A 122,678-nucleotide genomic window follows, 5' to 3' on the forward strand; every position below is an offset into this window, starting at 1 on the left:
TGGCTGGGTCTTTCAGCATGACAATGATCCCAAACACACAGCCAGGGCAACAAAGGAGTGGCTTCGTAAGAAGCATTTCAAGGTCCTGGAGTGGCCTAGCCAGTCTCCAGATGTCAACCCCAGAGAAAATCTGTGGAGGGAGTTGAAAGTCCGTGTTGCCCAACGACTGCCCCAAAACATCACTGCTCTAGAGGAGATCTGCATGGAGGAATGGGCCAAAATACCAGCAACAGTGTGTGAAAAGCTTGTGAAGAACTACAGAAAACGTTTGGCCTCAGTTATGTCCAACAAAGGGTACATAACAAAGTATTGAGATGAAATTTTGGTATTGACCAAATACTTATTTCCCACCACAAATTGCAAATAAATTCGTTAAAAATCAAACAATGTGATTTTCTGTTTTTTTTCCCCCACATTCTGTCTCTCATGATAAAACCTCAAGGTTTACCCATTTTGACAATTACAGGCCTCTCTAATATTTTCAAGTGGGAGAACTTGCACAATTAGTGATACTTATTTGCCCCACTGTATTTAAACAAAAGAATTTAAGTGTTCCAAAATGTTTTTGTGAATTAATAAGAGTCATTAAAATTTGCTTTGCTAATTTAGGGGGGGATTATTAGATTAGTCGACTAATCGTAAAAATAGTTGGCTGACTAATCGGGAGAAGATTTGTCATTTGGGACAGCCCTAGTTGTACAGTGTACTGGAACATATTTTCCTCCACACCCCTCACCTTTTTAACCCCTGACCCATTTTCATGCCTGGGGTTTAGTCTCTTTTATTTATTTCAATTTTATTTAAATATTTCAATTATTTATTTATTTCATTTATTTATTCTAACTTCAATTCATGTTGATGTTCCAATTTGCAAGTATGTTGTGAAAAATGAAAAAATCTTGTTCAATGAAAAAATTTTCTTTTAACCCATACATCTTAAAATAACACATTTTAGAGCTATAATTGGAATAGCGTCAAACAGCTGCATTTTTGCTTTAGGTTATCGTACAGTCAAGATCTCATACCTGCACGCGCCGAAGCCCCACTCTAATAAATTTGCAACTTTAAACGTTAATGCTGCTCAGGACAAATACTAGCTTGACACCCCTGCTTAAGCATAATAAAACTGCTACTGAACAGCATGAGAAAAGAAATGACGAGTCGGTCATCTTATTTTCCATGCTTACTGGTCATTTTATTACAAACTTAAAAAAGAAATCTGATACAATAAGAAACTGCAGTAGTAATGCCCCATCCCAAGAAAACAGGTCATTACGTTTCATTCGTGAAAGACTCCTTCAACATCTACAAGGTGTACATCGGATACAAAATCGGAAAAAAAATAAAAATCACAGTCAGAAAAAGGAAATAGCTATTTGTACATCTTTTCAATTATACATTTGAATGTCACATAGAAAATAAACTTTTATAACCATGAAATATTCCAAAGTGCAAACTAAAACAATTTAAGCAAAGATCAGAATAGAAAAAGTCTTCTCTTCAACCCTGATTGTAGGATGGCCTGCACTTTCAGAGTTTGGGGTGCATTTCAAACGGGTTATTTAGAGCACACGATGCAGTCGTTCGAAATGGTATACGCGTACCTTATTTGGAGTCCTTCTAAGCGCAATAAAATATTCAGGTATCCCAGTTGGGCTTGTGCAGGCCATCTCAACCCGGGCTGACTAAGAGTACAACATTCATTTCCTTCATCCTTCCTATTAGAAGAGACCAAAATACCGTGATGCTATTCCGGGAGATGAGAGGTAGAAACCCATTGCAGGGTCTTTTCCATCATGGCCTTACATTGCACTTGACAAGGGTGAGGATCAGCATAAATAAGGAGTTTGGGATATGGCTATATCATGAGGGGAGAAGAGGTCAATCGATAGAAATAATTTTAGAAGTAGCTCCATCCCAACTCACTTGCTGCCGTGGACTGTGAGAGACGTCCAAGATGTTTGAACTGCGATGTCAATGGCAGCCAGCGGGTTAAAAACAGCACAGATGTGGAGATTTTTTTTTGTTCAGATTAGAGCTAGCGGGAATCATCCTTTGTAAACATTTAGCTCTTTAAACCTCAGCCTTAACCACCTCATTTGACTGTTGCTGTACAAGGTACAATGCACATTCAAATATGGACGCTGTACATCATTGAAATACGTGTATTTATTTTTATCTCAGTTTGCATATATTCAGGTTAATTTTTGCAAAAATAACTTCAGCATGTAAGAAACTAAACAAATAATCTGAACGTAACTATATTTACATCTTCATAGTTAGCAAAAACAAAAATATAGATAAGGTCTTTTTAAATACAGAACAAAAAAAAATTATATTTTCCTCCACATTCTCTAGGAGGGTGAAAGGACGCGAAAAAAAAAAAAAAACAGTTAAGGGTCCTCGGGTACAAAACACATGATTACATATCTCGGTCTAGAAAAACATTAAGTGGACACAAGTGACTCCATTTCCACGTTTTTGACTTTAAATGACAGTTAAATACAACCAAAAAATAATAGTGTATATCAAACTCTGTCAGAAATGAGAACTGGAGCTCCGCTTGATAAAGTGCTCAAATTGACCATTTTGTCATAACAAACACATTAGACTGGAGGGGGTGCGCTGATCTTAAAATAGCAACCAAATCCTGCCATCAATAAAGAACATTCATGGATGTCCACTTGACAACCGGGAGACAAGAACCAGCTTCACCTTTTTTCCGCTCTCCCTCTGCACTGAAGCAGAATAGCGTTGGCCTTTCACTTCAATACCATTTAAGCTCAGCAGCAACGTGGTCTGGGTTTTAAAAATGTCGCTCTCAAAGTCAATACGCACAGAACGCCGCCGAGGCAAAGTGTGCGCGCCCTCTCGCTGCCTTCTATTCTTTTTCCACGCACTACATCCTCAAAGTCACACCGAACCATTTCTCACAATCCCCTACCATCCCCCCCAACGGTGTATCGTTGCCCGTTCACCTTCACACGCCGATGAACGGGAACATGTACATGTGCGTTTTAGCTGTGTCCCGATTATATAAAGTCTACATGTATGACTGCGGGCGTCGGCACGTGAGCGCCGACTTGTTAAGATGCAAAGCTTCCTTTGCCTGGCAGAGGTTTCCTCGACCTTCTCTGCCGCCATTTCCCCTGACGGATGAATTACATTCTTCTATTTGCTCGCTTCGTCTCCAAAAACGGGTCGCGGGTGCGTTCTGGCCTACGATAAACAAAGGCTCTGACGCTCGGCCACGAAAAGCGAAGTGCAATAATACTTGGCTAGGTCCAAACGTGTCCACTAGATTTACTTGTCATTCACTGAATAACAACGACAACGTTGAATTCAAAGCAAAACTAGACGGCAAAAAAAACTTGCCGCTAGATTAACTCATTCGAACGATAGCTGTCAGCCCATCCCAGTCCCAAAAGGATTGGACATCGATCGCCGTCAATGGCAGTAAAACCATTTAAAGTATCAACTATATGTCTAATATATGCGCTGTATGTATTTGACGGTTTAAATTTTGTGTAAAATAGAAACATAGAACAAAAGAAATGAATCTCCATTGCTGTCAAAAGCTGTGAATTTGAGTTTTAACTCTGGCAATTTTGTGTTTTATACTAAAAGAAAATAGTTTTGACTGATGTCAAAGTTAAAGCTTTAACTGACAGTACTAATGATTGTTTATGTCTCTTTCAAACTAAATTTAAATTTGGCAAAAATCATTACTACTGTAGTCAAAGTTAAAAACATTCACTTTAATTTCAAATTTCAAGCTTTAAATGACAATTTTGCATCAGTTTTACACAAAACTTAAATTTTAATCGTTTCAACTGATGTCAAAGTTAAAACTTTACTTTCAATCTGAAAGTTAAAGCTTTCACTTTTATAGTACTAATGATTTTATTGTAAGAAAAGTAATCCTTTCTATTGATGTTAACGTTAATCCCAGAGTTAAAGACTAAACTCAGAGTTTTGTTCTGTTTTACACAAAAAAAATCTAAAGAAAATTAATCATCATTACTACTGATGTCAAAGCTAAAACTAACTTAGGCTTTACTAATGATTCTTGTTGTTGTCGGTTTTACACAAAATTTAAAGTTAAAGAAAAGTAATCGTTTCTACTTATGTCAAAGTTAATCCCAGATGTAATGCCTAAACTCCGAGTTTTGTTCGGTGTTTCACAAAATCTGAAGAAAATGAATCATCATTACTACAGCTGTCAAAGCTAAAACTAACTGAGGCTTGACTAATGATTTTTGTTGTCGGTTTTACGCAAAATTTAAAGTTGAAGAAAAGTAATTGTTTCTACTAATGTCAAAGTTAGTCCCAGATTTAATGCCTAAACTCCGAGTTTTGTTCAGTGTTTCACAAAATCTGAAGAAAATGAATCATGATTACTACGGATGTCAAAGCTAAAACTTTTGTTGTTGTTGGTTTTACGCAAAATTTAAAGTTGAAGAAAAGTAATCGTTTCTACTTATGTCAAAGTTAATCCCAGATGTAATGCCTAAACTCCGAGTTTTGTTCGGTGTTTCACAAAATCTCAAGAAAATGAATCATCATTACTACAGATGTCAAAGCTAAAACTAACTTAGGCTTGACTAATGATTTTTGTTGTCGGTTTTACGCAAAATTTAAAGTTGAAGAAAAGTAATCGTTTCTACTTATGTCAAAGTTAATCCCAGATGTAATGCCTAAACTCCGAGTTTTGTTCGGTGTTTCACAAAATCTGAAGAAAATGAATCATCATTACTACAGCTGTCAAAGCTAAAACTAACTGAGGCTTGACTAATGATTTTTGTTGTCGGTTTTACGCAAAATTTAAAGTTGAAGAAAAGTAATCGTTTCTATTTATGTCAAAGTTAATCCCAGATGTAATGCCTAAACTCCGAGTTTTGTTCGGTGTTTCACAAAATCTGAAGAAAATGAATCATCATTACTACAGCTGTCAAAGCTAAAACTAACTGAGGCTTGACTAATGATTTTTGTTGTCGGTTTTACGCAAAATTTAAAGTTGAAGAAAAGTAATTGTTTCTACTAATGTCAAAGTTAGTCCCAGATTTAATGCCTAAACTCCGAGTTTTGTTCAGTGTTTCACAAAATCTGAAGAAAATGAATCATGATTACTACGGATGTCAAAGCTAAAACTTTTGTTGTTGTTGGTTTTACGCAAAATTTAAAGTTGAAGAAAAGTAATCGTTTCTACTTATGTCAAAGTTAATCCCAGATGTAATGCCTAAACTCCGAGTTTTGTTCGGTGTTTCACAAAATCTCAAGAAAATGAATCATCATTACTACAGATGTCAAAGCTAAAACTAACTTAGGCTTGACTAATGATTTTTGTTGTCGGTTTTACGCAAAATTTAAAGTTGAAGAAAAGTAATCGTTTCTACTTATGTCAAAGTTAATCCCAGATGTAATGCCTAAACTCCGAGTTTTGTTCGGTGTTTCACAAAATCTGAAGAAAATGAATCATGATTACTACGGATGTCAAAGCTAAAACTTTTGTTGTTGTTGGTTTTACGCAAAATTTAAAGTTGAAGAAAAGTAATCGTTTCTACTGATGTCAAAGTTAATCCCAGATTTAATGCCTAAACTCTGAGTTTTGTTCGGTGTTTCACAAAATCTCAAGAAAATGAATCATCATTACTACAGCTGTCAAAGCTAAAACTAACTGAGGCTTGACTAATGATTTTTGTTGTCGGTTTTACGCAAAATTTAAAGTTGAAGAAAAGTAATTGTTTCTACTGATGTCAAAGTTAGTCCCAGATTTAATGCCTAAACTCCGAGTTTTGTTCGGTGTTTCACAAAATCTCAAGAAAATGAATCATCATTACTACAGATGTCAAAGCTAAAACTTCAACTTTAATCACAGTCAAAGTTTTAACTCTGATAGAACTGAGACTATTTCATTGTATTATGCTCTAATTAAAATTTTACACAAAATTCAAATTTAATGCAACGATCACTGCCAACCAATCCTAATGCAAAAGGATGGACGTCTATTGCCGTCAATGGCACTGAATGAGTTAATAGGACTGCATCTTTACATTTCTGTAGTCAAGCTACATGTTTGAATCTCTGTAGGAAAACTAAGTGTTAGCTTGCATTATTCTTAGGACATTTTTCTTAGAAATAAATGATTATGTTCGGAGCTCCCGGAGCCAGTTCTTGACAAATAAAGGCTTAGTTGGCCAACACGACAGGCTGGAAGGACTGGCTCGGATATTGCAGGTTGTAGCTCCCTAAACCCTCGACGAATTGAGGTTTTTCCATGTAGGAGATCTCGCCGTTGGTGCCCACGATGCCCACACTTTGGGAAGGCGGAGGGCTGGTGAAAGGGTCAAAGGACGGCTGGAATCGTCCGGCGTGAGCTTGCAAGGGCTGAGGGTCGGCGTCGAAGTAATGGGGGCTCTGCGATCCTGGGTAGACAAACTCTTTGGCGTTGGGGGAGAGCTGGCTGGGGATGGGACCCACAAGCGAGTGCATGGAGAGAGAGAGCGACTTGTGCTTCAGCATCTCCGGAGCCAAGATGGCGGTAGGGGAGTGGGAGAGCATCCTCTGGACGGGAGGGACACCTACAGCCACGCTAGATGCGCCCGTCGACCCCGCCGCGCTGCACTTTTTCATTTTGGTGGAGCCGAACTTGGTGGCGGCGAAAGCGGCGGTGGTGAAGGTGATGGGTTGAGGGCGGGCAGCGGGGAGAGAGGAAGAGGGCGGCTGAGCGCTGGGGTAAGGTGGAGAAGGGCTGGACGTGTTGGAGGAGTGAGACGTGGGTTCGGCGGGTGAGCTGGAGGTGGGGTAGTTGAAAAGAGAGGGGACGGGATGGACTGATGTCGGCGTGGGGGAAGGAGATAGCTGGCTTCCGATGGGAACGAACACCTGAGCGTCCGGATTGAAGCACAGACTCTTGGCTTCCTCCAACTCGGCGTCTCCTTTAACATCTCTCATCACCCCCTCGAGTCGCTCCCCATCGCAACTCAGGCCCGGCGGGTCCTCCAGGTAAAGCACCTTCACCGCCCCCTTTTCTCCAATCTGATAAGACACCTCATAAGGGTCGATCCACACGCTGAGTTCCGCTGGGACATTTGACCGAACCTCCTCCGTATCTAACCCGCTTCTTTTGGCGGCCAGCTCCACAACGGGGTCTCTCGGGGCTCCCAAGTGCAGGCAGCGGAACGCAGAGCCTCGAAGGGGGGCTTCGGGATACCAGTGACCCTCGAACCGCGACACCAGGATCCGCTCCAGCTCCTCTCCGAAGAGGTCGGCCCGACGCCGAGGTAGCTTATTGTACAAATAGGACACGATGAAGTTAAGGGCAACCTTGACCTCCAGATGCATGACTGCACCAGGTTGCAGCAGCGGTCCAAGAGTGCGAGATGGGGTTTGCTTCAAAGTGAGCTGATGCAGAGCGTAATGTCCGTGACTATCCTCTGGTTTACTGTACACTGTGCGATTTTAGAGGCGGCATATTGAAAGGCACCTTGGAGGAAGGGACAGCAGGTTGTTTGTCGACGTCTCAAGTGAAGCAAACTCTGACTCCAGCTCTGTGAAGAAAAAAAAGGTCGAATACAGCCATTAAAAACAATTAGTGCCGCAACGATTAATAGATTAACTTGAGTATTCGATTAGAAAAAAGGATTCGAATTCAATTTTGCTGCTTCGAGCATTGGCTTAATTAGTGTGGCGTTGTGATGGTTTATTTTGAAAGTGTTTGCATAGTTTTATTGATTTGGGTGGATACACAGCCCTCTATTCTGCTTCATTTCACACGGCTGAATCCAGCTGCTCCCTGTTAAGACCAACATGAGCATAGTTTTTTTTAGGGTAATCGTAATTTAGTTTATAGGTATATTTAGCCGTTTTTTTTTTTTTTTTTTGTGGGGATATGTGTCTGAACCATTTGTTAAGAACATTGTTAAAAAAAAAAAAAAAAAAAAAAGTTAGCGTTTTATAGCATTAAAGCTAGCAGACATTTGCTATGTAAGTTAACCAATTGTTCTTTTGTTGTAAATAGATCCTTATTTTTATTTTTTTTTTGTAGCCCGTTTGATGCTTAGCGCAGGTATTTTAATTTTTCATGTTCCTTATCAGATTACTCGATTATTCGAACTTACTAGTTCATCAATTAATCAACTACTAAAATAATCGATAGCTGCAGCCTTAAAAACAATACACGTCAAATTCATTTCAAATGGGAGGATTGAGTGAATTCGCATGTTTCAGTGCCATTAATGGTGGTAGATGTCCAATCCTTTTTGACTGAGGGCAAATGAACATTAGTTTGGAAATCTGGCAACCAGTGTGCTCATTCATACGTTTCCTACGTTTGTTTTCATTTGCATAATTTGCATTTCTCTAAATCAGTACTTGGATGGCGCATCTGACCTCAGGGAAAGTACTTTTTTGCTTTACTAGAATAAAATGTAATCGCACATCAACTCAGTGGGTGGCATGGACGCGCTCATTTGCAGAGTGTGCACAGTATTTTTGAACCAAACAAGAGCACACAACAAGGAGCACTGAAGCATAGACTTCATAATGTATTGACTAGGGGTGTGACAAAATATCGAAATGGTGATATATCGTGATACTTGATAGAGCTGAAAATAGAGTAACTCGAGTTTAAAAACTGATCAGAGTAATTTTATTCACCTCGAGGAATTGTTTAATTTTGCCAGCTCTAAGCATCATGTTTTGCCCGGACTACTTTTAATACAGGACAACAACTTACTGCAGCCGACAGCCGCTACAAACTATGCCGACGTTGCCAAAAACTACGCCCGCATGATGCTAGTGTGGTAGCAGGTAATGTCCGAGGAGGCTCATAGATATAGCATGCATTTAGAACTAGATGCGAAATGACCGACTCGGCCACGTCTGGGCAGCGTTAGTAAACAGCCGCCATCTTTAAGCAGTAGACTTCTCAGCACTAATAAATATAACGTTACTGTCACTCGCTCACGTAACGTTAGCCCTTCAGAGGGCTAGGTTTCTATTGATTATGACTACTGTCGATGTGTGGCTAACGTGTCTTACATACAGGCTTTATTTAATCTGTAAAAACACTGCGCTGTCGAGTGATGAGGGTGTAAAATTAAAACATAATAAAGCTAACTGTCAGTTTTAGCTCAGTAGTCATTGCTAAATAAAACACCAAGTAGCACTGGTCCCTAATGTGCTCCAATACAGCAGGTATCATACATTTATTTTGAACACTGCAAAAACTCAAAATCTTATCAGTACTTAAAGTTTAGACTAACTTAAAAGAAGACTAGAACTTAAAAATGGCTCGACACAAATGGAAATTCAATTGAAACACGTGGGGAAAAACACGTAGCTTTCAAGTGATGTGTGTTATCAAGCATAATTACATTTTTAGGTAAGATTTTTTTTAATTTTTTTTATAAGATCTAGAAGTTTTTTGAGTGAAAGCTGTGAATTTTTTCTTCTAGTCACATCTGAGATGCAATTGTTGGCTGTTTTCAACAATCTACATCGAAAATAAAGACTGACTGAAAATGGTTCAATATTGGATTAAATGTTTTTTTTTCTCATGTATATTTATAATTGCTCTTTACCTTAAAAAAAAAAGTTTTATCCGATTACTCGATTAATCGATAGAATTTTCAGTCGATTACTCGATTACTAAAATATTCGATAGCTGGGTTATCGATATGCTCCTGCCAAGAATCGAGATATCGTTTTAAAAAGGTGTCAATGTGTTCATTTTAGGTTATTTCCTGTTGAGTTTGAGTCATTCCCTATTCATTTGGGTGATTCCCAGGTTACGTCCTGTTGTGTAACTCAAAATAAACAGGAAGTGACCCATAAAATACCCCAAAATGTACAGGAAGTAACTGAAAATCAACAGATAAATGACCTTAAAAGACCCAAAATGACCTAATTGCCTGGCATTGGCTGCCACTGACGGCCATAGACGTTCAATCCGTTTGAAGTGGGAGGGATGGCAGCCCTCCCAGTTCAAATGGATTGGACCTCTACTAGTGATAAACTCATTCCAATTCACAGCAATAGCGTGTTTTTCTGTTTATTGGTCGTTTGTAGAATATCATAGAATGATTTCCTGACCAAAGTATCGATAGTCGTCGTATCGCCATATCGTCAGATCATCGTTATCGTGAGCTTTGTATCGCAAATCGAATCGTATCATGGGGTACCAAGAGGTCCCCACTCCTAGTATTGACATGACACATTCCCCATTCACTGAGCCACCGGAGGGGGCCGTCCAACACTCCGCTTAATTTATTAGCAGTCTGTCACATACAACGATCTAACGCCGGACTTAGGTTGAAAAAGTACGAAAGCTGTACTGCATACAAAGGTCGTCTCAGGAGTGATTTGTTCGAGGATTCAAGGTAATTATATTTGGTAGAAATTAGCTGCTACAGCATTGGCATTATACTTTGCAATATTTACGTAAAACCTTTTTTTTGCTTTTAACCAAGAATTGAGACTGTTTTATGTCCATATCTATAAAGAATTCAGGGATTTACGCATTTATTCAACATAATTTTCAAAGGAAAAGGCTCTGTTTACATATGGCGGCTGCTAATTTCCTTACTATATAAGCTCATACTTCGCAATATTTACGTAAAATTTGCTACCTGCACGTTTTTTTTGCGTTTAACCAAGAATAGAGACTGTTTTACGCCCATATCTATAAAGAATTCAGGGATTTAAGCATTTGTTCACAAGAATTTTCATCAGAAAAAGCTTTTTCTTTACATATGGCGGCCGTTAATTTCCTTACAGACTAGCTTTATAGTTCAAAATATATACGTCAAATAAATGTTCCCTGCACCTTTTTTTTGCTTTAAACCAAGAATCGAGATTGTTTTATGTCCATATCTATAAAGAATTAAGGAATTTAAGCATTTATTCATAAGAATTTTCATCGGAAAAAGCTCTGTGTTTCCACTTGGTCAGCTTTGACGGAGATAGGCCCCCTATGAATCGGCCTCATGCACCGTCAATACATTATGAAGTCTATGAATGGAGATATGAAGAGCTAAGATGAGGAAATAAGACTAAGTTCACTGTGTGTAGCGTTTGGCTTTGACTTAATACAGTGGGAAACGAGGAAAGACCAGTCTGCTTACTGCATCTAGAAATGTTTTCAGCGGACAGCAGGAAGGAATATTGCCAACAATCATTCCACTTTGTCAATGTTAAGTAAACCAACGAGCACTGTTAGCATCATATAAGGTGGCATACCAAGTTGCTCAGTGCAAAATAACCCCACACAATAGCAAAGGAGCTGATACTGCCTGCAGCAAAAATAAAAACTGTCCCTCGGTCCAATGAAACTGTCATTTTTCTTCTATTAAGTTGTATTTTTTTCTGTCAAATTGTTTGGCAAATTGTCCTCATAAGTTAATGTTGTTAATCAACTTATTATTATTTAATGACTTTATGCATTTTTTTAGTATCAAATGGTAAAAAAAAATATAACCTGAGTGCATTTTTACAGTTTGGATGTGGCTTTTTTTTTTTTTTTTTTTAATTCAGGCAAACTGATGCGCTTCAAGTTTTTTCAGTTACAAACAAAACAATGTTAATAAAGTTATACTTTATTATAAGTTGATCTATATTACGGTTTTAATATTAAAAAGGACACAATGTTATGCAGAGGTGTACTTATACTAATAATTTTATGGACAAATGATACTATTTACAGTGGCGGCAGAGAGTTGGAGGAGGCGCAAAATGTTTACGTCTTCCTCAGAGTAACAGAAAATAATTGAGAAGCACTGCCCTAAATTCTTTGCCATTTATTTATTTACAAGGGGGTCAAACTTGAGGCCCGGGTGCCAGATTCAGCCCGCCACATCATTTTACGTGGTCGACAAAAGAAAATAGTGTGCATCAACTTCATGTTTCAAGCTCAGACGACAAAGTTTCCAAAGGTTTCATCAAGTGAAAATTCAGACTTAAGACCACTTGGAACATAATTTAATGTCAACTTTGTGGCAAATTTCACAGACAAAGGATAATGCCATTCCAGTCAAAATGGATTGGACATGAATCGCAGTGGGTGGCAGTCCATTTTAACAAGGTGACTGAAGTTAAGACTTTTTAAGACCCCATTTGAACTCTGAAAACTACAGTCCCTTTTAAAAACGGCAAATATATTTCTTAAATCAGTTTTACTTTCAATGGCAAGTTCATTCAATTTGTGTGGCCATCATACATTGATTTGAGGTCATAACTACAATGTGGACAGTGACAAAAATGAGCTTCACAGTACACTCATATACAGTCCCTGACAAAAGTCTTGTCGTTTATCCATTTTGTAGAAACAATTGCTAAAAACCTGACCTAATTATACAATTAGTTTCAGAAATGGCTCATATGAAAGCTAAGACCCTTCCAAATGATGTTGAATGTACAAAAATGTATTTGTTTCACTGAAAAAAGATTTATCATTTAATGAAGACATAAAGGTCAAATTTTGGCAAGACAAAAGCTTTGTCGCCTACAGAAAATAGTGTGAAAATTGAACAAAAAATGTACTTCAAATACAAAAATATGTTACAGAACATAAGCAAATTAAGTAGTGGTGCTGTGAGATCCAAATCTAATATTTTGTATGCCTTCCATGGGCTTCGGAAAGGATTCATACAATTTATTGATGAAGTGAAGTCATCAGGAACATCAAAGAAAGCAATCTTGCATGCCTCCCAGAGTTCATCAACATTCTTGGGTTTCGTCTTCCATGCTTCCTCTTTCATCCTACCCCAGACATGCTCAATGATGTTCATGTCTGGTGACTGGGCTGGCCAGTCCTGGAGGATCTTGATCTTCTTTGCCTTGAGGAACTTTGAGGTAGAGATTAAGTATGCTATGAAGCACCATCCTACTGCAGAATTTGTCCCTTTTTACGGTTAGGAATGTAAGAGGCAGCTAAGATTTTTTGATATTTCAGATTTGTGCTGCCTTCCAACCTGCAGATCTCTCAGGGTGCCGACAATTAAAAAGGCCCACAGCCTGTCAAAAGGATGGATGCTGGAAAAGTGGCAAAAGGTGGATTTTCCAGATGAATCTTCCAATGAATTACACCACCGTCGCCGCAAATATTGCAGGAGACCTACTGGAGCCCGCATGGATCATAGATTCACTCAGAAAACAGTGAAGTTTGGTGGTGGCAAAATCATGGTCTGGGGTTACATCCAGTATGGGGATGTGCGAGAGATCTGCATGGTGGAAGGCAACATAAATAGTCTGAAATATCAACAAATCTTAGCTGTGTCTAACGTTCCTAACCACAAAAATGGACAAATTCTGCAGCAGGATGGTGCTCCATCGCATATTTCAATCTCTACCTCAAAGTTCCTCAAGGCAAAGATCAAGATCCTCCAGGACTGGCCAGCCAAGTCGCCAGACATGGGTAGGATGAAAGAGGAAGCATGGAAGACGAAACCCAAGAATGTTGATTAACTCTGGGAGGCATGCAAGGCTGCTTTCTTTGATGTTCCTAATGACTTCATCAATAAATTGTATGAATCCTTTCCGAACCGCATGGATGCAGTCCTTCAAGCCCATGGAAGTCATACAAAATATTAAATTTGGATCTCACAGCACCACTACTCAATTCGCTTATGTTATGTAAAATATTATTATATTTGAAGTACATTTTTTGTTCAACTGTCTGTAGGTGACAAAACTTTTGTTTTGCCAAAATTTGACCTTTATGTCTTCGTTAAATGATCAATCTTTTTCAGTGAAACAAATATATTTTTGTACATTCAACATCATTTGGGAGGGTCTTAGCTTTCATATGAGCCATTTCTGAAACCAATTGAATAATTCAAAGTCAGGTTATTAGCAATCGTTTCTACAAAATGGATAAGCGACAAGACTTATCAGGGACTGTAGTACAGTATACTCAAATGGTATATTCCTAGTCAATCGATTCTAAATGCACAATGCTAATGCCTTAACAACACTGATAAATGCTTATTTTGAGATGCAAGGTTTCTGTGATATTTTATGTCGTGTCTTTTCAGCTTGCGTGGTTGTGTCACAGCGCAATACCCTTCTTTACCATAACGAAATTCGACTCCGAACCAAAAAACATTTTCAGAGAATTGCGACGAATCAAATTCAACATACACAAATAGGAATTCACCATTTCATATTTTGGTTTCATAAGAGCACAGGATGTACTGATGGATGTGACAGATGTGATGCGGGCCTCATAAATCCTTCATAATCTGAATCTGATCCCATGAAGCTCCTCCTGCTTAATGCTTCAGTCCATTCAGCCCAGCGCTAAATCAACGTCAGATTAAAAATGAAAAACCAGCATCGCAAGACGCGCGTCCAAGAACGATCTGTAAAATGGCAGATTGCTCATCACTGAACACCAATTCCCAGCAAGCAGTGCACACAATCCTCCCCGCTCCCATGCACAAAAACAATCCCCTCCCATTAACTTCCCTGGCCAGATGGGAATTCTTCATCTTTCAACGATGAATCTGATTAAGAGAAAACTCTGCTTTGGCAACGGATAAAGCCGCACATTTTCTGCATTTGAATAGGTGAATGCCTGGTCTACATTTTTAGTTCCACGTGCAAATAAGGTGACATTGAGAGGATAAGATGGGGATTTGTTGGAATGGGTTTGGAATAGGGACAGCTTCTGGACTATGGATTGCTTTAAGTGACTTTAGCATTACCTGAAATAAAATGTACATGAAAAAGTGCAGGAATAGCAATGGCTAAAATTCAAAGAATAGATAGAAGGTAAGATTGATGCACTGAATACTTAATTGATCATTTATCAGTGCTTCATTTCACCCCAAAAAAGGCTTCATAAATTCCCCTCTTACTGGGTATTTTTAATTTATTCTTCTCCAGTGACACTGCTTTAAGGATTTTATTTATTTATTTATTTTTACAGCCTGATTGCTGCAGGCCAAGCAGCAAATCAGGATGCACAGTATCATTGTTTACATGGAGCTTCAAAGGTTTTCCATTGAGCTGTAAAATCTCACTTTACATGACTACTCATTGTACATAATCCAATGTGTTTTCAAGCATGACAACCATGCCAGTCCAATCGGATCAATGAAATAATTTTCTTTCACAAAGACAATAATGCCGAGCTCGGATTGACATCTTTTAACTCATTGGTTTGCCATTGACGGCGCTAGACGTCCAATAAAATTTGACTGGGGCGATCGAACGATCCAGTCAAATTGGATTGGACGGCTAGCGGCGTCAATGGGACTGAAACTCAAGTCATCCCAGTTTAAGGGAACTGGACGAAAATCATGTTTGTTGTTGTGAGTGTACTGTAGTTTGCAGTGGATTGGAACTGCACTGCATCATAAGGAGGGCCGTGTTTCATATTTTTAACTCATATGACAAAACCAAAACAGAATCACCGCTCAGCATAATGCAGTGCAGCTCCTCACAACCACACACTACAAGCACGATTTGAACTCAATTTCATTCTGTATCAACATACTATATCAAACATTACAATGGTTATATTTGCTGTTGAAAGCCAAACGCGCATATAGAGAGACATATGGCATGTGAATACTGAAATAGTATGACAAAACATTCGGATGGAGCATCAAAATGAACGAGCACATACAGGAGACTAATAAACTAAAACGAATTTCGGGTGGTACGACTCACCTTCCCCTACTTGGTGTCGACCTTTAATGTGATTCCGGGGAAATTGCTTCGGATTTTAAAGCTTTTAGTGCATGAAGAGAGAGTGAGACGTCGAAATGTATTTTACCTTGGCATTGTAATTCTTTTAAATCGCTTGTCCGGTCTCCAGCTGACAGTTGAATGGTGCGTTCAGAGGAAAACTTTACGGTAGGACAACCCGACGTATTTATACACAGTGACTCGCCCACACCCACGTGACGCCTGGAACTATTTTCTCTCGGTTTAATGGACTCTTTCTGGTTATCTTAAAGAAAAAACAAAATTGTAAAATGTAATCTTTACGAAACTGTCTACGTCAATACCAAATAGAATTCCTAAATAGCATACAATAGGGGTAAGTTACAGATAAAGTAAAACGAACAACTTCACGTTTTCAAAACGCTGAACGATCTTGATTTAATAAAAATCTCAGAGATGAATAAATATGAATATTTTCTTTTTAAACAACAGTTTTAAAAAGTAAACCTTAGAATATATCGCGGAGGGATATTTGTAGTTTCTAACGGCGTTGACAGCCTGCTAAAAATATAAGCTGTGATGGCAACAGAGTGTCTATTGGCTGAGAAGGAGGCGGGCCCACCAATTATTGGGCTTTGTTATCCAATCACAACAGCGAAGGAGACATGCCTTTTAAACAAAGGCTTGTGGGAAATGACGTTCTTAGAAGTTGATAATGATGTGGTCGTTGGAAGTTGTTTTGACATTTCGCAGTACTTTGAACATTTATTTCGACATGGATACATTATATGCTATCTGTTTTGTAGGATTTCTTTTTTATCGAAAGGAAACAATATTCCTCACGCACAAAAGCGTTTCGTTTGATTGTTTTTGAACTGTTTTGTTTGAATATGTTTAGTGTAACTCGTAAAAATCGCTACTTGTTCAAGAAACCAATTTTTTTACAGATCATGCTTCCCGAAGATATTTCATCCTATCCGACATGAAGACGAAAAAATATACGGCCCTTAAAGACATTAAAAGTTGTAAATTCAATTTATGTACATAACGGGGCCGACATTGCGTGACGTCATATTGCGCGACACTCCCTATTGTGAAACAAAATGGCGTCCTACTGTTTCACCGTCACTCGTTTGCGGGTAAGAAAACCTCATATTGTCTTTCCAGATATTTTAACTTTCTGTGTAAATTCAAAATATATGAAAGATTTGTGCTCCTAGAGTATGGTCCACTAATAATTGTAAAATGCAGATAAGAGTGTAGTGCATCGTCGCTAGGCAGGTCACAGCGTCCCAGTATGACTCAAGTCTGTGACGCATGTGACCGTGTATTTGCGTCCAGTCTCACGTAAACAAATACAAGTATAAGTACGTTGTCAAATCAGATAAACAGCAATTGTAAATTCACCTGTAATCAGGCGTCAGCGTTGCAAGGTGACACCGAGGTTAAACTGGCAAGTAAAGATGATACTTAAGTTAAGCAGGTTTTCGGTAAGTGTGACACATTAGTAATATGAAGCGTGAATTGCGTCCTTGCATCACTTTTTTGTCCAGACAATAAAAACAGGGCCATGTTTAACATATAGCTCATTTTATCATGTAAACTAAGACAACTGTATAAGTGAATAAGTTGAAAAAAGTAGAAGGGATTCTCAATAACTGCCTTAAACATAACACTCCAAAAACCTTTACAAGTTTAAAAAAAAAAAAAAAAGTTCAGGATTCCTATCATGTGTGTTACATGCCAAACAGCCATCCATGGTGCCAAATACCGTCCTCTATACATAAGGCTCCTAGGGGCCAGCCACTGGACCCTAAAAAAATCCCCGCCATCCTTATTATTGGTCAACAACAGAATATGACATATATTAATATGACATATTCCTATTGTTTCTATGCGTACTTTTTATTCTACATATTTTTAAAGATGGATTATATCTTTTATTGTTATTTCTTACTAGCCAAATTTCTGCTCATTCATTTTTCTCTTTGACCTGGAAAAGAAAAATGCTTGAATTTAAATAAATATTAATGGATATTATTTCTGTTAATTTGTCACTTTAAATAACATGTTTGTGTGCGATTAATTTAGGTATTCCTTTTTTGGTTTTAACGCAGACACGTTTTTGCACGTCAGTGTAACAAGTGTAGCTGCGTTTCCGCTGGTTCACGTTGGCTTTTTGCCATACAGGCCTAAAGAACAAAAGACCCTTTCACATACCCCTAAACACTGTTAAAATCCCGGGATTTAAACGGACAGGCCTTGTATGTAAAAGCAATATCCCGGGTCGACTGACACGGAGAGCAGACGGACATGTAATGGGTCGCGTCTTAGTATAATGTCCGGGACTTTCCCGGGACAAGGCTTATGTGAAAGCAAGCTTTAAATTCCCAGGTCACAGCACGGTGGCTGATGATGTAAATATTATAGCGGGCCGATCGTCACTTCCTCTTTCTTCGCAATAAGACGAAATGGAAAACAAACATTGCAACAACAACAACATAGCAAGTTGGAAATAGCTAAATTAAACTGAAAACATAACAAAATTAATTTGCTACTGGATCGTAGAGTCGAGGAAGAGATTCCATCGTCCATCTTTGGAAATGTGTGGCCGCAAATGCGGGAACAAGGTTGTACCTCAAATCAGAAAACAACGGAGGGATGCGTTCAAGTGGTTATTAAATACAAACAATAATACACGCGAGCACAGTAAAGGGGGAATAAGACAATGGGTTCGTGACAGTAGGTTGATGGGGATCAATAATACCAACCTAAGCGGTAAGGAGAGAGCCAATAAGACAACAAAACAAATACACTGAAATACCAGCACAACGTAGAGGATTTCAAAACAAGGACGGCAGACGAACAAGCTAGCAAATGCATGAACGTCAAAAGTCCAAGGTGTCGAATGGTGTCCAGCAAGTTAATTTTTCGGCACCCTTCTCTTGGATCTCCTGGGCTTAAATACAGTCTTGACGAGCTTGAATTGGCTGCAGTTACAACGTCGGGAACGCTCCCACAACCGGCTCTGTAACAAAACACGATCTGACCAACAGAATATGACAGCCGTTGCTGACCAAAAATGACGTAATGTCTGGGTTATAAAATGGTGCCAGCAGCCCTTCCGCACAGAGCGCACCAGTGGGCAACACAGGACAAGTCTGTGAAAGTGTCTAACCCGTGTCATTCCCGGGATATCGCTACATGCGTTAAAGCAATAACGCGAGTAAATCCTGCGTCACCTTACACGGGAATTTACCAGGAAATGTTTGTGAAAGTGGGTAAAGGAGGGGTGGGTAAACTATGCCACAAAGGGCCGCAGTGGGTGCGGGTTTCCGTTCCAACCCATTAAGAGGAAATGTTTTCACCAATCTGGTGTCTTGCAAGCACAATCAGTTGATCACAGTCAGGTGCTTCTTGTTACAGCAGAAACCTCATTGGTTAAACTGTTTGTGCTGGATCAGTTGGAACAAAGACCAGGACCCACTACGGCCCTTGAGGACCGGTTTGCCCACCCCAGGGCGAAAGGGTAATATTGGCAAAAAATAATATAAATCATATGGGGGGAAATATTAAAAAATAAAAAGTTAAACGTGAACTTCTTTTCAATTATTGCACAAGGAACCAAGTTAAAGAGAAATACAAGGAATGAGGATAAACAGTAATAAGATTACTTCCTATTCAAGAAAACTACCACTTTCTCAGGCTATACTAACGATGCTGTTTTCAAACAACAGAAATAAGTAAAGCATTTTATTGTCAAATATAAATGTGTAATCAGTTTTAATAGTGTCATCAGGTTATGTGGCTAAAATGTGGAACTCTAAACTTGTTTATAGGCCATATTTTCACACAGCAACCCTTGATTTGATTTTAACCTGTGCTGTTTTCTTCTTCTTGCATTGATGATCAATTTGCTCCCTTTCACTGAGTTATTATATAATTCAAAACTTGGTGTTGACCGTAGAATAAAAGTCACATTATATCTTGGAATTTAACTTTGTTTTTGCTCTGTTGTAGCAGGCCCTTGGAACTGGCATAAGGCGAGTTCATGTCTCAGCTGCTCTCAGTGCCAAGGCCAAAGTGGCAATGAGCCGCTTTGAGCCTGGTTCCAGCGTTGACTATGGGCAGATGCACCAGAAAATTAACATCGTGCGTAAAAGGTCAGTTCTGTAATGGGCAAATACATTATACAACAACATCTTAATATTTTCATTCTCTCTATCAGACTCAACAGACCTCTCACTCTGTCTGAGAAGATTGTGTACGGTCATCTGGATGATCCGGCAGGCCAGGAGATCGAGCGCGGTCGCACATACTTGCGCTTGCGCCCGGACCGCGTGGCTATGCAGGATGCTACAGCTCAAATGGCCATGCTTCAGTTCATCAGCAGTGGTCTACCCAAGGTGGCGGTACCATCCACAATTCACTGTGATCATCTGATTGAGGCTCAGATCGGAGGGGCTCAGGACCTGCAGAGGGCTAAGGTGAGAAATGTACAAAAGAAAATTGCAGTCAGCTCTTTCTTTTCTAGTTTTGTGTCTTAATAGTTTTTCTTTGCATGGTTATGGTGTATTTATCTTTTTAACCCTTTAATGCCGTAATTTAAAAACAAATTTTTAAAATGTCATACAGGCACTCATTTAACTCATTGGCTGCCATTGACGGTGCCATATTAAAACATCTAAACAATGTATATTGATTAATATTAATATTTTTTTATATACATCTTTTTATTTGAATTTTTTAATGCAGTACATCTCAGCCAGAACAAAAATAACAGATCTATTAATCTTAGCATGGTCATCTGGTATACGAACAAAGAGTGAACGTTTAGACTGACACAATTCCAGAGTTGTGATTGGCTGTTTTGTGAGCAGGTTCTTCATCTATTTTACACAGACCATGCATACATCACTAACAAAACAAAATACAGCAAGACCCACATACACACGACAACAACAAAAAAAAAAAAAAAAAAAAAAAAAAAACCTTAATAGTTCAACGTTACCATAGATGACATTGATATTATAATGAGCAAGAAGTAAGATGACGTATTAACTAACTAAACTACATAATTTTAACAAAATAAAAGAGGAAGGTGGGGGTGGGGGGGCAAGGCTTTTAGTTGCTTTCTTGAGAAATCGTGAGTCCATCTAAGTGGTCTTTAAAGGGCTGCCAGGTTTTTTGGAAGGTACTTCCCCTTCCAGATAGTGAGAATCTTATCTTCTCTAACTTCAGATGAGTCAAAACCTCTTTGAGCCAACTATTGTATGATGGGGGATGTGCATGTTTCCACTTGAGTAAAATAAGCCGTCTTGCTAGTAAAGTCGTGAAGGCAATTACATGGCGTATTGGTGCTGATAAAACGGGTACTGGAGGAGGGCAACCAAAAAGTGCTATGCATGGGTCCTCCCCCAGATCTGTGCCAGATACGGTTTCCAGTGTGTTGAAGATCTGCCGCCAAAAATTAGTGAGGTTAGGACAAGACCAAAACATATGTGTGTGATCGGCGGGTGATTGTTTACATCTATTGCAGCCATCAATGATAGTGGGGTAAATTTTTGCAAGTCGAGCATTGGTGTAATGTACTCTAAAAACGATTTTGCATTGCAATAGACCATGTCTGGCACAAATGGAGGAGGAGTGGACCAGCTTACAAATCTGCTTCCAGCGACTGTCCGATATTTCAGTCCCAATCTCGTTCTCCCACTTGTGTTTTAAGGAGTGAGAATATAAGGGGCTCTGACAAGCTGAGAAATTATAGATAGATGAAATGGTTTGTTTATGGGCATGGTCTAGGTTGAGCACGGAATCAATCAAGGAGGTTGGTGGCCGATTGGGAAAATTTGGATAAGTAGATTGAATGAAGTGCCTAATTTGTAAAAACCGGTAGAAATGGGATTGAGGTAGACTGAATTTCTTCGATAGCTCTTCGAAATTCATTAGGCGCCCATCAAGGTATAGGTCCTGAATATTTTTCAGGCCTCTATTGTGCCAGGTCACGAAGGTGGAGTCGAAGTTAGATGGAGGAAATAAATGATTTTTTGCTATTGGTGCAAGAATTGAAGGACCCGCTAAGCCATAGTTTTTACGAAACTGAATCCAAATTTTTAATGAATTTATGGCAACAAGGTTTTGGGAGAGATGGGCAATCTTTAGAGGAAGCTTTGCAGTAAGAAGAGACTTCAGTGACAACCTGGAGGATCTTAACTCAAGCCTAGCCCATGAAGGGCAGAGGTCTGTGTCTCCCAGTAGCCAATTATTTATAATATTAATATTACTTACAAAGTAAATATTTAATTGCACAAAAAGGCCTTTGTGAGGGTTGAGGTGCCGGCGCAGAATTGGACAAATCTGCGTCGATTGTGCACATTTGGAGGCTAAATCAAGTATATGATTCGTTGGTGTGATGTCATAATTGCTATTATTGGCCGATAATTATCGGTAAGCGATTTTATCATGTGTCTGTAATAAAAATGATGTCAATCGTTTGTGCTGTAAAAAGCTTTGTTTTTGCTGTTGTCGTTTTTGAGATATTTACAATTCTTTTATAGGGGTATCCCGCGGCTGACGCAGTATACTGACTTTCTCAATAACAATGGGCTATCCCAACAACTAGCACAAACGAGTGGACCCACTCCAGCTCAATTTTGCAGCAAATGGGGGGCTTGAGTGCCATTCGTTTGTGCTACATTCGCACTAGTTGTTGGGACATACCACTGTTATTGAGAGCGTTGGTGCGCTCCGTCAGCCGCTGGAGTTCAGATACGGAAGGGCTGCGAGTGACGTGTCAGTTGAAATTAATATCTCAATATCTATATAACGATAGCAGCGCAAATGAAAATTTTGACAGCATAAACGAATGGCACCATTGCAGTTCCGTTCTGCTGTAGATGGGGGCTGTGTGACATCATCAGTACAGATTAAAGGCACAATATCTGCAAAACCATTACAGCACAAACAAATTTTAAAGCACAAACGATTGACACAATTTTTAGCCATTTTTAATCAAAATGGGGGCTGGTTGACTTCAGATTGACCTATAAAAGAAGATACTGGTCCTTTTAAAAAAATAGGATATTGTGATAAAGTTCATTATTTTCTGTAATGTACTGATAAACATTAGTCTTTCATACATTTTAAGATTCATTACACAAGTAGTTCAAGCCTTGTATATTTTTAATAGTGATGATTTTGGCAAAAAAGCCAAAAAAACAAAAACAAAAATCCCTTTCTCAAAAAATTAGCATATCATGAAAAGGTACTCTAAAGAAGCTACTAACCTAATCATCTGAATCAACAAATTAACTCAAAACCCCTGCGAAAGATACCTGAGGCTTTGAAAAACTCCCAGCCTGGCTCATTACTCAAAACTGCAATCATGGGCAAGACTGCCGAATCTGAATCTGACCTGACTGCTGTCCAGAAGGCCATCACTGACACCCTCAAGCAAGAGGCGAAGACACAGAAAGAAATTTCTGAGCGAATAGGACGTTCCCAGAGTGCTGTATCAAGGCACCGCAATAGGAAGTCTGTGGGAAGCAAAAAGTGTGGCAGGAAACGCTGCAAAACCAGAAAAGGTGACTGCACCCTGAGAAAGATTGTGGAGAGGGGCCGATTCCAGACCTTGGGGGACCTGCAGAAACGGTGGACTGAGTCTGGAGTAGAAACATCCAGAGCCACCGTGCACAGGCGTGTGCTGGATATGGGCTACAGGTGCCGCATTCCCCAGGTCAAGCCACTTTTGAACCTGAAACTGCGGCAGAGGCGCCTGACCTGGGCTGCAGAGAATCAGCACTGGACTGTTGCTCAGTGGTTCAAAGTACTTTTTTCAGATGAAAGCAAATTTTGCATGTCATTCAGAAATCAAGGTACCAGAGTTTGGAGGAAGACTGGGGAGAAGGAAATGCCAAAATGCCTGAAGTCCAATGTCAAGTACCCACGGTCAGTGATGGTCTGGGGTGCCATGTCAGCTGCTGGTGTTGGTCTACTGTGTTTTATCTATGGCAGGGTCAAAGGAGATTTTGGAGCACTTCATGCTTCCATCTGTTGAAAACCTTTATGGAGATGAAGATTTCATTTTTCAGCATGACCTGGCACCTGCTCACAGTGCCAAAACCACTGGTAAATGGTTTACTGACATTGGCATTAGTGTGCTCAATTGGCCTGCCAACTCTCCTGACCTCAACCCCATAGAGAATCTGTGGGATATTGAGAAGAGGAAGTTAAGAGACACCAGACCCAACACTGTGGATGAGCTTAAGGCCGCTATCGAAGCATCCTCGGCCTCCATAACACCTCAGCAGTGCCACAGGCTGATTACCTCCATGCCACGCCACATTGAAGCAGTCATTTCTGCAAAAGGATTCCCAACCAAGTATTGAGTGCATAGCTGATATGATTAATTGCAGGTTGACTTTTTTTTTGTATTAAAAAAACACTTTTTTGTATTGGTCGGATGAAAAATGCAAATTTTTTGAGATAGGGATTTTTTGTTTTTCTTGACTTTTTTTGCCAAAATCATCAATATTAAAACAATAAAAGGCTTGAACTACTTCAGTTGTGTGTAATGAATCTAAAATATATGGAAGTCAATGTTTATCAGTACATTACAGAAAATAATGAACTTTATCACAATATGCTAATTTTTTGAGAAGGACTAGTATATGTACATATGTACGTACATAAATGATAGCAGCACAAACAAAACTTTTTACAGCTTAAAATTAGAACAAACGATTGACATCATTTTTATATAAATTAGCATTGTCTGGGGGTCAACTTCACAGAGGTTCCTCCCAATTTAAAGGAATTGTACCTCTCAATGGCATGCAATGAGTTAAATACTATTAAAAATAAAAGCCCACTTTAGAGTGTTACTTGGGGCCGTAACCAGTACGCATTTGTTTTTATTCATTTTAATTATTTAAAGAAAAAAAAAATCATAATTTGAATTACAGTGATCTGTTTTTCGCGGTTAATGGGGACTAGAACCCGCCGCGATAAGTGAAAAAATGCGAAGTAGGGTTTTTTTTGTGTGTACAACATATTTATTCAGATTTATCATTGGAAAGGGATACATATAAGACATGTTTTTTCACTTTTTGTCCCAAAGTATCAATAAAAAAACTTTTTTAATGAATGGTTTTCAAGCACTTCAAATGTAATAATTATAAGTTTTAAACATGTTACTGTCCCACCGAGTTATTTTTAAAGAAGAAAAAAAGTAGACCCCCAATCCATTTTAAAAAAGTAGAAAAATGCTTGTTTTTATTAAATGCTTCATTGAGTGAGTCCACTCAAATCCGCTCAAGCTGTTCACTTGCACACAATGTGTTTTTCACAGTAACTGTTTAACAAGTGAAACGATGTTGAAGCATGCTGTGCATTGAAGTCTCTGCTTACAAGCGTCACTGGCAAGATCAAACCTTAACTGTCTGTCAGTCATCGTTAACTTTAATTAGCAACTCCAGTGCACTGCCTGACCAAGATAAGCGATGGGAGCGAGAGTGAGAGACTCTGTGATCGGATTGGGACAGCTCTATAAAATTCTGCATTTACCGTAATTTTCGAATTATAAGGCGCACCTGGCTATAAGCCGTAACCCACCAGATTTGACACGAAAACGGTATGTTTTAATAGATAAGCCGCACCGTACTATAAGCCGCAGCTGTATATACCGTAATTTCCGGATTACAAGCCGCTACTTTTTTTCCCTCATTTTGAATCCTGCGGCGTATCCAATGATGCGGCCAATTTATCAATTTTTCTAACGACCGCCAGGAGCGCTAGAGCATAAAATGTAAGCGTAAGACACGTGCAATATATGTGTCGAGGAAGACGCTAGTTTGCACTCTTACCCGTATTTTAATTTTGTGCTTTGTGCACGAATAAATGTAGCAGACCCTCATCGTTGTGTATTAGTAAAATTAGCATACCCGCATCATGGAAAATGCTAGAAGGAATGGATATGACGTGCCGAGTTGAATTGAAGGCTTGGATGGCCAGCGGCGTCAGATCGTTTACAAAAGTGGCCGTATGCGAAGAGCAACTTTTGCAATAGTCTGACAGCGTGGAGCAGCATGAAAAAAATCCACCATCACCAACGGGTTTCCAAAAGCCGGTCTGTTGCGTGACGAAGAGGACGACACGCGTAGGAGTGAGCTTGAGGAGTCAGCTAAGTGCCGTGTTGCTGGCGCTGTTTGGAAAGAAAATTTAAGGTATTGTAACGATGACAAAGAGTAACCCACTAAGTTAGGTTGCAATTCTTTATTTTGGAAACTCGTCGAACAACACACGACTGCTGCCTCTAGCAGCCGACACAGACACACCCGCAACAACAGCACGTCTCTTGCTCTTCTGCACCTCCCTTACCTGTAAGTCACGCGCTATATCATAACCCGATTCGTTAAAGTATGGTATTAAAACTTAGAAAACTGTGTATTCCTTTATAAATATTTCAGTTTACTATGTGGGCACACGCGGCTTATAGGCAGGAGAGGCTTATGTGTGTACAAAATGCTTTTTTCTTTAAAAATGTACTGGGTGAGGCTTGTAATCAGGGGCGCTCAATAGTCCGGAATTTACGGTATTAATCAGTAACACTTTATTTAACAGCGGGATCATAAGACTGTCATAAGAACAAATGAACCACCATGAAGCTTTCCACCAATTGGATGTAAAGCTTCATTGCTTCAAAAAGCTTAATGTGGCCATCACTGCTTCCTTGGTGGAGACAGTCAACCTCTGTTGTCAACACTGTTGTCGTCTAACATGCTTCCAAGAATGCATTGCAGCGCTACAGATGTACATAACAATCAAAATACATGTTCTGTGCTAATTATTTCTTCAGTTACTGTTCCAGTTGTTTCATTAATTGATAGTTATGTTATTCGGTAACACTTTATTTGAAAGTGATGTCATAAGACTGCTATATAAAACCATCGTACTTATGACATGACACTTCCATGAGCAATAATGAATGCTTATGACAGATGTCAATTTGTGCCATCCAGCAAATTATCTCACTTTTGAATGGATGTAAAAGATCCGAGCTGGACATAAATGGAGTTAATGACATTATTTTCCGGACGACACCTAATGACATCTGTCATAAGCATTCATTAATGACAATGACACTGTCATGTCATAATTAGGATGGTGTTATGGCAGTCTTACGACAACGCTGTCAAAGTGTTACCTATTAACACAAATCTATCAACAAATAGGCCGCGCTGTACTATGAACTGCAGGATTCAAAATGAGGGAAAAAAGTAGCAGTTTATAGTCCGAAAATTACGGTATTTATTTTTTGATTGGAAAAAAAATCCGCGATGGACTAACGACGCGAAGTTTGAAGCGCGAAGTAGCGATGAATCACTGTATATGTATGATAATGGTTTCTAGTATTTATTTATTTTAATGCGCAAAATAGCTCATCACCATATAAAGGGTCAACATTTGAATATATTTCCACACGAGTTACCAATGTCCCTGAAAGCATTACAATGCATGGAAAATTCCTAAAAATTAAATTCTGACACAGGAAGTGAACCAGGAAGTGTATAATTTCCTTGCAAGTGCTGGTGCCAAATATGGAGTTGGCTTCTGGAAACCTGGATCAGGGATTATCCATCAGGTACGAGACACAGAAGATGACATTTCCTATTGATGTCAATGGTTGTACCAGAACTTTTAATGGCTCAGATGTAATGGTGAATTCAGGAATATCCCGTGTCTTGTACAGATCATTTTGGAGAACTACGCGTATCCTGGGGTGATGCTGATTGGTACAGACTCACATACTCCCAATGGCGGTGGTTTAGGTAGCATCTGTATTGGAGTTGGTGGAGCTGATGCTGTTGATGTCATGGCCGGAATCCCTTGGGAGCTAAAATGTCCGAAAGTGAGTTTTTTTTCCCATCATTTTAGTACCTACTTGATTCTCTTGATGAGTTTTGAGTATATATGTCTCTACTTATGGATTCCTAAACAGTATTTTGTGTTGCTTTCAGGTGATTGGAGTAAAGCTAACAGGCTCCCTATCTGGCTGGACATCTCCAAAGGATGTCATTTTGAAGGTGGCTGGAATATTAACTGTAAAAGGTGGCACAGGTGCCATTGTAGAGTATCATGGGCCTGGAGTTGACTCAATCTCTTGTACAGGTATGTAGGATGTATGAGATTAACTTGTGCTTTTTTTTTTCTTCTAAAATTCATGTGGTCTTTTTACTTACTCAGGAATGGCCACCATCTGTAACATGGGTGCCGAGATTGGAGCTACTACATCCCTTTTCCCCTACAACCATCGCATGAAGACTTATCTTGAGAAAACGGGTCGAGCAGGTAACTCGTGTGAAAGTCTTTCTTGTGATATTTAATTAGTATTTATTTACACATAATCACAATATATGAACTGTTCTTGTCCTTTTCCACACCTTCCGTAGATATTGCTTCACTAGCTGATGAATTTAAAGGTGACTTGGTTCCTGATAATGGTTGTGAATACGACCAGACCATTGAGATTAACCTAAGCGAGGTGCAGTATATTGTTTAATAATGTTGACTTTTGATATTGAACAATTCCTGATGTGAAACACGTGTTTTGAAAGCAGTGTTGTTTCAGAGAAACCACTTTGATCATTTTCAATTCCTCCAATTTCATAATATTCTATTGTTGGTTGTTAAATTGAGGTGATTTTCCACTAGCCTTTCAGTTTGATTCTGTCACATGTTCCCCCTCTCTGTCTATTATGTATTGTTAGACTCAAATTCTGCGCCTTTGTTTAGTTGCAAACATACCCACGTTATAATTGTCAGTCTTTATTCATTGTTTCACTCTTCTAACAGTTGAAGCCACACATCAACGGGCCTTTCACCCCCGACTTAGCCCACCCCGTGTCCGACATTGGTGCCATTGCTCAGAAGAGTGGCTGGCCCCTGGAGGTTAAAGTTGGTAAGTCAAAGTCAGTAAGTTTAAAAAAAAAAAAGAAAAAAATATTGTGTTGCTTTGTCTAGCGAAATAGGATATTTCTTTCTTTTTTGCCACCAACTGTGTTATTGACCTGCTATTACATTACTGCTGAATCAGGACGTTAAGGTTTCTCCTCTTTCAGCTCTCACTGCAGTCAGTGCAGTTAAATTGTTTACTCAAATTATTAGTGACACATAACAGTATCTGCACCGCTCTGTTTAACTGGAATGATCAACATACAGTATTCTAAACCAGAAAATGAAATTTCTGGAGAAATTGCTTGGGGATGCTTTGCTCTCCCATCGGTCACATTCTGTAGATTTCAATCTCTTCCTTGTTAACTCATTGGTTATTCATTCGCCCTTCCAGTCCTAACGAATTGGACGTCTAGCGCCGTCAATGACGCTGAAAGATAAGCATTAACAGCCAATCCTCACAGTTTAAATGAATTTGACATCTATTTAATGTTCATTTTCGGTCACCTCTTGTTGATTTTAGCGCATCTAAATTTCATCGCTATTTATCGCTGTAACGATTAATCGATTAACTCAAGTAATTCGATTAGGAAAGAAGCTTTGAATCAAATTTTGCTGCCTCGAGGATTTGTTTAGAGTGGTGTTGTAATGGTTTGTTTTGAAAGTGGTGTAATGATTTGGGTGGGTACACTACCCTTTAGTGGCCATAGTGAATATGACATAACTCTTAACAAGGCGAAAGCCAGCTGCTCCCTATTAAGACCAACATCAGATAAGTTTTCGTTTGAGGTAATATTATGTATTTATTTTTTTATTCATATGCATGCGTAATTTAGTTTATAGTAGGGCTGTCAAAATTATTGCGTTAACGGGCATTAATTAATTTTTTAAATTAATCACGTTAAAATATTTGACACAATTAACGTACTCCCCCCGCTCAGACAGATTTAAATGATGGTACAGTTAACTGCTTGTTAATTGTGTTGTATGGAGTTTTGCCGCCCTCTGCTGGCGCTTGGGTGCGACTGATTTTATAGGCTTCAGCACCCATGAGCATTGTGTAAGTAATTATTGACATCAACAAAGGCGGGCTACTAGTTTATTTTTTGATTGAAAATTTTACAAATTTTATTAAAACGAAAACATTAAGAGGGGTTTTAATATAAAATTTCTATAACTTGTACTAACATTTTCTTTTAAGAACTACAAGTCTTTCTATCCATTGATTGCTTTAACAGAATGTTAATAATGTTAATGCCATCTTGTTGATTTATTGTTATAATAAACAAATAGTCCTTATGTACTGTATTTTGAATGTATATATCCATCTTGTGTCTTATCTTTCCATTCCAACAATAATTTACAGAAAAATATGGCATATTTTATAGATGGTTTGAATCGCGATTAATTGCAATTAATTACGATTAATTAATTTTGAAGCTGTAATTAACTCGATTAAAAGTTTTAATCGTTTGACAGCCCTAGTTTATAGGTATATTTAGCAGGTTTTTTTGTGGGTACATGTGTTTGAACGATTTAAGAGCATCGTAAAAAAAAAAATTAGCATTTAATAGCATTTAAGCTAGCCGACTTTTGCTATGCAAGTTAGCCAATTGTTCTTTTGTTGTGCTTAGATCCTCATTCATTTATTTATTTTTTATACCATTTAAGGCTAAGCTCAGGTATTTTAATGTATTTTTTAAATGAAAGTGCAATTCTGCAGTTTGAAGAAACACTCCGGAATTTTATTTTGTATTTGCATTTAATGCTCTTTTAAAAATGCAATCATTGCAATCTTAGCAAGCCTATGTTTTAAATCTCCTAAAATGTATTCTGCAAAGCATTAAGTGTTTCTTAACCGATTACTCGATTATTCGAACTAACTAGTTGACAGATTAATCGATTACTAAAATAATCGATAGCTACAGCTTTAATCTCCAGGTCACTTCATGTTGGGTTTTGGGCATTTTTCTAGGTCACTTCCTGTTTATTTTCTGTCATTTCCTATACATTTTGGGGCATTCACAGGCCACTTCCTGTTGATTTTGGACCAATTTGAGGATTTTTTTGGAGGGGGGGGATACTGGTCTGATTTGAAAAATCAATAGGAGTGAATAGAAACGCTTTTGTGGTAATCTAATATGCCACTAGAAATGAATGGGGCGTATTGAAAATCCGTGGTGAATTTTAATTTAATTTTTTTTTAATTTTAATTTTTTTTTGTCAAATTTTGGCGGCATTGTACATTTTTTGCCAAAAACTGGCCTTGATTCTGTCATTTTTTTAATGTGTTAGTTACATGAATCAGACAAAAAACTATAAGACAAGTAGCATTGAGAAATTTACCTACCTAACGTGGGATCAGAGTGTGTTGATGTATTGTGCCTTATTTTCTTTTAAGTTGAAACCTGATCTTTCTGCAGGTCTGATTGGTAGCTGCACAAACTCCAGCTATGAGGACATGGGCAGAGCTGCTTCTCTTGCCAAGCAGGCCTTGGATAGAGGCATGAAGTGCAAGGCCCAGTTCACTGTCACCCCCGGTTCAGAACAGATTCGTGCCACGATTGAGAGGGACGGATATGTGAGTCAACTCAGAACCACGTAAAACGTACAGTACAGTATATTTCATTTCTCAATTGGCGTACTTAAGAGGATTGACACATAGGTTTTTTGTGCATTAACGAAATCAGAAAGAATCCCCTCAAGTTAATATTGCAATGTCTCATCCAGGCAAAGATCCTGAGTGATGTTGGTGGGATTGTATTAGCCAATGCATGTGGACCATGTATTGGTCAATGGGACAGGTATTACACAGTTAAAGAAGTTCTGAATGTCAAATACAAAGTCCCGCATGCTAACATGCTTGTATATACACTATCAACAGGAAGGATGTGAAAAAAGGAGAGAAGAACACCATTGTCACGTCCTTCAACAGGAATTTCACCGCTCGCAATGATGCTAATCCAGCTACTCATGCTTTTGTCACCTCTCCCGAGGTAAGGATTGTTGTTGCTTGAATGCCAAAACCAAACATGTATGGTTTCATTGTTCATAGTGAGAGAAACCGCTTACTGTGATTTAGTCTTATTTAAATGCTTCTTATGGAACTCATCATAGATTGTCACTGCCCTGGCTCTCGCTGGTACTCTCAACTTCAACCCCGAGACGGATTACTTGACTGCTCCGAATGGTGATAAATTTAAACTAGAACCCCCCACTGGTGATGAGCTCCCCTCCAGAGATTTTGACCCTGGCCAAGACACCTACCAGCATCCCCCTGCTGATGGCAGCTCTGTTGAGGTCAGCTCAGTCGATTTTCCTTTTATCAAGTACAGAAAAAGAATGAAGCGTAAAGTATCATTGAAATACAGTTAATCATAATCTTTCAATGTACAAATGTTACTTCTCAATAGCATCGATCCATTTTGTAGCAATCTGTGAATAATCTTAGTGATAAGCCTCTCCATGCAGTCACAATAAGATAATTAACTCATTGGTTGCCTTTGATGGAGAGAGACATCCAATTTCATGACTGAAAATTAAACTCATTTAAAGAATTTTAATTTCATTATTAATAGAAGTCAAATCCATTTCAAAGGGATTGGACATCTTACGCCGTCAATGGCAGCCAATGAGTAAAACAGGAAAATGCAAAAATATCCTCCATTGCGATCAACAATAGTCAAAATCAAATTCACCTCATAATGATACATATCTGGTGATCTGTGGTAGTGCAAAATCTGAGTACAGTGGTACCTTTACTTACGAAATTAATTGGTTCGGGAAATAGTCTCGTTACCTGAAAATTCCGTAAATAGAGACGCATTTTACATGTAAATGTCCTAATCTGTTCCAAGCACTACTGACACGCCACATTCAATTTCATAATTGGGATAAAACCAGAAAAAATACAACAGCTAAACACATTTGTATCATTCCATATACCTAACCTAACATGAACTAACCTAACTGTTAATACCTTTAAATAAGTAGATAATACAACAAAATGCAAAGAAAAAAAGTGTATATACAGTGGGGAGAACAAGTATTTGATACACTGCCAATGGGAAAACCCATTGGCAGTGTATCAAATACTTGTTCTCCCCACTGTATATTTTACCTTTCAAGTGAGGCAAGTCCTCTTTCATGAGATCGATGGTACCTATTAAGAGTGTGACAATATCTAGATACAGCGATATATCGCGATATTTTGCAACCCGATCGGTTATCGATATGCTCCTGCCAAGTATCGATACTTTTATTTGACATATTGGCCATTGGATGCTGTCAACAGCTCAGTGTTTGTTGAACAATTCCTTGGCGGTCCACTAGGGGCGCTCAAGAGTGGCGGTGAAGGTAAAGTGCACACAAGCCGTCTAGAGAAGAAGAGAGGAAGCTCCAAGTGGGTTGAAAAAAATAAAGCTTCGTGGGAACGGCGGAGGAAAAAGTGACAAAAATATTGCTACAAATCACACATGTGGACACACTTTAGATTTTACACCAACAAGAAAGGAAGTAAGGTGAACAAGGACTTTGGTGTATGCAAGAATTGTCTAAGAAAAATAAGGTTCACTGCCAGCTGGTGACGAAGAGGACACGGATTTCTTCACTGCTTCACTTTCATCACTTGAGGTAAGAAAGTTTTGCAATGTAATTGATTTTTTTATTTTACATGTATTATTTTGATGACATTTGGTGTTGTGTGATATAAAATAAACCAGGACCCTAAACTGAATGAAAATGAATATCAAACAAGCCTACATGAAATTACTGATTTATTTGATATTATTTGAGAACCACTTTCCATCTAGTTTACTACACAAACTGTTGTTACTGCCATTTTGATTCAAAAAGCTATTAAAATGGTTTGACTAGCTTCCAAGATATATAAGGTGATGTGCATGATACGTAATTAATGTAGCCTACATATTAAAAATAGGTAATTATTGCATTTTTAATTTCTATACATTCAATTCATTTTTTTTAAATTCGCGCAATACTTCCAACACAAAAAAATCAGGATTTCAACTCAAAAGCTATTAAGTAACTAATATTTTTTGTTTTATTTTGTTGTTTTTAAGGTGAGGAAAATTGTGACTGAGTCCGACATCTTAAATGCTGAAGCAGATGGTGGAAGTGCTTAAACCAATGCTTTTGGCAACAAAGGTCATATACGAAGACCCACCAATTTTATCATTGCCCCACTTCAAGCTCAACTGCTGACTGACGCCTACAGCACTGTTAAATTTTTTTTTGAAAGATTTAAAACTTTAAAGAAATTAAGGGTGCCATTCATTATGATCTCTCCAAGAGATATCAGTGGTTGCGGTTTGTTTCCTCTATATGTGCAGGTACACAATTTGCAGTAGATTCATATTTTATAGCAATGTTGCACAGAAAAGGTGTCACTGTTTAATAAATATCTTAAACAGTACTTTTTCTATTTTGAAATATCTTTTTTATGTTTTTTTTTTCTCGTTTCATCAGTTATATCGTAGAATATCATGTATCAAATTTCTGACCAATATATCGATAATTGCTATATTGTGATATCGTGAGATAATCGTTATCGTGAGCCTTGTATCGCGAATCGTATCGTATCGTGAGGTGCCCTGAGGCTCGGACGTCGACCCGCTAAAGCAGTACTTCTCAAATTGTGGGACGGGCGCAGAGCCATGCCGGGGGTGGCGCATGTGACCTCGGGGAAACATTTTTTACCGTACGAGAATAAAGTGTACTTGCATACCCACTCAGTAGGTGGCAGTGGCGCTCTCATTATCAGTATTTTTGAACAGAATAAGAGCACACAGAAAAGAATATAGTAGGAGACGAGGAAGACCAGTCTGCTTACTGTGTCTAAAAATGTTTGCAGCGGGAAGCCAAATCAATTAAGATGTTACCTAAAGACATTAGACCCCGATAACATTGATAAGCCACTTGACTGTTTTCCAGTGAAAACGTGCCGAATATTGCCAGGAATCGTCCTTCTTTGTCAATGTTACAGCTGTAAACCAGCATGCCCTGTTAGCATGCTCAGTACATAATAACCTCACACCATAGCAAAGGAGCTGATACTGCCTGCAGCAAAAATAAAAACTGTCCCTCTGTCTAATGACACTGTCGTTTAATTTGAATTTATTATTATCTATTGATATTAAGTTTTATTTTTCAGTATCAAATGGTCAAAAAATGTACCATAAGTGTATTTCTACAGTTTGGTTGTGACTTTTTTTATTAAGGCAAATTGATGCGCCTTAACTCTTTTCTGTTACAGACTAAAACAAATGTTAATAAAGTTATACTTTATTCTAAGTTGATTTGTATTACTATAACACCGGCCTGTGCACGCCATCATACTGCGACACCCAAATTGAAACGTCATCAACAATAGGCCAATAGGAGAGCAGTATCCCATTACGGAGGCATGATGGGAAAGATGACCAATGAGACAGCAAGATCTTATGGGGTGACATTTAAAAGCATAAAGTAGGAAGGACATACGTATATTTTACAGTATTGTATTGCAGTATTTTCCCTTTTAAACGTATTGTAACCTGAAAATTACATTTGTAGAGACGTTTCTAAGTAGAGGTACCACTGTATATATATTTTTGCAATCAAGTATCCTATCTGGTACATTTTAGTATCGATATTCGATACTATGAAAGTTTTTGATACTTTTGACAGCCGTATTAAATATTGATTGATAACACCCAGACTGATTAAACCCAGTCAAAGCTCTCTTTAAGGTCTCATATTTAATGTTTTTTAGGTGGATGTAAACCCCTCCAGCAACCGTCTGCAGCTACTGGAGCCCTTCGACAAGTGGCTTGGAAGCGACCTGGAAGAAATGAAGGTCCTCATAAAGGTAGGATGAAACAACCTCAGTATGTTGTCTTAAACTATTTATATTTCGGTCCACATAAAGTAGACACAAAAAATTACTTACAAGCAGAGCGGAGCACTTCAGCAGGCTTCAAAGTGGCCTAAGATACTGCAAGTATAATAATTCCTTAATACAGTCTTCTCACTTAAATCTTTTAGGTGAAGGGAAAGTGCACCACTGATCACATCAGCGCTGCCGGGCCCTGGCTGAAATTCCGGGGTCACCTTGACAACATCTCCAACAACATGCTGATCGGTGCTGTTAACACAGAGAACGATGCCGTCAACAAAGTCAAGAACCATATTACCGGAGAGTATGATGGCGTGCCGGATGTGGCTCGTCACTATAAGGTGAACTTGAAGTTCTGGCATTTGATAATTTTAATTGAAATACAGTGAAATCAATTTCTCCCAATATATGATCATGACGGCTGATATTTATTATTAGATAATTGTTTTTTGCTATCATTTTAACACCCGTCCGTGATCCAAACCCCATGGAGATTACGATTAAGCTTCAAGGTTCCATGTTAGGTGCACACCACAGTTTGGAGAAGAGCGAATATGGTTCAGTGTTTCTTTTAATCAACCTAAATTTGACAAGTGTGAAAAGGCCTTTTAATCTGCAACCTAGGCGAATGGAATCAACTGGGTGGTAGTTGGAGACGAAAACTACGGCGAAGGATCCAGCAGAGAGCATGCTGCACTCGAGCCTCGGCACTTGGGAGGACGCGCCATCATTGTCAAAAGCTTTGCCCGAATCCACGGTAAGTTTTCAAGGGGAACGAGGAGCGCATCTTAAAGGTATCCACAGATAGAAAGACTTGCAGTTCTTAAAAGATAAACGTTATTATGAGTTAAAATAATTTGATATTGAAACCCCTCTTGTTGTTTTCGTTTTTATTAGGGCTGTCAAATGATTCAAATTTTTAATGGAGTTAATCACAGCTTAAAAATTAATTAATCGTAATTAATTGTAATTAATCGCAATTCAAACCATCTCTAAAATACCGTATGCCATTTTTCTGTAAATTATTGTTGGAATGGAAAGATAAGACACAAGACGGATATATACATACAACATACTGTACATAAGTACAGTATTTGTTTATTATAACAATAAATCCACAAATGGCATTATTAACATTCTTTCTGTTAAAGTGATCCACGGATAGAAAGACTTGTAGTTCTTAAAAGATAAATGTTATAGTTACAAGTTATAATAATTTTATATTAAAACCCCTCTTCATGTTTTCGTTTTAATAAAATTTGTAAAATTTTCGATCAAAAGTAGAGTTAATATAATAATATTAACAATAAAAATAACAATAACAAGAATAGAGTGACCAAAGTCTGAGTAAGTTGCCGGTTCAAGCCAGTTCACTTTGCATTGTTGTTTAACTGTGTGAGAATAGGGCCTCATTACTACAGACTGAAGTGCTTTCCTTTTTGTGAACATTATTATTTTTTTTTTTGAGACATAGGAATATTATTTTTGTTGTGCTTTCACTAAATGATACTTATGTTTGTTATGAAGGAGTTGCCGAAGCTTTTGCCAATAAAAAGCGCGGTCCCAAGAACGCCTGTGTCCACTTGCCTTTATAACATACCGGTATATATCTCTGTACATATCTTACCCAAAATACAACAAGAGACACATAATTGCCAATAAAAGAAAGAAAACTTACAGAAATATGCGTGGAGCACAAATACCACAATGTAACAGTATAAATGTCTCACAACTACTAATTCTCCCACAAGTAGAAGGAATAACATTAGTATGGAACGGCGCTGCCCACAAGCGGCCGGTGGCATTCTCTTCACTCTTAATGTCCATAAACGGTGTCATTGTAATCCGTTTGAGGCAATGCGTGAGCGGGTCATTCAGTGCATGTGTTAATTGAGTCAAATATTTTAACGTGATTAATTTAAAAAATTAATTAACGCCCGTTAACGCGATAATTTTGACAGCCCTAGTTTTTATACAACTTATAAAATTAGTCCGCCATTGTTGTTGACGTCGCAGGGTGGTAACGTCACATGGTTACGCTTACAGGCTTCCCAGAATATGACTAGCAACCTAAACATGTGATCTGTTCAACCCTTTCAATTTGAACCCGAGAGGAACATTAATGAGCATGACAGCACAGTCGATATTTCACAAAACGAGCAGCAAAAGCAAAATGAACAGGAAAGAAGGGATGAGACGAGACGAGAGTAGGGAAAAAAATGATGTTGCCGCTTTCAACCGATGAGCGCATGTGTTTAACGTCTTGCCGTGTAGAAGGAATTGCAGTAACCTGGTAGTATTCGTCAAGTGACAATGACAATCTGCGTCATCACCCTGAGGGTCCATAAAACATGGCACCCTCCGTAGGTCAAAACATGTACTAAATATTATAGATTTATAATCAATGGCAATATTTTATGTTTATAATAACATATTTTAGTAAAAGAGAACAATTGTGGCTTATTAGAGCTTAGAGGTCTTTAAATCAGAGGTTCCTTTAAAAGCAAAGGCTCTTGCCAACCTCTATTCATACATGTTCTACACAAAGGACAGAAACAATCACATACTCTTTTATTCACTTTTAAAGGTATATGTCTCATTGTCTTGAAGATGTATGAAGAAAGAAGAGTCTTTGTTGGGTTATTATTGTGTTGTTTTGTTTCTTGTTGCATTTTTACAGAAACTAACCTGAAGAAGCAGGGCCTGCTGCCACTAACTTTCGCTAACGCTAGCGACTACGACAAAATTCGCCCTGATGACCACATTTCAATCACAGGCCTAAAATCATTTGCCCCTGGCAAGGTAAGCACTACCCTTCAGCCATTAACCAGCCATGTAGATTGTGTCATTCTTGGCAATGTATACACATAAATGTCAATGGCACTTTGGATGTTGTCTTCATTTAACAATGCTTACTAGTGTGGTCGTAGTTGCAGTTATACATCACTGCAAATTACAACCACAGTAATAATCGTCCCGATCACCTGATTTTGAGGATTTGCCATTACTGACTCCTGATCCGATACCTTGGAAATATATTAAGGGAGAGGGGGGGGGAAAAGCACATCCAAATGTCTTTTTCATTCTGCCTATTTGAAAAAAACTATGCCAACATTATAGCCTTATTAATGAGTTATTAGTACAGCCGTGGTTTCAGCTAAGTGAGAAAAAAAAAATGACTTTGTTTTGCAAGATAGTTGTGCAACACAAAATAAGGTTGCAAAAAAAATTACGTTTAAATATTTTGTGTTACATAAGTAAACTTACATTAAAAATAAATTTGTTTAGAAATTTAGCTGTTTTGGTTACGATTTTCTTGACTTTTTTGGTGTCGCTGGACATTTTCTCTTGTTCTGCCAAGTTTTTTTCAGTAGTGTAAATGTCTAGCATTTCGCCAGCAACGATTGAACGATTGCTGCTGCCCGATTTTCAATGACGTGTTCAGATCGGGGACATCTCTATCATAAACATACGTTTAAATCCCCTGAATGGAGTGATAGTGATACTTATCATGAATGAATAATGATCTGTCCCTCTAGCCACTGACAGCGGTGATCAAACATAGCGATGGCAGCCAGGAGTCCATCTCCCTGAACCACACGTTCAACGACACGCAGATTGAGTGGTTCAAAGCCGGATCTGCCCTCAACAGGATGAAGGAGCTCCAGTAATTGACTGAGGGAAGTGATGAAAGGTTTATTCTAGCCAGAAGGGGGCCTCGGCATGCGTGAAAAAGGCAAGGAATGTAAGCTTAGTGGAGGAAGAGACCTTGTGAACTCTACTAATGGTCGAGGTACACTTTTAGTCCTTTTTTGGTAAAAACCACATGCACACACACAAGGTCGCTGGACAGATGAAAAGCGCACACAGCCACATAGTAAATTGCACAATGCAGAGTCAAACAAAATAAGCACAGGCAACTTTGTGTGAGTAGGTAAGCAAATAATCTGTGGCGGGTTAGTGTCATACGACTTATGCTTACTCCTTTTTATATCACACACACTGTTTGCGTATGGCTTTAGCGCACATGACCCTGCAGAGTTTTATACACTGGCGTGTTTTCGAGATGTTTTTTTTAATCATAAAAAAATTATGATGATACACTGTGGAATCTGTGGAAACAAACCGCTGTCAGTCCCTGACTTTGTTAAGGTTAATATCCTACAAATTACAATAAACTATAGTTATAACTATGAGCGAATTTGGAAAAACATCTATTTTCCATTCACAGACTATGAAAGCGGAGTGTGATTCAGTCCACACTCCTCCATGTGAAATATTTTAGATGTTTGTAGTTATTAACTTTGATGTCTGCAGAAGGCTTTCCTCCTCCAAAACATACATGCTGCTTTTGTGAGATTAACTTGCCTTTGTGTGTTCATAAATTTAGGCATTTATGAAATCTGCCGCAAGAACATTTTTGGTAGCTAAATGGATCAACACTGGCATACTACGCTAATCACCTTGCATACCTGCCTGGTTTGGCTTTCTCGAACACTTTCTGAAAACACACAATCTATTCTGATGGTATCCAAATGCTAATACACTTGCACTTTGTTTCTGATTCATTTGTTTTTGATTGTGTATCCTTAGCAGGTGTCTAATCGCCAGAAATACATCTGTGTTATGAGTTATTGTTTTGGACCTAATAAATCATGAAATTAGTTTTCATACACTAATTCGCCAAGAAAGTAATTATTTCGGTTATCCCATTATGTGCTGTAGAGAAATTGTGAGTGTATTTCTGTTTGTTTTGTCATTCTATCATCCAGATTTATTTTTTAATATAATGAACGTTCCATACATGTGCTTAAATGTCACAGTTTAGTGCGATGTGCGATATTACTGCACTATGTATAATAGTCTGTACATACAGTAAATATTCATAAGTTACTGTCTGCTATCTGTCGATAAGAGAGCTGCACCTCTTTATAAGTTAACACATAGTTATACAAATTTGGTTAAATACTAAATATTTGAGTTTGTTACTGACTGATATGTAGCAGTTAATAAACCCAAGTGTGAAAAAATTTGGGAATTCTTCGGACAAATTGTAATACACAATTTCAACTTTTTCTATCCTGCAGCAAGGTGATGCAATGTTGTTTATGAGTTGTATATCAGTGAAGTCGGCGTGTTGTCAAATATTACTTGGCAGATTCACTTGTGTCCTTTTGAAAAAAAAAAAAGAATCAAATGAGGACAAATGGTAATACGGTTACTCTCTTAACTCTTCATGTTAAAACTAAATCAGCTTTTGTAGCTAATGAAACGTATGCCATTTTATAGTGTGAAATATATTCAATGCTTCTAGCTACTGAATTAAAAATAATCCAATTAATTTGGCTGTTGTATTTTTTTTATTATTATTTAAAATAGGAGTGGTGCATTTCCCCTTTTCTAATTGTGTGTCTTGTAATGGTGTATTGGACTGGATATTGCCACATTTTGGATGTAAATTAGAAAAAGTAAAGGCCATTGCACCAATATCAAACCAGTTGTGAAATGTAACCCAAAAAATATACCAGTATGCAACAGTTTTGCAACCGTTATGAAAATGAATGTTTTAGGACAATTACGAAATATGTGTTTTATTAACGCTCACCTTCTGTCAAGGGTGTAGGTATGCATAGGGACGGTAGGGACATAACACTACCAACTTTTCAGGATGGTCAAATTGTCACCACCAACTTTTAAGCAACCTTTCGTGAAGATTGTCTTCCCGTATGTTGTATGAATAGAACAGACCCTACCATTATTAAGTGAATTGTTTTCATTATGTTGAGATTTACATTGACCCTTTTTCACTTGCTGAATGTGCCAGTCCATTTTTCCCTTTCAAATACTCGTATGATTGGCTGATGACTTGACCCCCCCAAAATACAATATGCCGCCTCCTCCGCTGCCTGCGAAGAAGTTTTTTTCCACCAGCAGCAGCCACTGTAAGTCATGTAAAAAGTCGTCAATGTTGTGAAGGTGGGAAGCAAACTACTAATTTTGCTTCTAAAAGTCTGACCTGCACCAGAGTTAGCATAACGTTAATCTGTGTGAATTTCTCAAACTCGAGGAGGAAGCTGCTTAGAGAGAAACATTCTCCTGTATGTTTTCTACTGTTAACGTTAATGAAACTGTAAGAAATGTAGTGAACCAAGGTTTACGCCCTTTTCCCCTAGTTCTCATTTTTATTTATGTGGCTCTAAAGCAGGAGATTTCATTTTTTGTTGGGTTCGGCTGTGCTGGTGGACAAAAGCAGTAGTGTTATACCTGAAGGAAGGCTCCGATTTTTATTTATTTTTGTTATTCATTCAGTAAGAAGTGTTTGTGAGATTTAATTTATTTAGACAAATTTGAGTGGTCTTAAGGTAATTTTTTCCCCCATTCTGGATAGTAAAGAGATGATTAAGAAGTTTGTATTTTTTGTGTATATTAATATGATTTGTGTTCAAATTTTGCATTTTAAATTTGCTAATAAAACCCAGACATTTATTCTCTAATTTTCAAAATGTGTCTTAAGTAGTGTTTGAAAACAAAGGTTTGAACCGGACGGTATATTACCTGAACCAATACACTGAAAAGAATAACTGGTAAATTTACTTGATAAAATCATTGTAGCAATTTGCACTTACTTTTTTTCAATCCACCGAAAAAAATAACTGGTAGATTTACTTAATTGAAATTTACTGCTTGCAATATTAAGTTCAGTTCACAAGCAGTAAAATTTACTTAATAGAAGTGCAAATTGTTACAATGATTTGACCAAGTAAATCTACCAGTTATTTTTTTCAGTGTACATATGCACCGCAAAAACCCCTCTTCCGTAAAACTGGAAGAAAAGAAATACAACTTGTTTTCAGTGTAAATCTATTAGAAATAAGTGAAATTATCTGCCTGTGCTTCAAGTAAATTTTACTCCGATTTCTTGAAATAAGAAAAATAGCAGGCTGAAAATAAGCTTAGCAGACTTATTTTAAGCAAAAGGTTTGTATATTTAATAAAACCGTTTGTCAGAAATGTTCTTAATTCAAAATATTTGACAGCATTTTTTTTCTAGATTTAGTTGAAAAATGACCAATTTTTAGATGTATGGTCTTAATAAGAACACACAGTAATATTTGCTTAAAGTAAGTGGAATAATCTGAAGCATTAATCTGTTAACTAGCCTGAAGAAGCCTGATGAAGAAAATTATTCGACTAGATTTAAGAAAAATCAGATTAAGACGTTACACATTTGCAGTGTGAAAGTTAGTATAAGTAAATACAGATTTATTTTGCATTGATCATTTAGCCTATCAATTAATTAGGTTCATATTTGTGAGAAATGTAGCCCTGACCGGCGTTCAGCCAATCTGTCAGTCAACGGCATTGATTAGGATGCTGTACTAGCCGCGACGAGCCGCTGTCGTGGGTTGCGACAGCTGTCAAACATTAAAAAAAACCCATCACTGTACCTTTAAATTTTCTGACGACATGTCGTAAGCCGACCAGAACTGTCGTAAAACTCACGTACCAGTACCGCGTTTCGCATCACGCTGTCACTAACGACAGTTTGGAGTTTGTTTTGGGATACTTATATTAGATGTCTTCGATGGATGAAAAAACAAAACGCTACTCAATTCATATGTAGCTCGCACGCGACTATTTTTACATTGGGTTGCGGCACGTGTTTGCACCATGTTTGTGTTGGTGGAGATGGTAGACACGGTCAGGATCCCTCCGTGGAGCTTTCAAAGACAGCTGAACGAAGCTGTGTCTGAGGAACTCAATAAAAAACTGGCCAATAAGGTAAGTTAACGTCTAAGTGTTGGGATATTAGACGTCCGATGAGGCGGAAGGCTTTGACAAATTACACAATGTCGCCTACTGGCCACTATTTAACCCTTTCAGGGACAATCACTACAGTGGACGGCTATGAAAAATTTGACACTTAAGACCTTTAACCCGTTATTGGGCCACTATTTTTAGTAATAAAAAATATTAGCTATTTGATCCATTTCGAAAAAAAAAAATCTAAAGTTTAAAAAAAAAAAAGTATATTAATGTATAAATTTTACAATAAAAAAGTTATTAACAAGAATCTAATTTCTGGAGAAATTACGGTTGGGCTTTGCTGTGGTAGATACAGACCTATAAGGTCACTTTCTGTTGATTTGGGGACATTTCGGGGACACTTCCTGTTATAAGTTCACTTTCTGTTGATTTGGGGACATTTCGGGGACACTTCCTGTTGATATAAGGTCACTTCCTGTTGATTTGGGGACATTTCGAAGACACGTCCTGTTTATCAGGTGATTAGGGTGACACGTCCTGTTTATCAGGTCACTTCCTGTTGATTTAGGGAAATTTGGGGGACACGTATTCTTGATATCAGGGCACTTCCTGTTGATTTGGGGACATTTGGTGGACACATCCTCTTGCTATCAGGTCACTTCCTGATGCTTTGGGGACATTCGGGGGACACGTCCTGTTGCATGGCTGTCAGTATCATCAACTTACTTGGGCGCCAACTGAGTGTCAAAGGGCTGTAATGATAATTTTTTGGGGTAAAATTTCACAACCACACACGTTTTTCTGCCATTAAAAATGAATGGGAAATTTGGACGTTCATGGCCATCAATGGCATGGATTGGCATGACTGTCAATGGCATCAACTTACTTGGGCGCCAGTCAATGGGCTGTCATGGTAAATGGTAAAAAATCACAAGGACCTTGGTTTTCCTGCCATTGAAAATATATTGGAAATTTGCACGTACATGACTGTCAATGGCATCACATTCGAAATGAATCGGACAGTTTTTGGCGAATTTTGGGGGAAGCGTAGGCTTTTGGCAAATTCTGTGAACAGCTTTTATGCCCCTTACCGTCCTGGAATTTTTGATGTGTAAATTATGCAATTTGGTCAAAAATTTTAGGACTAGATACAGTCTGATTTAAAAAAATTTTTTTGGCCCAGAAAACCCACAGTTACGGGCGAAGGGAGAATTTTGTCAGGGCATTCGCTAAACACCGTGTCGCGCGAAAATTCCCATCGTTTTGATATTCGAACGGTAACGGTCGGTCAAATGGTTTGGGCTGCGCGGCGTGCCAAAGAAACGGCATTAAAAAAAAAAAAAAAGTAAAATTTTTTTTTTTTTTTGTTTCATCTAATGAAATCAAAATGAATACAAACAGAAATACACTTTACTAGATTTTTTCCCCCCATTCATTGCATTCCATTAATGGCGGTATCCACACGGTCGTAAAAAGTCTATAAAGGTGTTAAATCAAATAATTTGAATTTAAGGCCTTAAAATGTCTAAACTTATCCTAAAATATCATAAAAGGTCTTAAATACAATTTTAAAAGGCTTTAAAAATCTATTCACATTACTTTACTGCTTTACTACTACTACTACTACTACTAGTAGTAGTTTAGTGCTCATTCGTATCACAATGTGAAAGAGCTGGGAATAAGTTCATATACTTTGTAAATACGTCCGGGCATCCAACTTTCCTTCATGCTCGTATCGATGTGAAAATGGTCTCAAATTTTATTCATTATGGTCTTAAAAAGTCTTCTATTTGGCTTGTTGAACTTTGCAGAGACCCTGTGGGAGGACTGGCTATTAATGCTCCTCTTTCAGTGCCATTGACGACGCTAGATGACATTTTGACGAGGAGGGGCGTTCGTTCATTCGCCACTCCCAGTCAAAATTTACCGGACGTCTAGTGCAGTCAATGACAGCCATTGAATTAAATGTGTTCCCTGTAAGGGTGAAAAAAGTCCTAATTTGTGCATGAAAGGGTTAAATCCTTTTGGGTTGCGCTCTTGTTCTCTCAGGTGGTCTACAATGTCGGTCTCTGCATATGCCTGTATGACATCACGAAACTGGAGGATTCATACATTTTCCCGGGAGATGGTGCATCACACACAAAAGGTATGATGATTATGTTTCATGTTGTCCTCTATTTATTTCCTTGTGACTACTTTGATCCTAAAATGAATTAAATCATGCATCTTATTTGCACTTTAACTTTTGAGCGCCTTTAAAGATCAACCAAAACATGCCGTAATTGTAAAAGCACTGTTCAGTTACATGACTGTGATTTGCACTTGCAATGTTATAACAAATCTAGTTTTTTTTCTTTTCGGTAGGAAAAATTTTTTTACTGATCATACTTTTGAGTTACAAATTCCCTTTTGCTGCGTTCAGATTGGACGCGTTTTTTCCTCGTTGTGCGATGGGTTCCCATACAATTCAATGTAATCGCACGTTAAAGTGCGACAGACAGCCTCGTGACGGGCGATACGCGTCAGGCACAATGTGATTCGACCAGATGTTTCGCATTCATATTTTGCGCCGCAGAGAAGATGGCTGAGTTGAACTTTCCGTGACAGATTTCAGCGATGACGAGAGAGCAGCCAATTAAATATATTTTCCTATTCACGTGACTTCAGTTTAGTGCTGCAACGATTAATCGATTAACTCGAGTAATTCGATTAGAAAAAAACTTCGAATCAAAATTTGCTGCTTTGAGGATTCGTTGATTTTGTGGCGTTGTAATGGTTTGTTTTCAAAGTGTTTACAATTAGGTTTATTGATTTGAATGGCCCTCTAGGAGTGGGAACCTGTTGGTACCTCACGATACGATACGATTTGCGATACAAAGCTCACGATAACGATGATCTGACGATATGGCGATACAACGATTATCGATACATTGGTACATTGGTCTAGGATTATCTACAAAAAACTAATAAACAGAAAAACAAGTGTCTGCTGTGATTTGGAATGAGTTTATCACTATTAGACGTTCAATCCGTTTGAAGTGGGAGGGATGGCAGCGAATGAACGAATGTTCATTCGCTGCCACCCTCCCAGTTCAAATGGATTGGACGTCTATGGCCGTCAGTGGCAGCCAATGTGGCAATGAGGTCATTTTGGGCCATTTAAGGTCATTTACATGTTGATTTTCAGTTACTTCCTGTTGATTTGGGGGTATTTTATAGGTCACTTCCTGTTTATTTTGGCTTACAGAACAGGAGGTGACCTGGGAATCACCCAAATGAATAGGCAGTGACTCAAACTCAACAGGAAATGACCAGTAAATGCCCTAAAACGAACAGCAAGTGTCCTGTAAATGCCCCAAATGACCAAATGACAGGTTTTGAATGAACGAACGTTCTCAGTCTAAATGGATTGGGCGTCGAGCACCGTCAATGGCAGCCTTAGAGTTAACTGAGACACTAGTATAGTGCAAGATTTTGGTAGCAACTTGATGGTCCTTTTTTTAACATTGACACCTTTTAAAAACGATATTTCGATTCTTGACAGGAGCATATCAATAACCTTTTGGGATACAAAGTATCACCATATATCACCACTTCGATATTTTGTCACACCCCTACTGCCCTCAAGTTGCAATAGTGAATATTCATGATAACTCATCTAACATGGCTGGATCCAGCTGCTCCCCGTTAACATAAAGTTGCAAGTCTTTGTTTGAGCTAATATGATTGTTTATGCATTCGTAATTTAGTTTAGAGGTATATTTAGCAGTTTTTTGGTGGATTATTTGTATGAATAATTTGCGAAGAGCTTTGTAAAAAAAAAAAAAAAGTTGGCATTTTATAGCATTTAAGCTAGCGGACTTTTGCTACGCCAGTTAGCCAATTGTTCTTTTGTTGTACTTTGTTCCTCATTAATAAATTTTTTTATACTGTTTGAGGCTAAGCTGAGGTATTTTAATTAAATGCATTTATTGCTCTTATGAAATGAAAGTGCAATTGAGCTTTGTTTGGGAAAAAAAAACACTTAGGAATTTTATTATGTATTCGTATTTAATGCTATTTTGAAAGTGCTAACTTGGCAAGCCTTTTTTTACAACTCCTAAATTTGTATGCAACAAATTAAATGTTCCTAATCCGATTATTCGAACGAACTAATTTTTAACTTTTCGGTTTTCGGCCAAGTGTTTCCAGTATTCAATTTTCGGTTTCCGCCAAGAATTTTTCTTTCGGTACATCCCTTATTAAAATTGTAAAATAATGAGATTAAAGTCGTTTTGTTGCTTATTTTTTACATAAAATTAACCGGTAGTTTTCAGGGGCTGAGACTTTTGCCAACATAAGGTTTTTATGAACCCAAAAGTACTTTTGGTGTAATTTTAGGAGATGGAATTAATATTACAAGAAAAAAGTAAAATTATTAAAGTCGTTATTTTACTTATATTTACGATAACGTAAACTGTAAGTTTGGGGTTCACAGACTTCCTTTGGCGACGTAAAGTTCAGTGTGAACACAAAACAGCATTTGCGGCAGACGTAGGGCGAGCGACGTGATGTCGCGCGACAAAACGCGTCCGGTCTGAATGCAGCACTAGACGACCTGACCATGATCCCCTTTTTTCTCTCAGTGCATTTCAGGTATGTTGTTTTCCACCCGTTTCTGGAGGAAATACTGGTCGGAAAGATCAAGTACTGTAGTCAGGAAGGCGTTCACGGTAAGTTCACTTTTTAATTTGTTAGAATTTATTTCAATATTCCTGGTAAGCGCGTCCCGAACTGATGTCTCCATTTTGCAGTGACCATGGGCTTCTTTGATGACATTCTTATCCCACCAGAGTCTCTTCAGCAACCCACTAAATTGTATCCTCTCAAATATAACATAACATATTAAGAGTGTAACAGTACCGTCACGGTATGGGCTTCATGGTTTGGTTCAAGGTGTCGGTTGCCGAATACGTTTGAGTGAAAAAAAATCCATGTCGGAGTTAATCCTTCTTTACCCCAGGGTGTGGTAGAGATGATGCGCCTATTATTAACACTTTTTGAGGTGTATTTATTTTATACTTTTAAATCAGTAAATGTTGATTTTGCTCTAGTCCTAAGCTGAAGTCATGACACATGAGTAAGTATTTATTTTTGCACTCTTTTAAGAGATGCTTTTTAAGCTTTGGAACGATTCACTTTTTATTTTACTTTAGCCAATATAAAAATATATTTTATGTGGGAGTGCATGTTCACTGGTAATGGTTTATAGTTAACTGTGTGTAATTCAACATTAAAAATAGTAGTATCTGTAATAGAGCTGAAACGAATACTCGAGCAACTCGAGTAACTCGAGTTTAAAAACTGATCCGAGTAATTTTATTCACCTCGAGTATTCGTTTATTTTGACAGCTCTAAGCATCACGTTTTGCTCGGACTACTTTTAATGGGGGACAACGCGCTGATGTCACGTGCGTAGAGGAAGAAGCAAAAAAAAAAAAAAACTTACTGCAGCAGACAGCCGCTACAAACGACTCCGACGTTGCAAAATACTAGCCTGCACATGCTACGTTAGTTGCAGTTAGCTCTGATGAGTCTCATAGAGATCACATGTATGTTGAACTAGATGCAAAATGACAGACTAGGCCGCGTCTGGGCAGCGTTAGCAAACAGCCGCCATCTTAAAGCAGTAGAGCGCTAAGCGCTAACAAAGAGCGCTAAGCGCTAATATATAAGATTAACGTTACTGTCACTACTAGCTCACGTAACGTTAGCCCTGCGGAGGGCTAGGTTTCTATTAATTAAGACCACTTTCGATGCGTGGCTAACGTGTCTTACATACAGGCTTTAACATAACATAGCGTTGTGGAGTGATGAGGGTGTCAAATAAAAACTCAATAATGCTAACTATCAATTTTAGCTCAGTAGTCATTGCTGGATAAAACACCAAGTAGCACTAGTCCCTAATGTGCTCCAATACAGCCTGTATCATACATTTATTTTGAACACTGCAAAAATTCAAAATCCTATCAGGACTTACAGTTTAGACTAACTTAAAACTTTACTAGAACTTAAAAATGGCTTGACACAAATAAAAATTCAATTGAAAAACGTGGGAAAAAATCGTAACTTTTAAGCGATGTGTGTTATCAAGCGTAAAGGCATTTTTAGGTGTGTGTGTGTATATATATATATATATATATATATATATATATATATATAGTGAATTAGTCTTTTTTTTTTTAATTCTAGTTACATCTGAGATGCAATTGTTGGCTGTTTTCAACAATACACATAAAAAATAAAGACATTGATTGACTGAAAATGATAAAATGTCTTGTTTTCTCATGTATATCTATAATTGCTCTTCACCTAAAAATATATTTGTTTTATCCGATTACTCGATTAATCGATAGAATTTTCAGTCGATTACTCGATTACTAAAATATTCGATAGCTGCAGCCCTAATCTGTAATAGTAATGGTAGTAAAAAATTTGCCAAGGTTGCCAGCTGGAGAGTGCTACCTGACTTTATTATTTATTTATTTGCTTTTCAGGCATGGACAGGCAACAATCCAATCGTACAGTACTTAACTGTTACCTCAGTCGAACCCTACAAAAAGGGTGTGTTGTCTATTTTTGCTCATAAATTGTGAATTTAAGAATGTTAAAACAATGAAAACACAAATTAAAAGTTTGCTGTTTTCTTCTATTTATTTAGCACTTTAATAAGAGCTGTTTTTTTCGTTTTAGCCAGTTGAGCAAACTTTCAAATGCTATCATTTAAAAGAAAGTTTCCTATTGTACCGAACCGTTATCCTTGTACCGTGGTACGGACCGAACCATGACTTGTGTGAACTAGAGATCGACCGATGTGGGTCTTTCAGGACAGATGCAGATTATCAGTAGTTAGAGGGGCCAATAACCGATTTTTGGAGCAGATATTCATTTGCAGTGAAAGTGTAAAAATTGGCGTAAAAAAATTCGATAATGCAAACACTGAACTTCATTGAAATGCCTAAAGCATGTTTATTGAATTACACAAATAGATATTAATAGGGCGTCGCGTGGTTCTATGATAGTCGTTCGCCAACCCAGGGGTTGTGGGTTCCATTAACTGCTCTGATGACTTCGTCGACGTATCCTTCAGCAAGATGCTAAACCCCACGTTGCTTCTGGTGCTGCCTCTCCAGTAGGTAGATGAGGCCATAGACTCCATATTGTATTAACAGGACACTGAGCGCGTGGCCGATTCATAGGGGGCCTATCTCTGTCAAAGCTGACAGAGTGGCAACAAAGAGCTTTTTCCATTGAAAATTCTTGTGAATAAATGCTTAAACCCCCGAATTCTTTATAGATATGGACGTAAAACAGTGTTGATTCTTGGTTAAAAGCAAAAGAACCGTGCAGATAACATTTATTTTACGTAAATATTGCGAACTATGAAGCTAGTCAGTAAAGAAATTAGCGGCCACCATATGTAAACAAAGAGCTTTTTCTGTTGAAAATGCTTGTGAATAAATGCTTAAATCCCTGAATTCTTTTAGATATGGATGTAAAACAGTCTATGTTCTTGGTTAAAAGCAAAAAAAAAAAAAAACGTGCAGGTAGCATTTATTTTACGTAAATATTGCAAACTGTGGCTAGTCAGTAAGGAAATTGTCGGCTGCCGTTTATAAAGAAGGCTTTTTCTGTTGAAAATTAATGCAAATGAATGCTTAAATCCCTGAATTATTTATAGATATGGACATAAAAGAGTCTCGATTCTTGGTTAAAAGCAAAAAAACGTGCATGTAGCATTTATTTTACGTAAATATTGCCAATGCTCTAGCGGCTAATTTCTCATTGATTTTTTTCACAACGTTTCAAAATGCATGCATGGTACAAAAAATATAATAATGACCTTAAATCCTCGAACAAATCACTCCTGAGACAATTCTTCCTTTTTATATGCAGTACAGCTTTCGTACTTTTTCAACCTAAATCCGGCATTAGATTGCTGCATGTGATTGACTGCTAATAAATGCAGTGGAGTGTTGGACGGCCCCCTTTGGGAAGGCAGTGAATGGGGAATGTGTTATGTCAATACATTATGAAGTCTATGATGAGGACATTTGTGAAGCGCTTTGAGGGCCTTAAAAAGGTGGAAAGGCGCAATACAAGTGTAACTCCATTTACCATTTAACCAAACTGAGGACGGGGTGAATACTAATGCAGGAGACAGCAGGCAGGAGAGAGAGGCGCGGCTGCATCTGAGCCGAATTTTTTTCATGTCGGCAGGTCGGATTTAAAAAAGGCCGATACCGATATACGTCAAATTTCTAAATATCATTGCCAATAATCAGCCCAGCCGGTCTATCTCTAGTGTGAACCGCTACACCCTTACATGATATGTCTGATGAGCAGTTTTACAAGAAGTACATTCAGTTTCAGATTGAGCCTTCCTTAGCTAAGCTGAAGCGATGAAGCCGAGCAAGTTTGGCTCTGGGAGTACGTGACAGATGAGGGCGCGCACGACCTCTACATGGACCAGGGAGAGGAGATCCGTTTTCGAGTGTCCGATGAGATATTTTTGGATACGTCGCCAACGGGCCCGATGATTGACGCGACAGCACCTGCCCAACCTGGGCAGTCATCGGCGCCCCCACCTGCGCAGGATACTGGCGATAAGAAAGATGCGCCATATACTCTGATAGTAAGATGCTTTATAGCTGAAGAACTGTCAATATTTGTATCACTGTGCCATTGTTTTGCACTACTTCAGACTATAATCTGGAGCGTAATTCATAGTTGCTTACCGTCAAAGAGAGGAATTATAATGTCTGTAAAGAAAAATTTTAATTGAATTTCTTTACCTAATGCTGTGAGCAGTGAGTGAATGTTGAAATCAAGGGCGTAGGTTTAGTCTCAACATTGATACGGACCATATAACAGCATAACCTGCATGAACACTTTTTGTTGGGGATGGGACATTAATAAGACCAAATAGATTGGGTGATATGAACCTTATTAATTGACAGGCTAAATGATCATTGCAAAATATATATGTACTGACTTATACTTACTTTCATATGTATTGGGTTAGGTGATTCGCCGTTCGATTCAAATCTTTGTGTTCAAAAACTACTAAAACATTTTGAAAACTACCAGAATAAATGTCTGGAATTTATTTGCGAATTTAAATAGCAATATTTGAACATAAATTACTTTTTAATAATCTCTAAACTATCCAGAAATACAAAAAAATAAACATTTGCCAATCAACATTGTCTGTCTAAATATGACTAAAAAAATGTCTTAGTCAGGAAATAACAAAAATTGAGTCTTCCTTTAGGTAAAACACTACTGCTTTTGTCCACAAGCACAGCCAAACTCATCCCAAAAAAAGAAAAGGGGGAAAAAAAAAGATGGCTACAGTGGCTGCTGCTGGCCGAAAGAGGGCGGAGGAGGGGGAATGTTGTCGACATGTTGTATTTCTGTCGGGGCTGTGAGTGCATGTGTGTGATGGGGGGGCAAGTTCTCAGCCCATCAAATGTGTGTTTGTGGGGAAAAATGGACTGTCCCATTCAGCAAGTGAAAAGGGATAAATGTATGTCTGAACACAATTAAAATAATTCACTTAATAATGGTTGGGTCACTTCTATCCTTACAACATACGGGAAGACAATATAAATCACCTATATAACAGAACTCATAATATAATGCAAATAAGGTTGCTTAAAAGTTGGTGGGGACATTTTGAGAATCCTAAAAAGTTGGTAGTGTTATGTCCCTACCGTCCCTATGCAAACCTACGCCCTTGGTTGAAATATTTAGAACTCATGCACAAATTATAATTTAACTCAGTGGCTGCAATTGGTGGCGCAAGACGTCGCCAGAGGGGCGAATGAATGAACGATCAAACGTTCATTCCAGTCAAAATGGTTAGACATCTAGTGGCGACAGTGGCACTGAAAGAAACTCATTCACAGCCAGTCTTCCTGAATAATTCAGTTTCTTGTCTTAGGGTACCATTTCTGAGCCGGGACTAGGACTGCTATCATGGTGGAACAATTAAAAGGAGCAAGAGGGGATATGGGTGATCATCAGGAAAGTCAAAAGGACATGTGCAACAAAAGAACTTGATTGAGTTCTACTCAAGCATGAAGAGACTTGAAATGGACGAAGGTGACAACACGCGGACGTGTCGCACAGAAGAACGACTTTTCAAGCAACAGGTTTAGTACAACTATATTTATTAACGAAAGGATCCATGATTTTGCCTTTTTAGTTTGTACCATCTAAGATTGGATTGCAGTTCCCTAATCATTAATTATTGAGACACTAGGTCAAGTAAGATTAATATTATCATTTTAATGGTCAACAGTCAGACAAACTTTTTTTTGGGGGGGGGTCTCATTTGATTTAGACTGGGTGTGAGTCACCAACATTTCTTTACGATTGACTACTTTAATCATGTTTGGCTGCGTCGACCCTAATATGTGCTTAATCATGTAACAACTTGATCAAATTGTTATCTGTGGGTAATGTGTTTAGTGTAGGATATCCGATGAAAACTCATAGAAGCTAAATTTCACTCACAAACATGCTTTTCTGCAATGTTATTTACTGATTTTTTTTTTTTTAAGTTCTGAAAGACCTTCATATCTCCTTAACACCAGGACCATCAGTGTGATTATTGTGATTTGTCATTTTTGTGGTGGCAGGAAGCAATGAGGGATTAGAGACAAGCCTTTAAATCCTACAAGGACATATAAATGTATACACAAAACGTGTTTCATGTGACCGCTCTGAGATTATTGGGTGCTTGGCTTGATTGTTTACTAAAACTAGGTCATGTGGTTTTGAAATTTTTTTTTTAAAAAATACAATAAATGCTGTACATAAAAATCTGTTAAAAAGGATGGCTTTCATGTGACTTCCTCTTGTTGAATCAAAGAAAAAAAATCCTCATGTTCAGAAATTTCTGCTGCAGACTTAAGTACTGTACTATCCAACTGTTTTCCTATTTTAAACTTTAGACATTTACATTCAAATTTTTGTAATAAAAATGTGCTCTACAGATGCCCTTTGTTCACAGCTTTTTATAGTAGATATCACTAATTGTTGAGTTCATCGGTTTCTTGGTCGAACGTTGTTCTGAAATGACACGCAACTTATAGACAGTACGTTTTAAGTAGGTTTGATTGAAAATTCAACAGAATTGGATCTAGAACACTTTTAACTCATTGACAGCACGAGACGTCCAATTTATTTTGATTGGGAGGGGCAAATCAGTGAAAATATATTGGAAGTCTAGCGCCATTGTTGGTAGGGGTGGGAACCTCTGGGTAGCTCACGATACGATACAATTTGCAATACAAGGCTCAAGATAATGATCTCACGATATGGCGATACATTTATCGATACATCGGTCAGGAAATTATTCTACAATACAACTAATAAACAGAAAAACAAGCCATCAGGCATCTATGGTGGACAATGGCAACCCAGGATTTTATTTTTGGGGCATTTAACATAATTTGCTGTTCATTATCAGTCACTACCTGTTGATTTGATTTTGGGTTATGGAACAGGAAATAACCCAGGAACGAACTGGCAGTGACTCAAATTTAATAGGAAGTGACCTGCAAAGGCCCCAAAATCAACACAATGTTCATTTTAGTGTATTTACAGGTAACATCCGGGTGATTTTGGTACATTTATGGGTCACTTATGGTTGATTTTTGATTACGGAACAGGAATTGACATGGGAACAAATAGGCAGCGACTCAGGGGCCGTTTACATGGTGACTCTCCGAGAAGACGAAAATTTCATGTTTGCATTTATATGGGCCCGTCTCCATTCGAACAATGTTGCAATTCCGCAAGAAAACAATGTAGTATTCATGCCAGGCCCTAGGGGGCAGTGCAGATTTACAAGGCGACAGCGAATGATGCACTTTGACCCCACCAATGTTCCTCAGCCCGGAAAAAAATATGCCCGCGCACTCGAAGCAATGGCATTTTTCTTTTGTTGAAAAAGGCACAAAAATGGAAACATTCAACATATTTCATTCAAAAATATTATTAAAACAGTAAATTAAAGCCGACATTCCGCCATATTTGCTGTTTTTAATGTTTAGTAGCAGCGCTGCGCACTCCCAATGTGACGTGTACGAGTGCTGACGTTATTGGCGCGGTGTCGCGCCGCGGGAGCCTTTGATATGCATGCAGGGATAGCCCCCCCTCGATCCCCTGCAATCGAATTTTTCCACTTTGGAGGCAGGATTCACAATTTTTCATCTTCGCCGACACCATATGCACGCGAGGCAACTCCGCAACACAGTCATTGCGTCTCCGTGTCGCAGAGTCGCCATGTAAACTGCCCCTCAAATTCAACAGGAAGCGACCTGTAAATGCACTAAAACAAAGTGAACAGTAAATGCTACAAAAAACAGAAAAACTGGCTGCGAATGCTCAGTATGGTCATTCGCCCCTCCCAATCTAAATAAAAACGATATATCGATTCTTGGCAGGAGTATATCGATAACCTTTTGGGATACAAAGTATCATGATGTATCACCATTTCGATATTTTATCACACCTCTAATTAATTGTGCTAAAATATGAGCATTCCTAAAGTTGCAATGGTTTAAATGACTTTTATTGTTGTCAATGGCAGGCAATAAACACTCAATGACAAACCAAACCAAAAATATGTAGTCTTTTATTTTTTTTTAAAATCTTACCACTGGTTCACTCTTTGATTGAAGTGTACAGTACTGTCGTTAATTTTTATTTTATTATTTTTTTAAACAAGGTCCTTTTTTTTAGAATGTCAAAAAATATAGCCCTAATTTTGGATTTGACATCTATCGCCGTCAATGGCGTCTAATGAGTTGAAATGTATCCTCTTCCCCTCCTCATTTTTCCACTTTGGGTCTCAAACAAGGGCGTAGGTTTAGTCTTAACATTAGTAGGGACGATGTAACAGCATAACCTGCACGTACACTTTTTGCTGGGGATGGTACATTAATAAGACCAAACAGATTGGGCGTCGGGGGTCAGGGCTACATTTCTCATGAATATAAATTTAAGTAATGGATAGGCTAAATCATCAATGCAAAATAAATCTGTATTGACTTATACTAACTTTCATGTGTATTGGTTCAGGCGATACACCATTCGATTTAAACCTTTGTTTTCAAAAAGTACTAAAGAAACATTTTGAAAACTTCCAGAATGAATGTCTGGATTTTGTTAGCAAATTTAGATTTTAATATTTGAACATAACCAATGGTATATTAACATACACAATAAATACAAACTTGTAAATAATCTCGTAACTATCCAGCATTGCAAAAAATAAACATTTGTCTTAAGACCACTCAACACTGTCAGTCTAAATAAATAAACATATCTGAAAAAACTTCTTAGTCAGGGAATAACAAAAATTAAAAAAAAGAAAATGAAATGGAGCCTTCCTTCAGGTAAAACGCTACTGTTTTTGTCCACAAGCACAGACAAACTGAACAAAAACTGAAAGCTGATTTGGCGCCTTTAAGACCACGTAAATAAAAATGAAAATTGGGGAGAAATGGGTAAACCTCAGTTCACTACATTTCTCATATTTTAATTGTTAACAGTAGAAAACAGACAGGAGGACACTTCTCTAAGCGGCTTCATACTCGAGTTTTGCAGGTAAGCAAATTCACACAGTTTAATGCTATGCTAACTCTGATGCAGGTCAGACTTTCAGTAGCCAAATTTTTGGCGTGTTCCCCACTTTCACAACATTGACATCTTTTTACATTACGTACAGTGGCTACTGCTGCTGACTGAAAACCAAAAACTTCTGATAAAGGGGGCGGAGGAGGCGGTATGTTGTTGACATGTAGTATTTCTGTTTGGGCTATGATTGTGTGTGTGTGTGGGGGGGCAGATTCAGCATGTTAAAAGGTGTAAATGTAAGTCTGAACATAATGAAAATAATTCACTTCATAATGGTAGGCGCAATTCTACCATTACAACATATGGGAAGACAATCTAAATCACCTATATAACTGAAGTCATTATAAAATGTAAATAAGGTCATTTAAAAGTTGGTGGGCAAACCTACGCCCTTGGTCTCAATGACCTTAATGTTCTTTCTTTTGTAGTTTCTGTTCCTGTGTTTTCTTATGTTATTTTTCTGTTGGTTTGTGTGCTATGGACACTCTGTGCGACTCCGGAATAACGATCATATACTAGTCCTCCTCAAAAATTAGCATATTGTGATAATGTTCATTATTTTCTGTAATGTACTGATAAACATTACTTTCATATATTTTAATTCATTACACACAACTGAAGTAGTTCAAGCCTTTTATTGTTTTAATATTGATGATTTTGGCAAAAAAGTCAAGAAAAAACAAAAATCCCTATCTCTAAAAATTAGCATATCATGAAAAGGTACTCTATAGAAGCTACTAACCTGATCATCTGAGTCAACGAATTAACTCAAAACCCCTGCGAAAGATTGCTGAGGCTTTTACAAACTCCCAGCCTGGTTCATTACTCAAAGCCACAATCATGGGCAAGACTGCCGACCTGACTGCTATCCAGAAGGCAATTATTGACACCCTCAAGCAAAAGGCTAAGACACAGAAAGAAATTTCTGAGCGAATAGGCTGTTCCCAGAGTGCTTTATCAAGGCACCTCAGTGGGAAGGAAAAAGTGTGGCAGGAAACTCTGCAAAACCAGAAGAGTTGACCGCACCCTGAGAAAGATTGTGGAGAAGGGCAGATTCCAGACCTTCGGGGACCTGCAGAAACAGTGGACTGAGTCTGGAATAGAAACATCCAGAGCCACCGTGCACAGGCGTGTGCCGGTAATGGGCTACAGGTGCCACATTCCCCAGGTCAAGCCACTTTTGAACCTGAAACAGCGGCAGAAGCGCCTGACCTGGGCTACAGAGAAGCAGCACTGGACTGTTGTTCAGTGGTCCAAAGTACTTTTTTCAGATGAAAGCAAATTTTGCATGTCATTCGGAAATCAAGGTGCCAGAGTTTGGTGGAAGACTTGGGAGAAGGAAATGCCAAAATACCTGAAGTCCAGTGTCAAGTACCCACAGTCAGTGATGGTCAGCTGCTGGTGTTGGTCCACTGTGTTTTATCAAGGGCAGGGTCAATGCAACTAGCTATCAGGAGATTTTGGAGCACTTCATGCTCCCATCTGCTGAAAAGCTTTATGGAGATAAAGATATCATTTTTCAGCATGACCTGGCACCAGTTTACAGTGCCAAAACCACCGGTAAATTGTTTACTGACCATGGCATTACTGTGCTCAATTGGCCTGCCAACTCTCCTGACCTTAACCCCATAGAGAATCTGGGGGATATTGTGAAGAGGAAGTTGAGAGACAACAGACTCAACACCGTGGATGAGCTTAAGGCCGCTATCGAAGCATCCGGGGCCTCCATAACACCTCAGCAGTGCCACAGGCTAATTGCCTCCATGCCACGCAGCACTAAAGGTGTCATTTCTGCAAAAGGATTCCTGACCAAGTATTGAGTGCATAGCTGATATAATTATTTGAAGGTTGACTTTTTTTGTATTAAAAAACACTTTTTCGTATTGGTCGGATGAAATATGCAAATTTTTTGAAATGGGGAGTTTTGGTTTTTTTCTTGACTTTTTTTTTTGCCAAAATCATCAATATTAAAACAATAAAAGGCTTGAACTACTTCAGTTGTGTGTAATGAATCTAAAATATATGAAGGTCTAATGTTTATCAGTACAGAAAATAATGAACTTTATCACAATATGCTAATTTTTTTTTTTAGGAGGACTAGTATATAATGAAAGAACATACACAAGAGGGGCGGTTACATCGCGGACGGGATGTGAAAAACGAAACACGAAATTTCCGCCACATCGAACTAACATTGAACGCAGCACCTCCACTCACAAGCTGGAAGTATGACTGCGCACGCGCAACCTCGCATCACCCGATCGGAAACCTCCGCCAGCTGCGCACGTCCGCCGTCACATCAGGTTTTCCCACTTATTTATTTAATTCGCTGCTTATATAATGATACGCGTCGACTCAAAGCACACATTGGGACAGTGAACCGACCATTCTTCCAGCTAGTTGGTGAGTCCGCTGCTGTGAGTAACATTTGTATTCATAGTGCATGGTGGCGATCCAAAGGAGGCTGAGCGTCATGACGGTCAAAGAGGCTTTGTTTTGGCATGGGGACAGGAAGTGAACATATCAGTCAAATACTGTCTGATAATTGAATAGTGCGGCTCTCTGAAAGCTTAAATTACAATAATCAGCTGCTCGCCTAGTCTTACATCGTTTATGCTTTACTGTCAAAAACATTATTTGACAAATATTTGACGTGTATGTGAAACGGCTTTCCGACTCCCTCCAGTGTGCTTATATCGCCATTTCCTCCTGCCGATTAGCACTAAGTAACGTGAGTGCTGAAAAATGTTTTTTTTTTTTTTTTTTTGGACGGTGGGGGTGCTGACGTCACTCGATGGTGGCCTCCTGCAGCTGTTCTGACGTCACTCGCGAGCATCATACACAGGAGTGGGCGTGACACGCACACAATGCAGGGTGGCACAAAAACAATGGTGAATCATCCGTGTGTAATCGATCATGATGATATTATGATAAATGTTTCTGAATACTTTCCCCATTCTGCTCAGAAGCTTTTTTTGTATGTAATTTTTAAAGCACACCAATAATTTTTCAATATTAGGAAATACGTTGATGAGTACATTAAGAAGAGCACATTGTTACATTATTTGTATACATTTGACGTTTTTATTTGGTGGGGTGCTGCGAGATAAATGTAAACATCGTTTTTAGTTGCAGTAATGTAAAAAAATGCCAATCTAGTGGTGAACTACATTGCATGGGTGTACAGTGCTGGCCAAAATTATTGGCACCCCTGCAATTCTGTCGGATGATGCTCAATTCTTCCCAGAAAATGATTGCCATTACAAATGCTTTGGTAGTACTATCTTCATTTATTTTGCTTGCAATGAAAAAACACAAAAGAGAATGAAAAAAAAAAAAAATCATTATCATTTTACACAGAACTCCAAAAATGCGGCGGACAAAAGTATTGGCACCCACAGCCTCCGACTTGGTAGCACAACCTTGAGACAAAATAACTGCGAACAACCACTTGCGGTATCCATCAATGAGTTTCATACAATGCTCTGCTGGAAGTTTAGACCATTCTTCTTTGGCCAACTGCTCCAGGTCTCTGAGATTTGAAGGGTGCCTTTTTCAAACTGCCATTTTCAGATCCCTCCACAGGCATTCTATGGGATTCAGGTCTGGACTCATTGCTGGCCACTTTAGAAGTCTCCAGTGCTTTCTCTCAAACTATTTTCTAGTGCTTTTTGAAGTGTGTTTTTGGGCCATTCTCCTGCTGAAAGACCCATGACCTCTGAAGGAGACCCAGCTTTTTTGTAGTCTTCAGACTTAATAATGCCATGCACACGGTCAAGTAGTCCAGTGCCAGAAGCAGCAAAGCAACCCCAAAACATCAGGGAACCTCCGCCATGTTTGATTGTGGGGACTGTGTTCTTTTCTTTCAAGGCCTCGTTTTTCCCCCCTGTAAACTCTATGTTGATGCCTTTTCCCATAGCTCTACTTTTGTCTTCCAAAACATTTTTGGCTTTCTCAGGTACGTTTTGGCAAACTCCAACCTGGCTTTTTTATGTCTCTGGGTCAGAACTAGGGTCTTCCTGCGTATCCTACCATAGAGTCCCTTTTCAGTTAGACGCTGACGGATAGTACGGGTAGACACTGTTGTGCCCTCCGACTGCGGGGTATCTTGAAGTTGTTTGGATGTTAATTGAGGTTCTATTCGCACAATCTTTCGTTGAAATCTCTCGTCAATTTTTCTTTTCAGTCCACATCTAGGGAGGTTAGCCACAGTGCCATGGGCTTTACACTTATTGATGACACTGCGCACGGTAGACACAGGAATATTCAGGTCTTTGGAGATGGACTTGTAGCCTTGAGATTGCCCATGCTTCCTTCCAATTTTGCTTCTCAAGTCCTCAGACAGTTCTTTGGTCTTCTTTTTTTCTCCATGCTCAATGTGGTACTCACAAGGACACAGGACAGAGGTTGAGTCAACTTTAATCCATCTTAACTGGCTGCATGTTTGATTTAGTTATTGCCACCACCTGTTATGTGCCACAGGTAAGTAACAGGTGGTGTTAATTACACAAATTAGAGAAGCATCACATGATTTTTCAAAGGGTGCCAATACTTTTGACAGGCCAATTTTTGGATTTTTGTGTAAAATGATAATTCTTTTTTTTTTTTCCATTTTCTTTTGTGTTTTTTCATTGCAAGTAAAATAAATGAAGATATTCCTACCAAAGCATTTGTAATTGCAATCATTTTCAGGGAGAAATTGAGCATCATCTGACAGAATTGCACGGGTGCAAATACTTTTGGCCAGCACTGTAAAACACTTGGACAATGGACAATGTTTGGAGGTACTCTAGTAATGGTTATTTGACGATGACTAAATGGAAATTAATTTTCCATTTTATAGGAAAGGAAACCTGTCTCTCAATGATATGAAATGCACTCTCATTTCTTTTATATGAATTATTTTAAACTTTGTTTTTATTTAGGTTTTTGTTTTTTTAGCAATAGCACTGTGGGTTGTCAAAAATGAAAAATAAATAAAATAAGCAAAGTAAAAAGAAAATAAGTGAAAAGTGATCCATCTAGGGTTTGTGTTTACGTTTATCCAAACAAAGGCATCACAACCCTAAAGTAAGAAACCGTCTCCATTTCTCCCGCTATCTTTTACATTTTTATCTGATTGACTTAGGGAGAAAGTCATTCGCTCCATAATGTAAATCTCGTGCATTATGTTCATCCATTCAGTGACTTTTAAATGGTGTTTCATTTAACCTCTTTCGAGTTATTGTTTTTTGCTTGCAATATCTGTAGGAGTAGGAGGTACCTGTCTCGTTTTGTAAGCCACGTTGGGATGTTACCCAGGTAAAACATATCAAGACTCACTTCTAATTTCAAAAACAAAATCTTCTCAACAACCGTCACTACAGTTTCCCAGAAAGAGGAAATCTAGGGGAACTCCCAGAAAATATGAAAGTGGCCCACATTTCCTCCAACATTTACCATGTTTGGGATTATTACTTTGGAGTTCCTTTACTCTTGGTGTGATTAAAAAAAAAAAACGCATTGTGTTTTTCCAAGTGAATTCACGCCATAAATCAAGAGTTAGACGTAGTAGCCAGTAGTTTTACATATATTAGTCTGCATTAGAAATTTCTATTCCCACCTCTCTCCCCCACCTAAGCTTGATATGTGTAGTGGTCAGCTTTTTCATTCTATTGTGCTAAATATGTTTTAGAGATTTTTTTTTCTGTAAGTCTTCCTATTGTAGCATCCACAAAGCTGGTAATTATTGGGTGTCTATCACGTTCACTTAAAATCCTTGTGTTAAAATAGTGGCGTAGTTGAAGATATCGGGAAAAAATCTGCCTTCCCCTGACCATATTTGTTTACGATTTGTTGGAAAGTGTCAAGGTCCCCCCAGTTGATATTGACCAAGATGCGGTAATGCCTATGCTACACCAATCTTTGAATCCAGTGTCAGTTTTAGCGCGAGTAAAGTCTGTATCATATGCCGGCCACCTTAAAACCTTTGCATCCTTCTCAATAGTCTTATTTTTAAGTATACCAAGCCAGACTTAGTCCATGAAATCCAGTTTCAATATCAGAGTCTGCCGGTTAAAATCCAGTACTCTAGTTTACTTCAATTGCCTCAGAATTGAATAATCAATAATATATTTTAGTCTGTTTTTTCTCCTCCTCAGCAGAGTAATTTCGGCACAGAACTGAAAACCCAGAGGGAACATCCAGCCCTTCATGCCTTGATTCGAAGTGCCCAGCGAAAGCGACTTCTGCTCAAAACTAGCCATAAAAATTGTAATGACCAAATGTGAGGATCCATAATGTAATAAGATGGTCTAATCCACAGTTTCAGTATGTAGTAGGCATTATTAAGTAAGAGTCAAGAACTGGAAATGAATTAGTAAATTCCTTAATGCAGTGCAGCTCAGCTCTAGTCTGCCAGGCAACACGCATGACTCGCTGTATGAGGAGAAAAAAAAAAAGAGCAGAACGCCAAAGTTAAATTAGAAATATATTTAAATAGACCGATATCGAACCTGAATACATCATTAACATGTTTTTAGGATCTTTGTGGTACATTTTAAAGGTCTTTAAACACATTTTAAAAACAATACAAACTAGGGGTGTAACGGTACACAAAAATCTCGGTTCGGTACCTACCTCGGTTTTGAGGTCACGGTTCGGTTAATTTTCGGTCCAGTAAGAAAACAAAATGCAAAATATAAACGTGCTAGTTGTTTATTACACACCTTTGTGCTTTCAACAATAGGAACATTAGCCTATACAAAGCTAGAATTCTGCTCAAAAAGTAGCGGGTATTTAAAGATAATAATCCAACAACAATTTGCATTTCAGACCCCGCGTATTGGTCAGCTTTGTTTCTGAAAGAAAGAAGAAAAAAGAAGTCCTGTGCTAAAGAGAAAAGCAATCCCAATGACAAAGATTTTAACATGTATTTTACAAATGAAATGCCTCAATGAAACATTTTTTTTTCTTATGAACGGTTTTCATAAGCTTTATTGGTGGATTTTCTCAAGTTAAAGCACCACACAGAAATACATTTAATTGTGTAAGCAGGATCTGTGTATTATTCTTATTATTTAATTACAGTTGTTTTAGCTCATTTCAATATATTATTTATTTTATTATGTGTTTATTTTACAAATGTGATATATTATTCATTTATATTGTAAATTTTATGTTGTATAACTTTAGTTCCTATGTGAATATTATAGTTCCTACTTGTTTTGTTGTCGTAGGAGGGTTTTGGATTGAACATGGGGCCGTGTTGGTTATTATTATAGTAGAGAGGACAGCAATAAATCAACAAAGACAAGTCAACTGTGCCCCGATCTACCACTCAAGAGATCTGATGGACTCAAGAGTGGGTTACGATTGCATATTAGTTTGAAAATCGACCGGATCCACCGTATTTTTACACGAGTGACTTCCGGTCTACCCGAGCCTAGCTAGTAGTATTGACGCAGGAGGGCCGCATCTCGCGTCAAATAATAAACTCAGCCGTTCTTTTCTCGTGCGTCGCGTTGAGCCGCTTCTGGGACGCGTCTAACACGCGGCCGCACTGCGACTGGTGTGCATTGGCTGATTGACTTTAACGCCCGCGTTTCACTGCGTTCTCGCGGCGGCCACGGTGTTGCGCCGTTGACGTTTCTGGGTTATACTGTCCTACCGTGTTGGTCCTCATTATAGTAGAAAAGACTGAGTAAATATAATCTACACAAAGAAACTGTAACCCGATCGACTCACAGCCTCGAAAAGTAAGGGTTACATTACATCAGAAACTCGTTCGGTACGCCTCCGTTCCGAACCGAGCACCCCGAACCGAAACAGTTCAATACAAATACATGTACCCTTACACCCTTAATACAAACACATTTAAGCATATATGTCATGGATTAAACAAAACTATTGTACAGACAGCATAACATACTGTTATTACATGGATCCAGGTTTTTGAGAGGACTGCTCTAAGGAATTTTCTCACGTTTTTGGATGCACTGGATCTCTTGGCTGTAGGTTTCATGCTGCACCGTCTGAATAATCACGTGCAATGCTTGTGTAGATTCTTCCACCGTGCACTCTGATTTGCAATAATGCCAACCTTGACACAATTTGTTGTTAATACACTAATGAATAAGGTGATACAGGGACCTTCAAACAGCATAAAAAATACTCTTATACAAGTAATAATACTAACAAAGAAAACTGGGACCATGAAAATTGAATTGCTCTCTAACTGGGTTTATTGTGCTTCAGTTCAAACTGTTCAAAATGTTATTGTTGCTCAATAAAATTCATTTTAAGTCATTGTTTTGATTGATTGATTGATTTCGAGCAATAACAACGAAAAGCAACAAGAATGTCAAGTTTCAGGGGAAAAAAAAAACCACATACCTGTAATATTTGTTTTGCATTTTGTTTTCCTACTACATCTAAAATCAAGTTATGAACCATTTTTTTTCTCCCGACATTCAGTTATAACCCTAACATTTATTTGTGATGAAAAATTTTTACCACCCTGTAGTTCTATGATATGAGGATATACATCAGCAAAATGATCAAAAACTTTCTATTTTACCTGTCTATCATCATTATCACCATAAATAGACCTGTCCCTGCAAACCACACTTTGTCCATCAAATGGCATCCAATTTGCACTGACGTGACCACATTTTGGGATTCCATATGTAATAGTAGTACCACCAATCAGCCTCAATATGTCTCTACACGCCATTTGGCTCTACCGGCCGACTGCACATGCAAGACAATTGAAAACATCAATCCATCCCCACAAAGACAACACAATTTGTTCCAATGTCAGTTAGGCATGTGCCGGTATGAGATTCTGGTGGTATGATAACCCTAAGCAAAATTATCACGGATTCACAGTATCACGGTTTTGCAATTACACCTCTAAAATGTGTAACTTTCAATCAAATCAATCAATCAATCATATTTATTTTTATAGCCCTTTTGAGATATCTGGGTAAAAAAAAAAAACTTTTTTTTCCATTGAACAGGATTTTTATTTTTCAAAAAATATTAGCAAATTGGAACATAAGTATGATGTTAAGTTAATTTTTAAAAAATTTTAAATTACAAAAATAACTGAAATATTATGAATGCAGTCCTTTAGGCGAGACACATTATTATCATCAGAACAAAAATAATTGAATTATTTTCCATAAAAAGCACGTGTGTAAGACTCTTTCTCAACAAAGACAGTTGCCAGAGAGAAAAAAAAACACGTTTTACCACTGCTCGTTAACTCTCGTAGCTGGTGGAAAACGTTCACGTTAGTGTTTACTAACCTTTAATTTTGTATAAATGCGAAATCATATTGGAGGTATTGCCTCCTCGGCAGCCACCCTCCGCAAACATGTTTTACATGTCGGTTGGCCCTCCTCCTCTAAGCCGCGGCGGTCTTTAACTTTTCTGTAGCAGAAGTATTAGCATAATACCAGCGATTTCGATTTCTTCATCGTGTAGCACAGCTGATTTACTGACACTGAGCAACAACCAGTGGGGGAGGGTTGAGCCTTGCAGCTGCAAGTGAGGGATTTTCCCCTGCATTTATAGTACATAAAAAATAGCTAATACCCTAGGGACAGTACAATGGAAAAGTTTTGCAGTTTTGACGTGACGTTTTCATGCCATGGTATACTTTGAAACCGGTTATCGGCATATGCCTACTGTCAATATTATGTATTAGTAATGATTTTATGCTAACTTAACATACAGCAGTCTTAAAAGTCGAAGCCACTGGTCTTGTAGAAGGTGACTAGATATCTTTACATTTGAGCAAAAATATGCTGCTGTGTTGCTTTCATTTACACTGGGTAGTTTCAGGTTGCAGCATTACTTGATGCATTTAACATTTGTCGCAGGTCGGTTTAATGTGAATTTATTATTAAAGTCAGTGGGATAAAAGGTGTCATAATTTTTGTATAATATTTTACCAAATAATTAAGAATGTATTAAATCGGGGCATATCAATATTGTGATATAAAATGAGCCATGTTGTGTGAATTTTTTTCCCATATCGCACAGTACTACTGCTCTGAGGGCAAAATACTAACTACCGTATGACTTGTGATTAAAAACAAGTTTGACACCCCTGCCTTCTTGTATTTGATTGAAACAAGCTCCGCTGAGCTCTCCTCCGTCTTCAAGTGCAAAGTTCTAAAACTGTATGACAACTCTCTCATCCTGCTTCTGTCTCCCTATGCTGTTTCTCCTCCCAGCATGTCCTCCTGATAGACTTGAAGTGACAGTGCTGACCTGGATAACTTTCCGAGCCTGCGCCCCACACGGAGAGAGGCTTCGTAGAGACAGCTGTGTTTAGCGGCACACCGCAGCTTTCCCTTCCTCCTCGGCCCAAACTCGGCATGACGGACCCCGGTCTCACGTCCCCCTCGGCGACCCCACTACGATCTCCCGACGCGCCGCTCACTGTGTCCTTCCCCTTTCTGAGGGAGGGCAGTCGAGTTTGGGAGGAAAGGGGAGAGCAGCCGCTTCCGAGGGAACTCCCCAGCCCGCTGCCGACGAAACGTACTCGCACGTACTCGGCGTAAGTCGTTCCTGTGAAAAAAACCTTAACTGTTAACTCATTGGCTGCCATTGACGGCGAAAGACGTCCAATCCACTTTGACTAGGAGAGCTTGTTCGATCACTGCCAGCCCCCTGCCCCCACCCAAATTAGACCGTCCGTCTATAGTCTTCAATGGCAGTAAAACAAGATCACTTAATGCCAGCCAACCCAGTCGAAATTGGATGTCTAACTCTGTCATTGACAGTTGAAGGAATCTGACCTTTTAGCCAGATTGCCGGAATCACTCCAGCCGAACCGCTGGAACTGCGCTAGCACAATTCCAACGACCCGGGCCGGCGGAAATACGACAACCCGGTCAAAAGGCCAAACTCCGCGTGTTCACCCTAGTCTAAAGGCCTTGTACTGACTCTATTTTAAAATCTGGAAACAGGCTTCGAAACAATTTATTCCAAGTCTGTAGCAGTCATACAGCACAGAGAGACCCGGGTGAGGACGCAAACTGGATCTGGATATGGTCACCATATCACAAGTCAACAAAAGATTCCTGAGAAAAATGACAACAATTAGTTAAACATTGTCTTTTAAAGGCTCTGGTGAGGTGGGCTGTGGCCCGGAAGAAGGTGTTGTTTAGGATTATTGTCTGTTGGACAGGAGAATTCGGGCCTTACTGTTGTCAGGGCAAGGAGAGTTAAGGATTTTGCCATCCTCAGCGCCATTTGAGTGCTCAGTGTTCACTTCTCGGTCACGGGTTCCTCAGTATCTGATGTTCCTTGTGTCAAGACAAGATGTCCCACCATTTGTTCTGGAAAGTCCAGAAGAACTGGTTGCGGGATTTGGTGGTGCAGACGTGGGCTTGTAGATGTCTTGCTGATCAACTGCTTGTCAGCGTCAATCTTGCTCAGTCAGCTGCATGACACACGTGTTGGGCTTCTGTGGTCATAAGGCATCCTGTATCTGTTCTGCCCTTATCTGCCCGTTTTCTTGCCGCTGCAAATTCTAATAATTTTAAGTCCAACTGTTCATAATATCGAATATATTCTGCTTGCTTTTCTTCAACTATGATATAAATGCTATTTATTTTATATTTTGGGTGTTTGAGTAATACAAAGTCAAACAGTAAATATAAGAAAATACATGATTCTCTGATTAATTATATTAAGTGTGTTCGAGTAATACAAACAGTCAAACAGTAAATATAAGAAAAGATACAATTCCCTTCACAGTGAATGAGTTAAGACAATAACGTTAAAGGAATTGTAATCTTTTTGATCATGGGCATCCCAGTAGAAAGAAATAACAAAATATATTTTTTTTCTGCTGAGTAACAGTGGAGATAATCATCAATAAAGGCCAATATTTCCAGGAAGTAGGCCAAATTAGCTTGGGTGTATGTGACGTCAAATTCAACCCAAATATCAGCCCGTACACGTCATTTCCTGTGTTTAAATATTATTTTCTGTTGTCAAAGTTGTAAGAAATTCCTGATTTGCATATTTAGATTCTAAGAGCAACCATTTCACATGGTCTTTTTTACTATTGCTTTCAATAGTTTGGCCTCAGAATTGTTTAGATTTAAAAAAAAAAAAAGAAATGTGAAAAGACATTGTTGCATGAAATGTTCTTAATGTTTGAATTCTCCTTTTTCTCTATATTTGTGTGACTGCAGTACGGTCCGAGCTCATTCAGGTCCGGTGTTCAAGGGCGTTTGTAAGAACTTCTCAAGATCACAGGGACACGGTTTTATTCGACCCAGTCATGGCGGCGAAGACATCTTTGTTCACATCTCAGAGTGAGTTGGAGTCCACACATAATGACACACAGGGTGGGATTTAATATTCTTGAAAAGGGTCTCCAAACCGCTCCTCTAGGGCTGCTGTTGGTCCTGGTTTTTGTTCTTACCGATCAAGCACTGACCTTTTAACCAGTGTGGTTTCTACGAAAACAAGCAGCGCCTGACTCCAATCAACTGATTACACTTATAAATCACCAGATTGGTGAAAAGGTGTGGTCTTGTTTTGTTGGAGTGACATCCTGCACCCACTGAGGCCCTATGTGGAATCGTTTGGAGACCACTGGATTAGGCCAAAAGTGGCGTTGGTAGAATTAGTGCTGGCCCTCAGCATAGGCAAGCTAGGTTAGGCGGTTGCCTAGGGCGCCATCTAGTGGTGGGGGCGCCAAATTGCTTTGGGGGGAAAAATACCCCCCAAAAAAGTTCTCACACTTCGCTTCAAGAATGTTTTCTAACATATTATAAAGTACATTTTAATGGGGTACATCAAAATAACATTTGCTGTTTACAACCTGGATTTTAAAGCCACCTGTTATTTTGTTGCACATATGAGAGAGTGGAACAGTCCACGCGTACAATATGTAAGCAGATCCACTTCAAGAAAAAGGACAAATGATGGCAGGTGATTAGATCAAACTCATGGTTTCAAAATAAAACTAAAATTATCACATAACAACAAACTAAATAGCATAACTATCAATTGATGAAACAACTAGCACACTAAAATACAATTAGCATAGAATATTAAATGTTATTTACATCTGTTGTGCTGCAATGCATGCTGAGAGGCATGTTGAACTACCCCTGCCATAAGTTTGACCTCCATCATTCGGCGGTCCTTCTGCAGCACATTATGGCTCCTTCTGAGCAAAGGCCAGAGGAATGTGGACACAGCGACTGAGGCTGGTAGGGGGTGAGAATATGAGGTAGTGGAGAAACATACCAAATCGCTTGGGAATGCCTTTCTATTTTGAAGTTGTACATGTGGTTATTTTTTTTTTAGCTATAGTTAGCTTCAAAAGATACTGTGACTGATACAGTAATTATTACCTTGGTCTTTCCAAGGGAAAGAACAAGGTAATGTTATTGTACAACTTTATTATTACCTTGGTCTTTCCTATGGAAAGAACAAGGTATTGTTATTCTGCAACTTTATTCGCCTTATTATTATTATTTATTATATCTTCATCTTATTCTCCGCGTTTTTTCGGCGCGCCGCGCAGCCCGAACCATACCACCGATCGGCACCGTTGAAGTATCGGCACGACCGGATTTTTTGCGCGACGCAGGGACTTTTTCAAAATCCCCCGAAAAATTTTCCGTTCGCCCGTAAACGGCAATTTTCCGGAAAAAAAAAAAAGTTAAAAAATGTATCTAGTCCTACAATTTTTGACCAAATCACATAATTTGGGTATCAAAAATTCCGGGACGATGAGGGGCATAAAAGTTGTATACAGAATTTGGCAAAAATTTACGGCTCCCCGGAAATTTGCCAAAAACTTTCCTATTCATTTTGAATGAAAAAAAAACGCACGCTGCACAGCCCGAACCGTTTGACCGATCGGCACCGTTCAAATATCGGCACGACCGGAATTTTCGCGCAACGATGGGAATTTTTCAAACGGACCCGAAAACTTTTCCCTTCGCCCGTAAACGGCAATTTTCCGGAAAAAAAAAAAAGTTTCAAAATGTATCTAGTCCTACAATTTTTGACCAAATCACACAATTTGGGCATCAAAAATTCCGGGACGGTGAGGGGCATAAAAGTTGTATACAGAATTTGGAAAAAAATTACGCTTCCTCGGAAATTTGCCAAAAACTATCCCATTCATTTCAAATGGGAAAAGTCCCATTCACTTCCAATGGGATTTCCAATGGAATTTACATTGCATTGATGCCATTGACGGCCATGCATGTCGAATCTACTGATGCCAATGTACTTGGATTCAATTGACTATATGGATGTCGATGCCATTGACGGCCATGGACGTCCAAAATTTTTCCCATTCATTTTCAATGGGGAAAAAACAAAATTACCCCAAATCAACAGAAAATAACCAGATATCCATAGGACGTGTCCCCCAAACTTCCCCAATTCCATTGACGCTTATGAAGGGTGCCGCCATTGACTTACATGGACGTCCAAAATTTTTCCCATTCATTTTCAATGGGGAAAAAACTAAATTTCTCCAAATCAACAGAAAATGACCAGATATCAATAGGACGTATATCCCAAACGTCCCCAATTCCATTGACGCTTATGGGGGGTGCTGCCATTGACGTCCATAGACGTCCAAAATTTTACCCATTCATTTTCAATGGGAATTTTTTTTTTTTTCCCCAAATCAACAGAAAATGACTAGATATCAATAGGACCTGTCCCCCAAATGTCCCCGATTGCATTGCTGCTTATGGAGGGTGATGCCATTGACGTCCAGGGACGTCCAAACTTCCCATTCATTTCCAATGGCATTTCTTCATGTTTGTTCATTCTTTTGATGCCAATGTACTTGGATTCCATTGACGCTTATGTACGTTGATACCATTGACGTCCATGGACGTCCAAAATTTTTCCCATTCATTTTCAATGGGAATTTTTTTTTTTTTCCCCAAATCAACAGAAAATGACTAGATATCAACAGGACGTTTCCCCCAAATGTCCCCGATTGCATTGCCGCTTATGGAGGGTGATGCCATTGACGTTCATGGACGTCCAAACTTCCCATTCATTTCCAATGGCATTTCTTCATGTTTGTTCATTTTATTGATGCCAATGTACTTGGATTCCATTGACGCTTATGTAAGTTGATACCATTGACGTCCATGGACGTCCAAAATTTTTCCCATTCATTTTCAATGGGATTTTTTTTTTTTTCCCAAATCAACAGAAAATGACTAGATATCATTAGGACGTGTCCCCCAAATGTCCCCGATTGCATTGCCGCTTATGGAGGGTGATGCCATTGACGTTCATGGACGTCCAAACTTCCCATTCATTTCCAATGGCATTTCTTCATGTTTGTTCATTTTATTGATGCCAATGTACTTGGATTCCATTGACGCTTATGTAAGTTGATACCATTGACGTCCATGGACGTCCAAAATTTTTCCCATTCATTTTCAATGGGAATTTTTTTTTTTTCCCAAATCAACAGAAAATGACTAGATATCAATAGGACGTGTCCCCCAAACTTCCCCGATTCCATTAACAATTATGGAGGGTGCTGCCATTGACGGACATGGACGTCCAATTCTCCCAATCTTTTCTAATGGCTTTAACTTTGTTTAGTGCCAATGACTGGCATTATGGTCCATTCTATTGATAGACCTGAGTGGGGCTAAGATTTGTATCTCCACAGAGGAAAGACCAAGGTGTGTAATTTCTCCCGAAATTGCAGTTTCTAGTTATTATTCAATAATTCTCCGCGTTTTTTTGAGCCAACGCACAGCCCAAACCGTAGCACCGATCGGCACCGTTGAAGTATCGGCACGACCGGATTTTTCGCGTGACGATGGGAATTTTTCAAACGGCCCCGAAAAATTTTCCGTTCGCCCGTAAACGGCAATTTTCCGAAAAATAAAAAAAGTTTCAAAATGTATCTAGTCCTACAATTTTTGACCAAATCACATAATTTGGGCATCAAAAATTCCGGGACGGTGAGGGGCATAAAAGTTGTATACAGAATTTAGCAAAAATTTACGGTTCCCCGGAAATTTGCCAAAAACTTTCCTATTCATTTTGAATGGAAAAAAAACGCGCGCTTCACAGCCCGAACCGTTAGACCGATCGGCACCGTTGAAGTATCGGCACGACCGGAATTTTCGCGTGACGATGGGAATTTTTCAAACCGCCACGAAAAATTTTCCGTTCGCCCGTAAACGGCAATTTTCCGAAAAAATAAAAAAGTTTCAAAATGTATCTAGTCCTACAATTTTTGACCAAATCACATAATTTGGATATCAAAAATTCCGGGACGGTGAGGGGCATAAAAGTTATATACAGAATTTGGAAAAAAATTACGGTTCCCCGGATATTTGCCAAAAACTATCCCATTCATTTCGAATGGGAGAATTTCCCATTCACTTCCAATGGGATTTCCATTGGAATTTACATTGCATTGATGCCATTGACGGCCATGCATGTCGAATCTATGCCATTGACGGCCATGCATGTCGAATCTATTGATGCCAATGTACTTGGATTCAATTGACTATATGGATGTCGATGCCATTGACGGCCATGGACGTCCAAAATTTTTCCCATTCATTTTTAATGGGGAAAAAACAAAATTTCCCCAAATCAACAGAAAATGACCAGATATCAATAGGACCTGTCCCCCAAACGTCCCCAACTCCATTGAGGCTTATAGGGGGTGCCGCCATTGACGTCCATGGACGTCCAAAATTTTTCCCATTCTTTTTCTATGGGGAAAAAACTAAATTTCCCCAAATCAACAGAAAATGACCAGATATTAATAGGACGTATACCCCAAACGTCCCCAACTCCATTGACGCTCATGGGGGGTGCTACCATTGACGTCCATGGACGTCCAAAATTTTTCTTATTCATTTTCAATGGGGAAAAAACTAAATTTCCCCAAATCAACAGAAAATGACCAGATATTAATAGGACTTGTCCCCCAAACTTCCCCAATTCCATTTACGCTTATGGAGGGTGATGCCATTGACGTTCATGGACGTCCAAACTTCCCATTCATTTCCAATGGTATTTCTTCATGTTTTTTCATTCTATTGATGCCAATGTACTTGGATTCCATTGACGCTTATGTAAGTTAATACCATTGACGTCCATGGACGTCCAAAATTTTTCCCATTCATTTTCAATGGGAATTTTTTTTTTCTTCCCCAAATCAACAGAAAATGACTAGATATCATTAGGACGTGTCCCCCAAATGTCCCCGATTGCATTGCCGCTTATGGAGAGTGATGCCATTGCCTTCCATGGACGTCCAAACTTCCCATTCATTTCCAATGTCATTTCTTCATGTTTGTTCATTCTATTGATGCCAATGTACTTGGATTCCATTGACCCTTATGTAAGTTGATACCATTGACGTCCATGGACGTCCAAAATTTTTCCCATTCATTTTCAATGGGAATTTTTTTTTTTTTCCCCAAATCAACAGAAAATGACTAGATATCATTAGGACGTGTCCCCCAAATGTCCCCGATTGCATTGCCGCTTATGGGGGGTGATGCCATTGACGTCCATGGACGTCCAAACTTCCCAATCATTTCCAAAGCCATTTCTTCATGTTTGTTCATTCTATTGATGCCAATGTACTTGGATTCCATTGACGCTTATGTAAGTTGATACCATTGACGTCCAAAATTTTTCCCATTCATTTTCAATGGGATTTTTTTTTTTCCCAAATCAACAGAAAATGACTAGATATCATTAGGACGTTTCCCCCAAATGTCCCCGATTGCATTGCCGCTTATGGAGGGTGATGCCATTGACGTTCATGGACGTCCAAACTTCCCATTCATTTCCAATGGCATTTCTTCATGTTTGTTCATTTTATTGATGCCAATGTACTTGGATTCCATTGACGCTTATGTAAGTTGATACCATTGACGTCCATGGACGTCCAAAATTTTTCCCATTCATTTTCAATGGGAATTTTTTTTTTTTTCCCAAATCAACAGAAAATGACTAGATATCATTAGGACGTGTCCCCCAAACTTCCCCGATTCCATTAACAATTATGAAAGGTGCCGCCATTGACGTCCATGGACGTCCAATTCTCCCATTCATTTCTAACGGCTTTTACTTTGTTTTTTGCCAATGACTGGCATTATGATCCATTCTATTGATAGACCTGAGTGGGGCTAAGATCTGTATCTCCACAGAGGAAAGACCAAGGTGTGTAATTTCTCCCGAAATTGCAGTTTCTAGTTTAGCTTATACAGTACTCCAAATCACAACTTTTGGAGTTTAGTTGACACAATGGTACTACGGGATTCATTTTGTACCAATGTTTTTTGTGCCCAGAACACAGGTCCATTGTGCTTGAATCACATTTAAATTGGAACGTGTTATCATAAATGATTGGATGAGACCAACTGGAATACATTGTGCTTGTCAACAATCATTTCTAGCCAGTACATCTTGTCTGGCTACAAATTAAACATTTGCAGTTTGGCTTTTATATAATAAGATTATTCCAAATGTGCAATTTTAAAAAATATATATTTGTCTTTGCCACAGATCAGTAAATCAGTATTTCCTTTCATTTGCAGTTTTTTGTTGTTGTTGTAACCCATTCCTGAAAGGTTCAAAGTATTGAAAGTATTTCCATGTTTGTGTTCTGGACCACATGCAGCATCTGCTCAAATAAGTATTCTGAATTTAATATGGAGGAAAGCAGGTGTTAGAGAATGTCCTAATATTCAACTATTGATCAACATGAGTCTCGCTTATATTGTGCTATTATGTCTGTGTAGAAACAGTATACACAAGGAATACTAATATGTATATTGTACTGTATTGACCCGAATATAAGACGGCCCTGATTATAAGACGACCCCCTTTTTCAAGACTCAAGTTTGAAAAAAGACTTTTTGAACACCAAATTAATTTTTATACAGAAAATAATTACTGTACATCTGAAACAAATGATTATAACAATACAAATTTGAGAGAACAAGCATGTTATTTTGCCGCATTCAAATCTTAATATCTGAACATTTAAATATGTAAACTAGAGTGCAATCACATTCGTAAATGAATGGCTTCTGGTTTTTGAAATGTAAACCTATCTATTATGATAAAACAAAAACATTGCATTAACCATCAAAGTGAAGTCTAACTGTAACTGTAGTCTTGAAACAAATCTGAATAAGGAAAAATATTGCAAAAAAATAATGCAAACTGGTTGAACTTGAGAGTAACTGAGATCTGTCATGACAGAACATCGATTTAATGAAACGACGCCATCTAGCGTCGTGAATGGGTATAATGTCTAGACCGCGAATATAAGACGCTCTTTTTCAATTTTATTTCAATGCAAAAAACACTGTCTTATATTCGGGGCAATATGGTATATTTAGAAACAATAGCTTCTACAGTGTTTTGGCAAAATATAAACATTACCCAGGGTCAGGCCTGTGTAGAATATTTGTTGACGCAGGAGTTTAATCGTCATATGTGTCATTTGTTCTAGCATCGATGGGGAATATGTTCCCGTTGAAGGCGATGAGGTCACGTACAAAGTGTGCAGAGTGCCCCCTAAGAACCTGAAGGTGCAGGCAGTGGAGGTGAAGATAATTCATCTGAACCCCGGCACGAAACACGAGACCTGGTCCGGGCAGATCATCAGTTCTTAGGACGGTGGATTTAAGCCGCAGGTTGAGATGGAGGGACTGAAAACGTACATCACGCGCATGCTTCCTTTTACGTTACAATTTTAACAACACATTAGCGACTGCGACTCCTCTTAACTCAGATGGTATCCAGCATTTTATTGGTGTGTGCGGAAGGACTTGCTAAACCCATTCGCTAACCGTTAGTCGTAGTGAATGAGTTCCTATTCAGTTAAGGTGCCAAACAAGGTTCCTTACCTTTGATTTAGCATACTGAAAATACTTCTTTTCCTGATATTAATATGGGCCAAGATATTGTTCCTGGTGCTTAAGATTCACTGCAAGGGTATTGAGGAAACATTTTTTGCTTGAGAATATAAATATTGGAACGTTAAACCACGACGAAGTAGGTTACTTAAATCGATGGTTAATAAGTGGTCAGAAATAATTCCCTTGTTCACAGAAAACGGGCGGTGGACCGAAGCAACTGCACAACATAGGACTTAGATTTCAACATTTTGCTGTTAAATGTTAAAACACTGCAAGTATTCTCTTTAATATTATTGTCTCGTGTTTGTTGATTTTTCATCAAGGTAAATGAGGGTACCAAAATATCCCAAAATGTGAGATTTCACACAAAAACTGCACTCATTTTACTATCGTGTTTAAAAAAGAAAAGAAAAGAAAAAAAAAACAACACAGTGTATGGAGCCAAGAGTTGATAAAATACTCCTTGTGTGTTTTGTGTATGCTTAGTTTGTATGTTAGTGCACTACTGACTTTATAGTTAGTCATTGTCACTGAACTGTTGTATTGTTGAATTTCGGGTTGTGATCAGTTTTATTGTGTTCGAACTGTCCTCCAACCTCTTCATAGTTTCTTCTGTCTGTGTCATTGCCTGAAATGCCAACACGGGATTTAGATGCTCTTCTTCACCTCCAAGTTTTGTTTCCTTTGGTGGTAGCTTCTAGCGAGCCTTAGAAATACATGAAAATATTTCATGAATCGGTGTTTGAGTCCGTTTTTTGACAGCGGGGACAGTTTCTGCTTCTTTGAGCTATAAGTCAACCAAAACTTGACTTTTAACTGTTAATGTAAAGTACATATGACATGCCAGAATGTATAGGCCACGTCATGTACATCACTTTACCACCATATGGTGACAATTAAATGCGTAATATGTGCACACAAGCCAATATTGTCAATATTTGTGACTTAACATATCTGTGTAATTGCGCTATGGTTTGTTAAATGTTAGAAAATTAAGTTCCATAAATAAATACAGGACCTTTATACAGTATTAGCAGATTTTTTTTGGAAGGAAATATAAAAGTGAGCCAATATTTCTTTCCACTAGAAACACTGTTTCGCTGACACCATTTTTAGACTCCTGATATTGTGTGGTGTCGGTTGATGCCGATACCAGTTTTTTGAAAAACATATGGCGGAAAACGGCACGGTGGCTGAGTGATTAGCACATCCGCCTCACAGTTCTGAGATCAAGGGTTCAATCCCGGGCTTCGGCCTTCCTGTGTGGAGTTTGCATGTTCTCCCCGTGCCTGCGTGGGTTTCCTCTGGGAACTCCGGTTTCCTCCCACATCCCAAAAACATGCATAGTAGGCTGATTGAACAATCTAAATTGTCCGTAGGTATGAGTGTGTGCGTGAATGGTTGTATGTGTCCTTGTGCCCTGTGATTGGCTGGCAACCAGTTCAGGGTGTCCCCTGCCTACTGCCCGTAGTTAGCTGTGATAGGCTCCAGCACCTCCGCGACCCTCGTGAGCAAAGAGCGGCATGGAAAATGAATGAATGAATGAATGAATTAATATGGCGGAAAACACAGACAAGACTGAAAAAGTAGTTTCTGCTGTTGCACTTCTCTTTAAAAGAAACTGCTGTATTTTAAGCCAAAACAACAGTTGTGTTTGATAGAACAATATGTCTATATGCTCCCATAGCAGATTCGTGGCGCATTAAGCCGCCAAACTATTTTTAATTTGCCTGTTTTACCCTGGAAACCCCCGTTTATAGACGTCGCGCAACCGTTTTTGTTTTAACCCAGCCATGAAAACAATTATATTTACTATTAAAAATGTCAATTTTAGCTTAGAATTATTAATTGATGTCTAATATTTTGTTTGGGGAAAAAAAAAACCTTTAAAATATGCGCGTGAATAATTTTTTTAACATTTAAACAAATTACGTCACAATGAAAAAAAATGGTGTCTGTAAAAAAGTTACTGATATCTACAGTACCTCATAACTATCGCTAAATTGTATTTTTTTGTTACTGTCGCATTTCCCCCGATATGTTGGATTATAAATAATTGATCCAAACAAATAAAAATTGAAAAAAAAAAAAAAAAAAGTTTAGAACAAATATATGAAAATCTCGACCACTCCTTGATGTCTGCGATTTCTGCATCGTGACCCTTGTTATATTACCATGTTTCACCCATAAATCCCCAAAAAATCCAGCTGTGGCCATTCACAGCTGTGTCTTGACACTCAGTGATACACGTGACATGGAGTTTTTGGATCGAAACAAGGTAAGTACGCGATAATATCTCGTTAAAGTCATGGCGTCTGTAATACTGCTCTTGCCTGGCTCTGCCAGACTATTTTCCCTGTATTTTTCAAACACTGAGCGAAATAGTCTGGGAACCATCCCATTAACGGCCTTTCGAGCAGGTACAAAATCAATCGACAAATCAGATTCGTTTATTTGCGTGACCTGTTCTTCACGAGCAACGTCACTTTTGCGCGTCGAAAGTTGTCTCTTCAACAACACAGATGGTGAACGGGAGAGCCGAGAATATGTTCCAATCCACGGTAAAATCAGTTTTAAATGACCAAAAACACATCGACACGAGTCATTGACAACAGTCTGTCTCCCGCTAGCCATGTCGAATAAACTCCGCTCTCTTCGTATGTTTACTTCCGCGCGCAAGTCCCTCGTCCTGCCCTCGCCATTTTACTAACGTCACGTCTGCCCGTCGCTGATTGGTCCACTCCGCTGTCTGTTTGCTGTGGTTTGCTCCGCCCTGGAAATTGTATCCGCGTGAATGGTGGCCAGATTCAATAGCTGGAACAGCGGTGAGTCTGGTGTGCCAGGCAAATTCTGCTCTCACGTGCTCTCACCTCCAAATAGGGTTTTGCTGTTTTAACTTTTTTTTAAAAAATGCCCTCGTGTCCAAAATTTTTCTTTCCCCAGAAAATTGAGATTTTAAGCTTTCCAAATGATTTATCAAACATGCATATCGAACAATTTTGAAATTTGGTCAAATTGGGGGTCTCAGAGCCGAACTTCAAGTCACCTGAGCATTTTCTGCCATATGTATCAAGCGTGTAGGTTTGGTCCCAATATTGATTGGGACAATATAACAGCATAACACTTTTTGCTTGGGAGGGACATTAATAAGACCACAGTGATTATTGAAACGAGGGTCAGGGCTAGATTTCTCACAAATATGAACCAATGAACTTCGTTTTTCTTGTGGAGGCTGGCCTGACCGCAGTAGTTTTGCAGGGTGGCAAGGTCACACAGTTTAATGTTATGCTAACACAGTCGCACTTTCAGTCGCAAAAATAGTGGTGCGTTTCCAACCTCCAAAACATTGATGTCTTTTTACATTACTTACAGTGGCTGCTGCTGGTTGAAAGAAAAAACTTCTGACATCCCTCCTCTTCAAAGGGGGCAGAGGAGGAGGGAAGTTGTCGACATGAATCTGTCAGGGCTCTGTGTCGGGTGAGGGGGGGGTTTAATTCATCTGCCAATCACACGTGTGTTTAAGGGAGAAAAAATGGACCCATATTTAACAAGTGAAAAGGGTAAGTCTGAACATAATGAAAAGAATTCACTTAACAATGCTAGGGTCAATTCCATTCCCACAAACTCATACAGGGTCTCCCAAAAAAGATGTATACGTTCTTAAACGGTTGGTAACCAAATTGTCTATTTCTTTGTAGATTAAGCCCATTGAATCAATGATAACCAGACTAAACTTTGAAGAAAGAACATTAATTGTCAAAATAAGAAAATGCAACTCAAGTGTGAACGTGTCATGTTATCGGCTGCAAAAGGGTGTATAGATTTTTTTGGGACACCCTGTAAAATGCTAATAAGGTTGGTAAAGGTAAAAGTTTGTGGGGACAATTTGAGCATCCTGGTAGTGTTATGTCTGACCATCCCTATGCAAACCTATGCCCTTGATATGTACACTGCGGGCCAAAGTATTGGCACCCCTGCAATTCCGTCAGATAATGCTCAATTTCACCCAGAAAATAATTTCAATTACAAATGCTTTGGGAGTAATATCTTCATTTATTTTGCTTGCAATGAAAAAGCGCAAAAAAAACAGAATTTAAAAAAAAAAAAAAAAAAAATCTTTTTACACGAAACTCCAAAAATGGGCCGGACAAAAGTATTGGCACCCTTTGAAGAAAAATGTGATGCTTCTCTAATTTGTGTAATAAACAGCACTTGTTACTTACTTGTGGCACATAACAGGTGGTGGCAAAAACTGAATCACACTTACAGCAGTTAAAATGGATTAAAGTTGACTCAACATCTGTCCTGTGTCCTTGTGTGTACCACATTGAGCATGGAGAAAAGAAAGAAGACCAAAGAACTGTCGGAGGACTTGAGAAGCAAAATTGTGAGGAAGCATGGGCAATCTCAAGGCTACAACTCCTTCTCCAAAGACCTGAATGTTCCTGTGTCTACCGTGCGCAGTATCATCAATAAGTGAAGGCCCATGGCACTGTGGCTAACCTCCTTAGATGTGGGCGGAAAATAAAACTTTTTTTTGTTTTGTTTTTTAAGATTTCAATGAAAGTTTGTGCAAATGGTGGATAAAGAACCTTGACTAACATTCAAACAAGTTCAAGCTGTCCTGCAGTTCGAGGGTACAACAGTGTCAACCTGTACTATCCGTCGGCGTCTGAATGAAAAGGGACTATGGTAAGATACCAAAGAAGACCCTAGTTCTGACCCAGAGACATAAAAAAGCCAAGCTGGAGTTTGCCAAAACTTACCTGAGAAAGCCAAAAACGTTTTGGAAGATAAAGGTAGAGCTTTTTGGGAAAAGGCATCAACAGAGTTTACAGGGGAAAAACTAGGCCTTCAAAGAAAAGAACACGGTCGCCACAGTCAAACATGGTGGAGGTTCCCTGATGTTTTGGGGTTGCTTTGATGCCTCTGGCACTGGACTGCTTGACTGTGTGCATGACATTATGAAGTCTGAAGACTACCAACAAATTTTGCAGCATAATGTAAGGCCCAGTGTAAGAAAGCTGGGTCTCCCTTAGAAGTCATGGGTCTTCCAGCAGGACAATGACCCAAAACACACTTCAAAAAGCACTAGAAAATGATTTGAGGGATAGCACTGGAGATTTCTAAAGTGTCCAGCAATGTGTCCAGACCTGAATCCCATAGAACACCTGTGGAGAGTTTGGAGAAGGCACCCTTCAAAATAATGCAGCATAATGTAGGGCGTTATGTACGGTGTGAGAAAGCTGGGTCTCCCTCAGAGGTCATGGGTCTTCCAGCAGCACCAATAGTGACAAAGTAATTTTTGATAGAAATTGTGAATATTTTCAGTCAATATCTATGTTAAAGTGACATACATGTCAGCAGTTCCATCAAATTGTCTGGTGCCGATGCTACATTTTTACATATAGGGCCAACAGCGGACTAGGTGAATTTATCTCCATTTATTAGTTCATGTATTGAACTCATTACCTGCCATAGACAGCCAACAAGTTAATGAAATAATGCAGAAAACCAGTTAAATGACTGATACAGTGCAGGTCACCTACTCCTCAAATAAACTTACAAAGAACAAAAATACAGTACGTATTCAGTATTCTGGACAGTAGAAATTTTTTTCCGTCAGTCAAAAATGACAGTAACCCCATGTATGACTGACTGAAAAGCTTGCGGTACATGAAAAAGCCTTTAAAAATACTTATATTTCGGTTACATAGTGACCTAATCAAAGAAGCTTATATTCACAGTAATTTCAGATTTAGCATTTTCTGTTTTAGTTTATATAAACTGGATAAAAGCAATAATCAGTAAAATTGAGCTCAGAAACATGAACAAACCTGGAATTTTTTGCATCATGGAGGAGTAAAAACAATTCAAACCCTCCCAACCTCAGAAATGCATGGCAAATATGGTAACCACTTAATTACAATGCTACTCTTTTGTATTAAAACAGGTTTTAAAAATGCCATGCTACAGCAATGCTACTTCATCTGTAACTTTTTGTGAGTCATGCTTTTTTTCCCAACAACAATCATATTAGGCAACTAATATACATACAATCAGTAGTTAAACATCTTCAATAGTTTGCAGCCAACCTGATTGAATCTTCAGCATCAGGATTCATGCGATTGCTCATCAAAGAACAGTTGCTGACACAGTCTGGCAGTATCTTGCGGGGAGTACACTGTGAAGCCGATGGTACGCGGGTCATTGAAGATCTCGTAATCGTTTCCGCCCTGAGGGGAAAAAAAGACGAAGAACAACTGAGGCCAATTAGTGCTGCCTGATTAAGTTTCTGTCTTGTTGAGAATCTGACTACTGACATTTAACCTCTTGGTTGAACAGAGAATGACTTTCACAGCATGACACCAGCATAACTGATCCCTTGCTGGGATTCAGCGGTGGGCTGTCAGGGCCAACAAGTCCATGTTTTCTGTCTTAAAGACCCTTTATTATGTTTTTTTCTCTCTATTTAACCTAATAGGGCACTGTTGGTGAAGGGGGATTCTTTAGAAGCCATAAAACATGAAGAAAATGGTCTAGTAATTTTGTTGTTTGGCCCTTTTTACAAAAACAAGTTAAAATGACAGGTTTAGTACTTCAACGTCACAAAGACTCAGCTCCTATCTCCCATTTTATATTTTGCTGAACAATATTATTATTATATTATCTTAATAACTAATTAGCAGCCATTGACAGCGATAGACGTCCAATCCATGTGAAATGGGATGGCCCACAGTCAGTCAAACTGAAAGGGGAACTTTGAAGTAAGGTTGGCCAACCATGTTTTTGAATAATATCAATGGCTAAACAATTATAAGCATATTTTCATTATTTTTTTTTACGCAACCCTTCCAGATTCTTTGTTTAACCCATAGCAACGCCCTTGACAACGAAAATGCTTTTCTTCGGCAATCTTCGGAAATTACGTCACACCGGGAAGTGCGAGGGAAGTCCGCCATAGAACAGTATTGTTTGTTGCATTGTTTCTCGGTAAGATGCCACGGCGGTGTGTGGCGATGTTTTGTTCTCACTCAAACGAAAAGTTGTATGAGTGGCCAAAGGATAGCAGGGCACGTAAATGGACATCTTTCGTTCGCACGAAGCGAATGAATTTCATGCCATCATCGAGTAGTGTTCTCTGCTGCAAACACTTCGAAGATGCCTGCTTCCTTAACCGGTCTGCTTATGATCAAGGATTTGCCAAAAAGTAAGTGTGATTTTTGGATAGATGACTGATGACTTTGTCAAAGCAGAGGCTGCTAACTGTTGTGCAATGAACAGTATAAGCTAGCGACGTTAGCCGAGGCTATCCCCGATCATAGTTGTTGTTGCGTTCGCTAGGTTAAGCGTGTTTAAATTGTGCGTCATCTACGATCTTGTCCGAAAGGGTTAATCCACTATCAATCGGGAAAGGGGTGTGGATGTGCACATATGCGGGTCGGCGTCGCGATAATTCACGGTCACGTTGCAGATAGCCTTCTAGTTTGTGTTTCGCCGCTTTGCGAGAGCCGCTGACAGGTGACAAGTGTTGCTTTTAATGTCTGGCAGCGAATCAGCGAGCGCGCAGGCCACGCAGTGAATCATGGGAAATGTAGTCTCGTCACGCCATTAGACGCCACTTTGTTTTCTTATTGATGCCACAAAAAAGTGGAGAAAGTCATCGGCGACTGTGATATAGTTGATATTATTTAGTTGTAATACGGGAGTTGACCAGTAGAGTGTACGCATGTCATTTAGATGTGTTATTGTTTGTGCCTTACTCCTTCACTAAGAGAAAAACGTTATTGTTCAGAGTCACTTGGCAAGACGTTGAGTAAAGTTGTAAAAGCCAATAAAGGTGTCGTGTGGGTCACTCGGTCAAGATATAACAACGACTCATCTCCTCCCCCCCCCCCAACGTTTTTGTTTTATTATTTAATATGCACGAGAGCTGCCGGATCTGCCAAAATGAACATGAAGTCTGATTTTTTTTTTTTTTTAACAATGTCATCAGATAGACAAAACCATAAAATTATGTGCAAATGCCTGCATCTTCAAATCATGAAAATAATAACAGCCTATATCTTACCAATGTTGTAATCTCGATGGGTCTTGTATCCATTCCATGTCAGGAAGTCTAGGCACATTGTTGGCATCCTGACTGGCGTCTGGCTAATAACATAAAATTCCAATCTCCTCTTCTTCCTCCAACTCTTCAAAAACTTGGATCTCCTCCCTTGCGCTTGATCTATCGCTTATATAGCTGTTTGGATCATTGTTTGAAGGGCTTTGTATGGCGGCCGTATGTATGGAGGTGCCATCGCGTTCCCGGTGTGACGTATTACTTCCGGGTTCGTCCCCTTTCAGGCTCGAACTTCGGAAACGCGACTATTTTGTCAAATATACAACATATAAATTATTTTTTCATGCTTTATTTGTTGGACAATGTTTGATTACTTTAATTGTGACCCTATTTGGCATGTGAAGAAATTAGTTCCAACTACAGCTTGAAAGATACCTGTTTTCATATTCCTGATCGCTCCTTAGCAGTTTCTCCACGTCGCCTACAGAGGTCGCCACATTCATTCGCTGCCACCCTCTCAGTTCAAATGGATTGGATGTCCATAGTTATACAATCCCTAGCAAAAAGTATTGAATCACCAGTTTAGAACGAGCACTCACTCAGACATTTTATCATGTAGAACAAACTCAAATAAAAAGCTTGAATTTTTTTAAAAAAATTAGTTCAAAATTGCAGTTCCGCATTCAGAAACACGAAAATGAATTAAAAAACATTGTGGTGGTCAGTAAATGTTACTTTTATAGAGCAAGTGCGGGGAAATATATATGGAATCACTCAATTCTGAGGAAAAAAATATGGAATCATGAGAAACAAACATAGAAAGAACAATCAAAACACATCTCTAGTAGCACCACCTCTGGATTTTATGACAGCTTGCAGTCTCTGAGGCATGGACTTGATGAGTATTCTTCATCCATTTGGTGCCAACTCTCTTTGATTGCAGTTGCTAGATCATCCTTGCAGGTCGGAACCTTATTGTGGACCTTTTTTTTTTCAATTTCCACCAAAGGTTTTCAATAGGGTTGAGATCTGGGCTATTTGCTGGCCATGACATTGACTGGACGAGTCTTTCTCCAAAGGAATGCTTTAACAATTTTAGCTCTGTGGCATGAGTTTGTCATCTTGGAAAATGACAAACATATTTTCAACTGATGGGATAAGAAAGCTGTCTAAAATTTCAATGTAAACTTCTGCATTTATTGAAGATTTAACCACAGCCACCTCCCCAGTGACCTTTGCCTGACATGCAGCCCCATATCATCACGGACTGAGGGAATTTTGGTGTTTTCGTCAGGTAGTCATCTTTGTAAATCTCACTGGAACAGCTGCAAACCAAAGTTACAGCAGTTCTTTGTTTGTTTCTCATAATTCCATATTTTCCTCAGAATGGAGTGATTCCATATATATTTCCCTGCACTTGCTCTGTAAAAGTAACATTTACTGACCACCACAGTGTTTTTTATTCAATTCTTTTAGTGTTTGTGAATGCTAAAGAGTTGCACTTTTGAACTAATTCATTATTTTTTTTCAAGCTTTTTCTATGAGTTTGTTCTACATTATAAAATGTCTTAGTGAGCGCTCGTCCGAGACTGGTGATTCCATATTTTTTGCTAGGGGTTGTAGTTATAAAGAAGCAATGAACGCATTTAAATTCACAGCAGAAGGATGAAAATAGCCACATAATTTTCTGTGAACCGAGAAATCAGTTAATGGGGACCAAAACCCTCCGCAATAAGTGAAAAACCGCGAAGTAGTAAAAAAACAATTTTGTGTGTGTGTGTGTTCAATGTATTTGTTCAGAGTTAGCATTGGAAATTGATACATATAAGACATGTTTTTTCATTTCCCCCCCTAAAGTATAACAAACAAACAAAAAAAAGTATATTAATAAATATTTTTTAAGCACTTCCAATGTAATAATTATGTTTTAAACATATTACCGTCCCACTGAATTATTTTTGAACAAGAATAAAGTAGAAAAATGCTTGGCTTTATTAAATTCATCATTGGGTGAGTCCACTCAAATCCGCTCAAGCTGCTCTCTTAAACACAATGAGTTGCCACAGCAATTGTTTAACAAGTTGAACGATGATTGACGCATGCGGCGCTTTGAAGTTTTGTCTCTGGCAACATCAAACCCAAACATCTGTCAATTATCGTTAACTTTAATAAGCAACTCCAGTGCCTGACGAACAACGAGCAGGGAGAGGGAGGGAGAGTGAGACTATACGATTGGTTTTGGGACAGCTTATATGTATTTTTTTTTTTTTTTTTTACTTGGAAAAAAATCCTCGATGGACTGAGGGCGCGAAGTAGTGTCACACGCCCCCACATTTTTAACATGCATTTGTGTGTGTTTGTGTGTGTATGTATATATATAGTATCAATAAAAATATAAATAACATACATAATGTATGAATAATACGTACTGTACATTCATTCTCTCACTTTCATGAAGCGTGTGTGTGTAAGTACATAAATATGTTTTTAGAACGCTTTCTTATAATAAGATTTTAAAAATCCACAATGTACTGATGGTGTAAAAGTAGAGCGAGGGATCACTGTACAGTGGTACCTCTAATTACAAAATTAATTGGTTCTGGAAGTAGTTTCGTAAACTGTAAATTCCAAAAATAGAGACGCGTTTTCTATGTAAATGCTCTAATCGGTTCCAAGCCCCCCAAAATTCAGACATAAAACTTTTATAAAGTATAAAAATGCATCAAAATATGAACAAATACATGTTGCAATTAGATTAATGCACACTAACCATAACATGAGAGTTGTGCATAGTGTGAAAAACTAAGAATAGAGTAAAGAATGTAAAATAATAAAAGTTAATGCGCTCACATAACGCTGTTGTGTGGCTCGACGGGCGATATTTTCCCGTTGAGACGTGTCTTAGCAAGCCTGCAATTATTTATGGTCTTATATTCTGGCTCCCTCCTGTGGGGTTATAGGTACTTAACGTCCATGACAATTGTCTTTTTTTCCCACAGGTTACTCAACTACTTAATAATAATAAAAAAAGTGGAAATAGCTGTTTTCAAATATGACGGACAGATGTAGCTGTAAATACTGGTTTGAAAAATGTTAACAGCCACCGTCCACATGCCTGACCTGACATGACTTGTGAAACTACATACATACACTATTAACATTTTTGGCATGAGCTCAAAAAACAACTGTGCAGTTGTGTGTAGCCCTCTACTCACAGTAAAGGCACACTAAAATGAATGGAAGCTCATTGGTTGTATTGCGGGTCATTTGAGGACAACAATTAACGGCATGTTCAACACTCATCTTGCTTTGTTTGTAGATCGGCGATCATCCAAGTCCTGTATTCTAATTTGTAAAAAAATATGTTTCTCTGTCAGTATGTAAATTTTCACTGTGGTGTCTCGCTATTCATGTCATGAAATGACTGTCAAACTAGAAAATGTGTTTCTACACAATCCTGATGTCTTTCCCATACAAGAATTCATCATTCCACAAAAAGTACTTTTTGCTGGAGTTTCTACACTTCATGCTACTGAAACTGTGAACACAAAGAAATAAAAAAATGTTAAAATTAAATAGAACTACTTACAGCTGAAGTCTCATTGCCAAAAAAGTAAATGGCATCCAGGCCGTCGCTCTCCAGCAGATCGAGGCATAACCTTTTGTCCCAGCCTTCGGGAAACACGTCAAAGCTGATGAGACCACCTAAGAGCAGAAAACAATGTCAATATTTCATTCCCACAAACCCGCACATTCACAAAATCATTATTTCCAGTGGTATTGTAATGGCAGCGAACACAAATGAGACTGACAATATATTTTTCTCAAGAAAGGAGACAAGTAAAGCCCTGTTTTTTTCTTTTTTTATACAGACAAACCTGACAAAAAACATTAACACCCTGCCATATGCTATTAAATGCACCCTTGACTTGCACCACACTCTCCCTTTTCTAAGCTCAGCTCTGCAGAACAAATGTCCTTCCCCGGCAAAGCAACAGCTGACGGAGGCTCTTAACTTTTTACATCAGCGAACAAACCTGTTTTGTTCTCACAGTTCAGTGAGCCCTTTGGCAGACGAGAAAATACTGCACTAAACAAGTGAATGTGTTGCCCCAACAACCACAGTGTTGTTCAACCACATAATAAATCCTGTGACATAAAAAAAAAAACAAAAAAAAAAAACATTAACTGCCATTCACAGTAGGGCTGTAAGATATGACAGTATATATCGCCAAAACGACATAAAACCGTGTATTAATAGATATTTTACATGTCTAATGTCATCATCACCATAAATAGACCTGTTCCTGCAATGCACATTTTGGACAGCAGATAGCACCCAATTTGCACTGACTTGCTAGATTTTGGGCTTGCATAAACCAGGGGTGGGCAAGCTGGTCCTCTAACTGGGGAAACAAGAAGCACATGACTGCAATCAACTGATTGCACTTGTAAAACACCAGATTAGTGAAAAGGGGTTGCAACGAAAACCTGCACCCATTGTGGCCCTTTGTGGAATAGTTCGCCGCTGGCATATATGTACCATACTGGTACCACCAGTTAATCTAAAGATTTCACTGTCTACAAATTGGCTTCCCCTGCCAACCGTACGTGAGTAACCCACACAGGACAATTTATTCCAATGTCAAGACTAATTAATTTATTACTAGTGTTGTTATGCTAATATACAAAGCCTTTATTCGACAACGAGATTTAAAGATTTAAATATATAGCAGCCTTAAAAGTCAAAACCACTGATGGGATTCATGCATGACTAGGTGCAATTAGACACACTAAGGTATAAAAACTCCGGGTCAGGATTAGGGATCAGGCAACATAGAATAGGATGCCAACATATCTACACTCACAAGGGATTCACACAAATACTGGGTTCTACATCTCCCATTTGTTTACACTTCACCCCTTCCAATGACTTATCTTTCTGATTTGCTCCCCGTCTTCTTTTTCCTTGGTCATCAGGCCCCCCGCATGGTGTCAACTGGAAATACAACTAGCTAACGATAGCACCAACATATTCATAGTAAGTGTAGGTGTTCAATGTATTTCTTGTTGTTGTTTGTGCTCTTCTGTCTCTCGCTTTCTCTTTTTTTTGTGACCCCCCCATAACCCCTTCCTGTTCGCTGCTTTCTTCTAATAAACGGGGCACACTGAATGGTCACAATGGGAGTATGACATACTCCCATGTGATACATTAAAACTGTTCAGACCAATCGGACACTCAGATTCCCATTCACCGTGTAAAGCAGCTGAACATGACAGGTAAAAAAGTCTTTCTTGTGAGAGAAATCAACATAGGTCCCAAGATGGTTAGTGCAGGTAGTTGAAAAGAAAAAAAATGATGCTTACCATTGAAATGAAGAAGGAAATGATATAAAAATATGAGCACGCTGCGCACGTGAAATACGGCCGGAATACGCCTACGAACTCGACGGTCCTCCTCCGACCTCTGTTTGGCAGTCTTTATAAGTTAAAGTGACAATTATCATTACTGTAACATCAGCAAGGAAATCGCCAGCTTCGTCAGGTTTTTAATCATTTATTTTAGAACTTCTGCAATACAACTACATGGCTACTGTCCGCCGTACTGACGCCAACAACAACACAACATGAAAATAAATTAAAAAAAACTTCCCACTCTTCCCCACCTCTCTCACTCTTGTCAGTCACACGGTGCGTTCAGAAACAGCATGCAAAACACAACCGCCACATTAGAACCAGATTCATTCCATTATTACAGGTAGTCCCTGGGTTACGATTGACCAGACTTACGCGATTTCTTTCTTTGTTTTTTCTTTTTTTATTAATGTTGACTTTTGTTTTGTGATGCATGGTTTTATTTTGGCGTAGAACAAGAAGTGAGCACATTTACAGATGCGCCCGCCCACCCCGCACACACAGAGCAGCCGAGTGACAGAAGTGACAGCATGCGTGCACATTTGTTGCTTGTGAAGCATCCAGAGGCGACGGCTGTATATAACCTTTTGTACTCTTCATTGTGCGTTTTCAATCGTGGTCGAGGTGATTTTACGTGACTGTTTTTGGTGATGTGCGGACGCTAACTGATACATGCTAATTGTTTGTTATTGCTGCATCAGTAGCTACTTGTAAACGGAAATTTGAATTGCTGTTATTGAAGACGAGGCTGGTTTAATTTCATTTCATTTTAGTTTCACTCTGCAAGTGTTGATGTCTTGAGCTGCTGAATAAAGTCAGCAAACCACATGGACGTCCGACATCGTCATTTTGGAGCTTAGCTCACTGTATTGGTGAGGACAGTACAATGATGATACATGTTTTTGGAAAGTTTTTTTTTTTTTTAATTTTTTTATTTAGAGGGTGTTTTGAGGTACTTAAAGGGTTAATTCAGACTTCCACAGAAAACAGGGTTACATCCGCCTTGCATGACAGCAGCACCATTGGTGTGTGAATATGTGCGTGAAAGGGTAAATGAGTGCTAATGTAAAGCGCTTTGGGCATTGTAACAATGTAGATAAACGCGCTATATAAGTACTCTCTATTTACCATTTACATCGCCAGCGCAGGAACGGAACTCGTTCGTAAACCGGGGACTACCTGTATTATATTATTATTCCAATTTGCAATGATAATTTATTTGTTTTGTTATTCGTAAATGTACCTGCAGTATTTATGAAGGATTTAGCATAGGTTTTTGGGCTGAAGAACAAATTAGTGGAATTGAATTTTTTTTCTTATGGGAAAAACCTGCTTGACATACGAGCATTTCGACTTACAAACCAGGTCCTGGAACAAATCAAATTTGTATGTAGAGGTACTACTGTATTAGATATATTTACATTTGAGCAAAAATATAAATGCGACTATGCTGATTCAGTTTACACTGGATAGTTTTAGGTTGCAGCACTACTTGATGCAATTAACATTTGCGGCAGGTCAGTTAAAGTGAATTAAAATTTTATTGGGTGGACGAGTCATAATTGTTGTATACAGTGGGGCAAATAAGTATTTAGTCAACCACTAATTGTGCACTTGATAATATTAGAGAGGCCTGTAATTGTCAACATGGGTAAACCTCAACCATGACAGACAGAATGTGGGGAAAACCCCCCCAGAAAATCACATTGTTTGATTTTTAAAGAATTTATTTGCAAAACATGGTGGAAAATAAGTATTTCGTCAATACCAAAAGTTCATCTCAATACTTTGTTATGTACCCTTGGTTGGCAATAACGGAGGCCAAACGTTTTCTGTAACTCTTCACAAGCTTTTCACACACTGTTGCTGGTATTTTGGCCCATTCCTCCATGCAGATCTCCTCTGGAGCAGTGATGTCTTGGGGCTGTCATTGGGCAACACGGACTTTCAACTCCCTCCACAGATTTTCTATGGGGTTGAGATCTGGAAACTGGTTAGGCCACTCCAGGACCTTGAAATGCTTCTTACGAAGCCACTGCTTTGTTGCCCTGGCTGTGTGTTTGGGATCATTGTCATGCTGAAAGACCCAGCCATGTCTCATCTTCAATGCGTTTGCTGATGGAAGGAGATTTCCACTCAAAATCTCTCGATACATGGCCCCATTCATTCTTTCCTTTACACAGATCAGCCATACTGGTTCCCTTGCAGAAAAACAGCCCCAAAGCATGATGTTTCCACCCCCATGCTTCACAGTGGGTATGGTGTTCTTCGGATGCAATTCAGTATTCTTTCTCCTCCAAACACGAGAACCTGTGTTTCTACCAAAAAGTTCTATTTTGGTTTCCTCTCACCATAACACATTCTCCCAGTCCTCTTCTGGATCATCCAAATGCTCTCTAGCGAACCGCAGACGGGCCTGGACATGTACTGGCTTCAGCAGGGGGGACACGTCTGGCAGTGCAGGATTTGAGTCCCTGGCGGCGCAATGTGTTACTGATAGTAGCCTTTGTTACTGTGGTCCCAGCTCTCTGTAGGTCATTCACTAGGTCCCCCCGTGTGGTTCTGGGATTTTTGCTCACCGTTCTTGCTATCATTTTGACGCCACTGGGTGAGATCTTGCATGGAGCCCCAGATCGAGGGAGATTATCAGTGGTCTTGTATGTCTTCCATTTTCTAATAATTGCTCCCACAGTTGATTTCTTTACACCAAGTGTTTTACCTATTGCAGATTCAGTCTTCCCAGCCTGGTGCAGGTCTACAATTTGGTCTCTGGTGTCCTTCGACAGCTCTTTGGTCTTGGCCATAGTGGAGTTTGGAGTGTGACTGACTGAGATTGTGGACATGTGTCTTTTATACCGATAATGAGTTAAAACAGGTTCCATTAATACAGGTAACGAGTGGAGCCTCGTTAGACCTCGTTAGAAGAAGTTAGACCTCTTTGACAGCCAGAAATCTTGCTTGTTTGTAGGTGACCAAATACTTATTTTCCACTCTAATTTAGAAATAAATTCTTCAAAAAATCAAACAATGGGAATTTGTTTTTTTTTCCACATTCTGTCTCTCATGGTTGAGGTTTACCCATGTTGACAATAACAGGCCTCTCTAAACTTTTCAAGTAGGAGAACTTTCACAATTGGTGGTTGACTAAATACTTACTTGCCCCACTGTATTTTTCACCAAATAATTCAAAATGTACTATATCGCAGCATATCAATATTGTGATATACTAAAAATGATTTTTCCCCATGGTGTACAGCACAAATTGATAATTAAAGACACCAAATCCATTTGAACTGCAATGGCTGGCAATTGCCACGTTTACATGGAGCCAAATATTCCAATTACAATAGGAATATTTGTTCAAACCGAATAAATGTGTTCCATATAAACACCTCATTCGGAATGAACAGGCCCAAACCGAATGGAATTTCATTCCGATTCACAGGGGTGGAATATTCCTTTTCGCAAACCAATTAGAAGTAAAATTATATCATGTAAACAGGGAAGCGGAATGGTGTCTGGTTGCGTTCTTTCTGCGCATGCTCCGTACTGACGTGGTGGCGTCACTCGGTGACGTAAGTAACGTCACTTGCAACATGGCTTCCAAGCACACGCACAGCGCACCCACACAACTTTTTAAATGAACGGCGTATCATTCTGAAGTTTTGTTTCCACTCGAAAAGTTAAAACAGCAGCTGATCTGACGATCGATCTCCATGTTTTGCAACGTGACGCTTTGTTTTGATTAATCTGCGCATGTCAGACGGCAGTTGTCAAACGTCCTTTCGGAATAAAGGCAGTCACATGTAAACGCTGGATCGGAATAGATGAAGTGACATGTAAACAGCTGATGTGAAATATCCATTCGGAATGATTTGAATCGGTATGAATAAAAGTCAGCATGTAAACGTGGCTAATGACTGATATGGCTTCACTGCCATTAACAGCATTAGACGTCTAATCCAATTTGACTGATGATCCCTGCCAGTCCGCCAGTCAAAACGGCCTGGACATATGGCACCATCAATGGCAGTCAGCAGTGAGTTAATGTGTATCTGGTGACATTTATATATATAAACAGACACATGTCCATGCTATATTAACGCAGATTATGTTCATGAAAATGAACAGCCTGTGACGCTCTCACCTCGAGTGAACCGCAGTCCTTTTCCAGCAAATTCCTCCTTCAGGGCAGCAACAAATTTCTCCCTGATCTTTTCTCTCTGTGACACAGAACCACGGTCACATGTTACAACATACAAATTATTAATGAATGAATCTATAACGATCAACCAGGATTCTCTTGACACCAGCTAAACAATGTATTTCGGTCAGAAACTAAAGGGTCAAACTTTGTCCGCTTGAGTGATTCGTCAATGTGCAGCCAGGTCAACTGTCCTAAAAGCGCAACAATGTTTAAACTCTCTGCTTAATTAAGCACATTTCATGAATCACAGTCCTGTTTGTTTAGCTAGTAAATATTAACCGTCTATCTTTCGCCATTGTTTTTCTATTTAAGATTTTGCACTTTGTAACTTTATGAAATAACATTTGCTCAAAACAAAGAACATGGGACAAAGAATCAGTCCTAGGTTTTTATCATACTCAACAAAATGTATGATTCCTCAGTCTCATGAATCGAATTATCTCAAGCAGATATTTGCTGTATTGACTAACACTTCAGCTAATTTAGTGAAACCACGTGTACAATGTGTGACTTGATAAGCTTTTGCTACATTATGTAAAATGTTCCACGGAATTTACCTTATCAATTTCAGAAAATTCTATTCTCTCCTCCAAAGTGCAGCTCCGACCGATGGGTGAAATGTTGAGCATTCCATTCCTGAACTCGATAAACGTTCCCCTGTAAATCGAAAGCAAAGCATTCATTGCGAAAGTTCATTTTTCACAAGTGAAAAGCGTAAAATGTTTTTTCCTCTAAACGAGTAGGCAGGACAAGGCAAGGAAAATGTATTCGTATTGCAAAAGTCACCATAAGGTACGCTTAAATCACTGTGCTTTACATCACGTAACAATCAGCGATGATTATGACGCAAAACAAAACAAAAAAAAAAGAAACAAACACAAATATAAGAACACATTATATGCAAGTCACATTAAAATCAAGACAGTTAAAAACAATTTAATTTTTTTAGATGGCTGTTGAAGTTCAGGTCTGAGTCTATAGACCCTACTCACATGACGACACAACCACGCCTCCACGCCATGTTGTCCGTCTACTTGTCGTGTATATGCATTACCGCTACGTAAATTCCTCCTATTATGGCATGTTTTTCTGCTCGTTAACATTAATAATCAAAATGGTGAAGGCCTGTGTGGCGGTTGGTTGCAGTAACAGAGAAGATAGACGGACAGACTTGAAGTTCTACCGTATTCCGAGAGACCCGGAGAGGAGAGCGAGATGGACTGCTGCAATTCGACGAGAAAACTGGGCTCCAAACGATTACCACAGATTATGTAGTAGTCATTTTATATCTGGTAAGATGCATTATATATATATTTAGAGGGTTTTGGGCTGACAACCACAATTAAGATCATTGCGAGGCTAATCGCCGACAACTTACAGTTTCAAATTCAAGATGCTTATTTCTTCCACCATCATTACATTTGGAATAATATTTAGCTGGTACTAAGTGAAAGAAGCTGGCCTCGTCTACGGATCATCAGATAAAAAGGTGTGTCCAAACCTTTTGCAAAGGGGGCCAGATTTGGTGTGGTAAAAATGCGGGGGGCTACCTTGGCTGATTTACATAGAACAATATATTTAAACAAATTTTAGCAAGCCCTTCTGTGTGTCACATTTGCTTTATTATTATTTTTAATTCATATTTTCAACAGTCTCGTCTTTGTGGCGTTCTCTTTCGACACTCGGGCTCTTGCGAAATACTGCTGCTGTGAAATTAAACTAGCTTCAAGTTGCTGCGTATATCGTCCCTGTAATGTTGTACATGTCAGCGTGTCTTATTTGGTAATATTGCGTCACATCGAACTCTTTGAAAACAGCGACTGTCTCTTTCCAAATGAGGCAGACAGAGTTGTTGCGTGTTTTATTGAAGAAATAGTCCAATATCCACCTATCCTTGAAGTGTCGGCCATCGCAGTCAACTTTTTTTTTATTTTTTATTGTCGCCATTTTAGAAATCACACGGGGTAATGTTGCTTAGAGTGCTGCTCTTAATGTTTTTCAAAGTTTCGTGAGAATAGGCTGATTTTGTGTGGACAAGATAGTTGTAGATATCAGGGTAGCAGATGTCAGGCAGAGAGGGCGAAGACAGCGGGTCGAAAAATATCGATTTAGGCATCAAATATGGATCTGGCGAATGGATAGACTGAAGCTTTTCCACATAACACCTTTTATGCAACGCATCCAATGAGTTTACAGCGTCAGAAAGCACTGGGGCTTCCATGAATTGCTCTATAAACTGAACGACTAATTGAAACCATTGAGAATAGGGCTAAACAGAGACGGACAATATGGCGGCCGGATACAGCGACACGTCATTCTGTGACGTCGGTGAGTAGGGTCTATAATTAGACCAAGACTTCAGGCTTGATTTGTCTCTGTCAATGACATTGTACTAGGGTGAGAGCTGATTTGACCTCACTGTTTTTGGGCCAAAAATGATCACCTCTGTCTTGCAGACTGTCTTGTAGACGTGTTTAACTTTGAATTGCAGCTATGGTGCAATTTTATACGGTGTATATGCTGTTTTTATATATGCACTGTATAAAGTGTAAAACAATTACATTATTTAAAAGCAAGGAATGGAATTATGACATAATACCGTATTGGCCCAAATATAAGACGGCCCTGATTATAAGACGACCCCCTCTTTTTCAAGACTCTAGTTTGAAAATAGACTTTTTGAACACCAAATTAATTTTTATACCGAAACTAATTACAGTACATCCGAAACAAATGATTATAACAATATATTTGAGAGAAAAAACATGTTATTTTGCCTCATTTAAGTCTTAATATCTGAACATTTAAATATGTAAACTAAAGTGCAATCACATTCGTAAATGAATGGCTTCTGGTTTTTGAAATGTAAATAAACCAATCTATTGTGATAAAACAATAAAATTGCAATAACTGCATTAACCATCAAAGTGAAGTCTAACTGTAACTGTAGTCTTGAAACAAATCTGAATAAGGAAAAACATTGCAATTAAATAATGCAAACTGATTAAACTTGAGAGTAGCTGAGATCTGTCATGACAGAACATCGCTTCAATGATATCTGGCGCCATCTAGCGTCGTGAATGGGTATAATGTCTAGACCAGGGGTGGGCAAACCGGTCCTCGAGGGCCGCAGTGGCTCCTGGTCTTTGTTCCAACTGACCCAGCACAGATAGTTTAACCAATGAGGTTTCAGCAGAAATGAGAAGCACCTGACTGCAATCGACTGATTGCACGTGTAAAATAGCAGATTGGTGAAAAGGTGTCCTCTTAATGGGTTGCAACAAAAACCCGCACCCACTGCGGCCCTTTGTGGAATAGTTTGCCCACCCCTGGTCTAGACCGTAAATATAAGACGAGCCCCTCTTTTTCAGTGTTATTTCAATGCGAAAAAACACCGTCTTATATTCGTGCCAATACGGTACAATGCAGTCATGTGTGCTAGTGTATGTGAGACCTCTTTTTTGGAAGTTTGATCAGCCCCATGTAGTTTAAGCAGAAGTTAATTAGGTCCTGCAGCAGCTCCTCCCCAATATGGTTTTGGATTGCCTGTCAATTTGAAACATATGAAATCAATCATCATGTTTCTGTTATTCCGTAGTCATTAGCTGCATGGTTGCTGAGAGACATTTAACCCTTTCAGGGACAGTGGTCACTACAGTGGACGTATATTCAAACGCTAGTAGCTTAACTTATTCACTGCCAGCCTAGCTCATAGCGTACAGTGCGGCCAAAAGTACTGGCACCCCTACTATTCTGTCACATAATGTTAAATTTCTCCCATAAAATGATTGCAATTACAAATGCTTTGGTAGTAAAATCTTCATTTATTTTGCTCGCAATGCAAAAGAAAAGAGAATGGGAAAAAAATTAAATCATTATGATTTTGCACAAAACTACAAAAATGACCCAGACAAAAGTATTGGCACCCTATGAAAAATCATGTGACGCTTCTGTAACTTGTGTAATTAACAGCACTACTTAGCTGTAGCACATAACAGGTGGTGGAAATAACTAAGTCACACTTGCAGCGAGTTAAAATAGATTAGAGTTGATTCAACACTTGAGTGATCGAAATGAGGCGAAATTACAAATAATATTGTCCTGTCTCCTTGTGTGTACGGTGTACCACTTTGAGCATGGAGAAAAGAAAGAAGACCAAAGAACAGGCTGAGGACTAGAGAAGAAAAATTGTGAGGAAGCATGGGTAATCTCAAGGCAACCAGTCCATCTCCAAAGACCTGAATGTTCCTGTGTCTATCGTGCGCAGTGTCATCAATAAGTGTAAAGCCCACGGCACTGCGGCTAACCTCCTTAGATGTGGACGGAAAGGAAAAACTGACGAGAGATTTCAACGAAAGATGTGCAGATGGTGGATAAAGAACCTCGACTAACATCCAAAGAAGTTCAAGCTGTCATGCAGTCCGAGGGTACAACAGTGTCAACCTGTACTATCCTTCGACGTCGGAATGAAAATGGACTTTATGGTAGGATGCCCACAAAGACCACGCTTTTGACCCGGAGACATAAAAAAAACTAGGCTGGAGTTTGCCAAAACTTACCTGAGAAAGCCAAAAACGTTTTGGATGAATGTTCTCTGGTCGGATGAGACAAAAGTAGAGCTTTTGGGGAAAAGGTATCGACATAGAGTTTACAGGGAAAAAAAAGATGCCTTCAAAGAAAAGAACACGGTCCCCACAGTCAAACATTGCGGAGGTTCCCTGATGTTTTGGGGTTGCTTTGCTCCCTCTGGCACTGGACTGCTTGACGATGTGCATGGCATTATGAAGTCTATAGCCTACCAACAAATTTTGCAGCTTAATGTAGGGTCCAGTGTGAGAAAGCTGGGTCTCCCTCAGAGATCATGGGTCTTCCAGCAAGACAATGACCCAAAATACACTTCAAAATGCACTAGAAAATGGTTTGAGAGAAAGCACTGGAGACTTCTAAAGTGGCCAGCAATGAGTCCAGACCCAAATCCCATAGAAAACCGGTGGAAAGATCTGAAAATGGCAGTTTGTAGTAGGCACCCTTCAAATCTCAGAGACCTGGAGCAGTTGGCCAAAGATGAACGGTCGAAAATTCCAGCAGAGCATTGTAAGAAACTCAATTAATCACACTCAATTAATTACACAAATTAGAGAAGTGTCACATAATTTTTCACAGGGTGCCAATACTTTTGTCCAGCCCATTTTTGGAGTTTTGTGTAAAATGATAATGATTTAATTTTTTTTTCATTCTCTTTTGTGTTTTTTCAATGCAAGCATAATAAAGAAGATATTACTACAAAGCATTTGAAATTAAAATTTTTCTGGGAGAAATTGAGCATTATCAGACAGAATTGCAGGGGTACCAATACTTTTGGCCAGCACTGTATGTGTTGTAGTAATTGATACCTACTGACGACAGTAGACATCCACAGCATTAAATTGGAGGTCATACAAGATTTATGTTAAAAAAAAAAAAAAACCCAAAAGAAAATTAACAGAACAAGATACACATGGGTCACAGGCCTGCAACACTTAGTTGAATTTGTCTTTACACACTTAATTTTTCATGAAAGTGGCGTTTGTTCATCGATAAGCCGCACTGGACTATAAGCTGCAGCTGTATTATGGGATATTTACATTTACACCAAAAGACAACCAGTAGCACTTTATATGACAGTGGCAACATAAGACTGTCATAAGACCAAATGAACTACCATAAAGGTTTGAACCAATTGTCTGCAAAGCTTCATTTGGCCATCACTGCTCCCTTGAAGGAGACTGTCAACCTCTGCTGCCACCTGCTATCAACACTGCTGTCGTCCAACATGCCTCCTAGCATGCATTGCAGCGATACGGATGTAAATGAAAATAAAAATTCCTGTTCTATGCTAATTATTTCTTCAGTTACTGTTCCAGTTGTTTCATTAATTGCTAGTTAATGTATTGGGTAACACTTAATTTGACAGTGGCACCATAAGACTGTCATAAGACCATCATAATTATGACATGACACTGCCATGAGCATGAATGAATGCTTATAGCAGATGTCATTTCTTTTCATCCAGCAAATTATCTCACTTCGAAAGGATGTAAAAGATCCGAGCTGGACATAAATGGAAGTAGTGACATAATTTGCCGGATGACACTTAATGACATCGGTCATAAGCATTCATTAATGCCCATGTTAGTGTCATGTCATAATTATGGTGATGATCTTATGGCAGTCTGATGACACCGCAGTCAAATAAAGTGGTACCTATTAACCCAATAAATCAACAAATAAGCCGCACTGGACTATGAGCCGCAGGATTCAAAATGAGGGGGAAAAAAGTAGCGGCTCATAGTCCGAAAATTACGGTATTACACTTTGTTTTAATTAATTTTAAAAAAGTTTAAGTTATTTTTAAAATGAATTTTAACGAGCCGGCATATGGAATTTTTTCAGACATTAGCCATTGGCTGATTAACGAAAAAGTAAGCCGATAAAAAAATGATTTTGATCAGGCATGTGTGTGGGCAATGTGATAGCCGATGACTGACGGTAGGAACCCGGAAGGACCCTGCAGCAACTTGAAGGCAGGCTGCTACAGGAAGCTTCAGGCTTGCCTGATTTGTAAATATTCTAAGATTTTTTTTATCTTGCATGAGAGACTATAAAATGTGTCTTTAGCCTTTTAAGGTGTTTACTGATTGATCATAACACTCTAAATGTAACTCATAGGGTTAATGTAGCATTCACGTTAGCATTAGGTTTGGCATGTGAGCGTCCTCATAAACTGTTACTTCTTTACCTCTCGTTGTGACATCCTGGTGGGTTTAAATTTTTGAAAATAATGTACTGTTCTTGCTTAGTGTGTATAATAATAAAAAGAAATAATGCGTTCATTGGTTTGGTAGTACTAGCGGATTAATCTTTTAGGTCTCAGGTCATCACTGTAAATTTTAAGCTGTTGAAGCAGTTTTTAAAAAATTGCTTTTCATAATCTACGTGCTTTAAAAAAAGAAGAAGATCAGTTTACAAAATTGGCTTTGGATATTGGCAATCGGCTTTTTTTTTTTTTTTTTTTAGATATCGGTATCGGCATTTCTCTCTATACCTCTATACTCAAGTCAAACTATAAATACTTGTTGCATCACATAAAATACTATAGTTGACCCACTTTATCCACTTACTTTGCTTGAGCTAATGAGAAAAACATTCTGTGGACTGGCAGTGAGCGTTCACTTTGTAGGTACTCAAATACGTCCTGCCACTTTCACTCACATGTTTAGAACGGAGTTTCCCGTCCTTGTACTGCACGGTGCCGTTCTCCGCAAATACATAGTCAAACTTGTGTATGACTGCAAGAGAGAAGGGGTGAAATGTGACTAAACGTGCTCATACATATTTACACACATGCAGGATTGTGGAAAGTAAATTTTGAAGATTAAATCAGTGACAAAATGTCTCAGTCACAAACTTGACACAAATTTACATTCGTGGCTGAAAAACACATCTTGATTTCTAATTTTCAACAAGCTTTCAAAATGAAGACTCACCATCATCTCCTTCCCCCAGTTGTTCCGCTATCTTGGAATAATCGGAGCCTCCGACGATACCGGTCTTGACTTTCTTTCGCAGCTTTTGGAAGAACGCGTCCAGCTCCGGGTCTATTTTCTGAAAATTGAAAATGTAATGATGTAACTTTACGTTACTACATTGTTTAAATAGCCTCTTGATATTGATACCGAAGAAATAAAATAGTCTACATTTGATACCATTTTTTTTACTACATAAATTAAAAACCCAAGATTAAATGTTATTTTCTAAAGAACTCTTTCATAGCCATTGACGATGATAGATGTCCAATCATTTGACTCTTTAAATGAATTTATCACATGTAGACATCCAATCTATTTGAAGGGGGAGGGCGAGCAACGACGTCTAGCACTGTCAATGGCGGCCAATTAGTTAAAAAGGAAAATGCCAAAATATCCTGTATGACTACGAAGAAATAGTGCAAAATAGAATTCATCACATGAAAACAAATTTCCGGTCACCTGTGGTCCCACTACAGTATAGTGTTGTAATATGACATTAATATAAAATCTTATTCATAATATGATGAAATTCAGACTTGTAAAACTGACAATTGCATTAGTCCATATTGCACTCAAGTCCTTATTTGATCTGTTTATTAATTTGATTTAAAAAAATAAATGTAAGAATTGCTACACAACAGTGGAGCTGCAACTCTCGATTATTTAAGTAATCAATTAATCTATCAATAACTTCGAATAATCGAGTACCCGTAATTTGCGGACTATAAGACGCTACTTTCCCCCCTCATTTCGAATCCTGTTGCTTAAAGTCCGGTACGGCTTCTTTGTTGATTTATTTGGATTAATAGGTAACACTTTATTTGACAGTGTCATCATGAGACTGCCATAAGACCTTCATAATTATGACATGAGGCACATGACACTATCATGGGCATGAATGAATGCTTATGACACATGTCATTAAGTGACACCCGGAAAATTATGTCACTAACTCCATTTATGTCCAGCTCGGCTCTTTTACATCCATTCAAAAGTGAAATAATTTGCCGGATGACACAAAATGACATCTGTCATCAGCATTCATTAATGCTCATAGCAGTGTCATGTCATAATTATGATGGTCTTATGCCAACACTGTCAAATGTGTTACTAAAATACCATTACTAGCAGTTAATGAAACAACTGGAACAGTAACCGAAGAAATAATTAGCACAGAACATGACTTTTGGTTGTTATTTACATCTGTAGCATTGCTAATGAATGCGACTCCGACTCTGTTCCTGGTCCGCACGACGACTCCGACTCTGTTCCTGGTCCGCACGACGACTCCGACTCTGTTCCTGGTCCGCACGATGACTCCGACTCTGTTCCTGGTCCGCACGATGACTCCGACTCCGTTCCTGGTCCGCACGATGACTCCGACTCTGTTCCTGACCCTCGCCCCGATGATGCTGCTCCCCGTTTCCTGCCACAAGGTGGCGGTATGGACGACCGAGCACTACCTCGTCTGGGACGCCCGCCTGATCTGCCCGTGCGGTCACCCAATGTCTGGTGCCCCGGGCGCCCTCCCGATCGACCCGTGCGATCGGCCCAAGTCTGGCGTCCTGGACGCCCGCCTGACTGGCCGTGACGGGCTGGTGTTGCTCCCTCCTCCGAGCAACCGTCTGACTTTTTGTTTCCTCGGGACGTCTGGGATCCGTCCCTTGAGGGGGGGGTACTGTTAGGTTTTGTGTTTGGTTTCTCCTTGTGTGACTTGTCCCTGTGATTACCCATTGCTCTCACCTGTGTGTGTTTTCCCAGTGTATCCTGCAATCTGCATCCACCTGTGTTACCCAGCTGTTCCTCGTCTTGTTACCCCTTGTCTGCGTATATAATGACCCAGTTTCTTGTCACTCCTTGTTGCGTCATTGTCTATGTCCGTCTTTGCCAAAGTCAAGTCCGTTCCACGCCCTCGTGTACCAGTCCCTCTGTTTAAGTAAGTTTTGGTTTGAACCTTGCCTTTTGATCCCTAGTCTTTTTGTTTGTACTTTGTGCTTTTGTTAGTTATAATTAAAACCATTTTTTGAGTTCTCTGCCACCTGCTTTGCTGCTTTTGTTTTCCTGCGTTTGGGTCCACACAACCTGCCTGCCTGCCCGCGTCCCTGACAGTAGTGGTGATGTAGTGGTAATATAACACAGCACAACAGTGCGTATTTGACAATTTACAGTACTCAGATGAGGCAGATGGCTGACCTGATATGACACTTTGTGCATAGATATTGATATAACAGTGCAAAAATGCCATAATGTAACTGTGCAAATATTGCATACACAGTATCCAGATTATGCAATACCTAGATTTAGACACATGTCTGAGAACATACAGTATTACTTAGTGAGAGGCATGTGACAATATTGTGGTGTTAGCAGTGCAATGTCCCGATGTTTGTGTCCACCCAGAGCAGGCTTTCCTGCCCACTGTGCATAATAAGAGAACATCAGGCCCATGATTTTTCTATGTTCATCTGTCTAGGCCTGTTACTCATAGGGACAGGGAGAACAATTGAATTCTCCTCCACAAGTTGGCAGAATTCACCAATCTATCAAGCTGTCGACATTCATTCAACAGAATAATAACTTTGGGTCCAACTAAACATGCCCAGCTATAACACAGACTAAGTACTTTCGCAAAAAAATTGACATAAGATTATCAATATTTGTATTTGGCTGTGTATCTTGAGATTTTTCATGGTACAATAAAGCTGGAGAAACACTGATGTTGTTAGTGTGTTGATGTTTTGCACGACACACTGTGTTGTTAGATTAACTATAATACAATACTTGGTGACATTTTTGCATTGGAAAATAGACAAGTCAGACACAGACCACCAATAATGTGGAGAAGACTAAGATGAATGACATTTCAATATGACATAAAACAAAAACGTGAAGGTTTCAAAACCGCTAGAAATTTCCGTCATACCATCCCTTCGGTGTAAGCTATTTTTTTATGTCTCAAAAATGCAATCCCTCGCTTGCAGCTACAAGGCTTAACCTTCCCCCAACAGTTGTTGCTCAGTGTCAGTGAGTCAGCTGTGCTACACGATGGCTGGAGGAGGTTTCAGAACTTTTTACCCCCATCAAAGAAAACGAAATCGCTGGGATGGGAATACTTCGACTACAGAAAAGTTACAGATGACTGCGGCTTGGAGGAGGAGGGCCAACCGACAAGTAAAACATGTTTGCGGAGGAGGCGATACTTCCAATATGATTTTACATTTGTACAAAGTTAAAGGTTAGGGAACATCGTTATGAACGCTATTAGAGTTACAGTAAGTCCAGCGAGTTCAGTGTGTCTAGAGGTGGCAAAATGTGTTTTTTTTTTCTCTTTGGCAACTGTCTGTGTTGAGAAAGAGTCATACACATGTGCTTTTTATAAAAAACAATTCAATTATTTTTGTTCTGATGATAATAATATTAAGTTGTGGCTCACCTAAAGGACTGCATTTATTTGAATTTTATTTAGAATATTTCAGTAATTTTTTGGTCATCTTTTAAAAATTATTTTAACTTAACATTATACTTATGTTTGAAATTGCTAATATGTTTTGAAAAATAAAAATCCTGTTCAATGGAAAAAAAAAGTTGTTTTTTTTTTTAACCCAGATATCTCAAAGTAAAGGGCTGTAGAAATAAATCTGATTGATTGATTAAAAGTAGCACATTTTAGAGCTGTAATTGCAATACAATGATACCGTGAAACCATGATAATTTTGCTTAAGGTTATCATACCTTCCGGCATGTAAAACATGCTTGCGGAGGGTGGATGCCAAGGAGGCAATGCCTTCAATATGATTTCGCATTTATACAAAATTAAAGGGTAGTAAACACTGTGATGAACGTTTCCCCACCAGCTACGAGAGTTTAACTCCAGTGTGTTTAGTGTGTCTCGCGGTGGTAAAATGTGGTGTTTTTCTCTCTGGCAACTGTCTGTGTTGAGAAAGAGAGTGTGTGTATAATGTAAACATGATACGAGTCATACACACATGGTATTTATGGAAAATAATTAAATTATTTTTGTTCTGATGGTAAAAATGTTGAGCTGTGGGTTTAGCCTCACCTGAAGGACACGATTATTTTAATTTTATGTAGAATATATATATATTTATATATATATTTAAATTCATTTTAACTTAACATTACAATTATGTTTCAATTTGCTAATGTTTTGAAAAATAAATATCCTGTTAAAAAAAAAAAAGACACGTGCCTAATCACGATATGATATCAGAATGCAAATGTATCGATACTCAGTTTGTTTTTACAGTCCCACAGATCACCATAAATTTATTGTCTTTGGATAAATTTGATTTTGGTGGTGGATATCTTTGCATTTTCCTTTTTAACTGATCGACTGCCATTGACGGCACTAGACGTCCTATCCATTTGAATTTGGAGCCTGGGTAGCGCTGCCACATTCCCAGTTCAAATTAACTGGGACGTCTAGATGATAATTTAGTTTAAAAGAGCCACATCATTGGACGTCCATCATCGTCAATGGCACTAAAAGAGATCATTTAAAAAAATTATTTACAAAATGTTTTCAAATTGATGCAGTATCGAAAATTGTATTTTTTGGAGTATCGATATCAAGTTGAAAATTTTAGAGGTTGTGACCAGATTAATGTTACATTAATTTGCAACTCACCTCTCTTGGTGGAGTCAGAGTGCCATCCACGTCAAATAGGCAGAGGATGGTTCTCTCCGCAGATAAGTCGATGTTCTCCATTTATTCGTCTTTACCTCCTTTCCTTTTTAATTCCAGCAGTGAAAGTTCCTCTCTCGTTCGAACACACGTGGACAAATAAGCATTAGGGAGGATTCCCAGATCTGCAGTCGTTAAAATCAATCAAGCAATGAATGAATTCACGAACTGGACTAGTTTTTCTTCAAAACGTTCAGTTTGTTCATGAAAAAACAGCCGCTTATTTAATTCATTTTTTTCCCATTAGTGGTCCGCGAAGATCTTCATAAAAAGCTCAAGCTCACACCTTTCAAAACACATCTTGTGGAAGGTTTCAGGTTTCTTTCGCAATGTCAAGCTTGGTCAGCAGCCAATCATAGCCAAGATGGGCAGTCATTGCGTCACAAAATGGGCGGGGTTTGGATCCATCTGCTTGTCAAACAAACTGACCTTTAGCTGTACGGACATGGGGTTTCACAATTCAGTAAACAAATTATTCAAAATACAATAATAAACAATCTATAGCTATAGAAATTTTGAATGAATGAAATTGTGCTGAAATTGAATGTGGCTCAAAACACGATTGTTTACTATAGGAAATCGGCAATCTATTAGTTGTGTTGTTTCCTATTTTTTTAAATTATATTTTCATTTTTGACTGTCTTCCGATTTTAATTCTTTTGTGTTTTTATGTCTATGTCTTATTTTATTTTTTTATTTTTTTTTTGTTTAAAGTGTTTCATGTTGATTTTAATGTGATCTACAGCACAAGGGTGTAGGTTAGCATAGGGACAAAACACTAGCAACTTTTTAGGATGCTCACATTGTCCCCACCAACTTCCACTACTTCCTATATGTTTTAATTGTTGCAATTGAGCCCATCATTACTAAGCGAATTATTTTAATTATGTTCAGACTTACATGTACCTCTTTTCACTTGCTGAATGCCGGTCCATTTTTTCCCTCCTAAACGCACATTTGATTGGCTAATGACTTGGACCCCCCACAGACACCCACACATTAGATATTAAAGATATTAGAAGTTTTTGTTCCCCAGCCAGCAGCAGCCACTGTAAGAAATGTAGAAATATGTCAATGTTATGGAAGTGGGGAACACACCACTAATTTTGCTACTGAAAGTCTGACCTGCATCAGAGTTAGCATAACATTAAACTGTGTGAACTTGCTAACCTGCAAAAGTCGAGTAGGTCGCTGCTTAAAGAGTTCTCCTTTATGTGTTTTCTGCTGTTAACGTTAATTAAACTGTGAGAAATTTAGTGAACCAAGTTTTACCCCTTTCCCACCAATTTCACTTTTAATTTTATTTATGTGGTCTGAAAGCACCCTACAGGAGCATTAATTTTTTTTTTTGGTTGTGCTTGTGGACAAAAGCAGTTGTTTACCTTTTTTGTTATTTCCTGGCAAAGAAGATTTTCAGTTATATTTCATTTCTTTGTTTATGCAATGTTGAGTGGTATGAAGACAATTGTTTAATTTTTTGCATTCCTGGATAGTTGAGGGATGATTAACAAGTTTCTATTTATTGTGAATGTCAATATAATTTATGTTCAAATAATGCAAGTCAAATTTGCTCATAGAATCCGAAAACAATTTCTGGAAGTTTTCAAAATGCTTCTTTAGTATTTTCTTAAAACAAAGGTTTGAATTGAATGGTGTAGGCCAGGGGTGTCCAAACTTTTTGGAAAGGGGGCCAGGCCAGATTTGGTATGGTAAAAGAGTGGAGGGCCGACCTTGGCTGATGTGCTTTACGTAGAACAATATATTTAAGCAAATTTTAGCAAGCCATTCCGTGTGTCACATTTGCTTTATAATTATTTTTAAAAAATTAATAATTTCAACAATCTCGCGACTAGCCTTTGTGGCGCTCTCTTTGGACTCTCGAGCTCTTCAAAAATACTGCTGCTGTAAAATTAAACTAGCTTCAAATTGCTTTAATTTCTCGTTACATATCTTCCCTGTAATCTTGTCGTACATGTCAGCGTGTCTTGTTTGGTAATATCGCCTCACATTGAAATCTTTAAAAACAGCGCCTGTCTCTTTGCAAATGAGGCAGACACAGTTGTTGCGTATTTTAGTAAAGAAATAGTCCAATTTCCCCCAATCCTTGAATCGTCGGCCGTCGCAGTCAACTTTTTTTTGTTGATTGTCGCCATTTTAGATTTTAAATTGGGAGTAAAGGGTCACACGGGGTAATGTTGCTTTGAGTGCTGCTGCCTTTTAGTGGATAAATGAGGAGCAGCATTTAGTGTGTAAGCTACTTCATATGCTGGTAGCAGTACTGCTGACCAATTCATTAAGTCTATGCGCGGGCCAGACGTTATTGATTTTATGACAGAGGCTGGGGGCCAGATGAAATTTGACCATGGGCCGAATTTGGCCCCCGGGCCGGACTTTGGACATGTCTGGTGTAGGCTGACCCAACAGTTAGTAATAAAAGTTAGTAAAGTTAAAGTTAGTATAAGTCAAGACAGATTTATTTTGCATTGATCATTAAAAATGTCACGTCCCCAGCAAAAAGTGTATATACAGGTTATTTATGCCATACCGTCCCTACCAATTTTGAGACCAAAACTATGCCCTTGCTACAGCACATGCTCTGTAAAAATTGAGATATCTGCAAGAAAAAAAGATACAAATAATGTGTAAATGAATCTTTAAATACACAACTTCATCATGTCTTTTTTTTTTTTAATATTTAGGGTACAGTGTACATTAGTAAAAAGATTTCACATATTAATTAAATGTATGCGATAATGCAAATATTTTACAATATTAATTTGGACTATTAATAGGATGATGCCTTTGTAATGAAAATAAGCTTGTTTCTCGCGATTTTCACAAACATTTACAAGCAGATTAAAAATAAACCTTATTGACATCCATATGCGTGAAAATTGTTGATATTTTAAATAAAGCAAACCATAGAAAAAAATGAGTGTTATGCGTATAACCTCGTGTCAGTGTGTTATATTTTCCAACAGAGGGCAGCATCGTCCGTCTAAACTATCCATTTTTTCCTAATTGTATTGATGCTGAGGGAAAAAAACCCAACTAGTTTGTATTGATTAGCAAATGTAAATTTCTTAATAGTATAAAGAATAACAATGCAAAGGCATATTATAGTGGCTCTTTCAGTGCCATTGACTTTGATAGACGTCCAATAATCAGAGGCGGGAAGTGTAGCCAAAAACTTTCCCCAAGTAAGAATAGCATCACTTCTAAATAATTTTACCCAAGTAAAAGTAAAAGTAGTCATCCAAAAATGTACTCAAGAACAAGTAAAAAACGATTAGTTGAAAAGAATACTCAAGTAATGCGTAACATTGTGAGTAACTGCTTACAATTCAATGTCAGATTTAAAAAAATAAAATAACTGTAGATGGGTGGTAATGCGTTACATTTACTCCGTTACATTTAGTCGAGTAACTTTTTGAAAATAATTGGAGGGGGGTGGTAATGCGTTACATTTACTCCGTTACATTTAGTCGAGTAACTTTTTGAGAGTACTTTTACTGAGCCATACTTTTTACCTTTACTTGAGTAGATTTGTAAGAAGAAACGCTACTCTTACTCAGCTGCTTTGGGCTACACTAGTGGTTACATTTTTCCACTTTATTCTACATATTAGATTTTACTTTTTTTGCCAAAGATGATGCAAACAATTGCTCTACCAGTTTCACCATTGAGACGTCGCAACAATAAGCACATGACCCTATTACACCAGACTCAAACTTGCCGTTCTAAGATCACGCCGGCCTTTTAAATCACGTGGTGTTTTTAAAGCATCGTAAAAAAATTAAGTATTTGACATCAAGCACTGCCGTCAGCATGACTCCAAAGTGCAGATTTTAAACTCTCTTTCAGTTTTTATTTGGCGCCGATTGACCACGGAAAACCGGAAATATAATCCTTTTAATTACATAATAGGAAATGTTTTCTCCACTAGAGGTCAATCATGCTCTTTGGACAAATGATGCTTCATTTATGTATTTTTTTTCTCTCGTCAGAATTCAGTGATTTTTTTTTTGGGGGGGGGGGGGGGTATTTCTTTGGCTTGATGTGGTTATGTAAGAGGTTATAGTATAGTATAGTAATAACTGTTCATATGGAGAACATTGTGCTAAAAAAAAAAAAAAAAACTATTTAAAAAAAACAACAACATTTGAAGCAGTAACAACGATGTTACTCATTACTTGAGTATTCTTTTCACCAAATACTTTTTTACTTGTACTGTACTTGAGTACATTTTTTGGATGGCTACTCTTACTTTTACTTGAGTAAGATTATTTTGAAGTAACGCTACTCTTTCTTGAGTAAAATGTTTGGCTACTCTACCCACCTCTGAAAATAATGGTATATTCTTTTTATTCTCAGCACAACTTAATCTATATGAACTCTTATTATTATACTGTACTATAGCCTATTACATGACAGTACAATGCCAAAAACATGACACAAAACTATCAAATTCAGACTAGAACAACACTATGACCCATTACCCGTCCAACAAGCATGAGTGCCCTCTAGTGGTGAAAAAACATTTTACCTCTGAATTGTATAATGGAGTCATGTGTTTATTGTTGCGACATCTGTGAAACTGGTAGAACTACCGCCGGCACAGACCCGTGCCGCCCATAAGGCAATTTAAGCCACCGCCTAAGGGCGCACCAGCGTCCAAAAAGGCGCCAAGGCAAATATTCAAATAATATTTGATGAAAGCAGTATTCAAAAAATTATACAAAACAATAATACAAAAGAAAAACAAAACCGTTCATAATAAGTCTTTAAATAACAATGAAATCATTTTTCTAGTGTGCCTTCTGCCCGTTTCCTTTTTTCCTGTGATGCGATAGTTTCACCACGGACCCTAGTCTCACCACCCAGCAGACCACCGAGCTACCTGAAGGTGCTATTTTTAGCCTCCGCAATTGAGCGATGTTATGGTGACAAGTCAACTTCATGAAAAGACAAAAGCCCTTCGGGTCAGAAGAAAGAGAAAGAAGACAGCAAAGACGTGAAGAGAAACAGATTTGTTGTGATGATTTTTTTTCAACAGCATAAGCACGTAGACTTAGTGCAACTGCAAGCTAGCGGTTATTTACATAGAGCTTATATGACTTAGTGCTAAAGCAAAATTATACTGTATCATTAGCCAGGCTGTTGTTTTAGAAATATTTTCAGTATTCAGCCAGCTGTGGATTAGTTTCAGTTAAATTTACTCCCCTTCCAATTTTAGAGAAATTTGGACAAAGTGTATGGGAGACTAAAATTGTCTTGCCCATGTGATGTGAACTACTTTTACCTTGTGTTAAATTGTGCTTTTCAAATAAATTTGCCTAAAAGTGCCAAGGTTAATTAAATAAATACACCATTAAATATGGAATTAATCATTTCAAAGTTCTGTGGTATTGGGGACTAAAAGTGCCATGGATTTAAATGCAAACATTTGTTATTAAATGTGTCATTAATTCATTAAAATGGCGATCACATTCATGTAAAAACATATGGCGGAAAACACAGACAAGACTGAAAAAGCAGTTTCTGCTCTTGCACTCCTCATTAAAATAAACTGCAATATTTTAAGCCAAAACAACTGTTGTGTTTGATAGAACAATATGTCTATATGCTGCCATAGCAAATTCATGGCGCATTAAGCCCCCAAACTATTTTTAATTTGTCTGTTTTACCCCGAAAACCCCCGTTTACAGACGTCGCGCAACCGCTTTTGTTTCAACCTAGCCATAAAAAGCAGGTAAGTATTTATATTTATTATTCAAAATGTCTGTCATTTTTAGCTTAGAATCATTAATTGATGTCTAATATTTAGTTTAAAAAAAGAAAACGACTTAAAAAAATTAGCCACTCGCATATTTTACACTTTTAAACAAATTACGTCACAATGAAAAATTTGGCGTCTGTAAAAAAGTCATATCTACCTCATAACTATCGCTTAATTGTATTTTTTTTGTTACTGTCGCATTTCCCCCGATATGTTAGATGATAAATAATCGATCCAAACAAAGAAATATTGAAAAATAACGTTTAAAAGGGTAACTATATGAAAAAAAAACATCTCAACCACTCCTTGTTGTCTGCGATTCCTGCATCGCGACCCTTGTCATATCACCATGTTTCACCCATAAAATCCCCCAAAAATCTGCCTGTGGCCATTCACAGCTGTGTCTTGACACTCAATGATACATGCTACATGGAGTTTTTGGATCGAAACAAGGTAGGTACGCGATAATAATATCTCACTAAAATCGTGGCGTCTTTAATTCTGCTCTCGCGTGCTCTCGCCTCCAGTTAGGGTTTTGCTGTTTAAAAAAAATTTTTTTTTAAAAAATGCCCTCCCTTTCAAAATTTTTATTCCCCCAGAAAATTGAGATTTTAAGCTTTCTAATGATGTATATTATATATAATATATGCATATTGGACAATTTTGAAATTTGGCCAAATCGGGGGTCTCAGAGCGGAACTTTAAGTTTTTTCCACCATATTCAATTCATTAAATTTTTTTGCTATCATATATTATTTAATTCATTATTATTGGATAGTCCTGTGTAATTGCCGTGCTTCAAGAATTTATTTTCTTTTAACTACGCCCATCAAAGATAGCGGCCGGATCCAATAGACAGGTACAGTAGGCTGCAAGAATTTAGGCGCTATTATGGTTATGTCATGCTGGTTTCACAATCAACAGCTATTTGACCAATATAATGTAACATTCCACTTTCTTCTCTTTGTAGATGCTCTTCTGAAATATTTTTTTTTCTACCTCTGTACATCCTGGGCCAGCAATGCAACAAACAATACTGTTCTATGGCGGACTTCTTTTCATCTTTTACAGCGAACTTATCCACATCAGCACTAAGTCCAAGCCCACCAAGTCCAGGAAAGAAGTGCACCCTCCAAAACAACTGTCATATAAAAGTGCAATAGATGCTTTTGCATCAGTGAACACAAGGTGAGTAAGGTTATAAGTCAAGGTGAAAAAAAAAAAGTTGCATTTTTAAGTGTTCTGTGTGTCTTTATATAGGTTGGTGTGGGTGGGTGTTAATCATATTGTAATAACAATTGTAATTTATTTAATGCCTTTGTTTTTGAAGTGTTTTTGCTTTTGAATAGTTATTACAGCATTTTTCTTTTAATTTCTGCACTTGTTCATTGTCTTTTTTTATGTAAAAAATTACAAAGAGATAACGTGCTTTTTCAGTGTGAGTGTTTAAATAAATGTGGTGAAAATGGGGGGGGGGGCAAAAAATATGTTGCCTAGGGCACTGGCCATTTTCCTTTTCATCCTTGTGCTGTGTTTGACGTCAATGGCAGCCAATGAGTTAACACTTCGAGAGTCGCAGCATGGCTTCTTCGGGTTCAAAATCTGACATTGATTTGCATCTCAAATTTATGGGACATTCTATTCATGCTTAAATTCTACACCTTATGATCGTTAAGGAGAATGTATGTGTTTATGCTGTATTATTTGGTCATGCATGGTGGTGACAGAAACAGCTCACAATAGGATGTAATGCAGTCTGAAACCACTGCATTAGTAAACATGTTGTGAAATGATTGACTCAAAACTCAGCTATCTTTGTAAACATTTTTTCTGGAACAGCTCTTGAACTCATTAGATTGTGGAAGTATTTGGTAAATATGAATCACCTGTGTGTTTTATCAGCAATCATAAATCACAAGTGACTAAACGTGTGGATGAGAATCAGAGATCGTGACAATACAAAGCAGTATGAGCTACTTGGATTGTGTGGGTAGAAACTAATGAAATTATTTTACTGATATAAGTGGGTGGTTTCTCAGTGAGGAGTCTAACAATTTGATGTCATAGAGGTCAGTCAGTTATTTATTAGCCTGATTTACCAGTGGGCTGCCAGTTGATAGATTGAATTGTATGAGGCGCCATAAAAGGACTAATCATTAATGATGATCATACCCGTTTATCTAAATCTGACCTCAATTTCTTCTCTTTCAGCTTCCCAGATATGTAATTTTAACATTCACTTAAAGAATAAGAAAGACATTGTATCATGCCATTGTTGTTAGCAAATCCGACAACATGCTACATCCAAAGAGGGCACACAGCACTTGATTATTTATTTGAAGATGGGAAATGACAGGCAAATCTAAATGGTAGTTAAAAAAAAAAAAAAAAGGACTGAATATAGGCATCCAGACAAATGAAGGGTTTCACTCAACTACTGTAAGGGGTTTAGTAATCTTTAGTAATATTAGCCATTTTTTGCAGAGTGTAAAGAATAAATTCCTGTGAGTATTCTTAAAATGGTCTGTTTACTTGAGTTGCAGCACTGTTTGTGTGCTCAAATATGCTTTCCTTGTGATGTGATGACTTTGTAGATACTATTTATTAGTCCATTTTTGTGCTTGTATTAAGTTATGAGGTTTCTTTTACCACAGAGCACGCACATCTTTGAATTTTGCTCGCAAGTCAATGCAAAATATCAGCTGAATGACAGCTTGTTTCTTAAAAAGTTGGGTATTAATATCTCAAGGCACCGCTCTGTATTTGTGAAAATGTTCAATATAAGTTTCAACATTCCTTCTTTGCATGTGGTAACCATGAAACATAATCTCGATGACACAACAAACCAGTCTTGTTCCTCGTAATATGTCAATGTTTCCTCTTCTGGATAACATGCCAGGGCGCGTTAAGGAGGATGACCTCTTCACATGGAATAGCAATGGGTCTAAATTGCAGTTCGGTCCTCGCCAACCCAAATATTACGACGTCATTCGTGTTTGCTCAAGAGCTTTACAACCAGCCAGGTGGCAGCTCAACAGGAAGCTGACGCTGAAAAGCAAGAAATTAACACTGACTGAACTATGGTATGTGCACAATGTGATAACTTGTTTTTTATCTGTCAGTGCTGCTCTATCCGTCCGTCCGTCCGTCCGTCCGTCCGTCCGTCCATCCATCCATCCATCTACTGACCTCCAATTTAATGTTGTGGATGTCTACTGTCGTCAGTAGGTATCAATTACTACAACACATACACTGCTGGCCAAAAGCATTGGCACCCCTGCAATTCTGTCAAATAATGCTCAATTTCTCCCAGAAAATGATTGCAATTACAAATACTTTGGGAGTAATATCTTCATTTATTTTGCTCCCAATGAAATAACACAAAAGAGAATGAATTTTTAAAAAAAATCATTACCATTTTACACAAAACTCCAAAAATGGGCCGAACAAAAGTATTGGCACCCTCAGCCTATTACTCTGTAGCACAACCTTTAGATGAAATAATTGCAAACAATCGCTTCCGGTATCCATAAATGAGTTTCTTACAATGCTCTGCTGGAATTTCAGACCATTCCTCTTTGGGCTACTGCTCAGGTCTCAGAGATTTGAAGGGTGCCTTCTCCTAATTGCCATTTTCAGATTTTTTCACAGGGGTTCTATGGGATTCAGTTCTGGACTCATCGCTGGCCACTTTAGAAGTCTCTGGTGCTTTCTCTCAAACCATTTTCTAATGCTTTTTGAAGTGTGTTTTGGGTCATTGTCCTGATGGAAGACCCATGACCTCTGAGGGAGAGCCAACTTTCTCACACTGGGCCCTACATTATGCTGCAAAATTTGTTGGTAGTCTTCAGACTTCATAATGCCATGCACACCGTCAAGCAGTCCAGTGCCAAAGACAGCAAAGCAACCCTAAAGCATCAGGGAACCTCCGCCATGTTTGACTTTGGGGACTGTGTTCTTTTCTTTGAAGGTCTTGGTTTTTTTCCTGTAAACTCTATGTTGATGTCTTTTCCCAAAAAGTTCTGCATTTGTCTCATCCGACCAGAGAACATTCTTCCAAAACGTCTTTGTCTTTCTCAGGTAAGTTTTGGCAAATTCCAGCCTGGCTTTTTTATGTCTCTGGGTCAGAAGTGGGGTCTTCCTGGGTATCCTACCATACCCTTTTCATTCAGACGCCGACGGATAGTACGGGTTGACAATGTTGTACCTTCGGACTGCAGGACAGCATGAACTTGCTTGGATGTTAGTCGAGGTTCTTTATCCACCATCCGCACAATCTTTCGTTGAAATCTCTGTTCAATTTTTCTTTTCTGTCCACATCTAGGGAGGTTAGCCACAGTGCCATGGGCTTTACACTTATTGATGACACTGCGCACGGTAGACACAGGAACATTCAGGTCTTTGGAGATGGACTTGTAGCATTTAGATTGCCCATGCTTCCTCACAATTTTGCTTCTCAAGTCCTTAGACAGTTCTTTGGTCTTCTTTTTCTCCATGCTCAATGTGGTACACACAAGGACAAAGGACAGAGGTTGAGTCAACATTAATCCTTTTTAACTGGCTGCAAGTGTGATTTCGTTATTGCCACTACCTGTTATGTGCCACAGGTAAGTAACAGGTGCTGTTAATTACACAAACCATCCATCCATCCATCCATCCATCCATCCATCCATCCATCCATCCATCCATCCATCCATCCATCCATCCATCCATCCATCCATCCATCCATCCATCCATCCATCCATCCATCCATCCATCCATCCATCCATCCATCCATCCATCCATCCATCCATCCATCCATCCATCCATCCATCAAGCATCAACAATAAAATATTTCCCCTTTAAATATATACTGTATGACATTGCATGCTAGTCTTTGGTCTTGTTCAGACTGGCTGTCAAAATCAGATTTTTTATTCTGAACAGTCACAAAGCACAGAAATCAGATTTTTGCAAGATGGATTGAAACCACATACAGGAGGTAGTTTCATATCAGATATGGACAAGATGCTTCTCAGTATTAGTTTTTCTCACTTGCTTCAATACATTTCTCAGATCAGAACTGAAATTCTCAAAACTACTCATTCAATGTTCATAACATTGTGTCACTTGTGCATATCAAAAAAGATGTTCCAGGTTTCTTTAAACAAGTTGCAAATGCATTGGTACATCCGTGCAAAGAGTCTGTACAATTTTCGCTTCTGTCAAATTGCTCAAAATGTATTATCACGGGTCTCTATTGAATAGTCTCAGCCCCCCCATTAGTTCATTGCATAAGTCTTTCTATGCAAAATGGCTGAACGTGTTGCCATAATATGTCATGCATATTTCTTGACATTTTCATTACGATTATCTAAATCTGTCCTGAATTTGTATGGCTAGAGCACAACACAACCTTACAATGTTTGACAATGGAAGGACAAGAATTTAGACAGGGTCAACAACAAGAGGGAAGAGGAAGAGGAGGTGCATGGCGGAGGACTTGGGAGGTGAGGCAGAGGAGAAAGAGGACATATGCGCGTTCCTGATGAGATAAGGGCAACACTTGTAGACCATATTCTCAGTCATGGCCTTACTGTGGCTGAAACTGGTAGAAAAGTGCAGCCAAGTGTTGGGAGAACAACACTCACAATCATATTTTATTTTATTTCTTTTCTTTGTGCTGCACAGTGGTCTCATTTTCATTTCTGTATCGCAATGACATAGTATGTCAACAAATGCTATAAGTAAAAATGTGATGTAAATCTTGTCCATTCTGTTGCAATCAATCTACGCCCCCACGCACACTCAGGTGCACCTTGTAATTGACAACAATTGTCGTCAAATCTTTACCCATCTTTTGCATCAAATCGTCTCCCCAGAGTGGCTATATTGACAACAAGACTAAGCAATTTAACTGCTTTGTCAAGCACAATGACGCAAGGACTATCATTCTGATAGCAACAACATGTTAATTGACACAGAAAATAAATTTTGAGCGATGGACTAAGGATTTTTAGCCAAGAACTGGATTTTGCGGGTAATCCATCGTGTACTAATTGTTTCAAGAAATACCCAAATTCTTATGCAAATTACACGAATGATTCGAGAAATGTAGCAAAGCGGCTGAGAAAAAATGTAACAGCTCAGATGTGATTTGACTTTCCGTGACTTCACTCCATGCTAGATGATGCCTTCGTTGCCACAGCAACCTGTCAGGTGTGTCAAAAATAGACATGTGCTGATTACTGGTTTCAAGGTATACCGCGGTATAAAAATGTCAAGCTTTCAAAACCGAAAATTTTTCTGTCATACCGTCCTAAGGTATTAGCTATTTATGTCCAAAAAATGCATGGAGAAATCCCTCGCTTGCAACTGCAAGGATCACACCGCCCACCAGTTGTTGCTCAGTGTTAGTGAGTCAGCTGTGCTACACAATGGCTGGAGGAGGTGAAACTCCTGAACTTTTTTCCTCCATCGAAATAAAATCGCTGGTATGGGAATACTTGGGTTACAGAAACGTTACAGACGGCGGCGACTTAGAGGAGGAGGGCCACCTGACATGTAAAACATGTTTGCGGAAGGTGGCTGCCGAAAAGGCAATACCTCCAATATGATTTCACATTTCTACAAAATTAAAGGTTAGTAAACACTGTCATGAACGTTTCCCACCAGCTACGAGAGTTAACTCCAGTGTGTTTAGTGTGTCTAGCGGTGGTAAAATGTGTTTCTTTCTCTCTGGAAACTGTCTGTGTTGAGAAAGAGAGTGTGTGTATAATGTAAACATTATACAAGTCATACACACATGCTTTTTGTGGAAAATCATTGACTTGACAACACAGCTCCCAGAAACATTGCGCCACTCCTTCCCGCTTGGAGCTAACCCAGGCAGAGCATTTGGCTTTCACTGTGATGAACTCAAACTCGCTGCGTTCAAATGCCAGATTTAGGTGGAAAAAGAACGAGGGTTTTACTGCATACAAGCAGGCAGGAGTGTCTCAAGAGTGATTTGGTCGAGGATTCAAGGTAATTATTACAGTTTATAAAATATCCCCATGCATGCACTTTGAAACGTAAAAAAAATGCATGGAAAAAAAATAATGTAACTTTAGCTTGAAATATTTACGTAAAATGAATGATAACGATAATGATAATGGTGATGAATGATGAGAAAATTGAGTGATTTATTAGCTGTTAAAAACTTGCACTAAATATAAAAGATTTAAGTTGCTATTTTGGACAAAGACCTATATGATATGTTAAATATTAATAATGATCCTGAAAATATAGGTGATTATCTCTGCATTTGGTGATTTTTGTGCATCTAGGTGTAAAATTTGAGAATTTTATAACCATTTGTTATACTTGTATAAAATACTTATTAATCGGGATTTTATTAGGGAAGGACTTTGATGTTTTTTTTTTTTTTTTTATATCACTGCTCCTGGATATTTATATATATATGCCTAAGGGAGGTGCCTGTTTTGGTGTTAGGTGGCTAGCGGCTTTGGTTTTGAAAGTATTTAAATAGGCCCCCTACAGATCCTACCGAGCCCCGTGTCCTGTCAACTGATAGTGAAGTCTAAGGGAAAATAATTCAATTTTTTTTCCTGATGGTAATAATGTTGTGGTTGTGGGGTTAGGCTCACCTAAAGGACAGCATTTATTTTAATTTTATCTAGAATATTTTTTTACTTTTTTAAATTCATTTTAACTTAACATTATACTTATGTTCCAATTTGCTAATGTTTTGAAAAATAAAATCCTGTTCAATGTAAAAAAGTTGTTTTTTAAACCCAGATATCTCAAAGTAACACATTTTAGAGCTGTAATGCAATATCGTGATACTGTTAAATAGGGGTGTGACAAAATATCGAAATGGTGATATATCGTGATACTTTGTATCCCAAAAGGTTATCGATAGGCTCCTGCGAGAATCGAGATATCATTTTAAAAAGGTGTCAATGTCTATTAAAAAAAAAAACAAAAAGATACAACAAGTTGCTACCAAAATCTTCCACCATTATAGTGTCTCAGTTAACTCTAAGGCTGCCTTGACGGTGCTCGATACCCAATCCCATTTAGACTGAGAACGTTTGTTCATTCGAAACAGAGCATTCACTGTCATTCTGTCAGATTTTCAGGGCATTTACAGGTCACTTGCTGTTCATTTTAGGGCGTTTCCAGGTCATTTCCTGTTGAGTTTGAGTCACTGCCAATTCATTTGGGTGATTCCTAGGTCACTTCCTGTTTTGTAACACAAAATAAACAGGAAGTAACCCATAAAATACCCCAAAATCAACAGTAAGTAACTGAAAATCAAAACGGTTAATGACCTTAAATGGCCCAAAATTACCTCATTGCCTGGCATTGGCTGCCACTGACGGCCATGGACGTTCAATCTATTTGAAGTGAATCTAGTTCAAATGGATCGGACTTCTACTTGTGATAAACTTATTCCAATTCACAGCAGGAGCTTGTTTTTCTGTTTATTAGTTGTTTTTAGAATATCCTAGAATGATTTCCTGACCAATGTATCGATAATCGTTGTATCGCCATATCGTCATCATCGTTATCATGAGCTTTGTATCGCAAACCTTATCGTATCGTGAGGTACCAAGAGGTTCCCACTCCTACCGTTAAACCGTGATATTTTGGTTTAAGGTTATTAGACTGTCAAAATATCATACCGGTACATGCCTAGTCAATAATGTGGCCCAGTCTTAACAGGTTTAGATCTGACTTAGGGCACTCGTTAAAATAGCGTGAACAGTCAACCCTGAAAAAAAATCAGATTTAAGGAGGAATCCGATATACAGTGCCTTGCAAAAGTATTCGGCCCCCTTGAACCTTGCAACCTTTCGCCACATTTCAGGCTTCAAACATAAAGATATAAAATTTTAATTTTTTGTCAAGAATCAACAACAAGTGGGACACAATCGTGAAGTGGAACAAAATTTATTGGATAATTTAAACTTTTTTAACAAATAAAAAACTGAAAAGTGGGGCGTGCAATATTCTTCGGCCCCCTTGCGTTAATACTTTGTAGCGCCACCTTTTGCTCCAATTACAGCTGCAAGTCGCTTGGGGTATGTTTTCTATCAGTTTTGCACATCGAGAGACTGACATTCTTGCCCATTCTTCCTTGTAAAACAGCTCGAGCTCAGTGAGGTTGGATGGAGAGGGTTTGTGAACAGCAGTCTTCAACTCTTTCCACAGATTCTCGATTGGATTCAGGTCTGGACTTTGACTTGGCCATCATAACACCTGGATACGTTTAATTTTGAACCATTCCATTGTAGATTTGGCTTTATGTTTTGGATCATTGTCCTGTTGGAAGATAAATCTCCGTCCCAGTCTCAGGTCTTGTGCAGATACCAACAGGTTTTCTTCCAGAATGTTCCTGTATTTGGCTGCATCCATCTTCCCGTCAATTTTAACCATCTTCCCTGTCCCTGCCTAAGAAAAGCAGGCCCAAACCATGATGCTGCCACCACCATGTTTGACAGTGGGGATGGTGTGTTCAGGGTGATGAGCTGTGTTGCTTTTACGCCAAACATATCGTTTTGCATTGTGGCCAAAAAGTTCAATTTTGGTTTCATCTGACCAGAGCACCTTCTTCCACATGTTTGGTGTGTCTCCCAGGTGGCTTGTGGCAAACTTTAAACGAGACTTTTTATGGATATCTTTGAGAAATGGCTTTCTTCTTGCCACTCTTCCATAAAGGCCAGATTTGTGCAGTGTACGACTGATTGTTGTCCTATGGACAGACTCTCCCACCTCAGCTGTAGATCTCTGCAGTTCATCCGGAGTGATCATGGGCCTCTTGGCTGCATCTCTGATCAGTTTTCTCCTTGTTTGAGAAGAAAGTTTGGAAGGATGGCCGGGTCTTGGTAGATTTGCAGTCTGATGCTCCTTCCATTTCAATATGATGGCTTGCACAGTGCTCCTTGAGATGTTTAAAGCTTGGGAAATCTTTTTGTATCCAAATCCGGCTTTAAACTTCTCCACAACAGTATCTCGTACCTGCCTGTTGTGTTCCTTGGTTTTCATAATGCTCTCTGCAC

The 122,678-nt window shown here is 38.6% G+C and overlaps 5 protein-coding genes across 10 annotated transcripts; 3 read left to right on the forward strand and 2 right to left on the reverse strand.

Annotated features, from left to right (window-relative positions):
* Positions 1-1,170: 1,170 nt before the first annotated feature.
* Positions 1,171-15,866, reverse strand: LOC130904682 (protein Tob2). Of its 2 annotated transcripts, none has more exons than XM_057817615.1 (2): positions 15,782-15,866; positions 1,171-7,550 (listed from the first exon to the last, which is right to left on the reverse strand). In XM_057817615.1, exon 2 carries the CDS (start codon positions 7,342-7,344, stop codon positions 6,190-6,192), a length of 1,155 nt encoding a protein of 384 aa, XP_057673598.1. In that variant the 5' UTR covers positions 7,345-7,550; positions 15,782-15,866; the 3' UTR covers positions 1,171-6,189. The 2 variants fall into 2 exon arrangements, with proteins under 2 accessions (XP_057673598.1, XP_057673597.1); XM_057817614.1 differs by having other exon boundaries at positions 15,676-15,849.
* Positions 15,867-16,396: 530 nt separating this feature from the next.
* LOC130904541 (aconitate hydratase, mitochondrial-like) lies at positions 16,397-40,859 on the forward strand. Its single transcript, XM_057817377.1, has 18 exons — positions 16,397-16,811; positions 19,693-19,835; positions 19,901-20,159; positions 27,221-27,313; positions 27,422-27,580; positions 27,690-27,840; positions 27,916-28,020; positions 28,122-28,213; positions 28,525-28,630; positions 31,047-31,204; positions 31,354-31,427; positions 31,508-31,619; positions 31,741-31,923; positions 35,396-35,491; positions 35,668-35,859; positions 36,143-36,275; positions 38,199-38,320; positions 39,058-40,859. The coding sequence occupies exons 1-18, from the start codon at positions 16,776-16,778 to the stop codon at positions 39,187-39,189; spliced, it is 2,346 nt and encodes a 781-aa protein (XP_057673360.1). The 5' UTR covers positions 16,397-16,775; the 3' UTR covers positions 39,190-40,859.
* A 1,897-nt stretch (positions 40,860-42,756) lies between these two features.
* Positions 42,757-55,946, forward strand: polr3h (polymerase (RNA) III (DNA directed) polypeptide H). The gene is made up of 6 exons (XM_057817992.1): positions 42,757-43,300; positions 45,335-45,431; positions 47,911-47,997; positions 48,079-48,142; positions 51,725-51,959; positions 53,271-55,946. Exons 1-6 carry the CDS (start codon positions 43,190-43,192, stop codon positions 53,319-53,321), a joined length of 645 nt encoding a protein of 214 aa, XP_057673975.1. The 5' UTR covers positions 42,757-43,189; the 3' UTR covers positions 53,322-55,946.
* Positions 55,947-59,183: 3,237 nt separating this feature from the next.
* On the forward strand, positions 59,184-77,814 carry csdc2b (cold shock domain containing C2, RNA binding b). 4 transcript variants are annotated; one of them, XM_057861639.1, is made up of 4 exons: positions 59,184-59,280; positions 67,201-67,526; positions 69,175-69,297; positions 76,485-77,814. In XM_057861639.1, exons 2-4 carry the CDS (start codon positions 67,345-67,347, stop codon positions 76,645-76,647), a joined length of 468 nt encoding a protein of 155 aa, XP_057717622.1. In that variant the 5' UTR covers positions 59,184-59,280; positions 67,201-67,344; the 3' UTR covers positions 76,648-77,814. The 4 variants fall into 4 exon arrangements, with proteins under 4 accessions (XP_057717622.1, XP_057717620.1, XP_057717621.1 ...); XM_057861637.1 differs by having other exon boundaries at positions 59,215-59,380; XM_057861638.1 differs by having other exon boundaries at positions 59,235-59,394.
* A 4,441-nt stretch (positions 77,815-82,255) lies between these two features.
* LOC130932174 (phosphomannomutase 1) lies at positions 82,256-107,282 on the reverse strand. 2 transcript variants are annotated; one of them, XM_057861636.1, is made up of 9 exons: positions 107,140-107,282; positions 106,797-106,978; positions 102,107-102,224; positions 101,832-101,908; positions 98,035-98,126; positions 95,138-95,237; positions 94,521-94,596; positions 88,548-88,663; positions 82,256-83,129 (listed from the first exon to the last, which is right to left on the reverse strand). In XM_057861636.1, the coding sequence occupies exons 2-9, from the start codon at positions 106,875-106,877 to the stop codon at positions 83,007-83,009; spliced, it is 783 nt and encodes a 260-aa protein (XP_057717619.1). In that variant the 5' UTR covers positions 106,878-106,978; positions 107,140-107,282; the 3' UTR covers positions 82,256-83,006. The 2 variants fall into 2 exon arrangements, 1 of the variants encoding a protein (XP_057717619.1); XR_009067362.1 differs by adding an exon at positions 85,394-85,514 and having other exon boundaries at positions 82,988-83,129; positions 106,797-107,215.
* Positions 107,283-122,678: the final 15,396 nt, after the last annotated feature.

Source organism: Corythoichthys intestinalis, chromosome 16, assembly GCF_030265065.1.
Source record: "Corythoichthys intestinalis isolate RoL2023-P3 chromosome 16, ASM3026506v1, whole genome shotgun sequence".
NCBI lineage: Eukaryota > Metazoa > Chordata > Actinopteri > Syngnathiformes > Syngnathidae > Corythoichthys > Corythoichthys intestinalis.

Coding starts and splice junctions, on each gene's coding strand:
- LOC130932174 (XM_057861636.1), bottom strand. CDS start 106,877: ATGGAGAACATCGACTTATCTGCGGAGAGAACCATCCTCTGCCTATTT. Junction 95,238..98,034: donor ATCAAACTTCCAAAAAAGAG/GTCTCACATACA, acceptor TTCGATTTACAG/GGGAACGTTTATCGAGTTCA. Junction 94,597..95,137: donor AATTTTCTGAAATTGATAAG/GTAAATTCCGTG, acceptor TCTGTGTCACAG/AGAGAAAAGATCAGGGAGAA.
- LOC130904541 (XM_057817377.1), top strand. CDS start 16,776: ATGGCGTCCTACTGTTTCACCGTCACTCGTTTGCGG. Junction 27,841..27,915: donor TGACTCAATCTCTTGTACAG/GTATGTAGGATG, acceptor TTACTTACTCAG/GAATGGCCACCATCTGTAAC. Junction 36,276..38,198: donor AAGCTTTGCCCGAATCCACG/GTAAGTTTTCAA, acceptor GCATTTTTACAG/AAACTAACCTGAAGAAGCAG.
- LOC130904682 (XM_057817615.1), bottom strand. CDS start 7,344: ATGCATCTGGAGGTCAAGGTTGCCCTTAACTTCATCGTGTCCTATTTG.
- csdc2b (XM_057861639.1), top strand. CDS start 67,345: ATGACGGACCCCGGTCTCACGTCCCCCTCGGCGACCCCACTACGATCT. Junction 67,527..69,174: donor CGTACTCGCACGTACTCGGC/GTAAGTCGTTCC, acceptor GTGTGACTGCAG/TACGGTCCGAGCTCATTCAG. Junction 69,298..76,484: donor ATCTTTGTTCACATCTCAGA/GTGAGTTGGAGT, acceptor CATTTGTTCTAG/CATCGATGGGGAATATGTTC.
- polr3h (XM_057817992.1), top strand. CDS start 43,190: ATGTTTGTGTTGGTGGAGATGGTAGACACGGTCAGGATCCCTCCGTGG. Junction 45,432..47,910: donor TGGTGCATCACACACAAAAG/GTATGATGATTA, acceptor TTTTTCTCTCAG/TGCATTTCAGGTATGTTGTT. Junction 47,998..48,078: donor TAGTCAGGAAGGCGTTCACG/GTAAGTTCACTT, acceptor TCCATTTTGCAG/TGACCATGGGCTTCTTTGAT.